At 37.9% G+C, this 121,896-nt stretch overlaps 4 protein-coding genes and 1 long non-coding RNA gene across 11 annotated transcripts; 2 read left to right on the top strand and 3 right to left on the bottom strand.

Moving 5' to 3' along the window:
* Positions 1 to 577: 577 nt before the first annotated feature.
* Positions 578 to 14,370, top strand: DNAJC19 (DnaJ heat shock protein family (Hsp40) member C19). 2 transcript variants are annotated; one of them, XM_040566498.1, is made up of 6 exons: positions 578 to 737; positions 1,060 to 1,111; positions 1,349 to 1,422; positions 1,770 to 1,846; positions 2,989 to 3,059; positions 13,224 to 14,370. In XM_040566498.1, exons 1-6 carry the CDS (start codon positions 735 to 737, stop codon positions 13,229 to 13,231), a joined length of 285 nt encoding a protein of 94 aa, XP_040422432.1. In that variant the 5' UTR covers positions 578 to 734; the 3' UTR covers positions 13,232 to 14,370. The 2 variants fall into 2 exon arrangements, with proteins under 2 accessions (XP_040422432.1, XP_040422431.1); XM_040566497.1 differs by lacking the exon at positions 13,224 to 14,370 and adding an exon at positions 3,736 to 4,423 and having other exon boundaries at positions 580 to 737.
* On the bottom strand, positions 6,754 to 35,804 carry FXR1 (FMR1 autosomal homolog 1). 4 transcript variants are annotated; one of them, XM_040566494.1, is made up of 17 exons: positions 35,651 to 35,776; positions 26,659 to 26,711; positions 23,424 to 23,517; positions 22,516 to 22,587; positions 20,936 to 21,084; positions 20,410 to 20,503; positions 19,297 to 19,413; positions 19,028 to 19,198; positions 16,845 to 16,923; positions 16,348 to 16,457; positions 15,328 to 15,414; positions 14,389 to 14,596; positions 12,660 to 12,827; positions 11,467 to 11,667; positions 10,643 to 10,723; positions 8,130 to 8,221; positions 6,754 to 7,772 (listed from the first exon to the last, which is right to left on the bottom strand). In XM_040566494.1, exons 1-17 carry the CDS (start codon positions 35,699 to 35,701, stop codon positions 7,602 to 7,604), a joined length of 1,998 nt encoding a protein of 665 aa, XP_040422428.1. In that variant the 5' UTR covers positions 35,702 to 35,776; the 3' UTR covers positions 6,754 to 7,601. The 4 variants fall into 4 exon arrangements, with proteins under 4 accessions (XP_040422428.1, XP_040422427.1, XP_040422429.1 ...); XM_040566493.1 differs by having other exon boundaries at positions 12,660 to 12,863; positions 35,651 to 35,774; XM_040566495.1 differs by lacking the exon at positions 10,643 to 10,723 and having other exon boundaries at positions 12,660 to 12,863; positions 35,651 to 35,804.
* Positions 35,805 to 68,016: 32,212 nt separating this feature from the next.
* LOC121074617 lies at positions 68,017 to 90,911 on the bottom strand. The gene is made up of 4 exons (XR_005822437.1): positions 89,969 to 90,911; positions 86,972 to 87,181; positions 85,195 to 85,260; positions 68,017 to 68,219 (listed from the first exon to the last, which is right to left on the bottom strand). It is a non-coding gene; the product is annotated as an uncharacterized LOC121074617 (long non-coding RNA).
* CCDC39 (coiled-coil domain containing 39) lies at positions 90,722 to 116,924 on the top strand. 3 transcript variants are annotated; one of them, XM_040566951.1, is made up of 21 exons: positions 90,722 to 90,914; positions 91,479 to 91,598; positions 92,690 to 92,836; positions 93,908 to 94,066; positions 95,027 to 95,119; positions 95,205 to 95,333; positions 96,921 to 97,112; positions 97,905 to 98,008; positions 98,373 to 98,505; positions 101,204 to 101,398; positions 102,104 to 102,268; positions 102,720 to 102,857; positions 103,488 to 103,696; positions 104,935 to 105,058; positions 106,854 to 107,013; positions 107,933 to 108,039; positions 109,279 to 109,419; positions 109,561 to 109,740; positions 109,975 to 110,063; positions 110,787 to 110,962; positions 116,906 to 116,924. In XM_040566951.1, the coding sequence occupies exons 1-20, from the start codon at positions 90,804 to 90,806 to the stop codon at positions 110,926 to 110,928; spliced, it is 2,838 nt and encodes a 945-aa protein (XP_040422885.1). In that variant the 5' UTR covers positions 90,722 to 90,803; the 3' UTR covers positions 110,929 to 110,962; positions 116,906 to 116,924. The 3 variants fall into 3 exon arrangements, with proteins under 3 accessions (XP_040422885.1, XP_040422884.1, XP_040422883.1); XM_040566950.1 differs by lacking the exon at positions 116,906 to 116,924 and adding an exon at positions 111,770 to 112,001; XM_040566949.1 differs by lacking the exon at positions 116,906 to 116,924 and having other exon boundaries at positions 110,787 to 112,001.
* TTC14 (tetratricopeptide repeat domain 14) lies at positions 111,856 to 121,240 on the bottom strand. The gene is made up of 12 exons (XM_040566952.1): positions 121,014 to 121,240; positions 120,794 to 120,915; positions 120,415 to 120,614; positions 119,745 to 119,829; positions 119,534 to 119,663; positions 118,795 to 118,947; positions 118,021 to 118,092; positions 116,946 to 117,065; positions 116,730 to 116,852; positions 115,952 to 116,069; positions 113,889 to 113,998; positions 111,856 to 113,322 (listed from the first exon to the last, which is right to left on the bottom strand). Exons 1-12 carry the CDS (start codon positions 121,178 to 121,180, stop codon positions 112,386 to 112,388), a joined length of 2,337 nt encoding a protein of 778 aa, XP_040422886.1. The 5' UTR covers positions 121,181 to 121,240; the 3' UTR covers positions 111,856 to 112,385.
* Positions 121,241 to 121,896: the final 656 nt, after the last annotated feature.

The raw sequence follows: 121,896 nt of genomic DNA on the forward strand, positions 1-121,896 counted from the left end.
ATTTCCAAAACCATGACTTCTGACTGCAACTACAAACGGACACTCTGCTACGTGCAGCACTATGTTGTTAATATAGTGTCACCACTATATTATTAATAATATTCAAATACAAGTACCAGACGTGCAGTTCACCCTCACTTTGTAGTGATCTTAAACAATCAACTATGCGAGCTTGTCCGTCTGGAGCCAGGGCCTGCATTAATTTCCCCGGTTGCCCCCATTGCCAGTCCTTCCCGTGCCAGCCCGGCAGAGCAGGCACCATTTGAGTGGAATGTCCACGAATTTGGCGGTAATGCTCGGGGAAAGAGAAGGAGCGGGCCGGAGCTCAAGAGGGACAGACAGACGACAAGGAAAATGGGACGGGGCACATGCCCTGTCACAGGGACGGGAGATAAACCACGCTTTTTTTTGTAAAAAACGAGTCTGGCACACGTTAGCTCGAGCACGTCATCGCTCGTTTATACAAATCACAGCCGCCTGTCACAGCGCCGGAGCAGCCCCTCCACCAGGCCCGGCCGCAGGCCGCCATCTCGGGCCGCCCTCCCCCCGCGGCCACCTCAGCGCCCGGCCCGGCCCCGCCGGGGCGGTCACCGCCGCCGCCCCGCCCCGCTTTACGACAGCCGGTGGCGGCTGTGCGGCGGGGCCCGGGGCCGAGCGACGAGCCTCGGACCTCAGCCAGCTCGGCCCGGCCGTCGGCAGTGCGAGGGGCCTGGGGCCGGGCGGCAGCCGCGGTCATGGTGAGTGCGGTGGGGGCCGGGCCCGGCCGGCCGCGCTGCGGGAGCTGCGGGGGCTCCGGCCCTTCCCGAGGCCCAGGAGGGCGGCACGGCCTGCAGGGAGCCCGCTGCCCTCGGCACGGCCCTGGAGGCCGGGTTCGAGGGGCTGCGGCGCTGAAAACCACCCCCCGGATCCCTCCCGGCCCCGCCGCCCCCATAGCCCCGCCGCAACCCTGCCCGGCGCTAATGGGTTAATGGCGCTCGCTTCTAGAGACAGCCTTTTTGTGTGTGTGTGTGTTGTCTTGTTTCTCTTTCTTGGTAAACAAAGACTTTGTTTCCTGTGCAGGCTGGTACCATGGTGGCGGTTGGCCTGACCATAGCAGCAGCTGGATTTGCAGGTTTGTAGATGTGTTTAACGCCTGCTTCTGCACCGATGCATTTTAATACCTAATAGTGGACACTGCTGAGAGCCTGTAATGTGGCAGTAGTTAAACAAAAAATATTTTTTTTTTATTTTTTTATGTCTAAGAAAATTCCTTATTCCATATTCTAATCCGTAAGTTACTAGTCAAACTGAATTGCCAGGTCTTTATGAAACCTCACACTTAGTCTTGTTCAATGCTAATTTCTTTCAGGTCGTTATGCACTCAAAGCTATGAAGCAAATGGAGCCCCAAGTAAAACAAGCACTTCAGAATCTACCGAAACCCGTAAGTTTTTATCAATGGCATCTTTTTATTAAAAAGTGTACTCAGTGAAGTGGCTGCAGACTGTTGTCTCTGTGTAGTATTGCATCTTCTAAAATTAAACATAATTTTGTCACTATTAACAATCTGCGATTCTGATGGTAGTTGACTAATAGAGACGTTGTTCTGGCAGGTTTAAGTATTAATTTAAGTTACAGTGCTCTCCTTCAACTGAATTCCTTATTGCAAGTGCAAAAAAAGCTTCACAATACTGTTACTGACTAAAAGCTCAGCAATCATGAGTTGTTTTAGCTGATGTAGTTAAACTTACATAATCATTGTATTCTAAACGAACACACTTTCCCTTCCAGGACTTCCGTGGTTATTATAGAGGTGGATTTGAACCCAAAATGACTAAACGAGAAGCAGCTTTAATACTAGGAGTGAGGTAAAAGGAAATTTATTATAAATGAAAGGTAAAAAGGAGGGTGCTCAGTACTCAAGACTGTCCTATGCCAGTTCCCCTGGAAGCGTCACTGCCAAGCCAGGAAATAGGGAGTGTCTTCTCAGGATTTTCTGTACTTATTTGGGATTCTCTGGTGCATAGTAGTGTGCTCCAGGCTAACTCTAATTAGACTTCCATACATCTGTAAATCCCAAGCACATTCAAAAGCCGGTCCTAGTAAACATGCCATTTTCATGAAGACCTGGGGCTGATTCTGTGTGGGGAACAGGGTTGTGCTGCTCGCTTGTGGTTGCTGTCACTTCCGTTGAATTTTAGATCCTGTGTGAAAGTGCTGCACACCTACTTCCTGCATGCAAATTCATCACTTATTCTAGAATATCTGAGAGAGGAGTAGCTTTCCCTGCCAAAACTTGGCCTAAAACTTGGTCTAAGACCAAATACGCAATTTTATCTAGTATGAGAGAGAGTAAGAACCATTTCTCTTTGAAGGCAACTTTCAACAGGGAAGTTTGTATACAAATAATTAAAAACAATCGATTAAGTTTTTCTTTTTTTCAAGAGCACTCTATGAAATTTGACCCTATAAAAATGTTACAATCTAGTTTTGTTCCTTTTTGATTGACTATTCAGTTTGAATTCACACAGGCATTTGAGAGAGCCCTGTCTGGGACATACACTGTAGGATCTTGACGTGGCTAGCTACTTCTGCAAGATAGTGTAATTCTACTAGATTTCAGTGGGAGCTAAATACCAAAAACATTTTTAAGTACTGCTGTGTCAGGATAAATCCTGTTAACTTGGTTGTTACCAAAATATTCTTGAAAATTTGCCCCTATTTTTATTTTTTTTCCCCTCAACTCCAGATCGTGTGGATGTTCCGAAGCATATTAGACTGCTATAGCATGTCCTTACAGCATGTCTTCTTGGGCATGCAATATATTGGAAAAACCCTAAAAAACCCTGCCCAGGACATAAATGTTATACATAATAATAGGAAAAGAAAAACGTACATGTAAATCAAAGAATTCTGGGGCAAGGCAAAGTGCTTGTTCTAAGACATCTTTTTAATCTGGAGGATTTTATAAGGTTCCCTCAAATTAGTTTTTCTTTGTCTTTTAAATTAGCCCTACAGCCAACCGAAGTAAAATTAGAGAAGCTCATAGACGCATCATGCTTCTGAATCATCCAGATAAAGGTAAGTAAAAATAATTCACATTGATCAACTAATACATATTTTTACCCATGAAGTGAACTGTGTGGGAAGTGACATTTGAACATGTTGGCTACTAAAAGGAAAAAAAAAAAGTGAAAACAGATTTTAGAGTGCCTAAATTCGTACAGTTTTGGAACATACTCTGGTGTTCGAATGGTTTAAAGCAAGCAGACAGATGCAGCAGGTCAGCTGATGCTTGCACTTTTCTGTGTATATCTGATTAAAATAAGACTTGTTAAACTGAGACAAAATCACCTCAATTTTAGGTGAAAGACCAGAGTATTTTTGTGTACTTTATATTTACCATGTGAGTTTGAGTTGATATGAATTCATTGGAAATTGGTCCTATATGGCAAGCGAAGAATTGAGCCTTCTGCTTCTGTTGAAGACTGAACTACAAAACACTGCTGCCGGTGGCATTCCAAAGGCTCAGAATCTAGTAACGCTTAAAGTTAGAAATTCAAGGTACCTCTGCCTATTCTGAATTCTGTATTCTTCAGTGAGTTAGAATTGTTTGTTAATGCTTGGCATTTAACTTTTTAATCCTCACTTAAAAGGTGAGATGGCCTCCTTGAAAGTGACTTCATTACTTGTTGTATGCACCAAAACCCAAAATACTTGTTTCATCTAGTGTGACATGAGGTTATCTTTCTTCTAGGTGGTTCACCATATGTAGCAGCCAAAATCAATGAAGCTAAAGATTTACTGGAAGACCAAGCTAAAAAATGAATTGGAGATTAAAGTCATAGGGTTTGTTTGTTCAAGTGATTTTTTTTTTTTTATAAACAGCTTAAGGCAAGTTTTAATGTCAGTCTTTGACTTGACACAAACGAGGCTTGAAAAATGAATGTGGGGAGGTATTTCCTTCCCTGATCAATTCTTAGTCGTGTTTTGGGAAATGTCTGAGGGAGTGAGGCTTCAAGGTTTTCCAAAGCTGTTCATTAATATTTGGTAGAAGCTGCCACTGATTTGGTTTGGCCAAAATTTCTTGCATGTTACTGGATGCTGACATGCCATTACCTAATTTTTGTTAATCTGGTTATGTTTTCAAATTCATGCTGCTGTTCTTTCATATGCCAAAGTTAGCATGATGAAAACAGTCTAGGGAGAGGGTGGAAAAAAAACAGGAGGAATTACTTGACAGGAAGATACAGGACAGATACGTGGTTGTTTCTAATTGAAGAAATAAAGTTGAAGAAACTGAATGTACTCAGTTGTCTTGCCTTGTGAAAAACAAGGTTGGTTCAGCTCTTAAGTGTTACTGATGGATCTGGAAGATCCTAGATTTTTTTAGTAGCTTCCAACTTTTAATGGATCTTATGGCAATAAATTGCAAATCTGTAATACGTACTGTAGTTTTACACGTTATTAACTACGAAGTTACGGTTCATGTGATAAGGTTTGCATTTGTAATAATCAGGAAAAAGGAAGTCTTTACGTCACTGGTGGTCACTAGCAGGGTCCCCCCCAGGGCTCAATATACGGGCTGGTTCTGTTTAATGTTTTTATCAGTGATCTAGATACAGGAGTTAAATGCATCCTTGGCAATTTTGCTGATGCTACTAATCTGGGAGGTGGCTGGAGGGAGGAGAGGCCTTGCAGCGGATCTAGATATGTTGGCACATTGGTCCACTATCAACAGCTTGACATCCACCAAAGACGAATGCTGGGTGCTGCATGGGACGGAGCAAAGCCAGACACAGGCACAGCCTGGGAGACGAGTGGCTGGAGAGCAGTTCAGCAAGAAGGGACCTGGGGTTGCTGGTGGCAGCAGGCTCAGCAACAGCCAGCAGCTGCCCTGGCAGCCAGGAGGTCAAGTCGTGCTTGGGGTGCGTTAAGCACAGCACAGCCAGCCTAAAGAGGCGATTCTCCTGCTGTGTTTAGCATTAGTGCTGCCTCACCCTGAGTATTGTCCCTGAAAGCATCCAGAGGAGGGCAGCAAAGCTGGTAGAAGGGCTGCAGGGCATGTCTGTGAGAGGAGGCTGAGGACACTTGGGTTGTCTCCTCTGGAGAAGAGGCTGGGGGATGACCTCACTGCTCTCTGCCACGTCCCGAGGAGGGGAAGTGCAAAGGCAGGTGCCGGTCTCTGCTCCCTGGTCACTGAGGACAGGGCATGCGGAAATGGCACAAAGATGCACCGGGGGGGGGTGTGTCAAACAGGACATTAGGGAAAACGTCCTTACCAAGAGGGTGGTCAAACACTGGAGTAGACTTCCTAGAGAGGCGGTCAACGCCCCAGGCTTGTCTGTGCAAGCATTTGGATTGGGATCTTAGTAACATACTCCAACTCTTGGTTAGCCCTGATGGGGTCAGGCAGTTGGACCAGATCGCTGTAGGTCCCTTCTGACCGAACTATTCTGGTCTACTTACATAAAACCAGGATACCTGAGCTGGATTTACCAGGCTACATGAAGCCAAACATACTAGCAGCTGTCTTATGTATCTGAATTGGGGCCAAAGTGTTCTGTCACGCTCCAGGAATCTTTCCAGCCTTTCTGCAACTATGGTAAAACTGCTGTACAACATATGTAATCATTAACACCATCTGCTCATAAATATACACTGGAGTGTGGAACTTTCATTTTTCCAGAACCATGCCCCTATTTCAATGAGGGGTGTTAAGTAGTCTCACATCCTCTGCCTGAACTTTGGCTACTCTGTAGCTGTATTGCTGTAACTAGTTCTAGGCCACCTAGTAATACCAAAGCACCATTATGGAAAGATTATACACTTTTACAACAGAGGCTCAAGATCAGTAATGGAAGAGTATGAAGAAGAAAATGTTTAGAACTTAAAATGAAAGAAATACTTTGCTTTACTACAGAACTTAAAGCAGGGTTAAAAAAAAAGGAAAACACCACACACACACACACAGCTGGAACACTGCCATGCAGCAGCTTCACAATTTGCATCTGTCAAGGCCTACAAAGAATGAAAGCTACTTAAGTTCTTTCCTGCCAAGTAACATTGACTGTTTTTAAACAGCTCTTTTTTTTCCCTCTCATTTGTTTTCCACTCTTGTGGCTGCTATCATTGAGGACTCTTCTGTTTACTTCAGAGTTCTAACACTTTGTTATTCAGGAGGGAATACTGTTGCCTAGTCTCAACACGTGTCATACTAAAACCACACATCCTTAAATGAAGTAAATACCTAAGCCTAGTTAGTACAACTCTGCTCTAGCTGTATGAAGTACAGGAACTGGAGGCACATACTGTGCAGTGTATTTTTTTTCCTTTCTCACTTTTAGCCAAATCAGGTAAAAGAATTTTCCTTTCTAATCAGTATAGCTTCAGCAGCGCATGTGCTCTCTCTAGCTTCTTACAACTCCATTGCTTCTCACATTTTTTTTCCTACTTCTGTTTTCTACATTATTGCTCTTGCTCATGCCCCCAAAAAGACTCGTTAGCATATCATGCTTCTAGCTTCTCAGAAACTACACCTGCATTAGTTCCTATATATGTTAGTCATGTTAAGCAATTCTTAAGGTAAGTCTTTTTAGATACATTAACTGATGTTTTACATCTTAATGCAAAGTTAGCATGTTAGAAAACTTTTTTTTTTTGTAAGAGTTAAAGGTTCAAGCTGCCTGGCAGGTAAGTTTCAACAGTTAGTGTTAACAGCTTGAAAACCTTAAGTCAATAGCAATTTAAATTTCTGATAGAAACAGTCCACAGATGGAAGATCAAAGTTTATTTTCTTTTACTACCAGCATACAAAAAAAACATATTGCACATCAAACAACCAAAACAAAAATAAAAATACTCTACTAAGGACTAACATATGTAGTTTATACAGAATAAACTTTCTGGAAATTGATCTTTTCAGTAGTTCAGGTTATGTCTTAATGGACATGACTAATTCAGCTTAGTGTTAACTAAAGCTATGTTTGATTTTTAAATACTGTACAGTTTAATAAATAAACCAAACAAAGCCTCAATGTAGAACAGTCACTGCCAATGTCACCCAGTATCCCTGCAGAGTATGAGAATTTAATAAATGTATTCCAGTGGTCTGCAGATTTTTCCTCTACATACAGCATTTAAAAAACATGTATTAAAACAGACCAGTTTCCAGACTAAACTAATGGAGAAATTACATTTCAGTGCAAAATATTTTAGACTGCATTTCTTTCTAGTATTCCTCAGGTGAAGAAGTGGTTGCATATTATTAAAAATGTAACAAAAGCAGCTAATGCTTTCATAAAGAGTATTATGTTAGGGATCCCCCTCACATCTCTGCCGTATTTTGAAAACAAAATAACATTTCCTATAGCCAGCAATTTTGTTTATTTAAATGTTACATATACTATCTCAAGGCACATCTGATGATATATTTATAACACAGTAGGTGTCAAAGTATGTTTAACATATGATTTCTTCAGGATCCCTCCCCTTTCTGTATTCCAAAATGGAGGAACTGAAAGTGCGGTGTCAAGACTGGCGATCCATATTCTATCTTTGGCAAGCTTATACAAGCACTATTTTAAATGTAATGTAGAAGAACTGTAAACTAGGAACTTCAGTTTATGAAACACCATTCAGCACTGCTTCTTCCTGATTATTTCCCTCCTCTTGAACAGTAACTTTCTTTTCATCAGGACTGTGCTGTAATTTAGAAGGCTCATCCCCAGCAGTTGTAGCAGGACCATTCACTGCCTTTTCGGAAGGGCAGTTTTCATCAATTGCATCTTTTGCCTTAAAGAGTAAGAACAGGATTATTAAAAATTCAGTAAAAAACACAGAATACAATGTCTATTTCCCTCTGGCTCACAGCAACCTTGCAACAGGAATTTTTGCATTTTATTATGCAATGCTACTTTGCTAAATATAGTATTTTAGAGTACATAAGTCCTTTAATTTGAACACTAAAACAGTTACTCAAGTCCCCACTGATATTCTACAAGCTAATGCTCAATTCTGTTTACTCAACCATTTTGACTTTTCATGATTTATTCTTGAACTCAGTACTCGAAGTGACCTAAATCAAGCATTCCTTTACTGTTTCACTGTAAGGGAAGAGAAAAAGGAAGTGTACATTTAAAATCGTCTTACCGCTTCTTTCTTGGTTTTGGCTAGTGTCTCCTTTGGAGGGTTTCTCTGTCTACTTTGAGATTCAGCTCGTGATATATAATCAGCTACTGTTACTGTACAAGGAAAAAAAATTAGTGACGCTCATATTAGAAATTTAACTTAGCATTATGCTTCATATCTTTTTTCTGCACAAGTTACGCTATAACTGGGAGATATCTCACAAAAGGCCTTCACTCTTACAGGTTATCAACTACATAGCAAGGATCAGTTCTTTTATGTTAATAAAATTTTCAACAAAATCTGTGGTAGCTGGTGATTATCTGAAGACAAAATCTTAAAATTAGTAAAACAGTAATTTTGGCCTGATGGCTTAAAAAGAAGGGATTTCTATACCCATCTTCAAGAGATCAAAACCTCTGGCTCTTTAACTATAGACAGTTTATTATTGGGATTTAACCATCTTCACTAGTGAAAAATTTCACACTCATAAAATTAAGGTAGGTTAAAATACAAAAAATATTAGGGGAGGTTCAGAATATGGCATCACTTACGATAAAAGATGCATTCAAATCCTTGTTACTTTCATGAAGCCACTGGCAAGAGAACTCACCCTCCTGGTACTCAAAAGGCAATCCACACTGTCAACTCTGGCTTGTGGGTGGGTGGATTAACTGTGACATGCGTACAGGCACTCAAGTGGCTCTGTATGAGCGAGCCTGTACCCAACAGCAGGACAGCCATGCTTACACTGCTATGGCTACACTTACTGGATGCTGGCCAGGGGCTTTCTGACCTCTTTTCTTCTTACCACCTCAGCACATGTTCTTGTAGCTTGGTTTTGTCTTATCCCGCCCTCTCGTAACCACAACAATTGAGAGTCAACTCTATTTTTAGAATACACAGGACTACAAATTTAAATATGCATTTGTATCTTTGATGAACTAAAGCATATTAGAGTTGGCAAGCATTATCTACTGAACAGTACAGTCAGTTACATTTAGTATACCATGCATTCAGGTGAACTGTTTTCCTGGGTTTAGCAGTGACTATGTAAGAAAGAGATTATCAGCACAGGAAGTGTAACACACAGGTTTTCTGTTACATTAACTGGACTTTTCACAACTGGGTCCCTGCATAATTGTTGAGACCAAGTGAGTTTCCGCACAAGGGGACTTATTTCTCTAAAATGATGTTCTGTACCCAACTCCTCTAATATAAAGAGGAAGTATGTTTTTACACACAGTGTAAAAGGCTATTTAATAATAATCTTAATAATCATATACGTAGCAGGAACCCAAAAAGTATGGTGACATAAATAACAACTAAATGACTGAAGTAAAATAAATGACGCTGTTAGTATTTAGGAGGAATAATTCCTTCTCTCAATTTCACTCACTATACACTGAGTATTTATGAAGAGATTAAATTATTAGAGCATTTTCCAAAGAGTATAACTACCAATGCTCTTAAGGTTGGTTTCAAAAATATTTCTTACGGAAATTGAAAATGGTATTTTGAACAAAAAGAAATCAACAGGGAAAAAAAGTGAGAAGACTTTGGCGATTTGGTTTTGTTCGTGGAACACTTTCATTTCAAGAAAAATACTAGAGGTTTTTGTAGAGATGACCAGCATCTCTTCCACCCCTTTATAAACTATCATTTTGTAACAAAACTACAGAATGCTGAAAAATAAGGTTACTTTTTTCTTAAAGTTTTAATTATTAGAAGAAAAAATGTTGTTGCTTTACAAGTCAAATATTGTATGAGCACCACAGATATACAGAAAACAAATATGGGTGAAGTTTTGAGCCTGTCAGTCTAGAAGACCTTCTGTTACTACCTTATGGCACAGATGTACAAGCATTTTCTGAACAGGGCATCATACTGAGAATTAGCTAGTTCACCTTTAACATTTCAAGTGTTAGTACACACAAAAGAAGTGCAACAAGCCACAACAACAAAAAAATTGGAAACATGCAACTTCATTTAAATTCCTCCTCCTTCCCACCCTCAATTTGTGGATGATTTACAATGTTCACAAAAGCTGAAGACTGATAGCAGAAGTCTGAATCAAGCTCTGGACTGGCAGATACCATGTAGGTTCCCTCACAGTGCCTTGCCAGGGCACCTACAACCTGCCATTCCAACTCTGCTTCTCAGCCAGTGCTGAAAAGGTTGTGTCACATTCAATGCAAGTGCGCAAATGCAAGTGAGTGCAGATCATGAACTTTTTATATACATCTTGATCCTGGACCACTGAAGTCAACAGAAGTTTGGCTATTGACTTCAATGAGAACCGGATCAGAAGCATAAATTGTATTTCCAAGCAAAAAGTTAGACATTATAAATTAGTTTCATTAGACAGATTAAGAACTTTATAAAAGTTCTCCTAGTGTAAGAAATGTTTTTCATCTTTATCTAGTAGTCTTATTAGTTATTAACCTTTATATATTATGCAGCTATATGTAAAACAGCAGACACAACATTCTCTCATGCTTTTGACCTGAGAATACCCACAGCTTCACTCGAATTACCTGGCTGTCTATCTTCTGCCTGACCCCTGAAGCGACGCCTGCGGCTACGATTGCGTCGCTGGGGTTTTTTGTCACTATCATCTGCAATTGCAAAGTTTACCATGAACTATTTCTGACGAAAAAATAAATTCTTCAGCAGTTTCAGCATGGGGCATTTCAAATTACTTCTGTTAAAAAAGACAGGCTAAGACAGTCTGAAAGAACAACAAATTTATACTGAAAGCATACACAATGAAGTAAATGCCAGATTTTACTTTTTTGCTCCTGGCTCGTGAAAACATTTAGGCATATGCTTAATGACCTCAGATTTCATTTATTAAATAACCGTACGTCAGAATTTAGCCACAACCATGAAGAAGAGTTTTTTCTACACTATTAAGTAACAGATTATATTCTTGTCCCAGTGAGTATCAAGACAATTTATTGAGGGAAAGTACTTAAGCAGAAGCTGGCTAGAGATAAATTAACTGCTTAAGTAGCTTTCCTACCCTGACACTGAGGTTACCAAGGACAAAACAGAACACTGATCAGAGCACCGTGTCTCTATGAAAACAGCATTACTAACTGAAATCAAAGTTAGTCTTTGGTATCTCCATCAGATACGTTTTACAAAAGAGGCATATGAAAGTACTACTGGAGCTCAGTAAACAAGAACTTTCATGGCACAGCCATGGAAGTAGAATTTTTCCTTTAATCAGACAGCAACCTTTAACAGAACAATGACTCACCACTAATAAAAATGAACAAGTATTTCACTGCACTTACATTGATAGCACACTTTTTCCTTCCAAAATTGTTCTGGGACTATCTAACTGTTTACATACCTAAACCATTCTCATTAACAGAAGCTGTATCAGACTCTGTCATTCCATCCATTAGAACAGCATCTTCATCAGTCCGTCGCCTGCGCGACCTCCTGCGGCGGTTACTACTGTGGTGAGATTCACTAGCATCGGTATCCACAGTCTGGTCTGACTCTGTATTATCAAGTAAGCTGTAAGGGTTGCTGTCCGGGTCTTTAAGCACTAAACGAACAGAAAGTTTGTATTTAAGATACTGTAGTTACACACATTTAATTTCCAGGCTGACTTAAATCTATGCTTCAAAACATTAGAACAATCTTATGAAAAGGTATAAATGCTATAGTTCTATGTGTAATGGTTCCTCTCTAACTAATCCAATGATATATATTCTGAGGCATCACAATGTGGCACTTAAATTACTGCATCACAAAGATTTCCAAGGTAATATTAAAAGAACTTTTTACTTTAAGCTGTTAAATGTGTAAAATATACCTTTCACTTCATTAGCAGGATGGTACTTCTGTCACTATTGAAGTGTTGTGAATTATCTTACACAGTCAAATTCTGATAAAATGTTAACTTCCTTTCTGTGATTTCTTCTCCTTCTGTATCTAAACACAAGCTTAACTCAAAAGGCAATCACAGGTAGCATGCCCAAGATTTCTAAACTTTAATGTCATTATTATCTGTGTATAGTAGAGGAAGGAAATGGAGATCATCGTGAACAGAAAGAAGATGATGAACAGAATTCCAGCGACAGCTTATGACAACAAAACATCACAGAATGGTTTGGGTTGGAAGGGACATTAAGGATCATCTCATTCTAACCCCCTGCCATGGGCAGGGACACCTTCCACTGTCTCGGGTTGCTCAAAGCCCCATCCAGCCCGGCCTTAAACACTTCCAGGGATGGGGCATCTGCAGCTTCTCCCAGCAATCTGTTCCAGTGCCTCATTACCCTCATAGTAAAGATTTTTTTCCAAATATCTTATCTAAATCTACCCTCTTTTACTTTAAAAAAATGACTCCTTGCCCTATCACTACACTCCTTGATGGAGTCCCTTTTCTGCTTTCTTGTGTATCATGAAACCCCACTGAAATACCAAAGTATTACAATTACAATGTAAAAGCAGAGTGTTTAAAAGTACTAAGAGGTCAGAGAGGGAATTGCAAGGAACAAAAACAGAGCTCAAAATACATTTGAGACACACTACCAGAGCTAATAGATGACTTGCCACCACGAGGTCCACCACGTCCACGACCTCCAGATACACTGCGTCCTCGTCCTCCAGGACGTCGTCTATTGTCACGCTGATGTCTGCTTTCTCTGTCATCTTCTCCTGCCAAGGACCAGTCACTAAGTTCATCTTTTCTCTCAGATTCTGTTTCAGAGGGATTAGAGAGCTCAGAGTTTGTACCTTGTACAAGAAGGAAAAAAAAAATTGGAAATGAGTAAGAAATGTGGGATTGTATTCTGGTTTCAGATTCTTAGAGAAGTCTTCTCAAGCATCAGGCCTAATTATACGTATTCTATAGCTATATACAAAAAACACATTCAAAATAAAAATTTATAGATATATCTTTTTATATAAATTTATATTAAAACATTTATGTGCACAAATAAAATACGAACAGTGTAAGTTACCTAGGTTTCTATGATTCTTAATTTTATTTGCAATAACAAGAGAAATAAGATCCAAGATTACTCAAACTGTAATTTATGTATGTGGATAAAATCAACAATTAAATACTACTTTCTCTTTGTGTGTACGCTGCAGGCATTTGATGCAGTTTCTAGGCAACTTCTCTGAAATTCCCAAGGACAACTTTGCCACCTTACAGCTAATGGCTGTCGCTAAGCAACCTCTTCTGGCTGCGGTAATGTGCTTGAAAAATTTAACTGTTTATATTAAATATCGCTCATAACTTCCCATTGTTTCTGAGCTAACCAAACCTTCACAGCTTTTTATTACTAAAAAAACCTGAACACCTACCATTTATGCTAAGCATCCAGAACCTCTCCCTACCAACAATTCTGGAATAAAGGTATTTACACTCCTATATAAACAAACTGAACATTCATTACGGTTTCAGTTTAGTCAAACAATTCACCAGGACAGAGTAAAAAAACTAATAAATATTATCAGTATCGTCAGAATTAACCTGATCAACATGCCATGATCAAAGGTATCATCAGTGCCAGGCCATGCAATTCAGAAGAACCGTGTGATTTCGTGACACAAGTGAGCTACACGGAGATGATCAAGAGTAATTTACTGTATTCAATTTTTCGCCCTGTTTACTAGGGCGCCTATGTATCTTTGTGAAATACGTCTATATTTAAGTGCAGACTTTCCAACTGGGGGGATGCAGCTGAGTGAAAAGGGGATGTGCACACTTCTGCGAGGAACTGCTACTCAGTTCCATAGAATACCTCACTACACCTAAAATAAATCCAGTTAGTTTCTACCCAAATTCAAAAATGATTACGAAGAAGCTTTGTGCTACATCCATTTTAAGTTTTAATTTTCACAGGTATGCTCATAGAATGACCATGATCACAGACAAGCTTTTCTCCTCCTCAGTCAAGTCAGATAATGTTACTTTAAAAAAAAATCGTCTCCTTAGAGTATCTGTACCTCTTGCACACACCATCACTTTCAATTTTTTGTCATACAACTGCTATCATTGAAAGCCAAGATTTTACCAGAGTTCAGTTTGCTCATTTTTTCAGTTAAAAATTTAACTTCAGCAAGAGTATAAACTAACTAGGTTTTCTGAGCTATGCGGAAAAAAAGGCAATTCTAAATTTTCAGGTCTACCTTCAACTCAACTACTCTGAACACAAAGAAATCTAAAGAAAAGCTATGGATTCAAAAGTATACTGAAGACTCGTTCAATAGCTGCTCTACAGTTGTAAAAACCACCACAAAAAAAACTCACCGTAACCTGATGTGTAATTGGGGCCTCTACGGCCTCTCCCTCTTCCACTGTATGATCTGGAACCTTGTACTGAGGAGAGGGTACTCTCGTCAGTCGTATAACCCTTCTCTTTTTCTGGAACTCTAGCAGAGGAAGGTCTGAAACCCATACCAATCTGACGCAATTGTTCATCAATCTGGAGCCGTTCCAGTCTTAGTTGCTCTACCTCCTACATAAAAAGGAAATAAAAGAAATGTCAGGTAAAGACATCTTACTTTTCCCCACAAAATACCATTGCCCATCCAGTCACAGGAAAAACTAACATTCCTTTAGGTGAGTTAATGCTACCTCAAAGTTGACTACAAGTAACAGGATTGATCTATGAGTTTTGCAATCCTGGCATTTTGGAAGAAATCTTAAAACCTTTCTTTTAAAACACCATGTTGAAAGACTGTTGAGAGGTAACCATCTTAAAAACAATGCTTCACTGCACTTTTTCTAGACACCTTTAAAAAACCCTGTCAGAGTAACAAGATCAAATTAATTCATTATTTCTGTGAAGTCACACCCCTAGTCCTACAAAGCCAACTAGTTTAGGCAGGCAATTGTTTTAAATACTACTTAGCATTAGAAATTCCATCCCACACCAACACAGCATTAACCTCAGAGCAACAGAACAATAACATGGAGAAAACAATTGCATATTACTTCTCAAATGCCACTTAGTGTTATTTAAAGTCCAGTTCTTTGAATACCAACAGTACTACGTACTCACGATAATGTATTTAAAGGCCTAAATAGCTCTTACATGCAACGAAGAGTTCATGACACCAAACCTTAGTTCACAGCCTACAAAGAAATCGTTCAGTAGTTGCAAAACCCACTGAAGTTGTTACTCAAGTATTTTCTTACTTCAAGAAAAGCTTCTTCTACACCTCCTTTCTTCCAAAATACACTTACCTTCAGATACGCAATGTGGTATTCTAAAAGAACTTGGACATTTCCAATGCTTTCCTTAGTACCCACAAATACAAATGGTACCATTCCCTACAGAAACAAAATGCCAAATCTTACATTCAGAAAGAAAATTATCAAAACTATACTTTATTTAAACAATTAAAAATATTTTAATTATAAAAATCTGAACAAAGACAACTGAATCTTGGGCTGCAAAAAGGCACCAGATATAGCTTAAAGATTGAAGCAAATACTTATTTGTTAAGAACTTCAGACTGTCTAGCGTTCCAACATCCTATTTTAGCAGTTGAGGTAACCTAACGTATACTGTCTACATTCCATTGTGTTGCCTATGCAACACAACTGCTGCGTGTGTTTCTATCATTGTAGGTGTGCGTAAAGGCATCCAAAGATTCCTGAGAATTGTGCAGTGGTTAATTAAACCAACTTTGCAAGATGAAGCACCTTTAGAAGATTTTATCTTATGTTCTCATATAGTTAAAATATGTAAAACAATTTTAGGCTGACAGTGTTAATAGTTATTCAGCTACAGTATGTGAAGGAGAAAGCTTAGAAGTAAGTCTTGCTTCAGTAGCAAAAACCCTTTCTTGAATTGTTTCATACAAGATTCACTGCAATATGCCGGTCAGAAAAAAATTTTAAAATCCATCTCTATAGCCATCAAAAAATTATAAAACTGGATTTATTACACAATCCACAAGCATGCCTCTATCCCATAAAACTATCCAAATCACAGTCACCATGTTTTTATAACTTGGACATCACCACTATTATAGGTTAGCCATGAAAAAAAACAAGGGCACATAGGCCAGCTGCCTAATGATGCAGAGATTAACAATATTCCCATTCTAATGCTGTAAGGTAGCACTTTATGTCATTTAAGTCAAGCCCCAGAAATTTTCACCTTCTGGGTGTTTTCCCTTATTTTCTTTGTTAAAGCATACAAAATGGCTCATTTGTTAAGATTTCTATTTTAATAGGAAGAAAGAAGAAAGTACTTACATCTTCACGTGGCAGTTTATTTTCGTTATCTCCTTCAATTCTCACCCTGACGACTCCAGACTTGTCTACAATCTCCTGAATCACTTTTCCATTTTTTCCAATAACTTTTCCTTTGGAGGGCAAGAATGGTTAATTTTGCACCAGTGTGCAAAATATTTTAAACAGCTGTTTGATAATTTACATACAACATAATTGTAACAACCCAACTCTTTTACCTTCTACTTCTTCCTCCCCCCAAAGTTTTCTCCTACTTCACACTTGTAAACAAAACCTGTGTTAGAAGGGAAGGCCAAAAATTCTAAAATTATATTCAAACTGTATGCATGCATAGAATGGCTAGTAGTTACGAAGATTATGCATATAGTTTGAAAAGACTAAATTACTTTCTAATTAAATGGAAAAATCAAATATTGTACTAGAAGCTAAATCTTCTATGCACAGTCAGGCTTAGTAGGCTCTCTTTCCCCAGGTTTTCATATTTCAGCAGTATTACATACCAACAAGATTTCTGGGAACCTGAATAAAATCCTCCACAAATTCCAAGTAACTTCTAGCCTTTTTTACTGCATCGGCAGTCTGAAAAACAAATTAAAAAACATTTCTGAATGCAATATGATAAAGATAAAACCCTATAGCAACATCCATAAATCTTCCAAATGGCAAGCATTTTCAAAAAGAGGAGACGAGAGGCAAAATTAATCTACTTGTGAAATAAACATTAAAGAAATAACTGAGTGGCCAATTACAAAAAAACATACTGCGCTAAGGAATATGTCCTCATCAAGCGTGAACCTGTACTTTGTAAGTAATATTACAACCAAGACAATTCCCCTTTCAGAATGGTAGTTCTGGCCACAGTTCAGTTATCAAGTTTTTTAAGATACAGGAGAACTCTAAGTCCTTCCTTACGGCTTCATTGCTAAGTGACAGAAATTAAATGACTTAATTGAATACTAAAGGTAATGAAAATATACAGCTTAAAATTACCAACAACAGGAGCACAGAATGCATGAATGAGTGTTTGAGTGTCAGCAATGATAACTTTTCATCGTACTAATGCCTTTAAGCCCTTTCATCTGTCATATTTTCAGACAAACATGAAGCAAAAATATCACCAGCTCCTGGACCTTTAAATGAAATACTGGGGAACTCCTAGGACAAGAAATTCACAAACTTCTGGCAGAAGTCAAAATGCTGAGGAGAGAAACATGGGAGATAACGGATTTCAAGATGATGAAACAAGCAACAAAGCTTGGAAAAAAAAAAGCAGGCAAACAGGAAGTGGTTGGTTGTAGAAAGCAGAGCTATGCTGCATACTCCAAGTAACAGATAAAACGATGCAAAGATCAACACACATTAGCAATTTTCACCTTCAATGAACTCTACAAGTAGGACATAATTAGAGAGTTCACAATGTCCTGCCTCAGAGGTACGTTTATCACTTCTTTCCCAAATAAAGATGAAGGAACAGTGACTGCTGTCACACAAGCAGCATCAGAATGAGAAAGCAAACAGCTGCCAGGGACTTAAGCGCTCCAGCATACCCATATGCATATCTGCACTCTGCCACAAGTACTCAGAAGTTTTGTGCGCATACAACCCATGTGACTCACACCCCAGCAGGAGATAGCATATAAAGCTGGCTTGGATAACGCATCCTCAGCTCCTTGCAGACAGTAATTCAGAAAAGGAAAATAATGACTATGCATACATGGGGGGAAAAAAAGTAAACTGAAAATATCAGTGTGCACATGGATTAAACACCTCAATAAAAATCCAGTTACTAGTAACTATCTTTCTAACTTTGAGTTCCAGTCTGTATGTCCATTCCTGCTTTGGTTACTCCATAGAATCAAGGTATGTCCAAGTTACTTGTAGAGTCTAGTAGGAAGATTAAATGCAGGATGTTTCCCTAATCCCAGCATTATTCCTGCTATTTTTGCAGCAGCATAGTTCTAAACGAGTGTGAAACACCTGCAGGATTGGTAGCACAGGTTAAACCCCTGAAGTAATGTTCTAACAGGGTCACAGTGACAGCAGCATTGCTGTGACACTGCTCTTCTGCCTCATGAATGGATTATAGCTTTGGTCCAAAGAACAGCTACGTTTTAAGGCTCTCTCAAGATTTAAAACACCTCGGGTAAGAGGCACACAAATGAAATACAGCAGTATTTTGTCCAATCCATCATTAATTTGCCAAAAACTAAACCGGCATTAAATTGCTACGTTAAAAAGAAAGATGAAAAGAAGCAGATAAGACTAGAATGCATTTGGCTAGGTCAGAGAACAGATACCACACATCAGAAAAACCCCATGTGAACTATAGCAGGCTCAGGGCAGGGGGAGGTCACCAATAAGAACAGCACAGGAAGTCTGAAAAAAAATCAAGCAAGATTACAGTAAACAATATCTCTCACAGGTTGACTGAGGTGTATAGTGCAGCTACCCTTGAATCTGTGCATCAGCACATGGACTGATTAGGAAAGAACACATCACATGGAGACCACCACTGCAGTGAAGCCTCTTACTTCACATACAAGCTGCCACAGTGTGAATATGTTTATGGCCATTCAAAAAAAGTACTCAGCTCTTTCCAGTTCTTAGTTCTGAGTACAGCTCTCACCGCCCTAAAAGCGGGCAAAGCAAAATGCTTATCAGATTCACAAAAAGTTCCTCTTACCTCCCCATAGATTCTGAAAGTACCAGTATCCTCCTCAAGTTCAATTGCAGTAACTCCTGGAACCTTTCTGGCTTGTTGTATGTTGCTGCCATGTGTTCCTATAGCAAGTCCCATTAAATCTTCTCTGACTACAAATTCCTCATGAAATGCTGCAGCAAGCTGTTTTGTGCACTGAAGGGGAACAAAATAAGGCTCATTCACATGCACTCAACATAAAGTACAGTTATGTGCTTGGTTTCAAGCAACAAGAATTTCAAGCTATAACTTACTTCTAAGTGTTTTGTAGCTTCTTCATTTCTTGACATAAGCATAAGTTTGGTACGAATGCTGCGCAAATGCATGTCACTCAGAATATTCACTCTCTTCACTGTTGCTTCACTGGCAGACTACAAAAAGGACAGTCATTTTTTAGAAAAATTCACACTGAAAGGACAGAAGTTATAAACGTGATCCGAATTTCCAGTATTTACAGATATTGTTTTTCCTCAAAACTAAGCATGAAAAATTCAGCACCACCTCTGCAAACCTACAATTTTCTGTTCTAACTCAAAGCATATTTTACACTAAAAATTTTGCTACTGATCTACATAGTAGCTCTTTCCCCTTGATATTCCCCAGACAAAAAAAATCAGTATCATTCTACCATATGCATACTTGTCACTCACCAATTCAGGGGGAGAGCTAAGGAAATAAGCAGGGAAAACACAAATCCCTAGAGTCAGATTTAAGTAGATAATACCACATAAACAGAACCATGCAGAAAAGCTACTGCTGGAAGAAGTCTATGTACTGAGACAAAACAGGCACAGAAGAATCTAAGTGAACAATTCTTTATTGGCTGTATATTTCTCTGCTTGGAAAAGGAATTTCACATTTGAAAAGACCAACCAAGCTATTTTTGCAAAAGCTACTTCAGTCCACCTAGTATCATGCTTGGTCACTCCTTATGATCCAAGCTCTCAGAACCCTGGTAATCTACCCTACCTATCGGCCAGTTCACGCCCAGGCTTCAACATGATGTGAACTGATACAGTTCTTCACATGGAAACCCAACTTTAGGTCAAAGGACAAAGTGGAATACTGTACAGGTAGACTCCACCATTCCAGAGCTGAGAAAGCTATAGTTAGCTTTAAGCAATCCGTAGAAATCACTGAAACACTCAGCTCAATGACAAAATCATAAGAGACGACGTTACGCCTAAATTTAGGCCAATCCCCTTCCAAAGGCCTACCCTATAAAGACATCTACATATATTAAAAACACCAACAACTTGCATAGCTTGACAAGTTTGACCGCATTCAACGCGAGCATACAGATGACTACATATGTAACGTAAATAACATACTGAAAATTCATGCAACATTCACATCGAAATACTTACCAGTATTATTAGTTGAGCAGTTTCAGCATGATAGAAAATTCGACATGCTCCTACAGCTTTCTTGAAATCTTTATGTGCATTTTCATTAGCGCATCTGAGGAGATAAGCGATTGTTAAAATATTTTAAGATGCATCAAAACAGAACATGCAATATGATTACTAGTTTATAGCAAAGTATGTTCAAAAATTAGAAAAATTCTCTCATTACACATTTCCAGAGCTTATTTCTCTGTGGACTGCATATCATCATAGTTATTAGGCAAATCTCAGCAGCAGAGACTCACTGTGAGTTTATCAGCTACTCAAGCCTAAAGCAAGACCCGAAGATCCCACCTCAGCACTTGCTTTTTGTGCCCCCACCCCAAAGGCTCAGCACAGACCCCAGCCTGTAGTTTCTAGCCCAGCTACAGCAGCAAAAGCCACCATCAAGGTTCTTAATGGACCTGTGAATTGTCCTTTAAAATATTCCCACAACACTCCTCAATAAATTAACCATCGTATTATGAAAGCGTGCATAGCTACTCACGCATCTCTCAGATCTTCAGGGACATCCACTGTGCATTTGAAAAAGGTGTTCTTTTTGACAGTTTTATTTTGATTCACAGGTCGGAGTCTTTCATAAGTGACAATTTCATTGTAAGTGGCATCACAAGCAGCATACTCAATGACATAAAACTACAGAAGAAGTTTTTTTTTCAAATGTTAACTTCAGTTGGAAACAAAGACGTTCTAACATTATCAACACAAGAAAGTACTAAATATGAATATCTAGACTAAGAGTCCTCCAAAACAGGTATCTAATTTTGTGAACACACAGAACTTACTCCAGTATCAGGAAAGAGTAAATCACTATGTTGTGACATACTTTTCCACATGCTATTTTCTGATTTTAAGTTTTAAATTTGGCACAACATATTTTTATAGCAAAACTAATTTGACAATGCTCTATAAAGGTACCAGGCTTCAGAGAATGAAAAATCATTTTCTCCTGTCAATACTAGATAATGAAGAATTGGAAAAAAAAATCAATTTGAGATTTAAAATGTTTCTTTTACTACTCTGATGAGACCATACAGAGCAAGAATATTTCTTACAATTTAAAAGTCAAAGTTTCTAACCAAGCAAGACAGCAAACTGATAGTACAACCCCAAATTTCTGTGGCATGTAAGAGAAGCAGATTAGCCCCAAGTTAAGAACACAGTAATTTAAATCAGTTTAACTATCTCCTTTTTTTAACAAGGTTCATCCACAAGGATCAAGAAACATGATCCTCCTTTGATAACTGTTTACTTTTAATTAAATTCTATTTCAATTATCACTGTGCCATTACAGAATTCAGTAGCAGTTATTAATTGTTAACAGTTGTTTAAAACAGTATCATAAGTTAAACAATTTTTTTTTCTCAATCCTGTTCTCCTCAGTTTTGGGGTTCTAACACAATGGAAGCATTGAGACACAGGGCCTTTCCTACTATGAAGCTGAGTTCTCTTGGTTTCATTTCAAAAAATAAAATTTTAATGATATGATACCAGACATCACCATTGTTTTTTCCTTTTTTTTTAAAATCTGAATATACAAGCTATTTTGCAGATGCAACCATAACAGCCAGTGGCAAAATACAAGGTTGACATATGTAAAAAAAAAAATGTTTTTACACTACACTCAGTGGAAATACACATGCAAAAAAGAAACCACAACACATTCATAGATACAGTGTGATTAATTACCAGAATTAAATTTGGAGTTTAAACAGTGACTTTAACTGCAGGTAAAGGGTACTGCCTTACTAAGTTCTTAGCACCAAGTTCAATGCACAAATTATGTTTGTTAGAAGCAATATTATTATGCATGCATACAGTCCTCCAAGCAATTAAACTACTAATAATCAAAGTGGCCTACTCAGATACAAAAATACAACTCGCATGAATGCAGCATGGGTCATTTCAAAGTCATCTCAGCTTAAAATTCTGTTTTGATATGTTTTTGTACTGGTAGTAGTTTATTTTTTTTTTTTTTGTATCACAAAGAGCTTTTATATTTGCTGTTATTTAATATAACAACATGAAAGTAACAACATGAGAGCACTAAGTTTTAAAATAGTTTACCTCTCCTTTCATCATTCGAACTTTTGCCAGCCACCAGCCACAAGGTTCTTGATCGTTTGCTCTGGAATAAACCTGGGAATGGAAGTAGTTAAAAAAACAGACTTTAACAAAAACAATATTTAAAGCACATATGGACATAATTCAGTTGCCTATATGTGCAATGAAGAAAGAACACCTCAACTTTAATTTTCATGAAAATGAACATCATGCTACACAGAAGTAATTTTTGTATTAATTTTTCACTGTTCCATACTCCTTGCACAAATTTTCATTATTTTGCACTGCCAGGATTATGAACAGATTACTAGCCTAAAACTACAATGGTATCCCAAAGATACTTCCATTCTAAGGACAAGCAAATACTAAAGACACTACAATAAGCTAGGGATGGAACATGTACGTTCTATTTCACAGTTTAATCCGCTATTTCTAAATAACACTGCTTCTCTGTAAAATAGTATAATTTAAACTATTTCCTACGAGGTATTTTCATACTAGATATTTCACCTAGTTTGAAACTTAGGTTATTGGAAGATCATTATTACATTTTCACATCACAATATTTCCAACTGTTACATACCAGATGAAAAATGAAAAATTAGCTGATTTGTTTTTTAATTTTGAAACACACTATTTTAAAAATTTAGACTAAGTTCCACTGGTAATTTTCAGTGAAATACATGATTACTTTCCAGTTTCACTGGAAGACAGCAGGTTTTGCTTTCTAAGTACTAAGAGAAAATCAAAACATTTTTTATTTACTGCCTTAATAAATCCATTACTAGAGACATGCTCCATTTTAAAATCATTACTTTGCTGATATACTTAAAATTGTCACCATCTTGAACAGACCATCAGTTGTGTAACAAAATAGTTCATCAAGAAAGGAAACATATGGATAAACTCACCTCCACTTCATCTCCTTCACCAATTTCTTTCTTGATATCAGGGGGTGGGGGTAATCTGACTTCATTAAAGGGTACCTGGCGCTCCGGCTGCCAACTGAAAGTTGAGACATTGCACATTAGCTCCAGAATTCTTTTTTTTTTTTTTTTTTTAAAAAGAACTTGGTTTTCAGAACTCACAGTTTAGTTAAATCCCTCTTTCTCTATAATCAAGTCAGTTCATCCATTGCTAGAGTTAACCGTATAAGCAAAGTATCAAAATAACCCTGTTGAGACCAAAATAATATCTGAGAAGATATTTAATGACAAAACAATTCTTGAATTAACCTTAAATAAATTAATATTGAATGGGTTCATTAAACTGATTTCATAAACCCTCCATGAAAAGATTATATGATGTACTTAAATTTTTAAAAACAACAAAAGCAGGGAAGATTACAGGTAGCTTTTGTTGAGGTTGGAAGGTATTTTTGCCATAAAGTGTTATTTAAACCTCATTTCTGAAAAACAGTAGTGGACTGGAAAAAAAGATTACTTGTAATTCATTTATCCTTGTAACTATAACTGTCACCCTGGGGTTTCCAGGGTGTGGGTTCCCCCTGCCCCCTTTGTGAAGTTTTTACTCTCACAGGTGCAAAGGCAAATAGTAAGACTTGAGGACAAAATGCATTCCCTATAGTACAGGGTATATAAAACTTCAGTCTGGAAACAGCATGAGCAAAATAATCATAACTGAACAACAGGATACAAATTGCTGTAAACAACTGAGCAGCTTAAAAGTTCTCTTGAGAATTTCAACTGTGCCTCGTAGTTTCAGAATCCAGCAAACGGGAGCTTACAGAAAGTTATAAATTGCCCATAATGAGATGCTGTAACTGAATAGACCTTGCATCTTCAATAAAATCTACTTAAAATTGTAGTGAGCTAGTTTTGCTTCCATCTCTAATCACATAAACTCCATCCACTGTAAGTAGATGGGCCAGTAATGACTTACCCATTTCAGCAGCAAGATTTTTTTTTTGATAAAACAGTGGAAAAGTACACAGAAGGCTCAGTTTCCAGAATACAAGTTTTGTTGGCAAAAATTCCAAAACTGGGGCATCTCAGTAGTGAAATGCCAAGGAAAGATGCCTTAAGAAATGACCTGTGACTAGCTACAAATTGCCTACTAAGAGAATCAGACAGAACAAATATCTGGTGCAAACCATGAGGAAAAAAAGAGCATGCTTGCTTCCTACAACAAAATCTTTCCTCTGATAGGGCTGCTTCAAATTCCCACAGGCCTACATGAAACTGCACCTGAATATCTAATTTTTAGTTGTATGCAACAATAAAGGTTTCCATTTCCTGAAGCTTCTTTGTTCATTCTCTGCCTCTTCCCAAAATGTTTCCTAGAAGAAATCAGTACCTGCCCAGAGATTATTGCTACAGCCACAAAATCATCATTAGCAACTTGTGCTGTAAACCAACTTTGGGTACCTTATGATAGCTGTAGGTAAAGACTGGCTAACAACAGGCAAAATGTAAACTGACTGCCATTAGCAGTGTACACTTGCTTACTTGGTTAGCGCTGATTACTATCACAGCAGAATCATGCATTGAGGACTGTACACTCTTATTAATTTCAATTTTATTAAAGCCCTTATGAATTTAACTCTGTAAGACGGGTAATAACTCATCAGATTTACATCACAGCATGACTAGAGTAGTCTACTTCCTGATAGGATCTATTTCTGGTCAGTAAAGCACGTGACATTACATTGCAGCCCATCCTTTATGGAACATAGCTGCTGCCACACATTGAAACACATTGATTACATGGATATAAAACAGCTGAAATGTGTTTGTCAATAATGAGACAGCTGCTATGAACCACAAGCACTTCCTTTAGCTTACTTGGTTTGTCACATGAAAGCATGCCTTGAAGGCAAAGAGCCTCTAACCTTAAAGAAAGGCAACCTGGATGCTGAATGCGAAACTGAAGATTGGCCACATCTCCTCAGATCAACAACAGGATGAAGCTGTGTTTTTTGAGGGGTGGGTGGAGTGGGAAATGAGTGGTGTCAATATGAAAACCAAGGAGACAGTAACAGCCTCCATAATCTCCTCATTAAGTGTTAGCATGAATTATGGCTGCCACTTCATCTTCTAACCATTATTCATTAAAGAAGGGCTAGAAAATACAGGATAGAAAGAATCAAAGACTGGACTTCGCAGAGTAAACCCTACGATCACCTTTTCCTCCCTAGAGTTTTTTCATATGCGTGAATACATACATACATGTAACACACATGCTAAGATTATATAAGCAATATTATATGTTTATTCAATATTACACAATATTGATTTTATAAATGTTCATATTGAACATTATGTAGTATTGTGCACACACAAACACATACTCTCTAGTATTATGTTTGTTACCCCCCCAGGCCTTGCTTTAAGAATGGCTCAGACTAACGTACAGGTTGATATGGGCAGGGCTTACTAACAATTTTCACACCAAAAGTCACATTTTTAGCATCTCCACCTAGCAACTGGAAGCGAAACAGCAGAGAGGATGTGACTCCCCAAATATCCTAAATTACGCTGGAAACTTTCAGGTAATCCACAGTGTTATCAGTCGGAATGCCTAGCAAGTATTCATTTGTAGTTTACCATCCCATGGATTATCTTTGACTTAGGTCCCTGATAGTGCTCCTGTGCTTATACAATAAATGAAGAGGGCAGCATGCATAATTTTTTCTCCAGTGCTTTCAGATTTGCACTTTTCCACACCAAAAAAATAAAAATTGGCTTTAGACTGAATGTGTGTACATGTATGTATATTCTGCAATAGTTTAAAAAACCACTCATTATCAGAATACTTGCACTGTTTCTTCTGGTTGATGATGCTGACAAGCATTCCCCAGGTTAGACATAATGAATTGCTTAGTAAATACAGATACTTTGATATTTTCCATCTTTCTTTGCTTTATATATAAGAATAGCAGGCAGCTGCCACCACTTATTATTCTCTACTTAAAATTGGCTGACACATCTATGGGCATTACTAAAATATAAAAAAAAGGAATGCCTAACTGACTTGCTCATTTATGATATTACAGCCACTCAAGAAATCATGGAGACTGAATAGTGAGCCTTTATTTCCAGAACAACACTTTTCTAATGAAGCCCAGTTCCTTTTAATATCAAAACAATACATAAATGATTTTTTTTTTTTAAATAAAATACTTACTTGTTTTCAAATACAACTGTGAGTGAATCCTCATGAACATCTTTGATAAATCCCTAAAACAAAAACAGTTTTTGTTATAAGAGGGCACACGACATCAAAACAAGGCAGCAATTTCAGTACAGCCTGAACTTAACCCAAACAGCAGAGCATCACCAATATTCAGATTTGAATTTAGGAAAGTTCTCAGACGCAATCCCACTGCTTGCATGAGGTTGCTGATATACTTAGCCATCTATCCTAAGAAATATACTGAACATAGGTTATTTCATGTGACTGTTCAAATGAAACCATCGTATTTACAACTGATACATTACTTCCTGAGTTTATTATTTTATTTACATGTCTACACAACTATTTTACAGGAGCAAAATTATAAAGGTCCAAGCCCAGGGCAGTTAGTGCTACTCACAGATGTTTAACATTGTGTCATGACTTGTACTATTTGCTTTTACAGGTGCTATTCTCAGAACAAAAATGAATCCCAAGCAGCTTTCCTTCAAAACAGTGTGACAGCAAACTTGGCTAAAAATTGGTCATACAGGCTGCTACATGGCTAGATACTGCATCACCTTTCAAATACAGAACTGGGGACAGTATGAGGTGAAATACCTGCAGGACCTCATAGGAAAACAAAGCAAATGTTTCACATCATTCTGTGTCACATTATTATGATCTCAGGAACAACTGAGAGAAAACCCTACTTTTTTTTTCCTTTCGAAAAGAGGGATTCTTAAGGATGCACTGATTATGTCAAAAACCTAAAGATGAAGAACAACCTGATTCAGTTGTACTTATATACCCATGTGGAAATTAAGTTCCTCCATCTCTTGGTTAAGGAAGGAAGGCATGGTGCAAAAAAAAAAAAAAAAAGAAATCCACATGACAAAACAACAGACAAAAAAATTCTAACTACTCCCACTTTTTGCCATAGCTTGGTATATGCCCTAGCACAGGAGAGCAAAAAGGAACCTGCAGTTTCAGATGAGCAAGAGCCGCATAGCTCCGTTCAGATAAGTTCCAGGAACCTGCTGAATGGATTATATCCACTTGAGAAACTGGCAACTGAGGAGGATGAAGAACTTATCAGCTGTGCAAGGAGTAAGGAGCCCACAGAGGTATCATGTGTCAGCTCTGGGAAAGAAATTTCAGCACAGGATACCCTCAGTCTAATCAGGGACAGTGAAGGAAGCCGCACTGACAGCTGGCTGCAAGGGGCCTGCAGGAATAAAGCTCCTTTTACCTGAACTTGTACTTGGGTGATCTTAACGAAGAGCAGGATTCACTCAACACCCTGCTTTCCCGCACCCTAAGCGAGCTGCACTCAAAGCCATCTGCCAGCAACAGAGAAGACTGGTTCTGGCACAAAGCAGACCAGTGATCCCAAGCACACCAGGTCAACAGAAATCACCAAAGTCACCTTGTTGAACCATCTAGCATGTTCCTCGTAAAATCAACCCTTTGAAAGGTCACCTTGCCACTGCAAGGCGAGGAAGGCAAATCTCTTTGAGATGTAGGCAACTGCAACAGTTGGTGGTGAAGATGCACACCATCAGGGACTTCTCAGTTTCAAGAAAGCTTCTAGACAGATAAACTGGACAGGAATACTGAAGCTATGTCTGTTTAAAGAGGCAAAGAGCATAAAGTGCATACAAAATTTTACTGCTGGAAGTATCTATTAGCTAACAGAGGTAAAGCAGAACTTTGACTATTTATTTATCCCACCAATGTCCCTTTAAACATGCCCCAATGTGGGGATAAGTTACTGCAACACAAAGTGCAGGAAGTAGAAGTTGTTCTACAACAATTCACTCAGAATATCCAAAAATAAATAATATCACTCAAGCCACACCAGCATGAATCAAGTTTATGCAGGCCAACATTCTGTCAGTGACAACCTACCAACGGGAGATGTAACCCGCTACTACGGACAGCCTTTTATCTGCATTCCAAGAGCCTCTGATTTGATATTAGTCTTTGCTTCATTCTGCTGCTTTATGTCATAACTGACAACCTTACCTCTGATTTATTACATGCTTTCACAGTACTTAACATAGGGAGTAATTTATTTAATTTCTAATGAATCCAAAACATTTCTAAGATCAGTCTAGTAGTAGCCAAAAATTTATTTTGCAGATACAAATTCATTTATCCTTCCTTTTGTTTAGAACAACTCCAAAATCAAGAGAGATTCACGATCAGATAGCACAAAACACCTGGGAAATATTCTGAACAATGCTCTGCAGAGTTTAAAAATCCCGAATTCACTGACTAGTTACAGGTTTCATTAAAAGGACATCAGAAATGAAAGACAACGAGTTCCAATGGCGGTGGCAATCAGTCCGTTATGAGGTAAAGCCTGGCCTTCAGGGTAACAGCACGACCAGGTTTAATATTCACAACCAACTCTCCAGCTAACATCCTGCCAAAGAAAGGGAAGTCAAACAATACTGCGGGTATGACCAGCAGCAGACTAAAGAGCCGTCCATGCACAAAACTTAGCCACATAAACACAAACACTGACCACTACTTTTTTTTTAAAAAAATACAATTCAGAGTACAAATTCCAACAAAGAATCTATAAATTTTACAACACCACAAGTTTCATGAACTCCTTCACACAAGTGAGTCTTTCAGTTCAAAGCACATGCACTGCTCTTCCCATACCAGAATTCTACATAGACTCAAGGCTAGCAGTACTACTAAACTATGACTAGAATTAGCTGAGTAATATTATCAGTTGGTATTCTCACTTAGTCCACAATATTCATATGAGAAACACTCTAAACCAGATATTCTAGCATCAGGTATCCACATCAAGTCAGCAAAGGACACAATATTAAATTATTTAATAATTGTAATGATATTGTGAAGCCTGGAAGAGTCTGATTGGACTCTAATTGTAGAAGTATAAGAAATAATGAGGGAGTAACATGCTAAGTCAAAAAACAGGTTTAATACTTCCTATTATCGTCAGTTTCTCTACTACTGGTGGGAAGAAAACATTTACAGCAACTAAAACATGGCAGCCTGAGGTATATAGGGCAGATAATTTGTAATACAACTAGTAGTAATCAGAATTCCATATAGGTTTTAAATATAGTTTTCTAAGAAATTACTTGACCACTACCAAGAAACATGCCAAAAATATGGAAACATTCATCAAAAGTAAAAAGCCCTCCTTACTGGTTTCCCACCTACAACCCTAACTTTACTATAAGCTGTCACTTATAACTCCAAGATAAAACCACAGAAACAGATTTCACATACATTGTGATGAGGTTTAGTGTATTTTTTTTTAAAGAGTATTCCAAGACCCTGGAGATGATTTTAAATTCTTTTTATAAACATTTTTAGTTTTACCCAGAATTTGAGAAATTAAGATATTTTGCAATATAAAGTAAATTTATTTTTTACATTAGAATTTACATTAAATCCTACTTATTTACTAGAATTTTTTCAGCAAGGGCCTGATGAACATAAAAAAACATAGAACAGTAAATATCATGGTTTTCAACTAGGAATTTCAAAGTTCTTCATCAGTGAAGTAACCAATATAAATAGATTTGTACTCTAAATTTGCATTACTCGCATCTGATAATGTATCAGAAACATTTTCTACCAACTAAAGACACATCTTCACTTTTGCTTAGATGAACAAGCCACTCCATCACTGAAGTTTAATTTACCAATGATGGCCAAAGGCAGGTAACACCAATACCTAAACTTGCAGAGCTCTTCCTTACCCAGCATTCAGCATATCCTCATGCCAAACAGGTGATGAGGCCCAGCAAGCTACGAGACCACCGAACGCATCACCATCAGCAACTCTACTGGCTTCAAGAACACACAGCAAGGAATCTGTAGCACCAGCGAGCCAGCCTACACGCAACATTTCTAAACACGTTTTACACCACATACGGAATTGCAGAGTGCAGGAAGGGAAGACAAATTAATGTGACCTCACCTTGCCACACCTCAGAGCCGAACTGTCCAGATTTTAGCACCAATCCCTCAGTTCATGCAGCAGGCTGGATCTCTGAAGCCCATGTATGCCCTGCTAGCTGCTCACGAGGCAGCCAGCAGACTCTACCGTACTACAGGCTATTAATGGCACACGGGGCCCCAGGTGCTCTAACACTGACCTGTCTCTGCCACTCACTTGGCAGAAACCAGGCTCCTGACACCAGCACCTGTAAGCTGAGGGGTAATATACATGGCTAGCACTCTAACCCAGGTGTGGGATCAGAGAGCCTGCAAGTCTAATACAGGGCCGTGCTGTAAAAAGTATGAACAAAAGGACAGGAAACTATGAAAAGATCGTTTGCCACCAAAATCACCACAGCTGAGACTTCACCTCTCAACAAACAACACACACACAGTCCTTCCCTTTTACCTGGGCTTTGCTCACGGATTTAGGATTAGGATCTGCTGATAACATAAACGGATCAGGACTTACTGAAGTGCCCTTATGGTGAACTATGTGCTCGAGCATACACACACCCACATCTGCATTTATTTGGTTTTTACATTCAGTTCCAGGGAGTCACAAAACGTGTGTAACAGCCAGATGCAATCTAAGTTCCCACTTCATCCTGCTTTCTTAAGATTAGCTGACCCCCAAATAGGACAGCCCAGTCTAAAAATAAGGCTGTTAGCTTAGCTGCAGGCATTCCTTCCAGAGATGGCCAGCCACTGTGTTGGATTTTGAGTCACATATACCCGCACGCTAAAAACTACACTAAGATCACCGTATTCACTGCTGAGCAAATTTCAAACAGCAAACACTCTGGCATCTGGTACCACGGACTGTTTCTGAATCAGTGACATAAAGGTCAAGAAGCCTGTATCCCATTACCAATCCTTTCACTCCTGTCAGAACCAAGAACCGTATTTTAAATTAAGACTTACACACAACTGTTTCATGTAACAAATGCAAAATGTCCTACTTAATTATTGCTATTCCATACTGACCCTCATAGAAAAAAAAAATCAAAGCAAACACAGGAAGCTCATAAATACCCATTGTTTTTTGTCCAATGATTTGAACTTCAAAGTGTTATTTTCATTGGAAATGATTAGCTGCACCTGCTACAAGGAACTGGTAGAAGAAAACAGACCAAGCATTACAAGCAGAGAGCAGGTAGGAAACAACCCTGAAATGCTTTTTTAGTTTTATTTTCCACATTACTACTTATTTCCATTCACAATCATAATTATCACATGTAAACTCACAGGTCATTATGAGAGTCATGCAAGAACTTCAGCACTGAATCTCCTGGTTTAGACTTATGAATAAAGCCTAAGGCACTCACATTATTATGCTGCATTCTTCATATGCGTATTCCCAAAGGGCAAAACTTCCGAAAGACACCCTGTACTGATTATGTACATCAGAAATCAATAACCACTGCCTGTGGCATCTGCTTTTTATCAGGCTAAAAGGGTCAAGAAAACGGCTCTTCAATGGCAATGACTAGACATACTTCATGCAACTATGCAAGTTTCAAGAGAGCAGTAACAACCTTAAGATGTCCGATGGTTCCCACTCAATAGGGCTAGATTTAATAAACGCTGTCCATCAAAAGACAGTTGAAATCTTTACAGAAAAAAAAAATCTCATTCCATTTACTGTAGTGTTTCCTGGTGTAATACCTGTGTAAGCTATCCTCTTAATGACAGTTTCCTATTTTACTGTCATGCTAAGAAGACATTCAGAAGGCCTCACAGAGAGCTTCTCAAAACCACTAATTAAAAAAAAAGCCATTATATTTTTACACATAAGTATTTTATTCCACAGAATTGCTCACTGTGCTTCGACATTCTACATGTGAAGAAATACTGTGCACTTCTCTTTCACCACCATTTTCTTTAGCAAAATTTTGGCTATTCTCTACCTTAAGGCCAGCTTCTAACAGATCTATGGTTAGGCCTGCTACTAGAACAACTGAACCTCCTGAAAGAGGCACCAAGGATGAGCTTTAGAACCTGTAAATTGAAGGTGAAGGGTTTAATTCTACTTCCATTTTAATCACATTTCATCTTTCTGCATAGTCTGGACAGCTACTGTCTAGAACAGAAAGACTGCAAGGGCATCCAACACTGGAGTTCGCTCTTCAGCACGTGGAAATCCCTACAACGGTAAGTGCAACAGACATTTAGAATTATTCAGATGTCACTGAAGGATTCCACAGAGTAAGCTATCTAGTGTTCAGTTTATGTACTTTGGTGTCATTTTACTGCAAGGCCCAAATTTACATGTAAGCAAATGGCTGAGGGAGATACTGGGCAAAACTGAAGTGTTCGTGTCATTCTCGCCAAGGCCCCCTTCACAGCCAGCAGGACAAAAGGCAATGGGCACACACTGAAACACAAGAGCTTCCATCTGAGCACCAGGAAACATTTAAGTGTGCAGGTGACTGAGAAATCCTCAACTGTTCTGATCTCACAATCAACATAACCCTAATAGATGCTACTGCTGACTTGTACAGCTTGTCAACTCTGTCCACTCTCCTCCTGTTCCGCAACACAAACCTCACCTTTTCCACAAGACCCTAACCACTTTAGAGATGGCACCGATGGGGCTCAAAGACAATGGATGCTCAACATTAAGATGGATACAAAGTCTTCTGAGATGCAGGGAATGGCTAAACATGCTCTGTTGTTTACTGGTTGAGAATTCAGGATAAAATACAACATAAATACTGTCCTGTTCTCCAGACTATATTAGTCATTTAAAGCAAAGTAAAAAAAAAAAAGCATAAAATTAGTTTGGAGATTTATAAACAGAAGGTGAAATTTACATCATATTTTTTGTACAGAATAAAAAAAATATCTTGGGGTGTCTATGACCATCTCCATTGACTTATGCATCAAGAACAACATGGATTTTTCACCTATTGTAATAAAAAGCATTGCTTTTCTGATTAATTTGTAGCAATCACAGAATTTCATCTATCATGGTCATATCTCTAATAGCTACTAAAACCCCACTAAAACAGATTTAATCACCACTGCTACTACAGCTGAATTGCAGACCGTATTAACAACTCATTAAAAAAATCTGTCATCTAATTGTTTACATAATTACTCCGTTTTTTTATCTCTGTTGGCATAGCAGGATCCTTCTCATCTCATTTACCAGGAGGTATGCTGGGATAATGAATCTAAATTCAGAGTGTTCTGACTGCAAACTTCAAACTTCATCCCCTTATAACCTTACAAACTCTAGTATCAATGCTATCAGTGTCCAAACCAGGATTCTTTCTCCATGAGGCTGATACACCTCCTTCCTTTGCTTCCCAAACATTCAACAGGACGTTTTGTTCCTTAGCTCCAAATGCAGGCATCATCTGCCTACCTCAAGCAGTAAGACTCACCAAATGGAGCCAAACACACAGATTTCAGTACAAAAAGAATCCTTTAAAATCATGTTTCTATTTGTTTTATTGAGTTTTGGGGTGGATTTTTGCACATTAACAGTGATTATTTTGAGTTGGGACTTTCATTACCATGGGTCCAAGCACTCTAACCTGACCATTCACCATGGTGAAGTGAATGGCTCCATTGCTGGGCCTAATTGCCATTTCACTAACCTGAAAGCCATTAAATGACATTTTTAAGTAAAACTTCCGCTCATTAAGCACCGTCCACAGGGCCAAACACATGATGGTACTAATCCAAGCCTGACAATTCTCACTGACTTAGAAGGAGAAGTCATTATTGCAGATTTCAAATCAGGCTAATTGTAATAAATGCTGTGCAAGCAACTCCTCTCAGTCCAAAAATTTGGTATACTTCCTAATGCTCCTATTTGTCTCACATCCCCCTTAAACAGAAGAAACAACTAGCTCATACTTTTTGATTTGTCCAAGATCGTAATGTGGACAATGGAAAGCTAAGAAATGCACCTCCAAATTCTTGGCTTTCTAATGGACAGGAAAAAAAATCAGTTCTGTTTTAGAAGTATCCTGTTCTAAATACAAATACTTTTGATGTGGGTTTCTTTGTGGTTATTTATAAGCCACCTAAATATGTACCTAATTCATAGTTTATCTACTTATTTTGGTAAAAATTTAAGGGGAATACGTATCAAGGGCATAGTTTACCCCATTAAATTATTTCCTTATATGATTATCTCCTGTTCGACTCTTTTAATAGATAACCAGTTGGAAAAAAAAAAAAAAAGCTTAACTCCTTAAGTCAGCTGGTTACAGTCCTTCGACCAATTGCCTTTACATACTGTACAGTCACCAAATGACTTCCAAGCCAAATCCACAGCTGCAAACAGGAAATTCAGAGAAAAAAAAAGAGAACTCTCCCCCCAGCCTCAACTGGGATAACGCATGTGCAATTCCACACCGTGTATGCGGTTAGGCTTAATAGCTAAAGAGAGACCTGAGATTAAGCACTCCCAGAGCACAGCTACCCTGAGTGCTCACAATGCTGGCTGGAAGCAGCCCTCCTGGAAAGGAAGGCAGAGGGCTCTTGCCATAAAAAGCGCTGGGATTCTTAAACATCTGAAACCAGGCTTAGGGGAAATGACTGACGGGCAACAGCTGAGGGTACTCTGCATTGATCCTGCAACATCCCGACATTCCGGGGGGGGTGATGGCGAAGGAAGCGTTCTGACGACATAAATAAACTCGAGATCGTTAAAGAATTATTTCCAGATGATTGCTGGCTCAGCTCCCCCCATCCCATCCGAAGGCCCTCACTCCTTCCCAAAACCACCCCCACACACCCCCCGTTCCCCCACCCAGGGCCGAGCACCCTCTCCTCAGCCCACCCACCCCCGGCCCCTCTCCCTCAGGCGTCCTCCGCGGCCCCCCCGCCCCCGCCCCCGCCACACCCCGACACCTTCCCCCGCTCTCCCCTTTCCCCCCACCATCCCCTTCCCCCTCCTTTAGGGCCAGGACTCCCCCCGCCGGCCTCCCCTGGGCCCCTACAGAGCGGGGGAAGTCCAAGGAAGCCACCACCCCCCGGCTGCCGGTACCTTGTAGAAGGCCCCGTTGGAGCCGCGCACTTCCACCGTCAGCTCCTCCATGTTGCGAGCGCAAAGGCCGCTGGGACGTGCTTCTAGAAACTGTCACCGCCGGGGGGGGCGCTGCCCGCCCGCCCCGCCCCCGCGCACCGCCGCCGGCCTGCCCCACGCCGAGCCGCGGGGGGGGCCCGCAGCAGCCGAGCGGGGCGTTCCCTGCGGGAAGGGCGGGCGGCTCCTGCCTTCCCCCCCCCCTCCCCCGAGGGAGTGGGAGCGGCCGAGAGCGGCCGCTGCGGGGCCGCCCCCTGAGGCGGCCGGGCTGAGGGGGCCGCGGCCGGGCCCGCCCTGAGGCGCAGGTGGCGTCGGGCCCCGCCCTGCTGCCGCCGCGGGGAAATGGCGGCCGCGCTGCGGGCCTGGGGGAAATGCGGCGTTTTGTTGTCAGCCGTGTTATTTTTATTTTTATTTTTTTTAAGGCTTCAGGGGATACCTGCCGCCCCCGCAGTGCACCAGGCGGCCATAAGGGGGTGGACCCCGGCCTCCACCGCGCTCTGCTGCAGGACAAATAAAAATTAAAAATAAAAACCAAGGGGCTGCCTCCCGGTGCTGCTCCGTGACCCGCACGCCGCAGTCAGGCCCGAGTTTGGCCGTGAGCTCAGTGCTGCACGTCAGCTTAGTCATGCAGAGCTCGGGGAAATGGCCCCATCCTTGCCAAATGCGTATGGTTTTTACAGCAGTTGTGAATATCGATAACAGTGCTTTAAAATGGCCTTTTTGCTGGTCATCCCTGTTGGAAGTCAGCCTCAAATAAACACAAGCACAAGATAAATAGCATTTTGCCTGTGAAAAGCATTAATTTCTAGGTACTCTATATTAATCTCCCCCCTGTAGCTTTTTGCCAGCTTTTACTGTGTCTGTCAGGGGTGAGGACTTCAGGTAATACACGACTAGAAATACTGGGCAAGTCAACTGCTGATTAAAGATAACCCAATGTGCCTCACTGAGGGAGAGAGATCAAAAGTTTCACAGCATCTGCTAGGCTTGCAGCAATGTCCTGGTTAACCCCACCACGTGCCAGACAGCTGTGGCATCACTCAGGTTGCTCATACTCTGTGGTGGTGTGGTCCGGGGCATCCCTTGGGGGCAGGGGGATGAGCTGAGAGGGTTGGGCTGGTGGAGGTGGTAGGTGCAGCTGAAGTAGTAGGCTCTACCTACGTAGAGCTTTGAGTTGCTGTATTTAAGCATGAAGGGAAATGATACACAAATGAGTGCAGAAATAACAAACAAAAAGGTTCTGCTAGTTCCTGACAACACCATGCTTCTTCCACTCTAACTCATATCTTTGTTTGGGTATGAGGTAATGCTATGAAAACAAAACAAAACAAAAACAATATTATCTTGGATATGAGGTAATGCTAAGAAAAAAAACCACAACTGTGTTATCTACTCTTCTCCCATTCCATATGCCTGATTATTCTCATTGTTACATCATATTTCTTCCAAGGAATGTTGAAGAGTACTTTTTATTATAAATATTTGTAACATCTTTAAAAATTACCCACAATTGCTAATGGTGCCTAGACCATGCATAGGTAAGAGAGCCCTTCGTGCAAAATGCTAAGTGCCCTCCTTCCTGTGGGTAAAGGGCACTCAGGACTTTCCAGGATAAGCTATGAGAGCTGATAATATGAAGCAAACAGTTGTGCTGCGAAAATTGTATGGCAGAAGTTTTAATTGCCCCAAGACCTCATAGCCTGAGATTGGTTTATTCAGCTTCCAAGAAACAGTCTTTTAATGTCAGCTGTTAAAAAAGGTGTTCAGTTTTGTTTTGTTTTTTAACAACAACAACAACAACAACAAAACAACAAAACAAACAAAAAATATCCAAGAACTTCCTGAGGTGCTTGGGTGTCCATATTTGCCAAGCGGGGTACAGTTCTGGTCAGTAATGATAACAAGAACTGGCTTGAGCCAAACGCAATCTGCATCTGAATTTGCCTGATAAAATTTGTTTTTCTGAAAGCGTGCACATGGTAGCAGTTAAAGTGACAGGGTTATTTACAGGTTAATACTGAAGCAGATTGCTACACTTAAGTAAAAATTGGGGTAGAAGAGAGATTATTAGGTTGTGGACCGTAATAGTTTGGAGCACATCAACCAGGTTGTAGATGACAAAGCTATTTTGAGTTCAGTTTTCACTTAATATAAATTAGATGTAACTACTAAATTAAATTACTGTATTTACTGAGATATTGAAAGGGAGGACCATTAGCTACTTACAACTTTTTTCACAAGACTGCAGAAGGTGATTTTTCTGTTTGTTTTCCTTTTTCAACACTTGTTTCAACGATGAAACTGCCACCTATCTTTTTTAGAAGAGTTCTCATCAGGAAGCAGATTTTTTTTTTTGTCACCTCCCATTGAAATGTCTTGTCCATGATGTTATGAAGAACTCTGTTTGAACCACCCTCTGTTGAAACTATTCTGCAATGTAAGAGCAAGCTTCATCATGCCGAAAGGACAGCAAAAAAGGAATAGCAGGATTCCCTGCCTTGGTCGGCATGGCTGGAAAGAGGAGAAAAAGGGTTGGTTTGTTTAAGTGAGCAAAAGAAAGGGTGAAGGATTAGAGACTGAGGTATGATGATTGTTGTCTTCAAATACATCAAGGCACACAGGGAGGATAACCACCAAAGAGAGACTAAGGCGATACAAGATGGAAAACAAGGCTACCAAAAAGATTCTCAAGTAAGTATAGATTGAGCATTAATAAATTTGGAAAGTAGAGGTAAACATGGGAGGATGAGAAAGGTCCTGGAACAGTCTTTCAAAATAAAATAATAAAACTTAAGAAAACAGCCTGGTTTTAGGATGGAAAAAGCATTTGTGACAGTGGTGTATCATGGGCAATGTAAACTGTAGTTTCACGATAGAAGACTTTGAAAGTATTGATTCCAACAGACAAACAACCAAACAACCCCCTTTCCCATTCCCCCCAAAGGCCATTGTCTAAAGTTCAGGAAATACAATGACAAACTGGAGAGAGTTCAGGAAAAAGACAAAAAACAAACAAACAAAAACACCAACACTACCACCACCACCACCAAAAACCCCAAGGACTGAAAATACAACTCACAGTGGAACAGTATTGTAGTAGAGTTTTAATTACTTTCAAAGAATTTTTTTTGGCCACAAGCTGCAAGTACCCAGGTAGGAGGGCAAAGTAATAAAGGGTTCTTTAGAGTCATGTCACTAGCAATTTTAAAATCACTATTAGCTATGCTCTAGTTCATACAAAAATGAATTCATGGAAATCCTGTCATCTGTGAAACTAAAGGTCAGAATGGAATTGTCATTCTGGGACCTTCTGACATGAGAATGTTACATGTTCATCTTACCCAAAAGCAGAAAAATTGTAGCCATGTTCAGTGACCCTGGCAAGATTGAGACATCTATGAAATCAACAACATCTCAGAATAGTGATCTTTTAAACTAAGATTATATTTACTTGCAAAGAAATATGCAAATTGATAGCCCTCTTAAACTACTAGTAGGTTGATGGTTAAATTTTGTAATTGTTTTTTGTAGATTCAACTAATCAGTTATTTCTGTGCCAATTAACTATAGTGTCTTTGCTGTTAGGAAAACAAGGGGTATTGCCATGTTTTTCTGCACATATTCCTTACCTCCAATAAAATAAACCCCCCTAAAGCATGCCTTTCTAGCAAATTTTGTGAAAGAGAGGCAAAAATCAAGGTCAAATAAATTCAGACTTGTACCTTTACTTACAAACCCTCAGTATAGAACCTGGGTTTTACATTCTGTTCAATGAGGGAAAATGCTGACACTTAGCAACTTGTGCCATAAAAACATAAAATAATGATAAAAAAATCATCTAGCTTCAAATTTAAGTGGATAAAAAGCTCTGGTTCAGTTACTCTTTCTGAAATTTTGGCAGAAGGGTGATACCTATGAGGGACATAGAGACTTCCAGAGACTTCCAGCCTTAGCAGAAGCTTAGGCAGCTGGCAGCACTTAGATCCTCTGTAAACTACCTCAGTGGAGACAAGCAACACAAATGAGTATTTGAAGGATATTATAAGGTAAGATCATATTGGCTTCTTACATTTTGCCAAATGACAAAACTACATTACAACTCAGAAAGAGTCTTGGAGAAGTTCTTCTGAAAAATGATATGCTTCCAAGTGTGGGGGGTTTATGATTTCCTTGTTCCACGTAATGTTCTTGGGTATCATGAGTAAATTTGGGAGACATGTAAATTCAGCTCCTCTAGACCCATGCAATTACATCAGAGGATCTAATATTTTACGGCACAAAGCTTGTGCACGTTGTCTCAACACAGATTATCCTATTGGGCTGCGGCTGCATAAGGGGCCAGTGGTTTGCTATAAAAATTGAAAGAAAACAGAGAAAAAACTTGTGTTTTGTTTGCTTTTGTCCTTCTCTGTGATTTTTGCACTATTTGAATTATTGAGCTGAAGAGGAATCTCTACCAATTTTCAGCAGCCTTTTTACAAATGCATTCCTGACCTTTGCAAATGAATGAATATTTGTCTGGAGGTTAGCTGGACTGCATGTGCCATGCCCAGATACATCTGCAAGTACTGTAAGCAGACACCGCTTCTGAAAATAGGATCCACAAAAGGTGTTGCTAAGTGAGTGTATGTAAAAACATTTTTGTGTAGCGCAGTTTTAAAAGCTCTGTCTGGTATGGAAATCGGAGAAAGGAGAAATAGCAAGTGTTCCTATTGTTGTAAATAAGCACTCATACTTACCTTGAAAGGGAGAGTTTTTGGAGCTAGTTTATTTTGTGTGTTTTGCAACTGATAGCACTCACATTTATCTTCCTGTATCTAGACACAGTGAAAAGAAAATGTCCCACAGATACAACATTTAAAACCCCCCATGTTTAGTAGGATGAAACATGTTAATAATTCACAGAATGCAGTGGGTATTTACTGTTACACTCTGCTTTGTCACTGCAGTCTAAAAAAAAAAAAGAAAAAGAAAAGTCACCAAACTAATTAAATTATATAAGGAAGACATCAAGAAACAATGCTAAAAGGAAATCATTTTTGACTGCAGTCTGTATTTATGATGAAGTAATGATGAGTAAATATGACTCAGTTTTCATTTGTTCAAAATTTACAAGATAATATGCATGCTCAGCAAAAGAAATATATAAATCCAGGCAACAGTACTATGTGAAAAGTAATTTTACACTGAGTTACAACATATGAACCTTGTTTTTTTTCCACACTGGATGAGCGTCTGTCTTACCATTTCTTGGCTGGTCTTCATATTTTTGTTCAGTAGCAGCACAGGAAAGTAAGCAAAATAGAACTAAAAGTTTGATGTCATTTTAAAAGCAAAGAGAAGCACTAGACAATGCCTGCTGTAAGCACAATGTTCATCCTGGCACAATGCAAAGAAAATGCAAAATCACTTCACTGAAATTTTAATGAACTCAGATGAGAACACTGCTGTTTAATGGACTTTATGCAGTGGTCTGAAGCTCATCCATTCACAGAGCAACTTTTCATGGGGTTGGCTTGGTTTGGTAATTTTCATTATCACTTGGATTCTGCTGCTTTTGAATGCTAGTCTGAATGCAACTGATCAAAAATAACCTAGCTTGTGCTTTTCTTTGTTCCAAGCCATGAAGTGAAGTGCACGGAGTACCAGAGAGGTACCACTGTAGTCATGTGAGGTCACGGTGAAGTAACAGTGTGGACAGGCCTGTCATATTACGAGCTTTCATAGTATGAGCTTTAGATAGCCAATCCTGGAAGTTCTGATCTCCAAGTGTTAAGCATTTTATTCTCCCTATCACTGTAGTTACCCACATGAACACAAATGAAATCATTTTTGTCTCCTGAGTACTTTCAATAGAAACTGGGAAAGGAAAACACTTTATTTTACTCTACTCTTGGTACAATTTTGTTTCTTTAACCTCAGACAAGTCTGCTGCTAGACTACCTCTGTTTTGACTTGACATGAGGACCAGCTTTGAGTTTAGTGTCAGTGTTGTGTAGATAGAGGTCTGCATTCTGGTGCTGGACTGGACTAGAGCAGGGTTTCAGGTAATGCAACTTTTAGGTTACATCACTTACTACCTGTGTCTTTCAAACATCAAAATAGGCACGTTTGATCTCTTGTTCTGAGTATTAGTATTTAATTTCTTAAAGTCAGTGCCTACACTAACACGAAGGCAATGAAGTCCTGAGCAAGCTTTGCATGAGACAGTGGACACTAAGCATGGTGTTATCATAATGATCATAAATATATGATCTGAGGTATAAGAACTTAATGCCACAGGACACCAAAAAAGGAAACACCCGCGTTCAGACAAAGCTGTACCTTGTCCTGTAGGATTACTTGATGTAATCTAAATCACAAAATAATTCATTTTAAGAACTGACTGGTTCGCAACTCAAAGTACTCTGGCTCTTGAGAGTTCCAGAAGCAGATTTCTGTCTTTCCATGCTTTAATTTTTGAAGGCCCCAGCACATACAAGTACATAGACAGGTATTTTGCTTAGTATCTGTTTCACTTCCCATAAATACCTTTATGCTAACAGAGCTACAGAGAGCGTGAGAGTGCCACTTTAGATTTTAACCCAGTGAACCTTGCATACCAATAGCAATCACAATAATACAAAGCCTTTTTCTGTATAAAATATTGTGCTTACCCAAATCAGATTGCAGGAATGGAAATGTTGACAAAATTCACAAGTTCCACTGTATGGAACCATTTTGAACGACTTTTAATTCACATGACAAATGTTTTAATTTTCATCATTAAAGGGCATTTTATTTAAATTGAAATATGTTTTCTAAATGCATAACAATGAAGCCTGATGTCTTAGCTACCCATACTCGTACCTCTGAGAAAAGAAAGTCTCATATACCCTAAATTCCACATTCTGGAGCAATTTAGGTCTCCTTAAAGATCACAGTTTGAACTACAAATGCAATAAGGGCTGCATCCTGCTGTAACTAAAATCCTTCCTAAGTCTACTTCTGCTTTTCAATCTCTCTAATTTTTCATTAGATCAAGAGTCACACATTTTTGTTGGCAGTAAAGAAATTCCAATTTGAACTGCTTTCTGTCTTCAATAGGAATTCTCCCAAAGTACAGAAATAAAAATGTAAAACTTTGCTGTGTTTCATTACTTTCATTCTTTTGAAAATTGCTTCTCTGAAAGCTCTGTGTGAAATTATTAGAAGACAGGTTTTGAAATGCTTGTGAAAGTAGATGCATATATGGGACTCAAAGGGCCTTATTTAAAAAAGAAATTTGCCAGTTACCCAGATCTCTGGTTGGTTATGCCCATTCAAGAATACAGAATCCATCATTTGTATGATTATTTTTACATCTGAACTTTTTTTATACTAGATAGACTTGAAACTTTCAGGGTCATTTGCCCAGCATGTAGTTGAATGTCCTGTGCTATAGATTCCAATTAGCAAGACCATGTTCAATGGTCCTACACCACCAATGCTGTCTAACTGCTTTCCACTTGGCTTTATATGTTTCTTCTTTGTTGCAGCTGCAACCAGGTCTATCTATCCTTTGATAGAAAAATTTCAATTACCCCAGGGAGAAGCTTTTAGCTTTATTAAGCATTGAAGTCTACACATTTGTTCTTCTGTTGAAGAGCAGTTCAAAAGGAGACTTTCTGAGGAAGTAATCTGAAAAATTAGGATAAATCTTGTGGACTTTCATTGCTAATGTTTTTTTCCTGTAATCTGAGCCTAAGAATCTGCCAACTCAATGTACGGTTAAGCATTCCTTTAACACTTTTAGCCTCTGACAGATGTTTCTTATACTTTACAACTAAATGGCTTTTCAGTAGTTTTTGAGACTGCTGTGCTCTCAGCATAAAATTGATGTCACAGGAGGTGGGATAGCTACACTCTAGCCTTGACAGATAGTGACAGAAAACTGTTCCCATCTGGTAGCTTCGTATTGGCCTTCTGAGTAAACTAATGGTTTCCTTTCTTAGATGATGGGTGTCAACTCATCATCTCCTTGTTACCAAGAATAACTTTAGTTATCCAAGAAAAAGCAAGGATTGCATACACCAGATCTCTAATCTGCCCTCACTTTGTTGTGGTTGGCCTCTCAGGGTCATGAGGTGGTCAAGTATCATGGAAGAAAGCTAATAATAACACTGTTGTAAGTCACATCTCTTTTGTGGATAAAAAAGGAGCTTCTTTTCCTAATGCTGTCAATCTTGTATTTTACTTCATTGGTGGGTTCATTTACGCAAGTAAATAAGGCTGTCATTTACGCTTTCTAATGTTTGAAAATCCCACAAAAGTTTCACGTCAGTGGTTTGAAATGGAATCTTTCATTATTGTCTCTATCTCGCAAATTAATTTATTACTCTATTTGAAGTCCTAAATGCCTCTTGAGTGAGCTGAACATACAGTCTAACAATCTACCCATAAAGAGCAAACACGAGTTACACATTTAAAGAAGATAATCTTTCAGTTGTATGGAAATCCTGTCACTCTTGCTTTTCTGTTTAAGCTTCACATAATAAAGCCTTTCTTTTTGCTTTCAGAAAAGTTTTGTTTCTTCCTCACTCACCCCTCTTCTGTGTGGCAGAGAAAAGTGACACATTAAATTGGGTCTGTGAAAAGGGCACACACCTAAATAAGATTAATATCACCGAACTAGAGAAACACTAGAGTTCTTGGGTGGAAAATATTTTCCTACGAATTTTCAGTAAAGAGTGAGGAGGAAACAAATAACTGTGGATACAGTCTTCCAAACCCACAGTCCCCCATCTGAAGCTGCTGCATGCCTTTTTATTTTTTTAAACACTATTAAGTAACAGCCACTATCAGTTTCAAACACAGACAGTAGAATTTACATAAGCAAAGCTCACCTGGCTAATTACTGCCCTATGTATGTACATATTACAATCAGCTATTAACACACAAGATTATATTGTGATAATACATCAAAGTACTACGACTGGAGATTCTGAATGAATTACTACTCATCATTCTTGTGCATCCCTCATAAGTCCAATATGCCACCTACATCTCTCTTAGAGACACACATGTTCTACCATCATTCTAGACAGAGGCATTGCACTTTTTCATAGTAACTCAACTAACAGCAAATACTCCCACTAAAACTAAAATAAAAAAAAAAGAGAAAAGAAAATCCCTGAACTGCTTGCTGTCTCTTAGGAGAATGCTATTTCATGATGCAATAAAAATAAATAAATAATAATAAAACAGAGGAAAAATAATTAATATTACAGAAATTAATTATGTATCAAAGTCCACAGACGGACTCCTGTTGACATCAAAGCTTCGGCTTCTCTTTGATAATGAGATTACACGATACTTGAATTTCTACACATTCTTCTCTGCAGAGTAGACTTATTACCACTGTCTGTCAATGAGTCTGCACAAAATTTGATCAGTTTAAAAGCAAAGGGTTTGTTTTTTGTACCACTGGGTTTGGAAAGCCTGCAACCCTACAGCTGGCACCATAACCCAGCAACTGAAACTGTAGTTAAAGCTTGTGTTTCCACTGTTTCATCATGTTATACATGCATAATGTTTTAGGCTTTCACTTCCAGTCAGTACCTCTGCCTTTCAAATTTCAATTTGTATCATCTATCCAGATTCATTCAGTACATGTGTACACATGTAACTACATGGAACTTAGAAAGCAATTCTGTTGACAGGACAAAAAAAAAAAAAAAAAAAAGAGGAAAAAATGCTGTCTTACTCTCTCACCCAGGTCTGGAAAAATTAGCTAAAGTAAAATGCAGTTAAAAGATGGTAGATAAGATTGAACATAATGAAAGAGTTAACTTCTTTATGGAAAAAAAGCATGCACCTGCCTACTCCCTTATCAGAATAGAAATAGTATCATAAAACAAATACCAAATCTTGCTTTGATACTCTCCATTTTCTCAAAAGCCTGGGAATATAGTCTGGTGACCTTTTGACATGTAACCTTTTAAGAGAAAATTGGGTATGCTGTAAGGGAGTGCAGTCCTTTTCGAGCTGTATTGGGCTGAGGTGCCAAGTCACTGTTCTAAAGTTCAAGTTACACATTGCTGAATCCGTCATTGCTAATACTGATGTATACAGCACGAAGATGGAGAAAGTACTAGAGGAAAGTCTAGCAGGTGGCAGACAGAGAGACATTTATATTAAGACTTACACTGAATTGTTAATTTTTAGTTATCAGCAAAGCCAAACTAAGAAACTGCGTGCTCAGCTGAGAGCATTACTGGTGCAGCTTGTTCATGCTTCAAAGATAACGCTTGCCTTCAGTATGAAATGCTGAGTTTTTTTTTTTTTTTCCCCTGGGTTTGAGCTCTTTGGTTCAAAATATATTGCTCAAAGTTGGTTACTAAATAAGCAACATTTTGTCCTCATCCCTGTCCAGACTTTTTGCCCACTTCCTCCTCCCTCATGTAGCAGCCTCCTACAGAAGTTAGGTCTATCTAGCAGCAGGTACTTCCAGAGGCTGTGAAAGCTAATTGAGAGGTAAAGAGGATAACTGCTTACACAGTGGAGGTGATGGTAGATCGTTTAGAAGATGAGTTGACAAGGGAAGACCGACCGATGTCATCTACCTGGACTTCCGTAAGGTCTGCAACACGGTCCCACATGACATCGTGATATCCAGCCTGAAGAGATGAAGGGTGGATCGAGGACTTGGATAAGGAATTCATTTGAAGGCTGCACCCAGGGAGTTGTGGTCAATGGCTCCATGTCCAGCTGGAGTATGGTGACGAGTGGTGTCCCTCAGGGGTCTGTCCTGGGACCAGCACAGGCAATGGGAATCAAGTGCACCCTCAGCAAGTTTGCAGACAACACTAAGAGAAGGAAGGGATGCCAGTCAAAGGGACCTGGCCAAGCTTGAGAAGTGGGCTCATGTGATCCTGGTGAGGTTCAACAAGGCCAAGTGCAAGGTGCTGCACCTGGTGTGGGGCAATCCAAGACACGAGCTGAGAGCAACCCAGTGGAGAAGGACTTTGGGGTTCTAGTGGACGAAAAGCTTGACATGAGGTCACTCAACAGAGCTGCTGCCTGTTGAAGCGGTGAAGGTGGATTTGACTGCTGTATGAAAGAGGGTGACAGCTGCTTGCTGGAAGAGGGAACACCATCAGCGGCTGCTGTAGACAGGAGGAGGAGCTGTGGGTTACAGGGCTTTGTAAAGCAGAGATCCAACTCTCACAGCTAACAAGGCTGTACATCTCTGGTTTGCATTACCACAGTGACAGCAAAAAACAGGTGAAGTCATCTTCAAATGAGCTGAATGCCTCAGCTACATCAGAAATTTCACACTGATCAGTATGTAAGATTATTTGGGTACAGTGGTTTCATCTAAATGGTACTTTCTCTTCTGTATACAATGATTTATAATTTTGAGCAACTTTTACTTCATGGACTTCACATTAAAGAACCTGTCATAATTTTCTATACCAGGGAACCGTTTATATTACCTACACGGAAGTCCTCCTCATTACACAATCTCCACATTCTATTAAGCAAAGATCTTTTTATTAATCAAATATTAGTTGGAGAATTGCCCTGCTATTAGCAATATTTCCAGAGCAACAAGCTTAGAGAATGTCCACTGGAGGCCAATCAAAGTACTGGTGAATCACTTTCTTTAGAATTTATGACTAACCAGTTTAGCCTACAGGGTAAGACTGCGAATGGGGGTACCTCTATGAGCCCACAGGAATGATCTGCAAAGCATAAGAAAAAAAAAGTTTTCCAACAGTGCTGGAGAAAACTTCAAAGAAGCCGGCTTGTGCTGCAAGGCTTCTGTGACAATCTCAGTAAGTGCTTTTCAACATCTTCAGTCATTGTCTCATTTCAGTACATTAGGACACCTCTATGCTTGATCATTATAGTAGTTCACAAAGCGAGGAGTAATTTATGTCTCTCTGGCTAACGACAGTTCCTCACAGGCTGAGAGGACCACTTCAATGAAGTGGCATTGTATCAGAGAGCTGGGCACTCGTGCACAGCAAATGTTTATGTCTTAATGCATTTTTTGCTCTCAAAAGAAAACATACATTTTATAGCCTTCTTGTATCATCTCTCTTCCTGCATTACTCCACTTCAAGATACTTTCCAGAACATGTCTTCAGTCCTTTTCTACATAAAACTAAACAGGAGGTCAGACAGTATACAAGTATATTATAGTCTCGGGCACAGGAACTCCCCTCTAAAGAAATATTCAAAAAGTCAGTGCAATAAAACAGGAAACAGGCAAAACAATAAGCCGATTAGCCTCTTGCAGTACGTAGCTGCTATTCAACTGGCAAATTAAATGGTGGGTAGAAAATAACACTACTACTATTACTATATCGATATTACTATGGAGAAGGCAGCAGCAGTCCTTGCCCTCATCCCATCAGCAACATTAGCTGGCACCAGCTAATGGGATGTCTACCATCAAGAGTTGTCCAAGCCTTTAAAGAATCTATTCAAAGCAGAGAAAGAACAGAGATGTTACCCAGGTGAAGGATGCAACGCCCTTTCTTTCACTGTGCTTTTTCATCCCACCGGTAGAATGGCTTTGTGTGTGAACCTGGCTACAGCATGGAGGGAGTAAAAGAGAGAATGCGCATATACATTTTGCAAAATTAACACCGCAGCGTTAAGTTCAATGGGAATCTCATTTTAATAGGAAAAAAACACTATATCCATGGAATCACTGTCTCCCTGGAACAGCTCCCCCAGCAGGTACTTGTACCTATAGGACAAGTGGCTAAGCAGTGCCTAATCCTCAGAAGGCTCTGATCTCATGGACTACACCGATTTGCAGCCATGAAGTTATACAGGACCTCAAAAGACATTAAGCGTCACAGTCCAAGTGGCACCTGGTATTCACCAGAAAATAGAAGCCTCAGCACATCTAACTGCAGAGCTTCAGAGCAGTCTCTGCAGCCCTGGGCATGGGCTTCTTTTTGCATTGTGAAGAAAGCCTGGTAATGAGAAGCACAGTGCCAACACCACCACTTGGTTCTAGGATTACTTCACCTTGTATTCCAAGAGACTATAAAGCCAGAGAACAGAAGAACTGCAATTTTTTTTGCAGGCTTCAATATGTTTTCCTTTATCTACCTTTATCCCTGCTTTTCCTTGGTGAGGAACATCCAAAATATTTCTAATTTAATTTTAGGATTTGAAATGCAGTTAGGCCCTTTCGTTATAAGCACCTGTAGTCTATCTGGGAAAAGTGCCAAAAAAACACTTTATAATAGTTTCAAGTAGTCTAAAGCAATAGTCTGATAAGCATACTTTTGAGAAAAGAAATGTATTAGCCACCACAAAAGAAACGAAATGAAAGGAGACTATATTTTTCTCCAAAAGTTTTGTTCAGGTGCTTTTTTTTTTTTATATTATTATTTCTCTGTTAAAATATTAACCATTTCTGAGTTACAGATTCGGCAGATGAAATTGTTCAGGGTTTATAATCAGAGAGCACATAATGAATTTTGCAGGGTTTACAGTCACTGTGGTACTGGTGATTGTATGATTTAATTCCACGATTTAATTACAATCCAATATCTCAATAGCTAACAAACATCTATTTAATATAACAAAATACTTCAGTTAGTATTCATTCAGTAAGTTTACTGCCTTAGCTTTCACTTTAGCTTAATACTAGTTATACCAGATCAATTTTCCTTCTTCTTTGTTTTTTTTAAGAGACTTAATATTAAAGACAAAATAATAAATAATGATTTTTTTTCCAATTAGCAGCATAGATCAAAAACCTTTCCTGATTGATAAACTATTAAGTGCTCAAAGAAAACAAACAAACAAACAAAAACAACTGATGGGACCCAAATTAGTGTTTGGATCTCTCATATATCCTACTTACCCCGATTGCATTCAGTCATCTCACTCAGCATACAAATTTGTATATTCGAACAATGCACACTCCCAAAGGATGTCAATGGAATCATCTCCATAATATGACCCTGTTATGGCACTGGGCAACAATCTGTGGTTGACACAATCCGCTCCTAACACAATTAAAACTGGACCAGACAATACTCTAATTAATCCTCAGGAAGCTTCTGTGACTGAGGCTAATACTCCAGCCAGCTGGAGAAAGTGTCCCATTTTGTTTAAGTCTATCCTCTGTCTCAGCAGTAAATTCTATTTTTTCCTGCATTTGAAGAGAATTCCTTCATACACCGGCTTTGCCTTAGTATTTGGCGCTTACATTTGGTGATGCATTACACTGCCTATCATGCAATCTCTGAGGGATACTTGGTTATTTGGTCATAATAGCATTAAAATACATAGGGTAGACACCCACAACAATATGAACAACAAACTTGCTATACTTAAATCATTCTCTGTAGAATTTGGCACAACCTCACCTGGCAGGAACATGAAAGTATTCCTGGATTGCTTAAGTTTTTCATCCACTCTCTCTCAGGAGAGGGAAAAACAGTGGAGCTGAGATTATGTAGTTCCACCGCCAGTCCCTCCCACTTCTACCTCCGGATCAGCCTTCTGTTGAGCTGGCACCTACAATGCTTTCTACTTAAACTATATTCAAAATGGGTTTTACCAAAACTTTGTATAATCTACAGTAAATGTTTTATTTTTTGCCTCAAAGTTCTTTGACCCATACTAAAATATATGAAGTCCTTCTGAACTGATACATACAAAACCTTCCGATTTTAAAGACTGAATATCTGCTGTGATTACTGTTACTCTCTTCTCTTGCAAAAAAAAAAAAAAAAAATGTAATCCTCTTAACAAACAAAAGCAAGATCCTTGACAGATATTCACAGGTGGAGATATTTAAGGATCAGTTTACCACACCCGGCTGGAGGGGCGGTGTTATTTACATTTTCTGCACATCAGTTTCTCATTAGCAAAAATGTACTGAGTGATAAAATGTAGCCTTACTTCACAAGTGATGCATCTCTAATGGTACCTGATATTTCACAATTGTTGTTAGTTTCTTCTTCTTTTGTAGTGCAAAAATGCCTACAGGAAATATGCATTTCATCCTCTCCAACTTTAATCTCCACAAACTTGTACAGGATGGATATTTGAATTTAGCATGAATACAATGAATCTCGTTTCTCTGTATTTTGTGGTGCTGCTGCCATCTAGAGTATGAAAGTAATACTGTGTCAAGAAATAGCAGCAGCAGTATTTAATTAATGGATTTTGTATTAACAGTGAGCAAGTATAATCATAATCATACATTTTCCCTATTTTGTTCCACTGCTGCCACCTAGAGTTAAAAAAATGTACGTTATTTTTCTAACTACAGATATTTAATTAGTGGCTATTTATATTTGTGGGCAATATCTTACTTTTCTATAATTTTCTCATTGCTTTGGCTTGTCTCTTTGTCCTGAATGTCAGTATTGCCCAAGTATTACATCTAATACTCCCTTTTAAAAGACTTATGAAAGTAGTTAAGCCAAGTCTTTAGTTTGTTGTGATTTTAGGCTTTTAAAGGTAATCTTTAAAGAAGACTGTAGTCTTCTGTATATAGAAAATATCCCTGCTCAACCTGACATTTTTTGTCCTGGTCAGAAGGCACCATTCATCATGAAAACCAGATTTAATATTCATATAAGAACCCCTGATCAGAACTAATACAGAAAAAAATAGGCTCTCATTGTCATTACTGACAGTCACTGTTACTCGTGTTAAAAATAAAATAATAAAATAAAATGAATAAAATAAAAATTCTATACAACTTGTGTGTGTGTGTGTGACACAGCAAACAACACACATGCCTTAGAACTGTAAAACAACCAATAAAAGAAAATAATGAATAATAGGTTACCAAATCTGCAGTCACTAGCACATGTGACCTCCTTGTATATTTGAAGGTTCAAAAGAAGTATCCTTTGATGCCTAGTAGGTAACTACAGAAATTCCTGGAAGAAATCCTAGGCATTCTTGTTCTTTTAGCCTATTTAATTTTTAGACAGCTTTGGATGACTGCACTGGAGGTAACAGCAACCCTCCAAGATCAAACATCCACCAACTCTTTACCTGGATTGTTCCTTCCTCTTTGCTGATGTAATCACTTTCATTATCCCTCTTCAGGTGGCCTCGACAGCTTACTTTGTTGGGAATCCTTAGCTTGTCATGTCTAGTGGAAACAGTGGCACTTTCTGTATCTTTGTTTGACAGCTCTATTACAGTGCCTCAAAACTCAGGAATTAAATACATAGGCCTCCCCAATATCTCTAATGGTGAATTTCATAAAAAAAAATAAAATAAAACCTTTTCTTGGATATTGATCACAGAACTTTCTCCAGCTGGCTGTTCTTGGTTCCTAGCTCGTCTAGCTGTGCCCCTTGCCTTCTTTCACCTACCTGTGAAGTAAAGCCAATGTCCTGGTTTTGTCTTTTCAAACTGTCTTTATGAAACCAGCCCTAGCTCTTGTCACAATGGCTTCACCTTCACAGCAACATGAAAGCCACACCTGCTTCTGTATACCCTGCAAATAGCTCGCCCCAGGAAGGCCTCTGCAGATAACACAGGTAGTCAAATGAAGCAAGGTTTTATTCTCAGGGTGGCGGCGTTTGTCTTTTTGGTTGGAACGTGGAAACTTTAGAATAATACATCCAATCAGTTCCACAATTTCTCAAAGAATGCCCTAGGCATAAATGCATAGCTATTTACAGATTTAGGTAGAATTGAATTAAAAAGAAAGCTAAACAGGGAATATAGGGAGCTCCAGATACAGAGCTGGCAGAACCAGAAGCTTCAGTATGTTCTGTAATTGTCTGCAGATCAAAGCTATTAACAGCATGCGGTATAACAACAAAATACCTCATCTCTGCTTGTCTTCTCATTGTGGAAATGACAGAAGTAATAGCAGAGTGAAAGATGGGTCTGGAGGAAAGAGCCACAAGGGTCCAGTACGTGTAAAGGATAAAGAGAGAATGGTATGGGGGTGGAAAGAGCCCCCATGAGGGTGGAAGGAAGGACAAAGACCTGGCGACGTCCAGGCACTAGGAGAGCACAAGCAGCCTCTCACGCAGTGAAGGGGGGAGCTTCGGGGTGCTCCTAAATACCTGACAGGAAAGTGGTGGACAGCACCAAGCTATATAGATGAATATAAAAACTGCTTCATGTAAGGAATGAGAATGGCCTAAAAAGCAGTATCCTGAAGAATTCCTCATGATGAATAGTGATTACCATATAAGATTATAGGAGAAAAATAATCCCAAACAGGTTTAGAAATAGCCTTTGTATTAAAGTACGACAAAAGTGTTGGCAATAGGCTGTTATCTCCTAGCCTCACTAGCCTCAGCTATATCTGAGTAATGAGGAGAAAGAAAAAAAATAAAAGAAAAAGAAAAGTTGTGTAAACTATATAATCACTGCCTCTAGTAGCTACTATCACCTCTTTGTCATAGTGTCTGTGTCCTCTTAGAGTACCCTGAGTTTTGTTTAAGGAGCTTCTGTTCTTTCTGTAAAATTGACCCAGGAGTGAATGCTAATACATGATTTTTATCAGAATGAGCTATCCATTATCTTCCTGGGTTAGCAACCACTTTCTGAAATTCATCTTTTTTTCAGTTTGAAAAGGGGTTCCTTTGTTATCATGTTTCATTTGGTCTGCAGTGGCTTAATCATTTTAGGGCCTCTTGTTTTTGTTAGGTATTGGCAACATTTGGCTTTCCTTTGGCCTCTAAGTCTCAAAACTGGTAATTCTAATGTCTGTTACTTTCAGATTAAGAAAAAGGTATTATGTTGTTGACACTTCTTAAAAAAAAATAAAAATCAATGTCTCTGGTATTTATGCTGATTTTTTTTCTAATATTTGTGACTATAAGGGACACAGTATATAAAACTTCTACTGATATAACAGAGAATAGCAAAAATGAAGCAATTGTAACATGTAAGCCTTTATCTATAAACTTGAATAGAACCCCATCCTAGCCAAATTATGATAAGCCTTTGTTATTTGACATATTCTATTAGAACTCAATATTTAAAATACAAATGAGAATCAGTAGATTGTACCACTGCGTGATCGTCTAGCAGAAAGATTCATCCTGCATAAGCTTCTTGAAGTTTTTTTTTTCCACTGTTAGACTTAAAAAAAATCAAGAATTTGTTTCGGTAACTTCTGTATTTTTTCTCCCTGTGCCAGTCTTCCTTGTAACATATCCATCGTACTGTCCTTAAGCTTCGGCCTGAGTGGAACATGCAACTCGTCACTGACAAGTACCACAGCACATAATTGTCCTTTATAAGGCTCCCCTTGTTTTGTGCAACTCTCCTTCCTTTTGGTGCTCTGAAATATTTGCCATGAGTACATCTTTCATGTGGCTAGTTTAGTTTTTTTCTGACATTTGGTCCTTTTGCATAGTACAATCTGTCTCTCAAAGTATGGGACTAAGTAGTTTTACTTCAAATAAGCAGTGCAAGGATAATTACTTATTCTATTTCTAGAGCCCTGAAGATTCAGCTCATGGCATTTTCATGGCTCTTAACTTTTTTTTTTTTTTTTTTTTTAACAGTGAGCTTATTATTACCTTAGTAGATGTCTTAATTTACTCAGTAACTATTATTTTAACCACTGAACTTTCTTCCAGTATTGACAGTTCAGCACACTGGAATTTATATCAATGTGATATCTTTTGCTTAAAGCATATAAAGAACTTAACAAAGTTCTTAAGAGATTTAAGAAAAGCATTTTCATCCTGATCAGCAGACAGAGTATACCTAATAGTATGATAGCTGATAGTGCGATTCTGCAGCTTATTCTTCAATCCAAATTCACATGGGATCCCTGTTGAATTGTTTCAAGTGCTATTTTCATCTTCTTGTAATGTGATTCAAAATGGTTCAGACATAAGAGTTCCCATTCTGATTACATTATTAAACAAGCATAGCTTTTGCTTTTGACAGTAAATGGTCAGGCTCATAATGCCTCTAGTAATTATCTCTCACTGAATACCAATATTTATTTTGAAATTTACATCCAGGAACTAATCAGTCACAAAATCCTGCTTTGAAAATGTATTTACAGCCTCAGAGAGAACTGCTCCCCTGTGATCACAGCTTTGTCCTCAAGCTGTTTGTTCATATATGTGTGTTTGCTCTTATAGCTTAACATTTTTTCTTGAGTGGTGCATGTTTGCATTTTACAAGCAAGTCATACAAAGTAGAGAAAGGCAGCACAGTTTATTAGACCAAATGCTGTAAATGGGAAAAAGACAAGCTTTCCAGTGCAAACCCCTGTCTTTAGGTTTCAAATAGACACAGCAAAATGTGAACTAAGGTTTATCACAATTATACTAGTGTAGCTAGATGCAACATTGCATCCCTTTTCACAAAGCGGTTTTGAAATATTTTGCAGTTGAAATATTTTACAGTTGTCCTACATTTATGAAAAACAATTTGTCCTTTTTAACTGTTTGTCTAACTCTGTTTTCTGTAGTTGTGCCAAAGTATATATTTCTAATGAGTGCAGTTCAAGTCTGGAACTGTTTGCTAACGCTATCATTTGAAAAGAAGATAGTATCTCTCAAAATATTCACAGACAATTTCCTGCAATAACTGCTTTGGCCTATTTATTCTTTTTACCATAAACAGTTGGTCTGATCAACCTCACAATATGTAGATTCACACTTAGCAAATTCAGATTTCACTTAGCAAAGTCTGAAACATAATGAACAATGATCTTATCCAACTATTTATTATTAAAAAAAAGTACTTTTGCCAATTAATATTGTTTTTCAAAAGAGTGGTGAAATATATTCCCTTTAAAAGCTACTGTACAGCAAAAGACATGTTCTAACTCCCATCCCTGGAACAACTTCAGTACTTTATCCCATACCTGACTGTTGAATAAGACAGAGTCCTGGCTGCAATGGCCTAACATGTAACCTCTGAACTAAGGAATCACAGCCATCCATCCTTTCGCTGGCTCAGTAAATGTCTAAACTGCAATGGCCTCCACAGAAGAAACCTGCGCAGGTACTGCACGTGTCTGACCTGTGATTCACCATAATGCAGAGGCTGAACTTCAGGCAGAACTTCAGGCATTTGGGATATACACACCTCCAACATTAGATGGCAACTACATGGAGCGACTGTGGAGATCCATGTAAATTTTGGTAATAAAGACCCATTTTGAAAACACGCCCATTCTACAGTGAATAGATAATAAATCCCTCCTAAGATTTTTCATCAAAGTAATCACAGTTTGTACTGTGAATTGTGTCAGAATTGCATATCTTTGTTATTTAGTGCTGGGGTTATCTTACAGAAAAGAGCTAGGTTTAACAGCAGGCAAACCAAACCAAACCAAATCAAACCAAACTAAACCCAAAACCAAAACCAAAACCAAAACCAACCAAACAAAAAAACTAACAACAATAACAACAACAACAACAAACAGCTTGGTGCACTTGTTTAAAAAGTCTATGCTCTGAAGTTTTGTCTAATCTCTACTTATCATTTAGCTATTCCAGCATATTTTCCGTTGTGGGGTATTTTATTCTAGAATAATATTATTTCAGAAGAATTATTGCTATTCTAAACCAGAGAATTTATTTCGGAATAAAGTCACTTACAATCTGAAATAATACTTATGTGGGGGAATTAGTCCAGAGTGGCAAAAGTGAAATAATTTTTCTGGGATGGTTATAAAAGCCAATTTCTTAGTGTTGCCAAACTGTGAACCAGCAGAACATGACCAAAATGCAGCTCTTACATGCTTGAGGTGGTAGATTAATTAGAGCAGTGAAAAAGCAGAAAATGCATTGAAGTTGTGTGTTTGGATGGCTATTTCCCATGCTATTAGCTATGTTTACGGTATCATTATCATAATTTTATCATTATTTAGTTGTACTATAGTAAGTCCAGAGACTTGAATGAGGCTACTTTGCTAGTTAGTGTTCAGGCAGACTTGACGTGGCATTCCCTTCCAGAAGGAACTAGGTAAGCCATGTAAGTAACCACAGAAAAGTAATAACTTCAAAACATGCTCACATGAGGAATTATCCCACTGAAGTTCAAGATTTGAGGCCTGAATTTAGAATCAGTTTGGCCTTTTGTCTTCAAACAAGTTTTTTTTCCCTATTGCCCAGTTCTTTTTTCTTCTATCTGATATCACTGTGAAGACATAAAACTGAATTTGCAAAATCACAGCCATTTCCATGGCAACAGATTGTGATGTTATGAGGTGCACTGTTGCAGCAAACAAAAGAAGTGACCAAGCTGTTGGGATAAAGAAGGAGTGGGAGTATTTTATAACCATAAAGATGTATTTGCCGGTTATTGTCATATCTATTTCATAGACATTCACTCTCTCTTTCCTCTGAGGCCATAATCCTTTACATAAGTTAAAATGATGAGTTAAAGGGCTGATCTAATAAACAGTAAAGTCAATGCAAAGTCTGCCACTGTTTTCTAGGGAAGTGGATGGACAAGAGAACATGGCACCATGAATGGGACTTAGTTCTAAGTATTATTATTCCTGTTCAAAGGGGACATAAAGTAACTTGATGCCTCGTGATTTATCCAACATTATGTACTAGACATACGAAAGACCTATCATGGGACTGGAAAATTACAGAACTCCTGTCCTTTTTTGTTGTTTGTTTTAATAAATTACAATCTAGCTTTAATACTCCACCAACTCTTCAGGCTTTTATCTGTCCAACAAGGTGAATTCTACTCAGAAATAGTGAGTTGCTATACTCTTTAGGAGATACAATTATTCTTAATATTATGGGTTAAATTTAAAACTTGCTTTACAGTCCAAGCTTAAATGCACATTTATATTTCCATAAATTCCACAAAATTAGGATAAAGAAATAAGAGGGAAAGTTAATTCTGTTGCCTTATATCAGTAACTAACTTGAATATAAGTATTATATATAATAATAATAAACTATTATATATAATAATAATAAATATTATTTGTAAAAATATAAATGTTATCTTTAAAACTATGGAAATCAGTTCTGCTGTCATTGATGTCAATGGAGATTTTGTTTCCATCATCCCCACTGCCAGGTTTATATTAAAAAAAACCACCACCACCACCACCAACAACAACAAAAACATTTTATTATAAAGATATATATATATTTTGAAAGTGCCCCTTTGATAAATGGCGGCAGCAGAATGAAATCTCTGAATAAGCTCTTTGAAGCCTGCAGTTTTATGAGCTCAATGCCTTCTGAAGCTCCTAAAGCAGTCATAGACAAGTGGAGGCAGCTAAGGCTTTGCACGCTTACTTCAAACGTAAGTGAGTGACTAAGTTAAGATGGCCATTAAAACTTCAAAGGTGAAGTGTGACCTGAGTATTACTTGTGATAGTACAAAATTTGCTAGTGAGTGGATCTGATCAACTTTTTCTTTTTTTTTTTTTTAATTATAGTCTCTCTGTCAAATGCCATGACTTAGATATTCTGTCTCAAATAAAGTTTTATTCCTAAGATTTCACTTCAGATACGAGTAAAAGCAAGCACTTTCAAGCACTATCTGGATATTCATATGATGTTGGCTCCCCCTCCTTGCTTCCAGCTGAAGCTCGTCTCTATCTTGCTAAAGATGCTGTCTTCATAAGCTATTCTCTTCTTCCTATCTGTCATGGTATTTTTGCCCAGAAAGCCTTTCCTTCTTCATGCCATAAAATTTCTTACAAATTCCTCTTCACAGCTCACTTTTTGACCAGTATTTCTCAAACTATGAGCAAACCTTAAGTTAATTGGACAGCTTACTTGCATGCATAAAGTTGGATGTTTGAGCCCAGAAGTTACTGCTTACTGGTCATCCAGAAACGTAGAAAAATGTGGGAATGCTTGTTACCCATCTGGAAGGTTACCATTTTGATAGACCAGTCACGGGGAGAATGGAAATGATCAAACAAAATGTACATCAACTGCTAATGAGGGTGGTATTCGGTGAAAAACACTCTGAGAACCATTGCCACAGCCAAAAGTAATTTCTCCAGAATCCACAGATCTTTCATTTTTAAGTATTTTGTTTAGAAAATTACATGACCCCTGACTGCATATATACTGTAGAAAAGAAATATGCTAGGAAGCTGAAAATATAGGACATTTAAGTGGTTTTGAAGTGGAATTTAAGGCTCATTAATAGAGACTTAGGTTCCATTACTGGAGGAAGCTTTCAACGGCAGCAGAGAGCTTAGAAACTTTTGAACTCTGCAATTCCCAGTTTAGAAAATACAAACTGTCTTTAGAACAAAAAAGGATCCTTCTGTCTTCAAATGAGTTCTTGTCCCCTCCCATTAGCTGTAAGAAGCCTTTTTGCTTGCCAGAGTATCTGCAGGAATGTCAGTCATAGTTTTTCTAGCTATAAGCAATGATAAATGGACACATTTCTCTTATTGTTTTAGCAAGCAAGGTCCCCTGTAATTAGGAGAATTCAAATGCAGGTGCAATGGCATGAGTCCCTAAAACTGATGAAGGGAAAAGTACTTTAGACAAAACACTTAAAATACCAATCTTTCAACTGTTTTATTAATGTAATATATTGCTCACAACAGAGAGATGACTATGAATTTGATATGATGTAATGTAGAGTGAGCATAAATTATGTTGTTAATGTAAAATGAATGTTATGTAAATGAATGTTATGTAAAATGAATTTGAAATATTGTTTAAAAATCTTCTCTGTGCAGTTCCTGATTATTAGATTGACACTAAATAATTCGTAAAACCAAGTAGAAAGTTTCATGTCCATTAGTCAGAAATCTATCTCCAGAGATAATACAAATATTACATAGTAACAGTTGAGTCAATAAAATCAGTCTTACTAGATTAAAAAAAAAAAAGCAGAAAAGTTTTTGTTTTTTAAAAAAATGAATTTTCAGTTGGAAATTCACAGAATCACAGAATACTTGAGGTTGGAAGGGACCTGTGGAGATAATCAAGCAGGGTCACCCAGAGCACGTTGCACAGGATGGCATCTAGGCAGGTTTTAATTATGTCCAGAGAAGGAGACACCACAGCCTTTCTGGGCAACCTGTGCCAGTGCTCTGTCACCCGCACAGTAAGGGAGGGTTTTCTCATATTTAGCTGGAACTCCCATGGAAATTCATGAGATAAGCAACAACTATCAACTCAGAGAACCAACTACAAGTAATCTCTGAAAAAGATGGCGTAAAATCTTCATGGGGTAAAACACAATGAAGTCAGCACCTGTGGCTAAGTTGTCTGAAAGGTCCCACGTGAGAAGTAGGAAAGGAGTCTCAATCACGGGGGATTTCTCTTTGAAAATATACATCCATTTTGCAGTCAAGAACTTTATATTTGGCTTTGCTAGAATTCCTGCATCATTTTCACAATTAAGCTTTTATAATGTTAAGATTAAATTTAGATGAAACAGGCAATTATGGAATACATTGTTGCTTCTCCAGAAGAAACCCTAGACTTTTAAAAGTTAACCGGAAGTGAGCTTAATTGCCCCTATGGTATTCTGCCAGGAGGCACTTCCATGGCTGTTGTTTACAAGTATCATCTTCAAGAGAAATCTGCTATAGCCAATATAAACCAGTGAAAACAGCAAGCAGCCAACAAATGGACCTTAATGTTGGCCATCTCAGCTTTCACAGAACACAGTAAGGCATCAAAATAAAAGCTATTAAAAAAAAAAAAAAGTCCTGATTTATTACTGAAGGTGATTTTCTAGGTAGTGGGCACCATTTGATATTACTCAAATGAATATTTGTTTTATGAAAGTACAGCTCTACAGCTCTACATGTACATATACATCACAAATTAGTTTGTAGCATTCTTACAAGTCCTCCATGATGGTGTATTTGGAGCAACCTGCAGTGACCAGTCCAGTAGGAAGTGCTGAGAACATAAGATTTGCCATCCTGGACTGAACAAAAGGTCTCTTCTGTAATTATTTCCTGACAGTGGCCAACAGCAAATGTTCAGCAGCAGCAGCAAATGTTCTTACTATAGGGCAAGGAAAGACAAAGGCAAATTCCCTTTAGAATGTGTTGGTGCCTTGTAAAAAAAACCAGAGGTATGTTTCATTGGAGGCTTGTGAACAGATGTTTGGCCATGTCTGCATCTATCTTTGGGAGTAATTGCAATGAAATCTTGCAGAACAGATAACATATCTCCAACCTATTGCTTTCTGAAGGATCTCCAAGGATTAGAAGCAAGGGACAGCACCTGTTCTCTGGGACTTATATTCATCCAATCTGTGGCCCTTTATGCCTCCTTCCTTTTAAATACAGGAACCCAAGAGGAGAAATAGTACCACATCATATTGACCACATCCATTAATGAGAAACAAGAATTTCTGATCTTAAGAACATGATATAATAAAGTAATGAATTACTAGGTCATTTGGAATCAGCTACTAGTTTCAAGCTTTATTGCTTTAATGACAACTAGCAGACTTCATTTTTTAAAATTAAATAAATAACTGTGTCATACCACCACTTAATCGCAGAATCACAGAATCATAGACTACGCTGAGTTGGAAGGGACCCACAGGGATCAGACGCAACTATTTATCCCTTTCTTCTCATGCCTGAAGAACCACCTCCAAATCTCCATAATTAAAGGAATTTTGCATAGAGATTTGTACTTCCCAGATATGCAAAGGCCTAACTTACTTTCCTTCAATACTCCTTCAAACATTCCTGTATTCATTTAACAACAACAACAACAAAAAAGTATGTATATCATGGCTGTTATATTTATATATGTGTGTATATCTATACAGACACACAAATTTATACTTATGCAAATATACCTACATATAAATGTACAGGGATTGCTTGAGATGCTTGCTCAGGCCATGCACAGTAGCTCATGTTGATGTATAATGAAGCACCACTAGACAGAACAGTCACTTGTGGCAGGTAGCTAAGAAATTTCAATAAAGTAAACTCTCAGTATTATCAAAATTATACATTTGGGGCTGTTAGCATGGCCTAGAAAAAGATGAGGACAGGCTCATCTCATTAAATGAGAAGAAATAGTGGAATTAGCTTGAATCTAATTACAAGCCACACTATCTAATGTAAAAACATGACTGTTTTTTCACTCCCATTCATTTTGGCTAGTAATTAGTTTTGGCCTCTAAAATGCCACCCTTTAATCATCCAAACACAGATGTGATTTGCCGTGCAATTTAATCTTGCTTTAATGAAGAACTAATGGACGCATCGCAAATTACTTTCCCTGTTGGAGAAAAATTCTATTTCCTGCTTTTCAAAAGATCAAGAGTATCTTGTGATAATAGCCCAAGCGGCCCTGGCAGCCTCGTCGCACAGAGCAAACAAGCTCTTTTACTCAACTCCCAATTCAATGGAGAAAAAGAGGCTACAATTAGCAACAAAGCAGGGGAAACGCGGCATTACAGCCGAATCACTTTCTGCAGCTCAACCCCCAGCAACCACTGCCTTGTTAGAGCCAGGTCTAAAGTGTCAGGAGCGAACAATGTGCTGTGATAAATTACTCTCTTCAAACAGCTGCACTGCTAATTTTCAATTATACACACAAATGGCTCTCAGATTGGAAGAAAATGGAGTGCATGGGGAGAACAGTAGTAGATTTCTATGTTTGTTTGGTGGTGAGTGTGGAGGCGGGAGAGTGACATCCTGAAAAGAAAGCTGTAGCATGTGGAGTTGGTATTTCAACACCGGATGATGAGCCCTCCCAAATCTTACAGAACCTGGTGGCTTCCTTCTCACATCTATGCTAGGCTGATGGAGAAAAAGACACAGAACCAGTTAGATCCACTTTTAGAATAAAAAAACTTTGACCATTGGCTACATCAGCAGCCTTTGCAGCAGATGCAAGACAGCTGAACAAGTTGGAAACAGAGGTTTGAATCCCAGAAGAGCTGATTCCCTTTCTCAGCTTTTTAACAAAAGGGCAGTGGATTCCTTGTGCATCTTGAAGAGGGAGATGTGCTGAAGTAGGTGAACCCATGATTCTGTGTGGACACTGATGATATGTGTTTCATACCACCACAAATTTGCCCATGATCAAGGTAAAACTCTTTGCCATACAATCAACAACCGTACCACATCCTGATGCTGTAGGATTCAGATAACAAATTCTACAGAATTTATTTGGGCAAAAGATGCTACTGAAAATGTTTAGGAGTTTTGTTTAAGTCATGATTCCTATTTCTTAAACATCTGGGATGAAAAAGCAAATATGAAGGAACACTTAGGATTACTGTAAACAAGATGTGTCTCAGCTTCAACTAAAAAAAAAAAAATCTAGTCAATTTTTTAATGCCTTACAAACCTTCATTGTCCCATTGAAGACAACAGGTATACTTGATTTTGGCCCAACATAAGAAAGTTTTGATTGATGTTTAATCATGATTTGTTTTCTGAAAGATGGGGAACAAGTATCAGACCTCCGCAAAATCAAGCAGCTTGCATCAAGGTAATGAGTTCAGAATAAGTTTCACCAAAACCAGGAAAAATACAGCTGTTTTCCTTGCGCCATTTTGCCTGACCTTAGTTTTGATGAATAGCAGCAATTTTTTAGTGGGGGAAGTGTGTTTTGAATTTGTATGACTAAATTGAAATAACCTTTCAAATCATTTTCTTTAAGATTTGATACTCAGGTTTTGTGATTTGATCCTTGATATCAGAATTGGACTCCGGAAAGTAAACATTTCAAATCATTTCAAAATCTTGGGCAATTTGTACATTTTCATATGGGCAGAGAGAGAAAAAGTGATTTTGACAGATCGGAGTAGTGAATCTGCAATTTGAAAATGGCAATGTTGCCTGAACCAATGGCAAGTTTCCTAAAATACTTTGTTTGTAGTATAACATCAGCCTTTTGCCAAAAATGGCCATTCAGCACAGCTCTCATAAAGGCACAGGAAAGAGAATAGCTCAGTGTATAAAAGGCAAACACGCAAAGCTAGATTCTCAACAACTGCGTTATTGTAGTTCCTTTGATTTCATTATGAAACAACAGCACTGTGATTTACATCCTCTAAAGTTCTGATTCATAATGTTCTCTCTTTGCACACCTTCATTAGCATCATACTAACCCTAAATTCAGAGGGAGTTTTGAAACAGATTTTACGGTAACTGCAGTCCATGGTATCCCTGAGACAGTCAAATATGACATACGTTATTAAAATGTTTGTGGAAAAGGTTGGCAAAGTCATCATATTTGTTTTATAAATAGCTATCATTTCAAATGAAATGGGCAAAAAAAAAATAGTTGATTTTAATACTTTTCAGCCTAGCTTTTTTTTTTTTTTACTTCCAATAAATACTAATATTGTCTCATAATTATAAAGCACATTACCATACAAAAAGGATTATTTTTAAATTTAAAAATGCCAGTCACAATTTAAAATTACTTTTCTCAAATATGGCTCCTCAGAGAAGCTAAAGAGAGAAGAGAAAGTAAGGGGGGGTTGGAATGAGAGGGGCAGAGAGAGAGGATGCAATATTGAATTGTAACAAGACACTTTTATTTTTTTGCTGAAGTGGGATTTCACTCCCTCTAGTTCATAATCGTTACAGAAATTTAAACCTCAAACCATTTCAGTCCAAGCTTATACTAAGCTTGTTAGTGGTTTCTGATGCTGCATATGATAGTGCTACAGCATTACCATAAATCAGCAGAATTAACTATGATCTTCAGAAGCATGCCTGAAAGTGGGTGACAGAAGTCTGCAATTTGGTGCTCTGAATATTATGATAACATTCTATATTAAATGTTTATAATCTACTTAGAGCTGAGCTTCAAGTATATTTTATATTTGTGCTTTACCCAATATTAGAAATCACGGACTATTATGGCCTTCCATGTCTATGTTGTTTGTAATATCCAAAATTATAGAAAATACAAAAACACAAAGTGACCAAGAGTTTGTTTTCTTACCAATGCAATGTTATAAATATTAAGAAGTTAAAGTTTACCTACAGGTTTGAACATTTAAATGTACCTAGCAATAAATATACTTTACTCCTTTCCATTCATAAATAAAATAATCTACAGCACTGACCGGATTTTAGAAACTCCATCCTAATACAATTTAGAAACTCTCTGCTGGTGTTGGAGATACAGACTCAATTTTCCTTCCAGTCTTCATAAAAGTAACATATCTAAATTATTCATCTAAGAGTAAATAATGATGATGATTTGCAGAGAATAAAATTACAAACTCAACAGTTTTGCTGGCCAGTATAAAAATCAAGGTCGCCACCTTACACAAATAAATACTCTGATCCTAAGCAAGCATGATCCAAAATTTAAAAAAAAAAAAAATAGCCCTGTCTGTACTAGGTAGAGGATCCCGTTGCTATCCTCTCAACTTAAAAAATAAAAAATAAAAAATAAATAAAAAAAATTGAAGTATCTAGTATTTTTCTACATATATATATATAATTACAACTGGCTGCAGGATAGCAGAAGTACATGCTTTTTTTATCACAGACTTGCTGCATAAACAGTCTGAGAGACACAAATTATATCCTCAAATCAATATCTCCGGGCATTCTAGCAAAAGTAGGTCAAATTTATACCAGCTGATAATCTAACTTCATGACTTTTCAAGCAATTCTGAGCAAGAGCTAGAAAACAATGCTGCCTATATTGCTGAAAAGTGTGTTTAAGAGCAGCTTACTTCAGATGTAAACTACCAGAAATATGAACTAAGTAGGTGCTACTGCACATTTTTGTGGAAGGACCAATACAAACATCAACAGGCTGAGCTTGCTGCACTAGTTACTAGACATGGAAGGCAAAACAAGGATACCTGACATATTTTGTTGTGCAACAAGATGAATTAAGCCTGATTCAGAAAAAGTTTTATAATTAACAGACAAGAAAAACAGAAATGAACAAGTCCGTCGCTGTTTCTGCACCATCATTAGGCCCCAAATTGCCTACCATCACCAGCAACAAATGGCAAATGGAACCAAAATACCACCTCCATAGCATATGAGCCCTGTGCTCTCCTGTACGGCCAGATTATTAGCACCCTGCCTGGTACACTCTTAACACAGCTTACAAGGCAGGTGAAGAGACCAAAGGGGACTGTGCTGTGTTTGGGGATGCTCTTTCAGAGCAGCATAGGGCAGCAGCCAGGATTCTCGGTGATTCGGTCCTTCTACAAGTAAGCACATTCTCTTATCTCACACTGGTTCTGTTCAATATGCCCAGGGCTTTTTATGATCTCAGCTATGATCTTATCTTGCTTCTGGAAAGATTCAAAGAACACCAAACAACACAACATGTTTGTAAAAGTATGGAAAAATGGGAATTAAGGGCAAATATGTTGGAAAGTTTAAAAGTAGCATTCAATGTTTTGGATTGGTAATTGCTGAAAAGGAAATTATCTTCTGCAAAGATCGCTTCACAAATTCTAACAAGGCTGTAGGACCTATTGATCTGCTGTGTAAGTGCTGGTCATGCAAGTTACAGCTGCGCAGAGACAGCCCAGCCAGCGTTTCAGTTTTTCTCAGTTCCCCTCTCTTTCTTTCACACATGTGCATCCCACACTTGCCTCTAACAATTGTGAAATTTTGTCTGATTTTTTTTTTTTGTTATTTTTTTGTTAACACAAAATAAATTTGTATGTCTGCATAGTCCATGAATCTTGAAGATGAATTAAAGCTGAAAATAAGGACAAATTGACACAGCAACATCTGTGGATGACATTTTCACACATATGTATCATAAAGTGAAAGAGCACGGTGTGCCTGGTTCATCCCTAATAAGAATAAACAGAGTCTATTCAGTGTGCTCTCTCCCAGCCAAGACTGCCCACCTGTGCTCTACACTCGCCACAGGAAACCATGCACGGGTGCCTATGGGTTCTGCCCGGATGGGCTGGTTTTCGCCTTGTAGATCCATACATAGTTAAATCATATTGATTCCTCTGTGGTTCAGTACTAGCGAATGACCTTGAAGGTGCAGCTTTAGCATTGCTAAAGATGAACTACACCAATGGACAATAGCTACTCACCATGATACATGGCAGGTAAATGAGAAGCAAATGCCACCTCTTCTTTCATTACTTTCATCCCCACTCCAGGCTATTTTGGAGGTTCTTTACACACTTTTTTGTTCCGAATACTTAGAAGTGTAGATGAAAACTCCAGTGAGTGGGTTTCCTGTAAGTTTTATTAGAGCTTTTAAGTTTCTTTAAGCTGTAGCATCTTCCAAAGTGAAGGACGAAAGCAGGGATTTACCCTCACGACATGCACTGAAATATATTTTTTGTGCTAGTATGAAAACTATGAATTAGCATATGGTGATGTTCCTGAAATTAGAAGCCCCATGGACTAACCACTTTATGATATTTATGCTTTGCTTCATAATGCATTCTCCACAGATGAATCAAAGGGCCAAATGCAATTGCTGTTGTGAGATAATAAAGCATGAAGTGGTGTGCTTGGAATTAAATTTACATAAGATGAAAGATGGTGGAAAGTTTATGATGATAGTAACAATCGGTGAGCATACTGTGGTTCTGGCTTCTCAGAAACGGCTGAACAAAGTACCGCATCATGAGCATGAATAATTAAAGCAGTATCTGGGGATTCAATCAATTTAAAAAGGAAGAAGGAAAGTTTTCTTGTATTTTCCTGGCTTTTATAAACAGAGCTGTCCAGGACCCATATCAGAGTTATTTCCCAAAAATAGTCTCATAATATTGTGTGGTTTGCTGTTCCTGTGTTCGCTTCTCTCACAGAGAAGTGTCTTATAGTTAGCAGAACATCTACTGGATTAAGCTAGGCAGAATTCTGCACAGAGCACATGGATTCAGGTCAGTCTATAGTTTCAGCCTTTTCATTTTCATTTTTCACTCTGTGAGTGAGACAGCCTTGTGTCTCTGACCCCTCTCTGCTGCTCTGGAAAGTCACTGCAAAGAGGCAGCCCCTTACCTTGTAGACTATGGTCACTGCAATTGTGTCACAGTGTGTCACAGGGACTTCTGCCTGTCCCACTGCCCAATGCTTTGTGAGCCCTCAGAATGGAAACACACACGGTGATAATTATTATCATTCACATATTCAAAGTACCTCAACAATCAGTACTCCTCTTATGCTCACATCATCTTCCTTGCACCTGGGGGAAACTGAGGCATGGAGAAATTAAAATGTTTCAAACCCAACTTTTGCTTTCTGGAACACAAGGCATCCAGTTTCAAAGACTTTGTAAGTCTGCAGCATTAAGGTGAAGTTATATTCAAGGCATGTGAATGCTCGGGCCTTTTAGAGGAATAGCTAGTTGGGGACAGAAAATTAGAGATTCCCTCAAAAAGCAGATGGCCCCCCACTTGGTGTCATGTGGCACTTTTGTGGAACAGGAAAGACTGGAATTCAGGACTTCTCAACCCTTAAATTTATTCAGCCATTAAACCTACTTAAAATAGTCATTATTAGATAATAATGACACTCTTCAGTTTCATTCCTGATCGGGCAATAGCTGCTTACCCAAGCAGACGAAACCACAAAGGCCACTGCAGGACACATCCACAAAGAGAACGTCATCTCTGCACAGTGGCCAGTGCAAGGTTTTATCAGCTCAAGCTGAGTGGCTGGAGACTGCTGTAGGCATCATGACAAAATTGAGAAATTAGACTTCTGAAAAGTTCTAAACAGCATCAGTTAACACTTGCTCAGCTTTTCTGAAGCGAGCAGCACTACATTCCTCTAGAGCATGCAGTGCTCCCCTCCCCTACCCCTCCTGAACCACAGCCGGCTCGGGGTGGCATGCAAACCCAGGGGAGGGAAGGGGGAGGAGAGCAACTCATACTTCCAAGAAGCTTGACAAAACACTGCTATGTTGAAATAACATACTAGTTCAGTTGTGAGGGGGTTTTGACCTGAATGCTGTTATCAGTTAATGTCCTGTGGATAGACTCACTGGAGGACTGGCACCAGGAAAGCTCATCAAGGCACAGTTTGCAACCTCTAAGTATTCAATTAAAAAAAAGAGAAGGGTTTCCTTTGGCTGACGAGAACAAAGGCAGACTTTTTCAGCTTTCTACACTGTGCTCAGGTTATACAACCTTTAAGACAATGACAAATTCTTACATCTTACTCATGAAGGCCTCACTGAGTTTCAGAACACTCTGAAGTTGAAAAATATCTTCAAATGTATGTCTCTTAAAGAGATTAGAAAGCAGAACTCTAGTTAGCTTTTGTCTGTCTGTTTTGCTGAGGGTGTTATTCTAAGAGCATGCAGGAGATGAATGATCAACACTGAAAACCTTGACGCTTCTTTAAATGCCTTATTTTCATTTTTTAAGAAATATGACAGCAAGAATTAGTACTGGCTCTTCTATTTCAATAATGGTAGTCATGTTGAAATGACAACAAACATCATTACATTTGCATGCACATTTATGTAGACAAAAATTGTCATTACTTATTTCAGTGGAACATTTTATAATTTGCCCTATAAACAAATAAAATCTGTATAAGCTGTTTTTAGCCTTCAGCAGTATGTCAACACAAGCAACTTAGAGCTAGACTTACTGGCACTTACTGGAAAGTATATCCCTCGATTTTTAAAATGCTTAAGATTAAAAATATAGTATTTACTTTTCAGTTTTTAAGAATACAGTGAAAATACTTTTTGATTGCTGGCTGCAAATAAAAAGAAGATGGTAAAATGCCCTGAAATGTTGCAAATTTAAATGAAAAGGAGGGAAAATAAAGATATATCCATGTTTCTGTTTTGACTTTAATGTTCTAAGTAGGAAATAAAATATAACAAAAAAAAAACAATATGCAAACTTAGAAAAAAGTACACCTCCTTTTAGTTCATTTGCAATGAAAAATTATTCTGATGATATTCCATCCTTTTATCTACTTTCTCTGTTCTCACTTCTGTCCTTTGTCTATGCTTTAATCACTGGTATAATCAATTCAGATACTTTGCACTATCCTACAGAAGTCTTATGGTTAATATCATAAGTGCTAGAGCATTTGGTATACGGATCTGTTAATCATCACTGTAAATTGGAATATTGCATAGGAGAAAGTGTTTCCTAGCACTGGAGGAGATGAACTGGCTTTTTCTAAGAGTTGCTTGTTTGAATGTACAATGGGATGATGACAGAAGACTCAGGAATTCTCTGGGCAGACTGTGGAATAGCAGGACAGAGCTCCAGGTCTTCTATGCAGGTCCTCCATAACTAATATTGGATTTAAAACAAAGAGAACAAAAGAAGGGCATCACCTAATTAAGATACAGAAAACAGCACAGGAACAAACTTGCTATCACATTTGGCATGTTATGAAAAATTTTCATGTAAAGAGGTCTTGGATCAACTTTCCAGTAGAGAAGGTGGGAGCACAGAAGCTAACTGGCTGTAGGGTAGAATTTGAAACATTTATGATCAGAATTATATGGCACTACTGTGACTGTGGTCTAAGAGGGTCCACACAGTCTTGTCCTAAGTTTCTATGCGAGCTGTTAACATCATATAGACATGCACTAGTCAGAATATTTGATGCAGAGTTAGGTACAAGATGACACAGACTGTCCTTATTACTTCTGAGCTCTTCCATGAAAGAAGGAGCTGGACTTCAGCAGCTGCAGCTGCAAAATGTCTGTGCATCGAGGTACTGGAGTTTCAGATTTTTCACATACATCTCAGTTATTTCTTCTCCCTTTTTTATGCTTTCACTGATAGTGGCAAGTGATTGCAACAGGGAAGGACTTTACGAAACAGAGTGCAGACAGAGCCCTGCAATGTATTTGCTTGGATGGCTCCATCTGAACTCTAAGCATTGCCATGTAACACGCTAGCTGAGTTCTGGTCACAACAGAGCCAAACTCTGTCACTTTATGCTGAGCAAAGTCTGAAGGAAATGTATTGACTTCAGCAGAACCATTCTGCATATGCCTCCGCATGGCTGAAAACAGCATTTACAACTGAGAAGAGAACTTAAGCGTTCTCTTTAATATGAAGTCTGTTTTCAATGTTGCTTTTATTGGTCCAAACCCTGCTTTTTAAGCAGAGCATTATACACCCAGATTAGCTTCACTGAAGTAAACATAGTCACACTATGTTTATCCCCATGCAATTTACCTGAGGATGTTTTTTTCGTATTTCTTAGGGCATTTGTGGTAAAGATAGCCAAATATGGAGGACAATATAAACTTTGCTATCAAAGTAAACCGTGAAGAAAGTCATGTAATATAAAAAAGTCATGTAAGTGTGACATAACATGAGTGCTGATACAAGAAACTGAATAAACAGCTGAAGAACAGCTGGATGCAATCACCTGACCTGGCTTAGGGTTACAAAGGAGTACTATCTCTGTCATATGACTTGGGTCAGTATTATTGCTGCCAACAACACAGTCATATCTTCCCTCTTTTTTGAAATTCAAATGTGAACAAAATATATTGCCAACTACAAAGAATCAGTACAAACTAACACAACCCATCAAAGGGGCAGTTACTGCTAACTCCTGGCAGCTGTCACTATTGCTTCTTGAATTAAAAAAAAAAAAATCATAATAGAAAGTTTCACTTTGAGACAAACTACCTGAGTGTTCCCTCATACTCACTGTAAAATATTATCCAGTATTATGCAAGATATGCATTTAGCATAGTCTTTCCTTGCCTCAGAGAAAAATTCTGTGTAATGCCATTTATTGTTAAACAAGATATAACAGTGGAAAAAGGCCTTATGCAGGATGCACCTTTGGGTATCATAATTAAAAGAAAAACTCGCAATAGCTTATGAATAAAGAAAAGGAAGGCTCCGGCTGGTGAAGTCAAATGGCTGTAGCACATTTGTTGCTATTTTAAAATACATTTGAACAATAAGTGTATAGATCACAAATATATTTGTTAATGAAAAGTGAAAATCCAGCAAGTAGAGATGTATGTGGTTTGCTACTCTGCCCACATTTACATTAAACAACATGGACAATACCTTTATTTAGTTTTAGCGTTGTTTTCTTCACAAAGCTCTAGCCTCTAGTTGATAAAGGTGATAAAGCAGAGATTTACAATAGATGTCAGTGGGTGACAACATAGGAAATAATTTTGGTAAAAGCTTTTTTAAATATTGAGGAAGGGTGAGGGAAACCTAAAACTAAAACATATTCTCACGAGGAGAAAAAAAAAAAATCATTTAAAAGCTTGTAATAAATGAAAACAATTTACTTATGCCAGTGTCCTTAAGTGCCACAAACTCTTCTGCTCCTGCTGCTACATTCTCTAATGATATTACTGCATATAGCACATCTCATCTAATCTGTTAGTAAAATCCTAAAGTCACTTATGTCAGTCTCTAATGCAAGCCAAATGAGTCTTCCCAGTAATAAGAAGCTTCGCAGAATTAGTTTTCGTTTTGCAGAAAATTGCCATTGGGGCTGGCACTTTTATCTAAAAATTTCACTCGTGCATAAGCAAAAAACTCATATATTATTTGGTTACATTCCATCAGTATGAGAAATAACATTGTGAGAATTCTATGCATGCTAATGATATATAGAAATCCACCTGCTTTCAGATAAAATGAGTTTAATTTTCTGTTGCCCACTGCCTGGTTGGCCTTTCATAAATTACTTATGCACAGCTATTATTAAAATAGAGGGAAAGCAAATTAGAAAGTCCTCATATCTCTCCACTGGATTTAACCAAGGCAGGGCTGTGACAGCTAGAGTCAGCGTTTTTGAAAAAATTCTGCTCTCTTGAAAAATTTTGCATCTCTATACAATTCTATGCCACTGTTGTAAACGTTCTGACCTGCCTTCTTACCAAATTAACCTAAATCCTTTCTATTTTTCAACATTAATGGAATCCTCTAGAGTCCTGCTGATATATATTAAAATATATTTATTGGTTAATTTGAATTCCAGCATTTTGTACCTCATTTCCCAGTACTTCTGTTATATCTGAACAGCTTGGAGCTTTAGCATTAGAAACTTACAAATTAAGATAAATACATCTGACAATTATCAGATCAAAACAACTTAACTTTCATTGGAATATATGATTGCAAATTTCCCTTCCTGATGAAAGAGAAAATGAGGACTGTCTGCTTGAAACAGTTAATTGGATTTGAAAGTACTGTACGTTTCAGCAATCGGTGCAGCTTTTGGTTGGTCAATGACTACTTGACCTCCTGGTTTTCCAACAGACAATTGGTTTTCATTTCTTGAGGGTCTTTTAAGTCCATAGTTCATGGTGACTTTAACTTTAATTTTCTGTTAATGATATTATTTTGCTCTCTTAGGATAAAACTTTCTTGTGATGCGCTGAGCAGCAGCGGCAATCCCATTACTGCATGAGGAAGGACACCTCAAACTGCTTCCTTTTAGTATTGTCTATATTGCTAATCTATTCTAAACATTATTTTAACATTTTAGCTTTGTAATGTATGTGCATTTAAGCTGCTAGGTATTCTGCTCCTTGAAAAAAATACAAATATAAAAAATAAAATAAATAAATCACAATGCCATTGCGGTCACCTGCCCCGTCAAGGCTCCCTTTTAAGTAATCAGATCCTGATTCTAATCAGGCACTAGTTTCCTTCCACTTCAGTCCTGACTCCTGATTAGTGATGGTGTGGGTTAGTTTGGGCCAAGGATATGCCCTACAGGTTTCAGGCTCAATCTCTCCATTTTCAAGCCCATTACATTTGCATCCATCCCATATAATAGCGCGTTAAGCCCATCCACACAGCAGGCAGTTTTTTAATGCTAACAACAATTTTGTCCATAGCTGACATCCACAGCACTTTGCTAAACCCAGCCAATCAATGCTGGCACTGCTGAGAAGTCTCTGCAGTTCCTAAACTAAATCAGCTTTCCTAATGTTGAAGCAATAATTTCTGAGGAGCTTTTGACTAAATTTACATTAAATGCATATTTGTTTGTTATCTGCCATCTTTTATTTCATATCACATTCTCAGAGACGACTAGAGACACACAAGTGTGACCAGCTCTCAGGCTGTTGTTCCAGATGTGAGCTGTGCAGCTCTAACAGCCTCCTGCCACCCAGGGGTCTGTCCTGCTCCTCCTCTGCCTCTGTTGGACCAGCTCCCACAGCAAGGCAGTTCCCAGAAGTCAGCTATCCACTTTTTTGGTAAGGTTAGTTTTCGGATAGTTGAGCTTCCATTGCTGGCTTAGCAGAGGACTGAATAAATGCCACAACAGGGTAACAAAAGCAGAAGGAGCATATGGCTGGGAAGGGAAGCGAAGTAGGCAGCTCTGTTAGGCAGCAGATGGCTAGTAAATGGGCTTAGGAGTGACGTGAAACCAGTTTCCCTGCCTTTTCTCAGCTGATTTAAATTCCAGTGAAGAACAAATGTTTTCTCAATGTTTTCTCATTTTAAATGTCCATCCATGAAAGAAGGCTCTTGAGAGACAGGAGAATGAAAAATTACCAGGTGTAAAACTAGACATAGATTGCAAAGAAAGTACAGAGCTCTGAAAAACTGCTGGAACTGGAGCTAGAAATCTGGATGCTTTATGAAGTTAAGTAAAGTAAGAAAGTGTAGAACAAAGCGTGTTTATACAAATTTGCTTTATGGGTCTTAATTTTTGTGAACACAGAGCAAGCAAGGGATGCTCAGCATTGAATTCTTTGTATGGCCAGGAGGCACAGAGCATAGTGCCACAGCTTTGGTGGTTTTCTGGACTTGGCAAGCTTGCCCTTCCAGTCTTCACTGGATTCCTAGCAAAAAGGAGTTTTTAACTGTCTGATGTTTGTAGAATTGGTTCAAATGTACACATGCAAACATTGTATCCTATAAAAAAAATAATAATCTTAGAATGATTCATATAAAAGTTGAAAGCCTTTCTAACATGAAATATGCTCAAATTCCTTTCTCTGCTAATTTCAGATCATACGTTTTCTGTCATTTCTTACACTTCTGTTATCTAATCAAGAGGACAGGTGGCTAGCTGATTAGACACCAGTTTTTACCCGTATCTAAATCATTGAAAAAACTCTTCAGATCCTCCAAAGTAATTCCTTGTTTTAGCTATAAATATTGTTAAATTTGCCTCTGGTTTTGAGGCTTTTAGAATGCACTTCCATCCAGAATTAAAACTTTGTATCCCTCTCCCTCCCTCAGTTGTCACTGAAAAGATCATAATTAACGAGTCCAGGAATATTGTTTAAAAGAATGTATACAATGCAAAATCTTTGATAGAATTGGAAGAATTAGCAGATAGAGTGCAATACTGAGTTTCAGGCATATTATATGTTAGTATGCTGGAATAAAACTAATGCAATCTACTAGACATTACAGAACACTGTAGAGACCTACTGCTCTCCACAATATCAGATTTTTCCCTGCAGTTTCCTATCCATCCCGATATTCAGTATCTGTGAATCACACCGTACATTTTGACACAACTCTTCCTCTATACAGTCCTCTAAGCAGTTAAACTTCATATTGAGGCCTTAATGGAACATGCATAATGCGAAGGCTTTAGACAAAGTGATACAAATCAGCTGTGATGAATTACAATAATGTAGTGTTTATATTAAGGGAGCACACAGGGATCCTGGTCAGAACACCACTCAGACAGATGTTAGTTGAGCAGAATAGAAAAGGTCATCTTTCCTGCAAAAAGTGTGCAATTAAATATCAGTTGTAGATGTATCTTTGAGTATAAAACAATATGCTACATAAATAGCTTATAAGAAGTCCATAGACTGAAATACATTGTCCTAAAACAACTACAGATAATTTTGAACAATAATGAGTGATCACGTTTAAAAGAAAAAATCAGTCTCCGTTTGCAGATTGTTCTTGAACAGAAGTTAAAAGTATTCACTTTACATAACTTACCCAGATGCAACAGAGAAAAATGAGTAAAAGCCTGTCATGAATTAAAAAATGTTCCAAACATGAAGAACACCAAAAACTATGACTTCTTTCTGTATCCTCTCAAGTACAGAATGTCCTGTGCACTAGTAGAGGACATCCTATACTATAAGACTATTGAAATGCTGTAATTAAAGGTCTGTCAGACTTTCCATTAAATCCCTGATTTTCAGGGTTTAATTAATAATAACAGTGAAAATTAATGTGAGTGGAATTAAAGCCACTGTCATAGCTCTACTGCATATTAATTCATGATTTTAAGTCTCTACAACATGTGGGACTGATCCAACTTTCCCTCCTCAGGCAAAACTCCCATCACAGGGGAAACCTCTTTGAATGTAAAATTCCTTCTTGGAGACAGTGGATATTTGTATGAGCATAAACAGTGTGATCGGGCTCTGAAATGCCTATAGCATTTGTATGGTAAGTTAGAAGAACATTTCAGAAAGTTGGGAATTACTGAATTGCATAGAGTTACGGAAGAAAATTCAGGCCCTGAGAGTCAATGTGTTAAGCATAGTTCAAACTCATAAACCCTAAAACCCATGAACGTTCAGAATTCATCAGTCAAATCTGTCTCATCATAGAACCATAGCACAGTTTGGTTTGCAAGGGACCTTAAAGATCATCTAATTCCACCCCTGCTGCCACGGGCAGGGACACTAATCAACTCAGTGTAAGCTTATGCATTTATTTTCAAAATATTTGTATTCTTAATCACTGCTAATTTTTCCTAAGTGAGAATGAAGGGATTCATCCCATAATGGAAGATGTAGAATCTATATAAGTACTGGGAAATGTGCTTTCCCTGGAAGTGTGACAGCAAATCCAATGTTCTGTTACTGAAACAAAAGCTACGGGCATTTTGGATTTGAGTGCAAATAGTTTGGAATAGAGAAGTTTCCATAAGACTATTTCCTGAAAATAAGTGCTGGTATTTCACCATACAACACAAAGAAATTTAATCTTTGGCATAGAAAGATCATATAAAACTACCTTCGCATGGAAGTCTAGAGAAGGACCTGGCAGAATACTAGATGATATTCAGCTCTCTTAGAAGTAAACAGTATTACAGCTCAAAAATGTGAAAGCATGAAATTTTCTTAACACTGCTGTGAGAAACAGACCCAGAAATATCAGGCATATGCAAAATATTTCAGTAAAGGGTGGAGACAGTACATTCATGAATTGTTAAAAATATTAAGAATATTTTGTTTCGCATAAAAGCACCTATTATAAAATAAACATTTTTGTCCAGATTTCAAATGAATAGCTGGCGTCATTTTCTCTTACATTATAATGCTGTGTTGTAGTGTAAATATCATATACTATATCACATACTTCAATGGTCAACAGAGAATAAAAGTTTCAAAACTATTTGCTGTTAGGACTGTTAAATAGGTCAAGGAAGTTCACAAGTGAAAAACTCCATGTCATAAAGAAAGGTTGGTATTTGAAATATAATGGAACCTCTACCATCTCAGGAAGAATCAATACCAAGAACAAAGTCCACCTGAATAAAAATGTGTATTGTGTCATAAATAATAAGCTGGAAGCAACAACAGAGAATATAATCTGTTTTTATTAAAGCTAGATATATTTGCAGCACTTTTTGTGCATTTCATAGAAGGTGTGCAGTCAAAAAAAAGCATATGGTTTCTACTGTGAAAATTCTATCGAAATTTGGGGATCTATTGTATTTGTCACTGCGCAATTCACTAAAAGACACAGCCTTTGATCTGGAGAGCTTAACAACTAAACAGATAATATGGGCAGAATGCTGGAGAAGAAAGTATTGCCACACCTTTATCAATCTAGAATTGAGGTTATGGTTCCAGAGCAACCTAAAGTAGAAATGCAACTGCTCAGCCCTGCCTTTGTCCTCCCCTCTCCCTGTGCTGAGAGGCCTTTTGTTGAGCTGGTTTAGTTCACTATTCCAGCATAAAAGTGTGCCCTCTAAACTGAGTGTACTGTTGTGAGTCTAAAGTACGGACATAGCACAGTAAAGGAGCTGGCAAGTACTTGAGGCAGCAGGGGACACAAATGGGTGGCTAGGTGCAAGAGGATGGAGGGGAAGGACTCCTGTTTTGGGACAACAGTCAGATGTAGAGATTAAGTCATTTATCCAAGTTAAATTAGGAATTATTACAACATGCATCACATAATTTTCTATTATCAGAATAAGTAGTTAAAAACAGATCCTGAATAAATTTAGGATGGACATTTCAGGAGACTTTTTAACTCCTTAAAGATCAAAAGTTTGCATCAGCCATCCTACAAGGTTAACAAGAGTAAAATCATAAAGAGACTTTAGATGGAGCTTTGCATTATATGAAATCATTGACAGAGATGGTAAAGAGTCATGGTTTGAAAACTGGGAGGTGTCTTTTCCATTCTGTGCATTTTGAAATGTCTCAACAATTTCAGAATTAGGCAAAGCTGAAAAAAAGCTTCTTCAAGTGTAGTGTTGAAGGCAGTTAAATCAAATGAATCCCAATGTTAAAACCATGAAAAAGATATGCCTAGTTCTGCAGCCCTTATGAGCTGAGAATGTACTGTTTATAATCTGCCAACACCACTATAAACCAGTACACAAAGAACAGTGAGGCTCTTGATAGAGACAAGTTACCAATAAAAACAGGATAATCAGTATTATTAATTTGGAGTGTATCTTGTCCTACTTCCATAACCCTTCAGAGTTTAAGGAATTAAGAAACCAAAACAAAACTTTGCATAGGGATATAGTTTGCTGTAATCAATGTCATGCTAAAATAAGGAATATGTCAACCCAAAGTGATAAACCTAGTAACTATATGTGTGTATCCATTGCTGAGCTATGAGCTCTTGTGTTAGATTCAAGCTGAGCATCACACCATCCTCTTTCTCCTCTCTATAATGCTGAAGTCACATGGCAAACATCTGGTGATCAAAGTGAAAGCACGAACTGGATAATTTCTATTTGGACTTTGCTTTTTGGCTCCACTTATTCTTGCAGCTGGAGCATTTCCTTCCAACAGCTCTATGTTGTTTTGTGAGCAAAGCTGGCAAAATGCCACAAATTTATGAGAAACTTTGAAGGGGCTTAACGTTAAAGACTCCTACTTTCAAATCAGTACAGATTGAATCAATAACAACTGCTACTAACTGTAAACAGGCATAATGGAAATTTTACAAAGCGAAATCATTTTTACATAGCATCAAAAACAGCACAAGGTCCTCTTTCCATAAGAGTGCAAATCACATTTAGAGTAAGACCAGACAGAAAAGCAAGATTACTTTATGATGATTTGCTGCAAAGTTCACTACACTATTTGCTTGATAATGAATTTCAGTTATATTGCCATGTACTTCAGGCTTCATCAACAGGAGTGCTACACTGTGAAAAAATATGATTTTAGCACATTGGAACAAAGGTGAAAGAAGGAAAAATAGCACACAGAATATTATTTGATTTTCTGCAAATATTAACTCATAGATATTTATGATTTTACTATAAACTAAACTGATGTTTCTAATGCATGCTAACTGTTGAAACAGAACTTCTTCACTTGAAGTTCTTAACTTTCATAGTCTTATATTAATTGCAGTGGGTTTTTCGTTTAGTTTTATATTATTTCTGTGCCAGCAGACAAAATACACTATGCATTTCTAGGGAAGAATAGAAGAATAAAAACCAGGAAGATACAAGACTCTAATGCAGAGTGAGAAAAGAAAGAAAGAAAGAAAGAAAGAAAGAAAGAAAGAAAGAAAGAAAGAAAGAAAGAAAGAAAGAAAGAAAGAAAGAAAAGAAAAGAAAAGAAAGAAAAGATGAAAGGTGCTGCTGGAAGAATGAACATGCATTCCGGTATATGAAATATTGTCTAATTCTGTGATAAGATTTTGATTCCATCAGAAATAATAAATGGGAAGGGATCACTAAACACATTTCTACTGCAAAGGGAAGAAAGGAATTTCTAGTATGTTGCACTTACAGGAATTTGAACTTTTTGGGCTTGCCATGATTTACAGTATCTTATCTCTACTAGTAATAAATAAAAGACAAACTGTCTTCTGTTGCCTCTCGAGTGATACCTCAACATGCCCTCAAGACCAGACGTGCTATTGCTATAAGCGTGGCTTCAGGCACAGCCAGAGGAGGCCTTCTGATCGATTCCATGCAGTGACTCGGTGTGCTGCAAGGCCTTCCAAACATGGCGTGCATGAGCTACCTACAGGCAGTCAACGCCGACGAGAGATGAAAAGTTCAGGAAGCACATCATGCTCATGGCTGCTCCAAGTGTGCCTTTTAAGAGCTGCATACACTAACGGCAACTGGTGAATAGGTACAAGCAGCCTTCTTCTGGCTTTTGTAAATGTATAAAGGTATGGCCCCGATTGTAAGTCATTAAAGGGTTTGTTGGTCAGGTCAGGATACAGAAGCTGTAGCACACAACAGGGGGATAGCTTGTTTTTTTGTGGTTCAAATTCCCATGTGATATAACAGTTACAGTACTACATAGCTCACAGTCCTTCTCTTACATTTAGACTCTGGCTGCTTCTGTTCATAAAGCCAGTCTCCTCAAGTCTGCGGCTATGCTTTTGAATTAACAGAAGTAACCAGACATGGAGACAGGGAATAGTTGCTTTTATACAGGTCTTGCAAAGAATTTGCTAGGGATTTTTTAAGAAAACTCTTCTCAGAACTGAAACTTTTCACAGGAATTTACCAATTTTAGCAAAGCTTTTAGAGGGAAAAGTATCTCAAGTCAAAGACAGGATTTCTGACAAAGAAAAAGAGGCCTGACCAGCACCTTGGGGTATAGCCTAGAATGTCAAAGAAAAGCATTCAAGTTCACATTCAAGTGACCCTGAGGAAGTGTTTGTAAAGTTGTAAATGTAACACTCCATTTATTTAATACCTAATTTTTTCCACATTGTTACCAAAATAGAAATTACTTGGATGCATGAGAGTCCTGTATATCCCAGTCCTGGATGTTGACTCGAGTTACGACCTTACAATATTGAAGCCATGCATAAAGAGCCATCCTGAGAAAGTAAGAAGTACAGTGCTGGTTGAATGCACAGGATGCCTAGAAACCTCAGGAGTAGGGGAGATGTAAATAGGAGCTTATCACGAGTCTAGAGAAGAAACAATGGGAAAGTTGCCTAAGGAGTGTGAAAGTACTCTCGCAACATCCATTTACCAATGAGGTTGCTCCAGTGAGTTCAGTGAAATTATCCACATTTTACACAGGGGTCAGAGAAAACTGAAGCTGCTTAAACCATAAAAACCTACCTTGTACATCTTATTATGCAAATTAAATCAATCAAACAAACAAAACAAACAAACAAAAAACCAACAACACATGGAAAAATAGTCCAAAGAACTTTCTCTGCATGTGGCTGTAAGTCATTTAAGTTACTCAATGAGACGGGATAATGGCCATTATTTTTCACTTGGCCAGTTCATATTGTGACACTGGGAGAAAGACAGTCTGTCAAGTTTTTGTCTGCAGCATCTAATTTTTCACCACACTGCTCCTGCCCTCCCTCCATTGTGTCAGGAGTACATTAGGTGTTGGAAGGGCAATGAGAGACTCAACCAGTGGGTGGAGAGGCTGGAGAAGGGGAACTGAATTATAGGCAGCCTGTAGAGTGTGTCTGAAAGGCTGTGCTGTTTTTCTTTATAACTGATATGTATCTATGTCCCCATGCCTTATTACATGGAAGGGATTAGAAATAGGATTTCTGATATTTCAGCCAACATGTCAGAAGAGATCATTTCATGCAACTGTCTGTGTTGCAACTTAAATTCACATAGTCTGCCTTTTAAAGCGATCACATATATTTTCGTCTGTACTCCTAGGCTCAGAACCTTATGCATATGACTGATGGTGCAATAAAATGTACCTCAAAGGATCTAATTCATAGGCAGTCTTTTAAATTTGTAGGTGTACCTTACTCCCCTGTGACATAAATGACCACATGAAATGGGAACAAGTATTTAAAAAGCTCCAAAATCTAGGTGTATCACAGTTCGTAATAGTTTGGAAGTTGTTTTGTAAATTGAACATTAGGATTTTTGTTGTTGTTTTTCTTTTTGTTTAGCCAAGAGAGGGACAAGAAATAAAGAAACAAAGTAGGGGAAAAATATTTTACATTAACTGTAAGTGCAAGATAGCTATCACTGTCTATAAATATAAATAGTGCTGCCACACATGAATCTTAAAAATAAACAGCTTACTGCAACTACCAATAAAACTTAATAGTATTTAAAAGGTTAAAAGAAAATTACAGGATCATAATACCATAATAAGATTATACTATATCCTATATAGTATTTTACTGTACATATACCAGTAACATGACAGCAAATATGCACTTTAGAAATATAAATTAACTAACTGTAACGTTGTGTGACAAATATTAAGTGCAGTAACAGGTCTTAGGACCATCTGATCTCCCCATACAAAACATTATTAAATTCATGATAGCCTCATTGTATGTCTCATGGGAAATGTATCATTTTTTATGTCCCTTTGAGAATATGCTTTGAGCATTCCAACTATAATATATGGGTGTAAGATACTCTAACTGTTGCCTGTTGAGGCAGTAGCAATTCCAGAAATAGTATGTTGAAAAATTTCTTGGATCCTGCCCTTGTGGTAGAATGGAGGCACTTTTGCTTGGTTATATGCATTTCTAGCACCCTTGAACTGGCATTTTCCACATTGAATTCATGCAGACCACCGTCCACATCAGATACAATTTAGCATAGTTCTGTTGGTTTAGATGAGATAGTATCTAAGAATCTGTTTCACTGCTTTTATTAAGCTTGTCCAGAATGAGTAACAAATCTCCCAGTGAAGAATTTCACCGTAAGAATCCAATTGGTAGTTTAGACCAATAGAGATCCTTCTTCTGGGCCTCTGAATAGTACTAAAAATATTAATTAGAAAGTTCTGCTTGCTAAAAAGTTCTATGTACTGAAGAAAACCAAGCTCCCTCTCCACTGCAAAAGACTAAAAACATTTGATTTATGGCAGTATTTTCTTACAGCCTTGTAATGACCTTGCACAACAGAACAAATACATGGAAAAGAGGCCTACTTTGGACCTGCAATTATACACCTGAACATATATTAGAATGTTTTTGTCTGAAGCATAAGCTCCATCTCATTATGTTGCACTGTGTATAACTTACTTTCACTAGCCCTCAAATAGATACTGTTTGCAGTAAAGGGACCACACACACGTTTGTATGATGAACAACAAAAGACCTTGGTTCTCTGGAGGACATTCCTGTCACTTTTTCTTCTGCTGCTCCCCAACAAAAGCTGTTGCCTTGACAACAATGGGGCATTTTCTGGCTCTGTGTATTCTGGTGGGAAGAAGGCCAATTTCTTTCCACAAAAAAACAGAACTGGTAAGAAATAAACAAGTAATAACTGCTCCAATTCCCTCAGTACTAGCAAAATAAGGAAGAAAACAAGGAATCTTATTACAGATGCAGGATTTTATGAGCCAGAAGCAGAACGATTCAAGCACTGGGGATTTATAGACAGAAGTCGGGAACAGAAGAAATTGCAGTGTCTTGAGACTTCACCAACATTGGGAATGGCTGTTGCTAAGGTCAGGGCCCAGTTCAGTTCTTCTCTTTGACCAGCTTCCTGTAACTGTAATGCCACTACCTTCCATGGCATAGCCCTTGCTTTACCATTATGGTTTATAAAGAAAGTGGTTATAAAACAAAAAACACCACAATATAAAAAGGATCCATTTGTAATTTCTGCTACTTTTGCATACAACTTTTGACAATACTAGGTATGGTTAACATTCTTTTTGTTGAATTTTGTGTCCCATTTTTCTTTTTTGAGAGCAAGTCTTCTTCAAGGAAATGCACCTCCAAAGTAAAAAAGAGGATAGGAAAATTGAAGGTCAGGAAATTGATCAAAGTGTCTGCATTTCACTGGAAAGAACAGGAGACAGATGCTGTTTATTTGTAACATAGAGGAAACTATGAGTGTGCTGCCTTGAAGCTCTGGTCTTTTCTGTATCCTATAACTGACCTGGAGACTTTTCAGCTATGGAATATTCATTTGTGTGGCTGTTCTGTACCAAAAATCTGAACACATCCACGAGGAAAATCACATTCCTCAAAGCCAAAGCTTGTACAAAGAAATGTAGATATGCTGTCATAATCTTTAAATTTTTCACTACTTTAACAATATATCATGTTTTATGCCATTTCTTATGCCAAGTTATCAAACCTTCACCTAGTTAAACCACAACTACTGGCAATATAGATGGCTTACCTAAGGATAACATTATGTGCATCCTTTACTGAAATTGATTTATTTGGGGAAATATCTATTATTAATTAGAGCTTGATTTTCAGTCAAAAGAGGCTTAAAGACTCTGCAATAAACAGTAATGTACTCTGTATTGCAAAGAAACTGCAGTACATAAATAGACATGTCTGGCAAAAGCACCTAACATCATTGAAGTCCTACCATACATTTTTTATTGTATTTTATTCAAGGAAAGGAAAGACAAAGGCTGCTGTAATAACACCTCTTCTAGCACTGCAAAATCAACATGTAACCATCTCTGGCTATCTAAGGCCAGGCTTCATGGTATACCAGCCTGCTAGTCAAACTAATAGCATTTCTATTTTATATTAAATGGAAGAGGATTAGGATAAGAAAACGCCCTTTATTGACCAATGAACACATGACATTGTTTATTACATAAAAGGTAATTGCTTAGAGGATATTCTCTCTACTTTTGCTGCAGCAAATGTCTTGGTTTGCCATTAACCCTTCTCCCATTACAGTGTAGTCATATATGTACCACTGCTCAGAGGAGCGTAGACAGCCTTCTGCATGATTGAGGGCAAGAACTTCGTAATGCACTACCTTTATCTGTCATATTTTGGTCTACAGCAGTAAATTTCATATGCTTCTACAGACTGCTCCCTGGAAATATGGTAAAGATGTGGCCTTTTATACAAAGATAAGGTACAGAAACGATATCCAGAAAAAAATACAGTAATAGAAAAGAACAGGCTCAAACAACAATGAACAGCTCACAGTCAAATCCAAAAGCATTAGAAAATTTCAGGCTGTGTTGGTAGAGTACAAATCCATCTTGGATCAAATTATTCACCCATTTACTGTGGTCCCTTGCTTGGCCTGGCAATTAGTTCAACTGTGGAATGCTACTTATGGGTACATTCACAATCCCTACATATTCTCTACAGCACAAATGGACTTTAGAACGGAATAACTGGATACAGGCTATTCCTTGTAAATAGAATACCAATTACTTTCATATAGGATGTTAAATTTTTGTCTGAAAATAAAATGCAAGTAAAAAATTCTTACCTCTTACTTTGTGTTCCAGGCAATCTGAGGCAAGTTAGTCAACCTCTTTGTGCCTCTGTTTATCCGTCTTTAAAACAATGATCATACTACTGCCTTTATGGGACTCACTGACTATTTTTGGATCTGATAGAATTACGAACTGTCCTGTTACATGTAACATACATATACAATGGAGTTTGGGAATTCTGTGCACTCTTGTAAAACAATGCTCTCTCGCTAGGCCATCTTAACATGGACAAAACTGCTCTGCCAACAAAAAGTTACGTTACCAAAACTCACTTAGGCAAATCAGTATCTATGAACAAGGAACAACCAAACCTGATCTTTCAGATGTTCTTGAGAAACTCACTCAAGCAGACTGAAGGTGGAAATGAATGTCACTGGACAGTCCTCATCTGCAGTTGATTTTTCCATTCTGTTGAAAAAGAAATCCTATTTTTAGAATTACGATTTGAAATGCCCGAGTTAGAAATATTATGAAAAGCAAAAGTATATTATACCCTTTTTTCTTCATAGTTCTGATTCACCATTGCATGACAATATTTCTACAATAATATGCAGTGAAATATTACGATTTGTCTAATCCTATAGTGATGTAAGCTACTCTGTGAACATGTAAATAAATCTGCTTTATCTAAGCAGCAAGCCTCAGTCTCTTCCCCCAAACTGTTGAAAAGTAATTTAATTAGGAGTCCCTCAGAACATAATTATTCTGACCGACAACTTTGCTGTAGAGACTCCCTTCCTGTCAGATGGGTTTTATTCAGAAAGGTTGTTTTGGCTAATAATTTTTGTGACCTTCTCTACCCGTCCTTCACAAAGTTAAAAGCTTGAGTTAACACATGATGTCTTCAAAGGAAAGGAGCATGTCTTCTACTCTTTTATAAATATACTCTAACCTCCATCGTAGAAATAACTTCCGGAGGAAAAAAGTCAAAATTTGTTCTCCTAGAGTAAGTCCTTGGCTTTACTGCCAAATTCCTGAGAAGGCTAATCTAATCACAGCATGAAACAAAAGGGTGATTTTTAATAAGTTTTGTGCTTGAGTCTGTAGGGTTTGCTCATCTAAAGCAGAGTGCTGCTTATTCTTTTGCATTTGCCTGCTTCCACCCGGTGTAAGCAGATCTTCAGTTGCCTTTCAGCTGACTAGTGTCAATGATAGTAACAATACATTTTTATTTTTAGAACACTCAAATGTAAAGGCAAGTTAGCACTGCACATGTATGCATGCACACACAAATGTAAGTAATATCTGAACATTTCCAAAGGGCAACAAGTCCTTTTGGAATAGTAATGAATAGAGAAATCATCTTGTGCCCTGCATGAGATAGGTGCATTTCAAGAATTTCCTGTATAGCTTCCATGAAAATTGGCCCCTAAGCAAGGGTGTGAGTCATTGATGAATACAGCTCTAAGGCTTCACGCTGTGCAGCAAGAGCTGTAAAAGGCATTAGAGGAACACAGGGGAGGAGGAGGAGAGAGAGAGGGGGTTAGGAGGTTATTAAATAAAACCTAGTAATGGTTTTACATGAACATTTTCTGAACAGTGTTTTGAAAACGTACGTCCTAACCCACTGGGCACCGATCAGATTGTTGGCTGCAGTGCCCTCTGTTGGCTGATGCTCAAAGGGGCTGTACAGATACCTTCAGGAAAAAAATAATAAAAGCTTTTGTCTTTTAAAAAAAGCTTTTTTTTTTTTTTTAAAAAAAAAAGCTTTTTGCTTAAAACGATTTGTTGTCACAGTTACCCTAGCAGAGTCTCCCAATTGAAAACTCAAGTTGTAACAGTGAAATCACCCTATGTCAGTATGGTTTATAGTAATTACTCAAATCAATATTCCAGCAAAAGGACATTTTTCTCCGTTGCTCAAATATCCATCACACAAAATCCTGCATCCACAGCAATGTATCAACACAAGTCACATCCTTTAGCAGAACGACTGCGCAAAGAGAATCGATTGGAGGCAAATTTAAACTTATTTAAATTTTCATTGGAATTTGCCTTACATTTGTCTTATTTTCCTAAGACCAATAAATTAAAACTGCTGTCAGTTTATAACATTTAATGGTTAACAATTGTTATATGTAACTGATAACACCTCAGTCTTGGATTATGAGCAATTTACCCTTTTATGTGACTATATCTCTCCTATCCAAGTTGGAAGATCCTGGTTTCTATACTGACATTTTGGTCAATATGTAAATCATTGTCAGACCAGATCCTCCATCCTTCAAACTTCTGACTTGTTCTGATCTCATAGTCACTAGTGCTGTCCCTTCAGTCTCTCTTCTCATTTTTGCTTATTCCACTGCATTACCAGTCTTAGTATACCCATCTGAAAGAAAAAATAAAATACATCCCATTATAAAACACCTTGAGACTTAGATGAAAAGATTTACATATAAAATTTATTATAAACATTGATTACATTACACTAACTGGTTGCATTGTTTTAGTTATAAATAATCCCAAAGCCCTTTAGATCAGTCTTTTTTTCAGTAGACACCTTAGATCTACAGGCAGGAAAAAATGTTTTCTTGTATTTTAGATTTTTTTTTTAAAAAGTACTACTTGTTAGAAAGCAAATCATAATTAAAATTTTTATTTTCTCATAGATAACTATTTAAAGAACTTGGGAACAAACAAAATAATCTATATATAGAGAGAGATTTATTTTTTATATAACAAGTACAAGAGGAGCCATAAGTTTTAAAGGCAAGAAATGGTCATTTTAGATTTATGTACATTGAATAGGCATAGTGGTCTACATAACTAAAAACACAGTGCAGAAGGAATATTAACATAGAAAAATAGTTTGCCACGTTACAGTTACTTTTGTTTTTCCCATTAAATTTAAAAATAGCACTGATACATTTTACAAGGAAAGAAAAAACTCAGTGTATTTTTTTTAGAATAGAAATTGTATTTTCCCTTTTAAATAAGGAGTTTGATAACTGTTATTAAAAAAAAAAAAAAAAAAAAAAAAAAAAAAAACTGAAATACACAGACATGCAGCACCATCTGCTGGATTAGTATGTCTGTCAAATATTTCTGCACTTACCAAATATACTACTATACACAAAGGAAGGAAAAAGCCATACAAACAAAAGCATACCATGGAGATTTATTTAGTCAATAGCAGGCAAGAGAAATTAATGAGCATGGAATTTTCATGAAAATTGTGTAATAATACTCTTTACTCATATAACACTTTATACTTTTCAGACACTATATATAAATACTGTACTCAAAAAAAAAAGTGGAACATTTATGATTACAACTATTCAAAAGTATGGCATACGTTTTAAATAACTGCATTAAATTGATTGTATGCATTATGGTACATGATTATAAATGACCATTTTTTTAGTGTGTGTTTGTGAACAGAACTGACTGTTCACCTAATAATAACCAACTACACCAAAATTTGCTTTCTTATTATCAGGCACTATGTGGCCTCATGTGTTATTTAGCACACAAGCTCTGCTTGGGTAATACAAAATTATCGTGTGCTCATCGCTGCAACAATACTTTTGATTACAGATTTAAAATCCCTGCAAGATGATTTGCATTTATTTTTCACATAATGAGTAAGAAAAAGTTCTTGTTCTGGGTGCAGGAAGAAGGATCCCCTAACATGTAGAAGGTGATGTGTCATTGCAGTCTGCTGTACCTCCAGTAGTTTCTGGCATCTTTGAAATTCAACCTTTCCATTCTCTCAGGTCACCTAGCCACACTCTAGCTCTTAGCACACGCCTTCCAGCAGGTCAAAAAGCACAGTACTCAGCAGGCAGCCCTTTCACCTAACACCTTCCAAACAGCTGGAGTTTATGCCTTGTTATCACCGCAGTGAATCACCTCTGCACTGATCTGTTTTCTGACTATTCCCATTTCTGATACACTACCGGGAGTTGCCGGTCCTAAGAAAATTCAAAAATTTTGAAAAGCCATCCACCTTCACGTGTCAAGTTTCTAGAAGTCTCCTCTGCATACACTAGAATCAAGAATAGTTGTATCTTAAGAAGCCTGATTTTTGTGCCTATAGAAATTTTCCATCTTCTTTTTAATGGTCACGTATCTATGTATCTTAGCTATATTTTATCCTTCTGCAGATGATCATCTTTGTCCTGTTTACACCAGTTACATAGGTCAAATCACTCCACGTTCCTCTAGAAGACACTAACTGCACTCAGCAAATCATTTCCAGCATCAGACTGATGTCATTGCTGAGCTGCAGACTGTAGAAGTGTATGGCAAGGAGCTCAAAACACAGCACATTGGCAATCACAACTTCATCCTTCTCAGAGGGCAAACAGAAATGTGACAGGAGGCTGCTTGCCCCCTATTTACTGCCTCAATCAACTACATTTTCCTGCTGTTTACCAGGATGGGGTATGATCAGTGAAGTGACCAATAATACAAGATCAACAATAATCTGCAAAACATGACAGGTCGCCATTTTGATATATTCTCATAAGGCCCGATTTCCACTGTTTTTCAGTGACTTTTTCATCTCCAAAAACATAATTCCATAGCATATACAGATGTTTTAGTCAATATTTCCTGTCAGTGTTGCTACTATGTTATAGGTCCATGTTGTGTGTTAAACCTCACTGCAAACCCCTCACTCTGCCAAACTTTCTGCAACAATTTGTCTATTCTTCTTACTCAGGCACATTTCAGTCATGCTTTGACTGAGCCCTTTAATGTCTTTTCATCTATCATCCCTTCAAAGGCCTGGCAATATTCACCCAAGCTTTTCCAGACAACTTTTCCTGAGAGTACAAAACTATCCTTCCTCATGCTGTAGTCTTAGCTACTTGCTGTTTATTCTGCATTCTCCTTTTTGAGAGAAGATTATGCTGATGTAGAAGAAGCTTGGCTAATCGGACATTTCAAGCAGACAATGGGGCAGACAGTTACCAACAGAGGGTTTCTGCAGCAAGACTACATTTCCTTCAAAGACCGGCATGCCTTTCTTCATCTAGGAATCACAGAATTCGGTAGTACAGGATGATTTTGTAACCCAGAAGTTTAAATGGGTTCAGGTTCAACAAGATACTAGCCCAGTTTATGAAGAATATAGCATTAGTGCTCATAATCTCTGGCTCAGGAAACCTACCTGTTAAGAGATAATGCTAGAGACCTGTTCAAAAGCAGGATATGTACCATGCACATGTGTGGAAGTGTTAGGCATTATCAACAACAGGTGAGCTGTGCTACATGGTTTGACCCCAGATTTTACACAGCTGTGACAAATTCAGGTTCTGGCATGAAGCACTGAACTAGGGGGAATTCTGGAGTGCTGCTAGCAGTGTGTCAGCCAAAGGCATCTGTCTGAAGAGTAAGAGTTCGAGTTCAGTAAGGTTACAAGCGATTATGGACAAGGTTGTCTTCAGACAATTCTGGTAGCTGCTACAAACAGACCTACTTATGAGTTGATTTAAGCACTTAGAAATTTTCAGATTTCTGAAGACAAGAAGGTAGAGAGAATTAAAAAAGGAAATGGAAGGGCTGTGCTTTTAGTCTCACTACAGAGAAGGCAAGTTTGGGGGTCTGGCAGACTGACGGTGTCTGTGGTATCTGAGCTCTGAGGCGTGAAGTGCTGACTGAACGACCCGGCTGAGGCGGCAGGTGCCGGCTGGGTGGCGCTGCGGATCCCACGCTGTCCCCTTCCCGGCTCCGGAGGGGCCCCGCAGCCACCACCACACTGTCTAAGCTCCTCGGCCGCCCCGCCACCGGCTGTGGCCCCCTGTGAGGCCGTCCGAAGGGCAGGATGCCCGCTGGAGGGACGCCGCGAACCGCCGGGGCAAGCCGGGCCGGGCCGGGGCGGGGCGGGGCGGGGCGGGAGGCGGCTCCCGGCTCGGCCACCTCCCCTCAGGTCGGTCACCGGGGCCCCGCCGTTGCCAAGGGGCCCGTCAGCGCCGCTTTCCCTTCGGCGGCCGCTGCCCGCAGCCATGGATAGCGCCGGCAGCTGCTCCGCCGCCTCGGTGCTGGCCGAGCTGCAGTGGGACGATGGCTACGCCGTGCCTATGGCCAGCGCGGAGAACAAAGCGCTGGAGGACGAAGTAAGCTGGGAGTGAAGGGAAGGAGCCGGCTGACTGTACCCGCCCCGATCCGGCTCCCCCAGCGGCTCCCGAGGGGCTCCCTGCAAGCGGGGCGGCCCTCAGGGGCTGGGGGGGCGGCAGCCGGAGCTACCTCACAGCGCTTTAGCTGCGGGTAGAGAGGGTGTGAAATGCACCAAGTCAGGAAAGAATAATGAAATAAAAAAGCTGCAAGGAAAAATGGGAAGCGAGGTCTTTGGCTGGGTGGTTGGGTGTCACCACCCTCAACAATGGCGAGCAGGGTCCGGGCCCTCGGCCAGCGGGAGCACCTTGGGACGTATTTGTGGTTCAGCGGTGTAATCCTGTGACAGGTTTGGTTATCTCGGTAAAGAAAAGTACTTAACGGCTCCAGTGTTTTTGTCGCTACCTTTTCTTTTGAAATCTCTCATGCCATTTCTTTGGAGAAATGTAGGGCAGGTATTACACTTTCTTTGATCAGTAATTGCAATTACTACATATTTCTAAGTAGTTGCAGGTACAAAGCACTCAACTAAAAGTGGTTAACTGACAATTCTGACTTTTAAATAGCTGCAGAAGATACAAAAAGAAAAAATGAACCTGCAAAATCAGTTGACTGACTATGAAGAGCGTATAGAAGCAATGGCGTCTCATTTGAAAAATGTAAAACAAGAGTTCACCTTCACTCAGGTAAACTGATACATCTGGTAGATCCATTTTATGAGACATATTTAATCCAATTATCTTTCTGTGGTTGGTATCCCTATCTATTTGACAGGTTTCTTAGAGATTTGTCTGGCCTTTCTTCCAGACTTTCACAAGAAAAAAAGTTAAGCCATATATCTCAGGGGTACTACTTGATGGTCAGTAAATATGAAATAGTGGTACCTAGAAAAAAAAAAAGAAGAATGCATTTTAGAATTCTTGGTGAATGGGCACTTTGGTAGATTAAAAAAAAAAAAAAAGAAGAAGAAAAAGAAAAAAATCAGTGTAAGGGAAGAACAGATGCTAATCTTTATCATGGATATGAAGAATGAAATGAGATGGTTAAGGTGCAAGCCTGCACTTTCACTACGAGGTAATTGGCTAAAATAGGTGGTTTAAATTTCTAAAGAGTCCCAAGTCAAAGCTGCATACCTTTCAGGTAAAATATGCAAGGTGAAAAAGTCTTAGGAAACTTTCCTGCAGCTGAACAACTTTCATGTCACTGCGCTAGATTTGAGTTTTAATTTGCACATGAAGAAAGAGGCAGCACATACCATTCCAGAGAAGCTTCTAATAAGCGATAGATCTGTATTATACAGGAAAAAAAACTCTTAAATCACTTTTTTGGAAAGATTAGACAATATACTGCTATAGGCCAGCCTGGTGGTGTTTTTGTCTTAGCACAAAACAATAAAAACATTTATTTTGCTGTGTCTCCTGAATCTTACCTTTAAGCTGCTGGTGGTCAAGAGACTAAGATACTGACTTTTGAAAGATTATGAATTTAAGGTGAAATAACTTTTATATTGGCATTTTAGTGCTATAAATGGTTGATCTGTGGATATCTGATATAATAGTGTGTATTTGTATGTGTGCATGTGTATAAATATATATGTATTTGAGATACAAAACTCCAAACAATAATGTTATTTGGAAAATTTGTATATTTACATAAGAAAATCATGCCATCTCTGACTTCAGTTTTGGTTGTATTTTATTTAAAAAAAATTTTTTTTTTTTTTTGGTATTAAAGACCTATTGTTTATGGTAAAGTAATGAACTGTATTATTCTCTAGTCTCTTTACAAAGCCAGAGAGAATGAAATTGAAACTGAACAACACTTTAAAGCCCTTGCTGAAAGAGAATACGGACATCTTAAAAATGAGATTAAACAAATGGAAGATGAGATAGTTGCCTTAAGAGAAAAGAAAAACAGTCAAGAAGTAAGGTTCAATTTTTTTTTCAAAAGAACTTCTGTATTGCAGTTAAATTTTATTACTTTTTTCTTCACATTTACAGACGTAATAGTATAAGTCAAGAATAGCTATTTATAATTAAAAATTATAAACCATAAGTGATCTGGATGTGTTTTGTAATGTGTAGGTAAGTAGAATGACACTGAGGATCTCCTCGCATAGACTGGTCAAGACTTAGCAAATAATAACTAGGTATTGAAAGACTTCCATTCTTAATGCCAGATACACAGCCACACATCTATATCACTGTCTTGTTAATTCTTGCAGGTATTTTCTTTGTTTTACAAATTAAATTGTTGGTGGCAAAGTCTCTTTCTCCCACAAAATAAATTCAGGGTATGATTTCAAAATGAAAAGTTGCTTTACTTTTTCTTTTTTTTAAGGTAATCTAATGCTGTCTAACTATAATATTTTTCTGTTTCATGGATTCTTTTTCTCTATGAATCATTTAAATTGTTTAATTTTTTTCATGTATTTTTTTCATTTAATTTTTTTTTAAATTTTTTCTTCTCATTAAATCTGTTTGTAATCTCCAGTTTCTCAGAAGGTGTAGCAGAATGAAGATATACTTGCTATTCAACTGCATCCAGATTCCATCATATTTATGTTAGGAAGTCTCTTCACAGTCATATGGGACCATACGTAAATTTGTATGCAGGATCTAAGAACTGGGCCTTAGTGTGTGAGGGAGAAACTTTACCCTGTGATGCCTCAGATCAGTTTATTATGTGGACCTAATATCCTGCATATAGATATGGCTTGCCAGGGGTCGACTTTTCTGTTTGAAATTATTTGCATTTTAGGTTTGTGGTAATTTATTGTCTTGTTTATTCTTTAGGATGTGTGTTAGCATTTCTCAAGTATAGGACACAACAAAAAAACAAACCAAAAAACCAAACCTATTTATCAGTTCTGTTGGCAACCAGATGTGTGTAAACTTGTTACGTACGGTAGCTTGAGCCAGTTGTTTCAATTACTAATCAAAGAAAATGTTAGCCATGTAATATTAACCTTTAAATTTATTCAAAATTTTATTAGAATACTATAAATAAAACCACTAAGAAGTTGGAAAGCTTAAAACAACAGATGAACTACGATGAGGAACTTCTGGAGAGATGGATAAAGGAATTGAATCGTAAATATGATGATGCTGACGCAATCCAGAAGTATGCAGAAAAAGATGAAGGGAAAATAGGCGTAAGTAGAAATGACAGTAATTTTCAGAAACAAAACAGAACTATTTTTTAGCATCTGAAGACTTTGTTATCAAGTCAGGTAAGACTGACATAAATTCTGCACAACAGCATTTTAAACTCTGATAATTTCCACATCACATAAGAGTGCTAAGAACTCCATATAAGGCTCATTTCAAAGGTCAAAGAAAATAGGTTTGACAAAAGGTGTAATTGAAGACTAATTTATTTCTTCATCTGGGTAAAAATTAAGCTTGAAGTTTTCTGAGTGCACAAATAGCTAATAAAGCCTCGTAGTGATTAGAAAGCTGAATTACAGTGAATTAAGTGGGGCGTTTGTTCAAAAATGCATGCCAAATATGGACAAGTAATGTAGATTTTCCCATTAGAACAGAAATGTTAATATTACTGAGAAGAAAATATGGCTATTTCACTAAAGCTGCCTAGAGTAATGAAAGATCGTATAAATAGACACTGCAATCACAAGTTCAGACTTCTTAAGGGTTAGTTCTCAAATATAATATTAGTTTAGAGGTAAGTGTCCCTTCTTTTTAGCCTTTAAATACATTGGGGAGAAAATTGATTTTTACTCATTAAATACTCAACACAAAAATGTTAGCTTACATAAATAGTCTCACTGCTAACTTCTATGTTAGCAAGTCACAGCATGCTAGGAAGAGTTGAATTAAATAGTTGGTGCTGAGGACTCCATATACACATTATATACATGGTGAAAGGGTTATTTTGGCCTAGCTGCAGTCTGTACCTAAGGGCTGACGAGAGATTATGGCCTCTTGCATGAAGAAAAATTTTAAAAGGCTAAGTTCTCAGTTATTTGTTCTCTAAAATACAACAAAATCAATGCCTCAATAATTCCATCCTTAGTTCTAGCAGAGCTTTAAAAATTTAAGATATTGTATATTTGTTTTCAAGTACGTTACATTTTCATATCATTTCATTTCAGGCACTAACCCTTCAAGTAGAAAAGTTAACCATGCAAGCAAATCAGAAACGCAGAGCTCTTGATAATGAGCGTACAGAAACCACAACTGCTCAGGTTTGTGCATAAGGTTCTTGAAGATATCTTTTTATATATGAAATCTTTAAAATCAGAAATCATCGGGATGCTTTCTTTTAAACAGATAGAGCTTGACAAAACAGCTGAAGATTTTCGCCGAGTTCACCAGGAAAGGCAAGAAGTCATCAGGCAGTGGGAGAACGCAATACAACAGATGCAAAAAAGAGATCAACAGATTAATCACTGTGCTCTGGTAAGACTGGTGTTAACTGTTTTTATCAGTATATCAGCCTACTTCTGTATCTATAAAATTGATAGGAATTTTGAGAAATAGATTTTCGTATATTACTGAAATGTACTCAGAATTTATTTTGAAAACAGTCTCTCTTAGTGTAATGGTGCTCTGTTTGAAGCTATATAAGGTTTAATTTTCAATCTGAAATTTGTTGGAATATGCAAACCATGCCAGTTTCAATACTGTTCTTTTGTCTGATCTAAGAATCAACAAGATGGAGTGTAGTTTCTTAGTGCAAGGACAGTCAGCTGCGATGGAAATAAAATAGTGAGCATTTAGAATTGGAAGGAATTAGCATTTCTACTTCCATGAACAAATGTATGACTAGCATTTTTTTGGTCAGAATTATGATAAACAATCACATTAAGATTAAAAATTGCTCCTTTGCAGAAGTACATTCTGCAACTGGGGAGAACAACAGATCAAAAAAGATCCTGTTGAACATTGTGAGTTAGTATTACTTTCTAACAGTCTTCATTGTTTAACAGGAGGCACAAAAAGAAAGTTTTATCCTTTTGTCAGGAGAGGTATCAGCTCCTTAGAAAGTTGTGAAGAGCAATAAGAACAGATGCACCAGAAAAAAAAGCTTGAAGGATCACTGTATAAAGAAATTTTGTAAATGTGGACTCCAAAGTAACAATGGCTTTTCTGAAGGGGCAGAAGAGCATGACAAGAAGACTCTACCTGAATCCTTAGTTCTGCTAGTATTGCATGTTCTTCCTGAAAGAATTCAACTTTTATATTGCCTATATAAAGAAGTTTAGTACCCAAGTAGTTTAGGGTAAAACATGGTTTACCCTTCATAGCTTAAACAAGCTTAAGATGTAACACTAAAAATATAATAGAAAATTTTAAGCCAAGAGAAATACTACCAAACAGAAAACATAATAGTTTGATTTGGCTGAAATATTATGGATTTTGTGGTATTGCAGAGTGTAAGATTCATAAAAAAGAACAAACAACAAACAAATGCATGTATTAAAAAACAAAACAACTCCCACCAACACTGACCAAAGAAAACCAAAAAACATTTCTGGCCACCCTTCCATATGTTATTAGTTCTACTGATGCTTCTGTAAACTTTTTTTTTTTTTTTTTTACCATTAGAACTACAGTACAATTTTCACAGTAGCTAATCTTTTACTTAACCTTACAAAATACAATTTTCCCTGAATAGATGTAAATGTGTCAGCTAAGGTAAGCATCAGTACTGTTGTAATATACCTCTGCTGTTTCCTTCATTTCAAATCTATCTGAAGATTTGTTCACACGGGGTTTTCTTTCCCCTATTCAATCAATACAAATTATTTTTATTTCATGCAAGTTTATAGGGTAATATTTAAATTACTGCAATATTGTGGAAGTTGCCAATCCAAAACAATTGCAGGAGTTGTGATGTATTAGTGGAATAAAGTAATTGACAAATGATATGAAACCTAGGCTATCTTAAGCAAAGGAGCCTTAACAGCAATCTATCTTCTAGTTTCGCCCTTTATTAATCTAACACATCTTAACTAATGCAAGAAATGTTTTTTATCCTGATAGCTAATAACAGAGATAAAACAAGAGATGCGAAAGAAAAGAAGTGTGCTGAAAGAGAAGACTTCCTTTTTAATGAATGAAACTAATAATAACAAGGAATATGAAAAGAAAATTTCTTCTGCTAAGCAGGAAGCTACTAGCCTCCGGAAAGAATATCAAGCTCAGGATACTTACAGAGTTCAGCTGGAGGTTGAGGTAAGGATGACCAAGAGTTCAGAAAACCAGACTGAAACTATAACTTTTAACTCTTTACTAGATGGAAGAAATACAGGAATAGCATTTGCTTTTCTGTTCTCAAACTAGACTTCAATAATTCAACAAAATTTCTGGGCTTCTTAGTTTACTCTTGATTATTGTGATCTTAACCCTGAACTTAATCCTTTCATTGACAGCGCTGAAGAGAAGCAAACATACAGCCACTGAGATGACCTTGTATTCTCTGTTCTCTGTATAGATATAAAATGAATTAATTTTCTCTTAAATGGTGTAACACTATTATAGGCTTCAGAAGAAGGTGCGTCTTGCCTTTAGCATATATAGACTATAGTACTGTATAAAGATGAGAGAAATCTCTTCTGAATAATTGGTATCCTGTGCTTTCACAAATGAGTGTTGATAGACAAATATTTTCATGTAACTTTCTAATCACGAGGCAGTAGGATAGGGCCATCCTGTGAACAAGCCATGCTTTTTTCATACTTCGTTACTTATATTTAATCTGCATTTGTAGCCATGGAATGAGCTGTGTTGCTTCATTATTTAAATGTCTGTAGAAGTAGTTCTACGAAGTAGTTCAAGTCTCGTGAATCTGTTAAGAAGGGATATGCTTGTATTATCTGAGTAAGTTTTCTCTTAACAAGGAAATGGTAACACTGGGCTACTCAGCAAGCTTGGCAATTAAAAAAAATACAGCTTCAGTTGCATTAATGTTGGATAGCTTTTCCTTAATTGGTGCTTCATGAACGGATATCCTAATTAATTTATTAGCTGGGCGTTTTGAAATCCAATGTGGACAGAACTGCTTCTGATTTGGAGTCTTTAAGAACACAGGTAACCAGTCTTAAGAAGGAAATTCAGAAAAAAAGCGCCAGGTAAGAAACAGACCTTTAAAATACAGTTTGTAAGAATTACGGATATAATCAGATCCTTGAGCTAGCAAAGAACCTTAAATAATGTTGATTATTAAAGCCTGCAACTTTCTGTTTACTTCATGTCTATTTCATGTCTATTTTACTACTATGTATTGTAGTTTTCTGACACTGGGAAACTTAGAAAATATTTCTGGTAACTCTTGTTTTTAGAGGGGATGAAAAGGTCAGCTAGGGCCTTAGTTTTTATAGATTTGAGTTCAGCCTGCTTTCTTAGGCAGCTGCTCAGTATGATATGCTAGTAGGTTTTAGCAGTGTTGTATGTGCAACGTACATATAACTTGTTAAATCATCTAATTTTGTTTAGATTAAGCTTTCTTAAAGAAAGAAATGCAGGTCTTTCCAATAAGCTGAAGCTTGTGACTGAGAAGACGCTCAGTTCAGAAGACAATGCCTGGAGGATGGAAGAAATGCTAAAGGAAGAAGAGAAAACTGTCAAGGTAAAATGTTTTTGATAGCTTCTGCAAATGAGGCTTCATTTGAATTTGCAAGCTCTATCTAGAACAATTTTATGTTAAAATGCATTGTAAATGCTAATGTGACATGCAGCTACTTCATCAAATGAAGAAGTAACCAGCAAGTAGATGGGTCAGTATCTGTGCCAGGAAAACTTTGGAGGAAAGTAAGTGGTCCTAATCCAGCAGATGGTGGATATCACATAGGATACTGGATACTGGAATTGTCATTATACAGATCAGATATAAAACCAGTAGTCGGACTGTATACTGAATAGTGCATTTACCTCTGATACCAGCTGTTACCTACAGCTTCTTGGCTAGATTCAAATGAAAGCTATTCACAGGAAGATGGCAAATTTTGTTAATGTTTTGCTTCTGGTTTGTAACACTATTGAAAAATTTCAAAAACTTCATATTGTGCTTAGTTCTTTTGGGATTCATTCAGTTTTATGGGCAGCAAGTGTCCTTGAAATTCTAGGCCATCGTTTTCCCATCAATAAGGTTAAGTGTTGTCAGATTATTTTCAGTAACATTTCCACTGAAAACTTCTTGGTTTTAGTAAAACACAACCAAAACTTACCAAACTGTGAAGAGTTAGGATTTTGGCAAGTTGGGATTAAAAAAAATATCTTGAAATATCTTGAAATGGTTTAAGTCATATTTGGTTGGCCTAGTCTCCTCTTGCTATTTTAATTCTACTGCATGCATCTGTTTTCTGATGTTGTTGGCTCTTAAATAATTACTGGCTCACATTAGAATTCATTTTAATGAGAAATAAAAATTGTGATTTGGGAATTAGCATATACAAGCTGTAAAATTTGTCTATTTCTTTTTTAGCATGTTTAATAGCACTTTAATAATAACTTTTTGTATTGTAGACTAAGTACAGAAATAAAAATATCCAAATTCATTATCATCTGAACTGCAGTGGCTTTTGAATAAATGCAATGTTGTAATGCAATCATCTGAACTTTCCTGTATTTCAGAAGAAGTTTGTAGTGTTTTGCATTTTGCTCCTAATTCTTTTATTTTACTAGTTAGCTTCTGACTGAACTTGATACAAATCCCTTTTGGATTTTGCTGGACAACAGAGTATTGCATATGCTAACGCTCTCTCTACTGTAAAATGACCAGGTTACATGAGAATGACAGAGCAGGTGTTCGCTCCATCTGTGCAAGCCACTGTATATACTTCTTTTTCTTTTCTGTTTTGTTTCCTGCATCATGTATGTGAAATAATTCATTTAGTTGATGGAGCTTTATTTTTCAAACTTTCTAACTACACGGGCATTAGCTGTACATTTTAAATTTACATGCACAAACTATAGAGGCGATGTCTTTGCTTTAGAAAGTTTCCCAAATTACAGACTTTATTAATGTTTTGGTTTTCCAGAGAATTTTAAAACAAGTTGGAATGAAATAATGCTCCATTAAAATGAAAACCGTACTTGCTTCTCCTTAAGACTGTTAGCAGGGTGGCTAAACCATTAGCAGGGCTTTTCCACTTGCATCTGTGGCGGATAACCTAAGATGACACTGAGCTTCGCAGCTCCAGTGCTTCAGGGTAGTATTTTAACTTGGATGCACTATTCTTGAACAATATCTGTAATATATTAGTCAGAAGGATGCTTTCCATCAACATTAGACACACATACTATTTGCGGCATCTATTAATTTACTGTGAAGAGATACTTTCAGGAACAATGTGGATGAAATCTCACCATTTTATGCTTTAGTTCTCTGATACTTCTCCCTCTTCTGTCTGTGGCAATGCACTGTTGTGGAGTGAAGCTTATTGAATATCCTATCACTATTGACAACCGCGCTCAACGAGAAAAACAATTTCTATTAAAGAAATAAATTTAGATATGCGTGGGCATGATCCAGAGCCCACTGAAATCAGTGCAAAATTCTGTAGGCATTAACAGATTTAGTATTAAACGTACACCTGCTTTTCACTTCTGAGTTCTGGATTTGGAATTGCACTTGACAGCAAATTCGAATACAAAAAATTCTGGTGGGAGAATTTGATTATGAATTCTTAAAGGAGTTAACTAACTTTACACTGTTACTAAAACCAGCAAAATGGTTCACAAGCAAAATTCACAATGTATATTCAGAGTCTGTACCAGACCCTACTAAAACAGACCCTACTAAAACCTTATTTCCTGTACTGATTAAGATGCTAAAGATAACTTGCCTCTGTGAAAAAGGAACTGATTTTAAAACGTGTAATTACTTTTTCAAACAAAATTATTCCAAATAGAATAACTAAATATGATATAAACACATATGTACACACACAAGCTGAGTTACAAGTTACAAATCTTTTCAACTGTTTATTGAATTATATTTCTCCAAATACTGACATATACTAGAAGCAATAAGCATCCTTTTTTTTTGAAAGGATGACAGGAATTCAATTTTCTGAAAGTTTGAAAAGAATACCATTCCCATCATGGAAAGAAAAGATCTTGTAATAGTAGAGTAGAATCCAAGTTAAAACAAAAAAAAACCTTCTCTTGAAGTCAAAGATTTTTCTTGACAGCCATTTTAAAGACCTATGAAATTCCATGTTCCTATTAATGGATATAGTATTGAATTTTTTTATCTTCCTATATGTGATTAATAAATCATCACAACTTACTTCTTATGTACTTAATGATTAATTTGTCATCAGGAAAAGGAAACGGAACTGAACAAATTAAAAGAACAATTTTTCAAGAAAACTCAGGAGTTAAAGGTGCAGAAGGACAAGGAGAAGTGTGTTCTGGCAGAAATTGAGGGATGTCGAACATCACTTAAACATCTTAATAGTCATCTACACAGACTTGATGCAGATGCATTAAAACAACAGGAGTTAATGTATAACCAGGTAAAATATTAACATCTTTTAATATTATGATTTTTCCTTGGGTTTAATGAGAGTAAATTGTTCAAGTTTTGTAATCTTTGCCAGTATCTTAGTTTCCAAAATGCTAGGCAGCATTAATCTGAAGTCTGCATTTTTGTCTCTAGTTGTATTAATAAAATTGAAATAACTGACACTTGCTATGTTTCACCTATATTATGTGCATGTGTGTTTCATTATTTTTTGGATCTGTTGCTTTACCCACTAATTTCTCAAATCAATTCTTTACTTTGATCCCTGTGAACCGCAGACACCTCAGGGTAAATTTTTAAAGCAATACAAGAGGTACATGCCAAAATCCTTTTATTTACTAATTGGATTTTGTGCAAATTTCTTATGCACCACTTTGAAAATTTGTTCTTTTATATTGGCATCCACTGGTAACAGCAAGATGGCAACTTTACTGTAAGCCTCCCTTAGAGCAGACTGTGCTGAGTGTGCTTTGTTATTCTAGAAGATTACTTCTGAACCATCTTTGCACATCAGTCATCTAAGAATATTTTGCTAATGTTTCACATTTTTGAGGCTTATAAGCTATAAATGATTATAAAACAATGGCTTAATTAGGTGACTATCCTAAAGCAACATTTAGATCCAGAATTCTAGCTTTATAGGAAGGCTGTAATTGCTTATCTCAGACTATTAATTCTCCTAAAATTATTTTAACAGGATTTTTATATTCAGCAAGTGCAGAGACGGCTGTCACGGTTAGAAGGGGAGGTTAATGCAGAAGAAAAACAAGTTTTGGAAGCAAAAATTGCTGAACTTAAGAAAACCTTAGAAGAAAAGAAAAACACATGTGATGTTTTACATGCACAGCATAAGAAACTTCAGGTAACTTCCTTAGAACTTCAGGTTGACTGTGTAATAGCTAGAAATGATGTTCCCAAGGCTGGAGTATTATCAAAGTCAGGTGGTTTTATCAAGATGAACTAAGAATATCAAAGTCCTGGTCAGACATGCCAAGTGATTTTTTTACATAGACCAAAATACATGAGTATATTAGTATTGCTTTGCTGTCTGAAAGATTTATATTGCACAAATAACAATGACTGGACTCCGAATAAAACAAGCAATGACATTAACATTGCAACAGCACTCTACGCCAGGACTGCAGTGCTCTTGGCACCGCTTGCACAACAGAATACGGACAAAAGATGATGATTCCTGGGCCTAGCACTTAAAAATATATTTATATATATATATTAATTCAAAAATTAACTGGTAGGTTTTGTTGTAACCTGCATTTAATGAAATAAATTAAATATAACTTACTTGGAAACAGAGTGATGTTCAGCTCATCAAGAGAGCAATGGAAAAGAGTGGAGAAGAAGCAAATGGTCTGATGATCAAGATAAATGAACTAAATCTTTTCAATGAGAAATCAGACCAAGAGTTAAAAAAAGCTAAAGCCATTAAGCAGGTACAGTATTAGCAATTTTTCTAACACGGGCTGTTTTTTTGTTGTATTTGTTGTGTGTGGGGGGGGAAGGTTACAGAGTTTGGAATCCTTAACCGATTTTTTTTTTATGATTAAAAGTGTTTGCATGCTAATGAATGTATTACTTACTGCTTTAAATGAGCTTTGATATATATAGGTTTGCTCATATAACAATATGACCTGTAGACCTACAGAATCTAGAACATATTCTAGGATGATTGCAATAACTCAAGTCAGATATTAACTACTTCAGTAAGTTCCTGGTAAGGTCAGCTTAATTTCTTTGAAACCATCTGTTACATTCTTACCATTCATAATGTTAAACTGAAAGTTGTAGATGGAAAAGTCTAACAACCCACAACTCAGTCTGAATTTGAATAAAACCATTCGGGAAGCTATCTACCCATATGCACTAACCATGCAAACTGTTAGCAAATGAGAAACTAAGAACCTCTTAAATACAGAGCGAAATGACCCTTACAGTTGTGTATATATAAAGGATAACACAATAGAAGCTTTATATATTTAAAAAAAAATAAAAATCTTATTAACTCTTATACCTTAATTAAAAATGATGCTTTCTTATTTTGAGACCTTTTTGGCATTTGTTAGGAGATGATGATTGAAGATAACCTCCTAAAACTAGAATTGAAACGTCTTCAAGATACCCTGTGTAATAAGACAGAGAAAGTTCTAACACTGGAAAAACAAAAATTGGAGATAAACAAAGCCATAGCAGAAAGAACCGAGGAAATTAAGGTTCATAAGGCAATGCTGGATTCCCAGATCAGAGTTGTGGATCAGGAACGGCAACGCATAAGGTAATTATTCTTTATTTTAAAAATCTCTGTTGCAGCAACTCAAAACCAGCAATACAACTTAAAACATACTGTAAGATATTTCCCTAAAAATCCTAAAAAAATCATCCTCCAGTTCTTTCATCTTCAACGTAATTTAAAAACAAACAAAATACAGCTTGTAGGTTGTTTTTTGTTGTTTTTAAATTAACAGTTGCTAAAAAAAATATTAAAATTGTCAAGTACCTTTACATGGGAACTTGTTTAAAAAGAGAGAAGCATTTTACCCAGTTTTACCATTTAGAGGAATTGATGGTGAATTACATCTTCTTCTAAGTCATATAGTAAGACAGTTGAGACTACCAAGCAATCTTTTCTCTGAAAACCAGCTTGCAGCTTAAATCACTAGGCAATTTCTCAGTCTTTACTGTCCATTATTACCGGTGAACAAGAGATTACTGTTTATTCTGTTAGTGAAGATTAATTAAAAACCTGCTGAAGTGTGTATGTCTTATTTCTTGCCCATGTATTATGATATGGGAGACACCCTCTTATAAAGCAACCACATAAAGATCACTTTTCCCTTCTGTAATAATCATTATGAAGCATTTGGGACAGGCTTTAGCTCTGAAATACCAATACCTATATCTAGCCCCAAATCAACGCTCAACAACCGAACTGGTGAAGTCTGGCAGGCTTTTTTTCACTCCTCTGCTAACCACACCCCACACAATAGGAAATTAGGGTGATTTAGTGTGACTAAAGATAACTGCTCACTGAGAGTGCAGACTGGATTTTTTTTTTTTTTTCCTTTGATAATTACGCAGCTACTTGATATTTCCATGTAATTTGATTTGGGGTTATTGCCTGCTGTTGCTTATGCTCATCTAGTAGTGGCAATATTAAGAAAGCATCAGCAGGGGGCAGCTTGTACAGCTGTAGGATTTAAATGCCAAACCTTTAAATATATTCAGGGAGTTCTATGGGCAGCCTCTCATGATGTGCTGATCTGGAATATGAAAATAAATTTGTCTCATTTTAGAACTGTAATAGAACTGCAGGTAACCAGAAAACCTGTGGCTAGAACACAGAAAGCATCAAAAATTAGGAGCAGCACAACTGCTGCCTTGCCTGCATCCTAGTAGACGGACAGACTGCTGGAGTAACACCAGTAATTTAGACTGCTATAGCAAGAACTGCCCAAAAAACACTACTAGACAAACATTTTCTCAACCCATTTATTTTTCCACAAAATACATCAGTGCTGAATTTCAAGATCGTCTAAATAAAATCGATAAACTGAGATGCAGATATGAAGTTCTTACTGTTGTCATGATGCCACCTGAAGGAGAAGAGGAGAAAACCCAGACCTACTATGTAATTAAGGTATTTTATTAACATTATGTTATAATTCATTATAATTCAAGTATTTAAGTTACAGATTTCCCTGGGTTCCATTCAAATAACTAAGACAACCTCCTTGCCTACTGCTTAACTTTGTCTGTTTTAAGTAACACAGCAGTTTCAGATGAATCTGTGGTCAGTCCTAATGTCAGCAGACTTAATTTTGAATAGTTCAAAAATTTTCACTTCAGTGCTCATGAATTTTAAAGACACAAGAAGTACCGGTCATGTCCTGGTAATCCAACAACTGAAAACAAGTTTATCAGTCTTTGTCGTATGTAGCATTCAGAAATTATTTCATTATATGGCATTTAAACTTTAAGGAATGCCAACTTCCCCCTTTTTACATCTCAATCAAATATGCATACTTCAGTTTTTCATTGAAAAAAAAAAAAATCTCTCTTCCTCCATAATGATTCTGATTATGGAAAGAATTATTATTTTTTATTATTTTTATTATTAATTATTATTATTTTTAATTAATTTTAATTTAAATAATTTTAATTATTTTTTATATATTTATTTATTTATTATTTTTGATCTCCAGAAATTCTGTTCTGCTTTTGAAGCAAAATGCCTCTAGCTGCTATATTGGCTCTGCAGTCCATCCTTTTCTGATTTTTGTGTTTTCTGATTTTCTGTTTTCTGATTAAATGTTAAGGTTTTAAATGATGCTATTTCTGTAACTGTGAGATATGCAGCACAGCAAAAAGCTTTCAGTAAATACCTCATGGTCACTCGGGGTATATCCTCCACAACTTTGGAGAGAGATTTTCACCTTATCAGATTTTTCTGAGGGACTATAAAAGGTATGTCCTTTTGCCAGCTGGTTGTTTCTATTAAGTCTCACTAAGCAGATGAACAAAGACTTTCAAGTGGATAATTTGTAGGCAAGCAAGATGACTTTTAACACTCACTTGGTGGCTTTATATCATGTAGTCTCAACTGTTTCTTGGATTTTGTTGGTAAACACATGTGAAGCTGATACACACAGTGCAAAGCATGGAGAGTGCTTTGTACCCACTACGGGCATTGTTAGATACTGAGCTTAGGTACAGAGACAGATACCTGTAATGGAACCCCACTGGTGACTGGCCACCAGGCTGATGTAACCCCTTTTATTATAACCCTTTGAGCTCAACCTGTCAGCCAGTTGTTTATCTATTCCATTAGGTACTTGTCCAGCAAACAGCTATAGACACTTTGACCGTAAGGATACTGTGAGAAACAGTATCAAAAGCTTTGCTGAAATCCAAAAAGACTACATCTGCTGGCTTCCCTTGATGAACTTAATGGGTAACTTTGTCACCCGTTAGTTGGTTATATAAACAGGTCCTTTTTCAGTAACTCCCAGAATACTCTCCATAACGTTACCAGCCACCAAAGCAAGACCAATAAGCCTGTAATTAACAGGGTCTTCTATCTTACCCTTCTTGAAAATGAGGACAACATTTGCCAGCTTCTAGTTGACTGGGACTTCTCCAGATTCCCAAGACTGTCGAAAAATAATTAAGACGTCTCGCAATGACATCAGCCGGCTCTTTCAGTACCCTGGGATGAATCACATTGGGTCCCATTATGTGCATCCAAATTCCAGTATTGTAAACAACTACTCTTGCCAGTTACCTTGTAACACAAATCTCAGTCCAATCCTGATGACATCAATAACATCTACCACAGATTTTAAACACTAAATGTTGAATGTATTTTTAATGTATAATTGTCCTAATGTTTTCAGTATGTATTCAGTCACCTCAAGTATCAGTTTTATTTTCAGGCTGCACAGGAAAAGGAGGCCCTTCAACGTGAAGGTGATGATTTAGACGCAAAGATCTGCAAAGCTGAAAATGAAATTGTAGCTCTGGAAAACACTCTGCGCATACTTAATAACTGCAACAGCAATTACCGAAACTCTTTCAAAGAAGTCACTGAGACAAGTATGTAAATGTAAATTGCTGTTTGCTGTACGAGTTATGGATGATGGTATAGCTCTGGTATACAGTGGGGAAATTCAGTGGCACAAAATAATGAATCACAGCCAGAGACTGCACAAATTACTGGGAAAAGTCATTACTGGGAGAAAAGAAGGTGCACTGAAATATACAGGACTGGTGTATAATACTGCACAGTACAAAAAGCACTACTTTCTCTGCAGTACTGCATCTCACACTACTAATTCAAATTCTGGAAGCAGAACAAGCTGTGCCACTGGTCAGCTTTTGGTGTCGACTGAGCTAGCTTGATCACAACACAACGCAAGCAGGCTGCTTCCAGTGGCAGCTGTTACGGCCAGTAACAGTGTTAACAGCCAGCGTTATGTGCACTCCAGTGATGCTGACACACTAGCCAAAGTTATACCTGATTTTTGCATGGAAGAGGAGGGAAAAAACAGTAACCTGGGGAGGTGATGAGGAAGAACAAGAGAAACTGTACTGTTTTCGGATAGTGTCAGCAATTTAAAATTAAATAGACTACCTAGCTACAAATGTTTGGATGATGGAATTCTCTCAAAATTCCGCAAAATATCTTCATCTGTTGCTTGCTCTCCTTCACTGGAACGTTATTTAGCTTATAAAAAGCATCACCATGAGCAACTACATAAATATAAGAGGCTAGAAAACAGTGCCAAAGGCAACTTCCATGCTTTTTTTTGGCTCCTGGAAACACTGGCTTTAAAGTCATTATCTTTCATGAAGCCAGTTACTTTTTCCACAGTGATTTGGAACATACTGTAACAATAATACAGTAACACTCCGTGATGCCATTACTTTAATGTGCAACTTATTTTAAAATGAAAATTGAGTTGTATACAGTACTTGCTTAGTGTCAACTCTGCCTCTTTGTTTGGGATCACAGGTGAGGAGTATGAAGAAAAATTGAAACTAGAAGAGGAGAAAAGGGCTGCTGATGAAAAATACAGATATAAACGAAGACAGATCAAGGAACTTCAGGAAAACCTCCAGGTAAAATACAAGCGAAAGTCCCAGTTAGACAAGGCTGCAGGATGTTGCCACACAAGCCGTCTCATTGAAAGCATAGAACATTCTGGAACAGTATTTTCCGCATTCTCTTTTACATTCCATAGTTTGTATCAATGGATACATTTGTTTGTTTGTTTAGAAGGCTCTACATCTCCTTTCAAAAATCATTTAGGTGTTTATCTGAATTTCCTCAAGTCACAATGAAACTCCAGGCTGTTTAGTCAGGTACACCTAGAAGTTTTGAAATCCCATGTTCACAATGGCAGATGTTCCATGTGGCATCCAAGAAAGCAGTTGTATTTTTGTGTAGTGTACTGCATTATTTAAAATCTACACATATGGTCTTCCCTAGCATTTTTTTAAATTTAGTATTAAGAATGTTCCAGTTTGTGTACACAGTATTATGGTTTACCAAAAAAGAGAAAGCAAGGTGACTCTCAGCAGGTTGAGTACTAAATGCAGAAAAGGGATAACCTGCGTTCAGTCCCCACATCAGGGACTCATTCTTGGCTCCCCTTGTAATCAAAAAGCACACTTGGCCCTTATGAAATAACAACACTTAACTTTAATATATACCCCACATGATTATTCTAGGCCCTGGATTGCTACGTACAGGTCAGCAAACATTCTTTTTGATCATTCTACCACAGGACATAGACCTTACTTAAGAAATAACATCCCTGAGATTGAAGAGGAGGGACACCTATCCTCAGCAGGGAATAAGCCCTAGGGTATTATGAGGTGTTAAAACATCCCCTTTCCTACCTTTTTACTTATTTAAAAAAACAGAGCCACCCTTATAGAGCTGATTTTATTCACAGTAGTCAAAAGTATCCAATCTTCTCACAAGAAACAAATGAATAACATTTTTCTTAGGATAGGTCCCACTGGAAAGTTAGGCACTGCAATGTTCAGTACTATGCCACATAAATCCTTTGTAGACACAGCTCACAGCTACATCTGAAAACACGTACCTGTAATTTCATTATTAGTACCTTTAAAGTCAGTGTTAATGTATTGAAATAGCTTAGTGCTCTTTATCCAGGTATTTATCCATTGAACAGCCTGACAGGCATAGTTGTGTTATCATTAGTACTAATTGCTTGAGCTACATTCATAAACAAATTGTCAAGAGGATCTGTTATTGCTCCTAAGTAATATAAAAATTGAATATCAGAACTATTTTATAAATTAAAAACAATTATTCAAATGAATTTGCAGAGCATGGAAAAAAATTTGGATATACTACTGAAGCAGGAGGCCTTATTCCAAGAGCAAAAGAAGGAAAAACAAGCTGTTATATTACAGCTGAACAAAGACATAGAAGAACAGAAGCCAAAACTAGAAAGGGTTATAAAACAGGTCTGTATGTTGATTAATGATGATTTCTAACTTTATAGTGATAACCAGCAGTATGGTTAAAAGCACAGAATTTAAACTCAGCAGGTTTCTTTAAGAGTGCTGCATTTTCATAGCATGTTTTAAACTTATTTATGTTAAAAGTGTTCCAGGCTATCCAGAGAAATTCAGTCTCTAAAGAAAACTAAAACAGAAACACAGGAAGAAAGAGACATCAATCTTCGTGCCTTGAAAAACTTCAACAAAACCATCAACAAAGTGTTAGTCGATGTTCTAGAAGCAAATCCTGATTTAACTACATCCTTTCAGAAGTACTTTCACCAGGTGAGCTTTCTGGTTAACTGCCACCAAAATTTTGACTGATAACTGAAGTCTACTGATAAAGTGTCTTTCAAGGGCAAATCCTTAATTCAGTGATAAAGTATACTTATGGGAAAAGAGCAAAAAAGTGTTCATCTGCTTTCAATGTACCTTCAGATACAAAGGATTATAAACTCTCCTGATATGCCCATTCCATCATACAACCATTTTTAACTTTTTTCCCCTCAATTTTTCTAGTTCAATTTAGAGCTGCCTGCAATTGCTTCTGTTGGTGGTAGTCAAAGTTCCCGATCGCCATCCACACAAAGCTCACTAGCTTCTAGCAGGTAAGTGCTAGCAGTGTTTTGTTGTTGTTTAGGTTGGTTGGTTGGTTTTTTTTTTTTTTGGGGGGGGGGGGGATGGACACGACACGAATAGTCATTTGGTTTTGGTTTTAATTTAAAGCTTAGACGAACAAAACTATTCCTTACATGATGGCATTCCTCACTCTCGCAGGTTTTCTCAATCTTGTCTCTGCTTACTGAACACTCTATTAAAATGTTTCTACCTATACTCTCCCTCCTTTAAGTCTACTAGTTGTTTGTTTGTTTAGCACACAATTAAGTTTTCTTCAGTATCCATCACAATTTAAAATAAAACAGTAACTGCAAAAGAATTATGTTGTTCTCTCATTTAAAAAGGGTTTTACATTATGAACGCACAAGTTTGACTTCCAGCCAAACTTTGCACTTAATTTTGTGAACACCCTTTCCTATTTAATTAGGGAAGATATATATATATATATACACTACTTTATTGATACCTTTTTCCTCTGTTCATCATACATTTGACTAACAGTACTACTTGAAACATACTGAATTAGCTGTGATCTAACAACATTCCCCCAGGTTACTTAAACCATGGCAAGGACTACAAAGATTTTTGTAGTGGATTTGCCTAGAACAAACACTGGTGCTGGGTGGCTTTATTTTAAGCCACCATTTAGAAGCTCCAGGCCCAGTTTTAAAATAATGTTTCTGTATACTGATGAGTAAATTTTTGTCTTTCAGATCCTCCAGAAGCACAAGTTCAGGCTCTAGTCGGACTTCATTAATCAAAGTCATAGACCTGAGCCTATCTGTCGACATTCCTGCAGAAGCAGCTGCTTCCAGTTCACAGCCATCCAGTAGAACTAGCAACTCTGACAGTTAAAACCAAGAAAGAAATCCTAAGTAATCTTATGAAGGTGACAGTGAAGGCTTTACACTATTTAAGGCTTCTAAATTGGTTAAGTCGCAGCTTAATTGATACAGGTCTACTAGCAATCGTAGCACTTCTATCTGAAACACGTTTTAACTTCCATCTAAAGTATGCAATATATTATTTAGTTTAAACATATGTTTTACATAATAAATTAATCTTTAAATTACTTTATTCTTTTGCTGTTGGATAACAAAAGATCTACAAAACCCTTCAGAAACCCTTCATTCACATTCTTAATGAAAATGGCTTTGACATAGTTAACTACCCTTAATTTTAGTAAAATTACTGCTGCCTCAAAGCTTTAACAGGTAAGGTACTCCCAAGTAGTCAGCTGACCACAGTATGCTTAGTCTGTACTTGCAAAAGCTAGAGTAGAGGCAGTAATGATGTAAAAGAAGCAACAAGATTAACCCTCATAACAAAGATCTTAGTTTTTAAGTATTTTCCCTCCTTAACAGCAATATGGAGCACTTGCAAAAACCAGGTAGTAGTATTTACACTTTGGTTCCATGTCAGCCTTGACTTTTAAACAAATGGTCATTTCAGATCATATCTTAATCAAAAGATGATGACAATATAAAATTAAAGTCAGTAAAACTGTACTACTTTGCAAAATTACACAGTACCTTTTTGGCAACTGACATATAAGGAATTATTCTGAAAACTTGGATGGGTATTGTATAGTCAGCCAGATGTTAGCTGTTACTTCAGGGTTTTTTTGTTTTTTTTTTTAACAACAGAGAATGTGTTTGATGTGCTTAAATAATATAATACATGTGCTTTCTCACAGATGATGGGGGTTCAATTCACTTACGCAGCATATATAACCAGTGCACCAGCATCAAACATCCCAGCAACATAAACAAAACCAAGACACAAAATTAAGAAAATTTAATGATGAAATGAGCTATATACATTGATGGAATATGAGTGTCATTTACTTATTCCCCTTCAATACCTGGAAGCTAAAGTTTGATACAAAAATAGTTAACAGTCAATTGTACCCCATGGGAAGAAGGGGGGAAAAAAAATAAAACAACAAAAAAAGAAAAATGCCTGCTTTAAAGTGCATATTTGATGTAAGTTACACAACTAACTACAGTCCAAGAGAATCAAACAATTTCACCCCATTACACAAAGAATATTGTACAGGAACATCCTAAGTTAAGAGCACAGGAAACCTTGATTTTAAATAATAACTGATATTTTACGTAAGATATCCTTGCATATCTTTCCACCACACAATCTTTACCTTAAGAAGCCTGACATTCTGCAAGATGAAACAAATTCTGCTTGTCGCTTTTCATATGCATTTTAAGAGCATTTGTTTTTCCTCAAGAGAAAAACAGATAATTAATTTAACTACATCCAGCAGAAAATCATTTTATATACTTTGTTTCTTCTGCTTACTTCCTTTTTCCCCTCTCAAATTCAGCAATTTGATTGAATATGTTAACTAAGTTCTGGGGCAGGTTTCTTTTAACGCCACTTTCTGTTTGTTCTGCACCATTTAAAGTTTCCTCGTTGGGTTCCTCTGTTTTATTAGACTCTTCGTGACTCCCTTCCCTACTCTTATACCCACTTTCACTTCTATGCTGACTTAATGCATGCCTATCACTACCATAACTTTTATCACCTTCGTGAAAGTAAGTGCTAGAATATGATCTGTACTTCCCCATTGACTTGCCAGAATAGTCGGACCCTGATGGAGACATGTAATACCTGTCCTGATCTGAGCCATGCTTTTTAAACTGTTCTCTTCTCCCCTCTATGTCTCTTTCTGATTTCCTAAAGTAATGCGTCCTGGTTTTATCATCTGACTTATAATAGGAACCTGAATATCCCCTCCTACTGGAGAAAAATCTGTCCGTTTTATGATATTTTTCACTTTTGCTACTACTTGCCTGAGTTCTGGAACTACTGTAAGAATCTCTTGAATCTTCAGACCTACCTCCAAAAGTGTCTTCATCATCACCTGAAGTCCTCGACAGAGAACAGTGTCTGTCTTTCTCTCTTACCTCTGGTTTTGGACACGCTAAGCTGTCCTGCCTTTCCAGCAGTTTTTCCATTTCAAAACTTTGGTTCAGGAAAGAGGCAGAGGTATCAGCCGGAGGTGAATACCACTCCTCTTTCCTAACCTGATCTTTGTAATGTGAAGAAGCTCTAGAAGAGCGTTTTTTGGAACTACGGGAAGACTCTGATCTATGCCGATGCTTTTTCTTGCGTTTCTTGTGATCAGAGGAAGAGGAGGAAGAAGAAATTGATACGTCTGACGAAGAGTCACTTGAGGACGAAGAGGAGGAGGAAGAGGAGGAAGTTGATCTTTTCCTTTTCTTCTTCAACCTGAAAATGTAATTAACCTGTGAGATAATCTTTAGCATCAGGCAAAAATTGTAAGTAGAAAGTAAATCTGTACTTCCCATAGTATGGCTGAGATTGGACTGCAGAGTATGAATGGAAATTGGGCCTGACCTGGCAAGACAATTTCAAGTGTCATTTCTTAACCAAGAGAATTAAGATTGAATCCACTGAACAATGTATTATGAAAGGCATCTTAAGGCCTTTTCAGTGGTTAATGCAGGGACAGTAACACAGTTCGGATTGCAGATAAGGACTTAATAGCAAAATTTAGTAACTGCTAATGTTAGAGCTTATTTTACCATCAGCCCAGGTTAAAAGAAAGTGACTGGGACACAACCATGGAATTGTGTTGCTTTATCTTTATGCATAAACCTTTGTCTGTACCTGCTACCTGACTTGTGCTTTAACTATCACAAATTCTAGTACTTAAAATGGGCCCCTTAACAGCTCATAACTTACTGGTTTGCAGTGCTTTTTTTTTAATAAAAAAAGCTCACATGCTGGCTTAATAGGCTCAAGAATCAGTATACTGAATACAACAAGGTTACCTTTTTTCTTCTTTTAAAAGCTTACGCAATTTTTCTGCACTTGTTTCTATTCTCTTTTCTTTCTGTCTCTCTTCTTTTGCAGCTTGCTTCTCCCTCATTTCCAAAGATTTCTTTTTTGAACCCAAACATCATAAAAAAAAAAATTATATTGAAAGTGTTAACGCAGGTATTTTTCCCATGTCCCCAGCCCCATTCAAATGTATAATTACAGCAAGGATGTTTTACCAGGATTCCCAGATCAAGAATTAATATTGTTCAGAAGTTTGGCATTGGCCGTTGTGATAATCAGGTTTATGTTAATGACCATATTGCAGTTTTTATCCATTAAAAATATATTTGGCCAGCCATTGCAGTGGTACCCGTGATCCAGCACACCGTGAAGCATATACCCCAAAAGGTATAGATAGTGTATGCAGGAAAACCACAATGTTAGCAATATGGGGAAAAGAGGGGAGGAAAGGAAAAAAGATTTGAGGGAAAGTATTGTTATTGTAGTTTACAAGTAAAATAGGGCAGAGCCCATTGTGAAATGTGTTCAAGTTGGCCATGTTTGCATACAAACCATTTTGTAACAATTTCACAAACCAGTTTGACGCATAGTTTACGTAAGAAATCATGTTCCAAGGGTTTGTTGGTGATGAGCAGCACCAGATGTCAGATACAGCAGCAACGGTCCAATTCAGAAGAAAATGCATCGAAGAAAAACACATAATCAGTATTACAGGAAAACTCACTTTTGTGTTGTTTCAGCCATTCTAGCACAACCATGATATTATCAGACGTACATATTAAAATACATACAAATGCAACAGTGCCTGATTATCGGCTGAACAATCCTCAAAGACACACTATTAAGGTCTCTTAAAGATCAGACTTCTGCAATCTATGGTCCTAAATAGTAGCTCTATTCAGAATAAGCTGAAAGCCAGATGATAGTTTTCAAAACTTAGCAGTTGCCATAACAGACAGATTAAAGGAAATCCTTAATTGAACAAAAGGCTATGCAAACCAATGAACAAAGGCTAGCATCGTGTTTATCTGCTGCATCAATGAGAATATCAGAAAAATTCTGAAGGAGGGTAAAGTATCACTACTTGCTGAAAATATTCTTCATTATTTTAGAAAAGACTTCAGGATCTTTCTAAAGCGACCAAATGCGGATAGTGCTCAAATACCACACAAAAGTTTATCTATAGTTCAGTCATTTTTTATCAAAAAGCTTGTCATAGCTCCTCTTTCCCTTCTTTCAACATGATCTGTCAGCATTATGGCTCCACCAACTGAAGAAGCATCAGGTAAGGCATCTACCTCAGTCTCTTTACTTCCTTATATGCAGAAGCACAGAACACAACAAGCCTGTTCCTCATTGCTATATCTTAAGCTGATCCTCTCTGGAAGACAATACAAGTAAAGGAGGTAAATAAAAGGAAAAAGGAAAAAAAGGACAACACAGATTAGCACAGAGACTCACTAGGGCTCACCTGGGAAACATGCTGTGTGCAAGGGAAGAAAGAAAAAAGACACCAGAAAAGAAAGCTAAGATATTCAAAACTGTCTGCCCTCCAGCCCTGCTGTATTCCTTTAAATCACCTACTAGTTTCCCCTCTTGCGATCTTCCTGTGAGTTAGCTTTAGCAGGTGTTACTCTATCTTTTTCGAAACGCGAAGCATCCTGCTGGTATGAGGGCACGCAATGCTTTTTGACTTGCCTAAGGGTTTTGTACTTTGCATGTTTCTACTCACAGAATATTTAACACTAATAATCATGCTTCTTGTGATGGAATATTCTCCTCCATGCTTTAGCTAAGGCTAATGGTTTTATCCTCTTTCCTCATCTCCACTGTTAGGCATTTCTTTACTGTCCTGTTCAAAACAGCAGTCATCAAGAGGTACCTTTCTTCCGGTAGGTACAGCCATAATGCTCACTATAAAAGATTTATTATTGTGGAGAAGGGAAGCAGAGAGTAAGACAAACGATCAACTTCAAGCCCCTCTGTTCAAATGATTTAATGTGATTTTTGTTATTTATTGTAACAGAATTATGAAGAGAAAGTAAAGAATCACCTGCATATGCTCATGGAGTTTCGTTAAGGCCTCTTCTGCTTCCTGAAAAGTCTCATCCAAGCTTAGGGCTTTTTTATAGTAACTCTCAGCATTCAGTAGTTTGTCTTCCTCTTCCAACCTAACATTCAAATGACAATTTATATACAGTTAAGAAACTGTCAAGTTCTGTCACTTTTTAGGACAGTCTTTCTTAGTTGCACTAGAACGCTGCCACTGCATCCCTCCAAGACCCTATCATCCTAACCCATCTCAGTACAGAAATAAAACAGTATTTGATGCATTTTTGTCTCCTAGTCATCATTAGAAATAATATTCTGTAGAATTTCAATTCCAGTTTCAAATATACTATGTATCTTCTTAACACATTTCTTAAGAAATCTATTCCCTGAAAATTCAGAAGCTAAATTCTGTGTTACAGTGGCTAACAAATATTTAACAGAACACGAGTGATAGAACATGATTTTGTTACAAACACTTTCTTGCAGTATATATATATCTATCTAGTGATATTCTTATAGGAATATCTTCAGACATTTCACAAAACTTTACACAAACCTGGTAACTCACCAAGGGAAAGGATATCAAATCTTAACTATCTTGCAAGGATTTTAACTAGGACAGAGTAGAAAGTGTAAACCATCTGCACAAGCAGGAGCATTTCCAACACACACACACCAGGAAGGCCAGATGGCAATCTGTGCCCTAAGTCGGATCATATTAAAGAATGTTGTAAGAAAAACCGTTAACAGCCAAACAAAAACACAACCCCAACACTTACTGCCCGCCTCTTTCCACAAGTGTCTGACAAAGGTATTTTCTTGCATTCCTGTGGGTAGGACAGTTTTCTAATGCAATTTCAAAATCACTTATGGCTTTGTTCAGACTTCCTTTTGTTGCATACCTAGAATGACACAAAAGTTGCACGGATTTTAATGATGCTCGTCTTTCACAAAGTGAGAAACCCGCAGACTTACAATGAAACAAGCAGACTTACAGAGCTCCACGGGCTACCAAAGCTTCAACATTCTGTGGATCTATTTCCAAAGCCTTGTTGTACTCATTCATTGCTTCCACATGGCGCCCAACTTTAAAATAATCAACCCCAGCCTTCACACTGGAAAAAATAGAAAAATACTATGTATGGTTAGCCTACAGATTGTGTACTCTCAGTAACTCACAAATTAGGGTTCCAAACAAGCAATAACAAAACTTTATCTTGTTATAACGTACTTAAGGCTAACATTTCAAATTAACGTGATACGGGCATTCTGCATTTGCCAAAAAGATTAAGTTATTGGAAGGTAAATTATATAAATTGAATTTCAGAACTTCCATTAGACACTCTTCTCATTAAAGATTAGATTTACCATTATGATAAGCCTTTTCTGTAATTAATTAAAGTTGCAAAACCCTATTGTTTTTAAGAAACACTGCCTTTGCTGACATAGAAACCAGAAATTCCCATTTTTTCATAACTGGTAGATTCAAGAGACGTTTTTCCACAAAAAAATGACACTCTTGGGAAAAATACATCTCTCTTAGGACAAAAAGTCTCTTACCTCTGTATCCTCCACTCTGTATCACAAATACAACGCATATCATAAAAGCAATAGCACCCATTCCCAGCTGCTGTTCCAAATGCAGCCAGAGAAATGCATTTGATTTTTCAAAGGCAGCAAGAACGTTTGCTAAAGCATACAGCTTGAGATGAAATGGCAAGACAAGCTGTATTTAGTCATTCAACAGCTAATTGAAAAAAATTCAAGTTGTGTACTCAGTATGGTCACAAGTCTTGCTCTGATCTCATCAATAGGTGAGCATGTCACAGCTATTTTAAAAAACATTCTCCCTTAAATGTGACAAAGTTTGAAGATTCACTCCCAAAATACATTTATCGTGTACCCACTTGGCGGTCAGGGTTACTTTCAAGCAGGCCTTCTTGGTTACATCGCAGCATGTGTGCGCTGTGGAACATATGGTTCAAGGTGTATTTTCTTTCAAGAAATATAAGCCATAGCCTAATCTAACCTTACAATAAACTCTTTACAGGAAAATAGCGTTCTACATACCATTTCAGGGCCCAAGCTGCAGACTGCTTTTTCCTCAATGCTGGGGCAAAATCTTCTTCATCGATATTTTTCCTTTAAAACAAACAAAAAACCCCTCAAGTTGACTCATAAACGTACAAAATTAATCTTACAATATGTAATGCGTTTGAATTAAGCTGAAACATTATTTGTTATGGATGCGTTACCACTCTCTCACAACTGGGCATGTTCTTTCATATTTCTGACACCTGATTTTCCCAGCCTGTTCTAAAGAGCTGAATTGAACCAGCATGGCTGCAGCACATTTAACAAAAATATAGCATATTCACACCTGCCTCGGGGCACAATATATGGAGGACCACAATAATCATTGCATATATATGAGCACTAAATATATATATATATATATTGCATAAGCATTTAACTTAAAGGACAGATCTATTACTCCAATAAACATTGTGAATAAACTTATGTTTTCTGCCATATTAAAGCTTAAGCATCCTGCATTTCAATCCAAAGTTGTTGACAAGATCTAAATAGTAACTTCATAAAACCTTGGCATTAGACATGATGTTTGATAAGGTGTCTTATTTATCTGAACAAACAGAATGTAAATTTATTACTCCAGAGGAGTATGCTCTTAAAAACATTTAGGGACACAATAGCTGCAATCATGCAAGTTGAAATTTCAGAAAAGCATCAAGTGGTTCAGGACTTTCACTCACAAGCCTATTTCAATGGATTAGAATAACCTTCACAAAGCCATAGGAAAGGAATAATGTAAAAATGACTTACATTTGAAGACTTCTCATCAATGACGGTGGATTTGATTCACTTATTCCTAGTTTTTCTGTTAAATATTCAATTAACGATGGATTATCAAATCCTCGGGATCGATGCAAAACCTCTTCAAATGTCTCTGCTGAATTAGCAACTTCCATGCTTCGCCTTAAAAAAAGCACCAGTGTACATAAAACCTCATGGACACTACACTCAATTCTATATTTACATTTAGTCCTTTTCATTAGCATAAATTTTCACACCACTTAAGCGATGCTTATTTCCTTCAGCCTAAGACAGCTTTTGAAGCCTATTCTGGCACCAACCTAGGCATCTCTAGGACATACGAAAGCTTTCAAAAATTGCAAAAACAGTTGTGTCCTTCTTTTTACTAACGGAAATCTTAAGAGTTTAATATGTCAGTCTCTCAAGTCCTTTTATTTATTTATTTATTTAAACTTACTGTTTATTGTTGTTAGCCCAGTCCCACAATGACAGATACCTGAAGTTTTGCATTTAGAGAACATAAACTCATTGTGCTTTTTACTTTTCTTAAATTTTGGGACAGATTTTGAAAAACCAACCACACCCAACACATCTAGAAAAAAGTATGTGATAGCAAATAACAATAAAACGTACATAGGTATCTAATTAAACCAGAAACAACCCTGACAAGTTTAAAGGCCAGCCCATCAAAGACACTTCAGACACACTAAACATATCTAGTTAGTACAACTGAATAGCACGTTCTTACTTATAATGTAGAGGCAAGTCATCAGAGGTGATTACTCCTAGTGTTGTACTAGAGAGATTTGGTGGAAGAGCTGAGCTGTAGAGTGATACCGTGATCTTCTCGTGGTATCGATCAACATCCTTGACTGCAGCTACAGAAACAATATAAGTTAACATAAAATGGCAGAACTGTCTCAAAAATGAGACAAATTCCTGACACTGTGGCTACTTGCCTCGAATAATGTCTCCAGCTTGATAATAAGATAAAGGATCTCCATGGTTGCTTTGAGGAGGCACATCTCGCAATGGACAAAGAGCCTGCAACAGAGCCAAGGAAGAATCGTGTGAATAGAAGCAAGCAACCCACATCACTGAACTTTCCATGTTTTCGCCATCAACCCACAGTCTCACCTGCAGAACAACCTTTCAACATGTAAAGTTATCTTGTAATACATGCATACAGATGTTTTTAAATACAGAAACGCTTACCCCTCTGAAGTAAAGCACGTAATAACAACATTGGAGCCAACAGACTAGCCCAGTTTTCCTCATGCTTAACAGATAATTAGTTAAAAGCATTTAAACAAAATCAAAGTTTTTTCCCTCCCCAAAATTAAGAAGATTAGTTTAATCTTTAATGTATGTCAAATTAAATGTATGGCCTGGTTCAAATCAAAATCTATGCATCCATAAATGATGAACTTTCCAACTCACATGAAATACATTTTGAGTATGGGACATAATTAAAGCGCTTGGTGACTGAGCAAACCATCACAAGTTGTCCTTAACTTCTGTTAGCATTCATTATCTTAAAGCTCAGCTTGCCTTTACTCCTAGCACTCCGTTATGAGATGCAAGACACAACCCCATACCCATAAAAGAGTAATCGAAGCCATATCTTACAGTGATTTCTAAGTCTGCGATCTGCCGTATGAAACCACTTCCCAGACACATCAACACCATGAAAAAGCCAAATTCACGAATGGAGGTAATCCTCCCAATCACAACGTCGCCACGTTCGATGTCTCGAAAAAATAATTCTCTCCGGAGCTCCCCGGGAACCTCCATGAACTGCTCCAGGGGAGGCATGACAGCGTAACACTCTGCAACACACGAGACGTTCACAGTCATGAAATGACCGAGCCACGACCTGAGAACACCAAATAATTGATGATAACAATAAAAAGCCAAACACCAACTTTAAAATACGGTGTGTTTATAGCAAAAAGTTTAAGCTTGGCCTAGAAGGCACACCAGCAAACACCTAAGCCCCAGCCCTCACCTTCATCTTCCTCTATGTTTTCGGCGATGGGGCCGTTGGGCTGCCAGGACTGCGCGAAGAGCAGGTCGGCCTTCTGGGCGATGAAGCGCTGGATGTCGGCCTCGAGGCCCGTCACCTCGCTCCTGCGGGGAAGGAGAAGGCGCTGAGGGCGACTCGGGACCCCCCGGGAAACCCCTGGGGACCCGCCGGGACCCCCCCAGGACCCCCCCGGCCCCCTCACCATGCGGCCGGCGAGCGGGGCGCCCCCCCGCGGGGCGACTCGGGGGCGGCCCCCGGCGGCGGCAGCAGGCCGCGGAAGTCGGGGTTGTCGTGCTGCTCGGCGCGGAGCAGCGACAGCAGCGCGGGGCCGTGGTAGCTCAGCGCCTGCCGGAGCAGATCCCGCTCCATCCCGGCCCCGGGCCCGGCCCCGGCCCCGCACGGAAGCGGAACGGCCGCAGGGGGCAGCGGGGAGGCGCCGGGGGAGGGGGACGGAGGCCGCAGCGCCCCCTGACGAGCTGGAGGCCCCGGGAAGGTGCCCCCGGTCGGGAGACCTGTGCGGGGACCCCCCGCCGTGCCGCCGGCCCGACACGGAATAAAAAGCGGGCGGAGGCGGCCAGAGACGGCCCCGGCCCGTGCCCGGCCGGGCGGTCACAGCCGCGGCGCTGCTCCGGGCCGCCAGGGGCCGCTGCGCCCCGCGGCAGCCGCCTGAGGGGAGGCGGCGGGGCCAGGGGAGCCCTCGGGGGCCGAGAAGAGCCCTCGGGGCCCGGAGGTGTTCGGGTGCTCGCCCCCCGGGGCCGAGGGGACGCGGTGCCCTCTCCCGGCTGCAGTTAGTCCCCAGTTCAGGTGGCTCGTCCTCGGCACCGCGTTACAGGGGTAAGGGGAAGCCCGGTGCAGGAATTTCGCCTCTGCCCCGGGCACAAGGGGCAGGATGCCGCCAGGCCGCTAAGGCTGAACCGCCTATAATCACGGACTTTTCTTACAGACATTTTCTTCTGCAAGTAGAAATCAATTGCACTTGAGGAAGTTCAGTGGTTTAAATCAAGTTAACGCACAGTGTAGCTCGTTACCCCTGAACATAAGGGTTAATTTCATACGTAAAGTGATCGTTGCTCCCTGTTTGCTAC

This window comes from Cygnus olor, chromosome 9, assembly GCF_009769625.2.
Source record: "Cygnus olor isolate bCygOlo1 chromosome 9, bCygOlo1.pri.v2, whole genome shotgun sequence".
Lineage (NCBI taxonomy): Eukaryota > Metazoa > Chordata > Aves > Anseriformes > Anatidae > Cygnus > Cygnus olor.

What these genes read in the sequence shown, in the direction of transcription:
- TTC14 (XM_040566952.1), bottom strand. Translation starts at nt 121,180, where the DNA reads ATGGAGCGGGATCTGCTCCGGCAGGCGCTGAGCTACCACGGCCCCGCG. An exon ending in AGCTGGAGACATTATTCGAG is followed by an intron (nt 119,664 to 119,744) that starts GCAAGTAGCCAC and finishes TTGTTTCTGTAG; the next exon opens with CTGCAGTCAAGGATGTTGAT. An exon ending in GCAGCTTGGGCCCTGAAATG is followed by an intron (nt 117,066 to 118,020) that starts GTATGTAGAACG and finishes TATTTTTTCCAG; the next exon opens with TGTGAAGGCTGGGGTTGATT.
- DNAJC19 (XM_040566497.1), top strand. An exon ending in TTCAGAATCTACCGAAACCC is followed by an intron (nt 1,423 to 1,769) that starts GTAAGTTTTTAT and finishes TTTCCCTTCCAG; the next exon opens with GACTTCCGTGGTTATTATAG. An exon ending in TCTGAATCATCCAGATAAAG is followed by an intron (nt 3,060 to 3,735) that starts GTAAGTAAAAAT and finishes TCTTTCTTCTAG; the next exon opens with GTGGTTCACCATATGTAGCA.
- FXR1 (XM_040566493.1), bottom strand. Translation starts at nt 35,701, where the DNA reads ATGGAGGAGCTGACGGTGGAAGTGCGCGGCTCCAACGGGGCCTTCTAC. An exon ending in TTCGAATGATGAAAGGAGAG is followed by an intron (nt 21,085 to 22,515) that starts GTAAACTATTTT and finishes CTTCTTCTGTAG; the next exon opens with TTTTATGTCATTGAGTATGC. An exon ending in GGCAGAAGATAGACAGCCAG is followed by an intron (nt 8,222 to 10,642) that starts GTAATTCGAGTG and finishes TTCCTTGTACAG; the next exon opens with TAACAGTAGCTGATTATATA.
- CCDC39 (XM_040566951.1), top strand. Translation starts at nt 90,804, where the DNA reads ATGGATAGCGCCGGCAGCTGCTCCGCCGCCTCGGTGCTGGCCGAGCTG. An exon ending in AAGATGAAGGGAAAATAGGC is followed by an intron (nt 94,067 to 95,026) that starts GTAAGTAGAAAT and finishes ATTTCATTTCAG; the next exon opens with GCACTAACCCTTCAAGTAGA. An exon ending in AACTTCAGGAAAACCTCCAG is followed by an intron (nt 108,040 to 109,278) that starts GTAAAATACAAG and finishes ATGAATTTGCAG; the next exon opens with AGCATGGAAAAAAATTTGGA.